This window comes from Strongylocentrotus purpuratus, unplaced genomic scaffold (assembly GCF_000002235.5).
Source record: "Strongylocentrotus purpuratus isolate Spur 01 unplaced genomic scaffold, Spur_5.0 spur5_scaffold_17, whole genome shotgun sequence".
NCBI classification, from domain to species: Eukaryota; Metazoa; Echinodermata; class Echinoidea; order Camarodonta; family Strongylocentrotidae; genus Strongylocentrotus; species Strongylocentrotus purpuratus.
Window position 1 is genome coordinate 8,256,395 of NW_022145602.1, and position 116,633 is coordinate 8,373,027.

The following is a 116,633-nucleotide window of genomic DNA, read 5'->3' on the forward strand; positions in this document are numbered from 1 at the left end:
GTGTACATTCTCAGATTTAATTGAATAATAATTTGTGATTGTTTGTTTTGCGTGACTGCTAAAGCATGTGTGTGCTACTATGCTAATCAACTAGAGGACCTACGTCCTTAAGTCATAACTGATTGTAATGAAGATCAATGCCTCATAAAAGGGCACTAATATAGCACATCGACACGGTTTTGATCCTGGGGGGCTCACAGTAACGAGGCCATTACTTAGCCAATAAAAGACGACTGTACGCAGCGGGGGGTAGGGTACGTCGCCACCCCCACAAATACCCCCCAAAAATGAAATGAATTATAAATTATTCATTGCATTTTGCCCCGACCCCCAACATAAAAAAATCCTCTATGTTGCATGCTTTGAACCATAATGCATGGCCCTACAGAGGGATTTTTCCTGTTGAGGACCGAGGAAAAACGCAATGAATTATTGATAATTTATTGCCTTTTCTTTGTTGTATTGTATTCGTGGGGGTGACGACGTACTCTAGCCTAAAAATAATTATTCCACCTTTATGACCAACAGTGTATATGATTGAATTTTGCTTAGGTATTTGAGCTTTTCTAGGATTTTAGATTGACCAAGTGATGTCAATATGAAATTTTGCTTGATTGTAATGTATATGTTGTGTAGTTTTACATGAATGTTTGGTATTGTTTAATAAAGGAACCCTGTGTGTGTGTGTGGGGGGGGGGGGGGAGGGGATGCTTGTCTCAAAAGTTGCCATGGAGGATCAACATTTGATCCTATGATCCGGGCTATACTTCATGAAACATATAGGGTTAGGGTTGCACTTTATTTTGAGTTAAGGTAATTATGTTTAGGGTTACGGTTAGGTACACGTAATATGATATATTCAATGTGTATAAAAACATTGCTATGTTGTGATACGCCCACGCATAGGCCGATGCATACCCGCCGCCTCCGAAGATACACTTAATAAATGTATGATCAGCATATTTCTGTAATACATTGAATTTGCTGTTTCATTATTAGTGTTAAACATTATAAGTTTATCTTTACAGTAATATGTAAGGTCTGAGGTTGAAGTTAGAATTTTGGTTAGTGTAGGAAACCGACGCCTAGCAAGTGTCCCAGTAGCAAGTGTGGTATAACCGTCTTGAAGATAGTTCTAGACAATCGAGCAGCATGTAATTCAGCTGTGTGATCTAGATGGTTGTACACTGCCATTGTGTGGCTCTCGAAGGTGTTCTGATGGGTGTGATGTCAATCATAGGTTATCCTCCTTGTATGAGAGCGCCTGGGGTGGTATGTTGAACTCATCGTCTCCCAAGTCCCAACGACACTTCCTGAATTGATGTTGAGGAAAGAATATAAAATATAGGTTTAAGGGATAGGATCTGGGCCCTGTAACATATATGAAGTGACGGATGATCCAATCAATTGTAAAAATCTGTTAATCTTCAGTTTTGCCACAATTCATTGTATCTTAGTAAGCATTGATCTATATGTATCTGTAACATAAAATTAATGGTAAGTTGCTATTTATTATAATGTTAAGATTTATTAAAGGAGATACAGGTACAATTAAGGTTTGGGAGATAATATTAATCTGAACTTTCAATGTTACATGGCTCAGGTGCTGGCAGAGGGGCTGGGGTGGTATTCTGAAATTTATGTTATCTCTTATGCTAGTAAAAGAATGTTTCCTGTTATAAGATAACTAAGATTCTACACACAGCTGGCTATGGACATGTACATTTAAGAGATAAATCTGCACCAGTACCTACATTAAGTGTCTTTTCGATGCACTCTGAAGTCATGATAATGAACACACTTTTCTCTATTTAAACATAAAAGACAACAAACAGTATAGTTTTCAGAATATGGCCCCAGAATACTAATTATATATTTGGGTTATTGTGGACAATAAGTCAATATACATATATTGTTAACAGGATTTTGCAACAACTAGCTGCATCATAATAACTTTGGGTGGCCTTGTATTTCGCAGAGACTTGATAGAAATGAAAAGAGGAGGAAATGTGCCTAATATGCATTTGATACGGTCGACCATCATATTCTTCTAACTGGGCTGAAAGAAAGATTTGGTATCACAGGCATTGCTGCTGACTGGTTAGCGTCATATCTTTCAAATCGGCAACAGCGAGTGTTGGTTGATCAAGCAACATCTGATCCAATTAGTCTTCGATGGGGCGTCCCCCAAGGATCAGTAATTGGCCCGTTGCTATTTGTATGCTATACAACTCCAGTTCAACAGATAATTCATGCACATGGCCTGTCCTGCATGATGTATGCAGATGACACACAGCTGTACATCTCTATGAACTCCGATGACAGAAATCGAGCAATCAGAAAGCTTGATGTGTGTCTTAAGGAGGTTCGAACGTGGATGGGAGGTAACCATCTCTTCTTAAATGACAACAAGACGGAAGTATTACATGTATCATCTCACATGAAGAGCAACCAGGAACTGCCACCTTTCTGCTTTGGAGAAATCAAGCCCGCTGAAGCTGTCCGGGACCTAGGGGTAGTCATCGACAAACATCTATCTCTTCGTCGCCACATAAATTTGGTGTGTCGCAGAGCTTCGTTCGCCTTAAGAAGAATTGGTGGTATTCGCCATCCCCTTAACCAGAAGACAACAGAAATACTGATCCATGCGTTTGTCACATCACTGCTGGACAACTGTAACAGTCTTCTCTTCGGCGTTCCGGACAAAGACATTCCCAAACTCCAACGAATTCAGAACTCTGCCGCCCGTCTTGTATCTATGTCAAGTAAATACAATCACATCACTCCCATCTTAAAGGAGCTCCATTGGTTACCTATTCCCGCACGCATCCACTACAAAGTTATCCTGCTCACATTTAAAGCAATCCATGGCCTTGCTCCTACTTACCTATCCGAGTTGATAGCCCAATATCTACCAACCAGATCACTCAGATCTGCCTCGCAAAATCTGCTAGTAATAAATAGAAGCCGAACCAAAACCTTCGGTGACAGGTCATTTGAATGTGCTGCACCAACCCTTTGGAACTCTCTTCCTAGCACTCTACGTGCTCAATCAGACAAAGACATGTTCCAGAAAGAGCTCAAGACATATTTGTTTAACATTTCCTTTTAATTTTGTACTGGTTCCAAAGGGTTGGTGCAGCACGTACCATCTTTGTGACTGACTGAATGCTGATGTTTATTTATCTATTCATATTTATATTGTTGTATAATTATAATCATTTTCAAATATTATATGTAGCACCTTTAATAGAAGCTATTTTCGATTTTTCTAATGTATAACGTATGCCTACTTGTAAGTTTTGATTATAATTATATGTAATTATTTCTATATATGTCTTTATTTCTATTGTCTTCTACATTTGTAAAGCGCATTGGTATTACCTTCGGTAATTAAATGCGCTATATAAGAGCTAACTATTATTATTATTATTATTAATAGAAAAAACAAGACATGAAAAGTTATATCTGTGCACGATAATATACAAATGATGTATGTACATCAATTTATTATAATTATGATCTATCTGCTCTTGAGTTGAGGCTGTATGCCTCTGTCGTAGACAACCATCAGGCTGGGTATGATAGGTGCATAAAAATTCTTTACAAGATTGGATAGACCCTGTAATGAACAAAGGAAAACATATTTCATTTGTTTTATAGAAGAAAAAGCCTTTCAAGATGGTTTTTAGTAATTGATAAACCCCAACTTTAATAGTCTTAATTTAGAGCGCACACAGAGATAGGCGCACTTACCTCTACAAGCTAGTGCTACACATGTTTTAATCTACATGTACACACAGTATATAAAGCACATATTGTGCACTTACAGATCATTAAATAGTACTGGAATAGTCTCAGTAAGTGAAACACACGTCACCGCATTTGACCAATAATTTGATTAGAATCTAGGAGTGAGTTATATAATAAAATGAATTTATAATTCTGTATGTTAAGTTCACTTACAAATCAGTGAGCGACTGCAGGAATGAATCAAAATCCATTTCAGGCTTTCCATTTAACCTGAAATTTCCTTCTCTGACTCGAGGAAAAGAACCCTGAAAACAATATAGATATAAGAGCAAGATTGATGATAGTGATTCGTTTAATGTCATTTTCCTCCATTCCAGTCTGGCTGACATACTGTACATACCAGGTCAGTCAGTCAGTACTCTCTCTCTCTCTGGTATATAGACTTAGTGTCCCTGTGTCCCCCACCAAACACACACACACACACACATACAAAACAGCTTTATTGAACTGGTCAATATTCAATAAAAAATGTAACGCTGGTACCCCTCAGCCTCCTCCTTCCTTCCCCCACTAGACACACACATTAAAACTGGTCAACATTGAAACAAATCTTTATAGTGACACCCCCTCCCCCCTCCCCATCGCATAAAAACATGCATGTATAACAAAAATAAGGGGACTGACTTTTAAAATACTATTACAGCTATAGTGCATTTAATAACTGCATATTCATAGCCCATGTCACGCACCTATCCAAAACATCTGGAAAAAAACAAAAAACAGAATGCTGAGCAAAATAGGGTTTAAGAATTTGGTTAGTGCAGCATAGTAAGCAAAGAAAACGTGATGACAGAGCATGCGTCGAACAATGGGAGGACTGACTTTTCCAATTATAGCCATGGTGCATTTAGTTATTGCATATTCGTCAGAGTAAACCCTGGCCATGCACCTACACAAAACATCAAGAACAAAATCAAAAACAGAATGCTGAGTAAAACACAATGGCCCGAATTCACAAAGCAAGGTTTGAGCTCAAACCTCCTTTTGTTTCGCCAAATCTCCTTTTGTTATTTACAAACCAGGTTTGAAAATAACAAGAGGAGGTTTGGCGAAACAAAAGGAGGTTTGAGCTCAAACCTTGGTCTGAGCTCAAACCTTGCTTTGTGAATTCGGGCCAATGGGTCTTGATAATATAACTATAAGCCAGTATATGAAGGTTAAGTTTCATTTTGTGATATATTACATTAAAAGTAACAACAGTGAAATTAAAATATCAGTTCTTCACAAAATGTTGGGAAAAAACACTGTATTTCAATTGATCTATTATACCTGAATGGATGATGCCTTTGCTTTCAATGGAGAGCAGAAACCCATAAAAGATGTTATACAATCAACTGTCAGGATAGTCAGGTTTGGCATGGAACACAATGATTCTGCTAGGTTCTGGATGAGGTTGGTGTGGGAAACGAGACTGCATCAAGAGAGATAGCTTGGACCTGTACATACAGTGAATCATAAAAGTAAGTGTAATAATTACAAAAAATGATAGGTTTAATAACAATAACATACCATTCTTGATAAGCACATGTCACATTATGATATACATGTAACATCTCTCTGTGCTTTCAAAGGACATTGAATATTATTACCCTGGCTTTAGCTCCAGCAACGGTAGTGATAAAATTCAAGGAATATATCCTACCAGGTACCCACTTCCTACACCTAGGTCGAGTGTGGCAAATAATGTCATGCCAAACAACAATAGTGCTACGTACGGAAAGTATTCGAGTCCCATACCTCATGGTTCACTGTCCAGAGACCTATAGTTATCCACTGGACCACAAACACCCCTATATGAGCCATGGTTGATGCCCATTATCTTGATTTTAATAAATAGAGCTGTATTTGTGTTTGAAGAATTAAATAAACAAAGAAGAAGCTATAGCTTTGTCCATTATTTAGACACATTTTTCACCTTGTCTATAAAATGCTATAGAATACATTCATGACTAAAAGTATGCATTACACAAAATGTATATGTAGCGTGTGTACATGTAGGTGTGCTCAAAATAAGTACACTGTGATCTAGATCTCCATCCTTGTTTAGTGAGTACTGAATCTGAACAGTATACTTTGATACTGCCTGCACACCCATGACATCATTCCAACCTTATGAATCGCTCTAAACTTAAAAATATACAAATTATCAACAGACTATTTCTTTCTACTAGTCTATAGAGTAATTCAGTATTCATACTAAATTGTATTACTGCATATTTAAAAGTAGAAACACAACACTCCCCTTCCCTCCATTTTTTAAACTTAAACATATCTAGATAGTCTCCATCAACAAAAAAATTATCTTTTCTCAGGCAAACCTTTACAAGTTTTTATTTGTTGCAAAACATCATATTCTCAACTGGAGCTATATGAATTGTGTATCGAACACTGCACATGACGGACCCTCTTTATATTAATTTTCCTTTTCTGCTAAGACTATTGAATTTTTGTAAACAATATGGACTGTTGCTAAAATCATCACTCCTTAAACTCATCTCCACTGCTATATGAATTCATCATGGCAAGGATATAGAGTACAAACACACATACATACCCAGGCGCGCCGGAAGCAGTTTGGGATTGGGGGGGGGCAAACATTCCAGGTTTCTCACTTTCCAGGGGCAGTACGTAATGAGAAAAACAATTCGGAAGGGGGGGCAGACGAAAAATCTGCATCACCACCAGTCTTACACGTTACATGCAGGTCCCGCGGAACGTTTTTCAAAGTGGAGTATTATCGATCAGGTAGAGCGTAAATTGGCGTGGGGTCCAGGGCATGAGCCTCGGCAGGGGGTCAAGAGGCTGAGCCCCCGGAAGTTTAGGGGTTATAGGTATTTAATAACGGTCAGATGAGCATCCAGGGGCCCGCTATAACAAAAAAAACGGACACGCTTTCCCATTCTCGCACAATATGTCCCAATATGCGCGTATCGCTATTATAGAGACCTCCATTTAAAATACTGTATAGGTGGCATGCGCAATGTTTATGAAGTTTAATTCCTGTGAACTTTCCTTTTTCTTTGAATGAAATCGTATATGTGATTTAATTCAGGTATTTATTATTGTTACGTTCTTTTGGATTAAAAATACAAACCATGTTTACTCCTTTACTGTTTTTTTTTTTTTTTTTTTTTTTTTTTTTTTTGGGGGGGGGGGGGGCAAAAATGCGTATTGCCCCCCCACTTTTTTGACTGGGGGGGGGGGCAACTGCCCCCTGCCCCCCCCCCCCCCCCCCACACACACACTTCCGGCGCCTATGTACATACCTGTAAGGTCAACGCCTTTGCATTCAGTGTAGAATAGAACGTATCCTGGAAATCCTTTCCAAGTAGTGTCAGTTCTGTCAGGTTTGGCATGGAACACAAAGCATCTGCTAGGTGATGTGAAGCGGCTGATGTCGGACACCATAAAGATTCAAGCTTGAGAGTTTGGACCTACATGTATACAAACAGTGATTCATACAAGTACATTACCAGAGTACATGTTATTATTGAATAACTGCAGATATAACTTCAGCTAAGGTTTAGTGATAGGTATAATTTTTGGTGCAGGATTTAAGTTAAGAATTTGGTTAGTGCAGGAAAGTAACCACAGAACATTTGTTGACGGAGCATGTATCTAACAAGAGGACTGACAACTAAAGCCATAGTGCATTTAATCTCTACATACTACATAGTTATTAATTCAAGGAATATAATCCTACCAGGTACCCACTTACTACACCTAGGTCAAGTGTGGCAAATGTAGATTAATGTCTTCCAAACAACATTAGTGCTACGTATGGAAGGGATTCGAACCCCATACCTCATGGCTCAATGTCCGTAGAGTTATCTACTGGACCACAAACACCTCTACATGAACCATGGTTTGATGGCTTGATGCCCATTATTTTAGAATGTACTTTATTCATATGATTGATTTTAATAAATAGAGCTGTATTTATGTTCGAGAATTAAATAAACAAAGAAGGAACTATAGCTTTGTCCATTATTAAAACCCATTTTTTATATTGCCTAAATGCTATATACCGTGAATTGTACAAGAATGTGTATGAAGAGTGGGTTCATGTAGTTGTGCTCAAAATATGTACACTGTGATCTAGATCTCTATCCTTGTTTTAAAGTGAGTATTGCAACTGAAGTATACTTTGTTACTGATTTCAGACCCATGATGACATCATTCCAACCATATGAATCGCTAAGAACTTAAAAATATACATATTAGAATCAATTTTTTTTTATCTACTAGTCTTTAGAGTACTTCAGTGATCTGTTTATACTGAAATTGTATTACTGCATATTAGTAGCAACACAGCACTCTCTCTCCCCTCAAAATGCTTACTCAAACACAACCAGTGTTCCAGTTATTCTCCTTCAAAGACCAAACTATTTGTCATGAGGCAAACTTTTAAAGTTGAAGTTTTATTTTTAACTCGAGCTATATGAATACTGTTTCATACAATGCATGCACATGATAGACCCTCTTTATTATTCTTTCCTTTTTCGGCTAAGACTGTCATATTTGTCATACAATACACAACATTACACACATTGAAATTATTGTAACTGTTGCTGAAATATCATCACTCCTTAAACTCATCTCCACTGCTACAAGCATGTACATAACTTCATCATAGCAAGGATATAGAGTACAAACACACATACATACCTGTAAGGTTGACGCCTTTGCATTCAGTGTAGAATAGAACGTATCCTGGAAATCCTTTACACGTAGTGTCAATTCTGTTAGGTATGGCATGGAACACAAAGCATCTGCTAGGTGATGTGAAGCGGCTGATGTCGGGCACCATAAAGATTTAAGCTTGAGAGTTGGGACCTACATGTATACAAACAGTGATTCATACAATTACATTACCAGAGTACATTTTTTTTTTAATGACTGCAAATATATGTTGGTGCTCAGGTATACATGTATGTTTATGGCTACGCTTATGGCCCGGTCCCACTGGCCGATGGACACAACTCGTATGCATAAAGGACACAGCGGACGAGCAAAATTTCGCGGGTGGCTCCATCCGTTTTCATCCGCTCCAGAAATGGACAAAATTTGCGAAAACAGAACTGAAAATAACGGACGTAGGTAGTATGTAGCGGGGATGTTAAACGGATGTTCATCGGAAGCCTAGCGGATGAAAGCGGATGGAAGTGGATGACAGCTTTGAATACTTTATATACGAGATGCATACGCTTACATCCTTTCTATTTCCGTGCTACTAACGATGTATAGACGTTCCGTGTACCTTTCCTCCCTCTTTCCGTTTTCAGCTGCAGCGGATGTGAGTTGCGAGGATGCCCAGAGGATGCAGAGAGGGTACAGCGGGCGTTTAACGGATGATAACGGACATAGAACGTTTGTTGCTCGTATTTGTCGCGGATTTACATCGTACACGGCGGAAGTTCATCCGTTCTAAAAGTTTTGTGCAGCTCAAAACTTTTTGCGCGGATGAAATCACAGTGGACGGATGCTCGATGGATAGAGCGTATGAAACACGTATGCAATGAGTACAAAACGGAAGCATAGCATTTTCCAACGGATGGCAAGATTTTGTTACGCTTTACATCCTCTTTGCATCCGTAAGTGCAGTGGGACCGGGCCTTTAGGTAACGAATGCTCTGGGCTCGAATAGGTTTGAGCTAAGGTTTAGTGATAGGTATACTTTTTAGTGCAGGGTTTAAGTTAAGCATTTGGTTAGTGCAGGATAGCAACCACAGAAAAATTGTTGACGGAGCATGTATCTTACAGGAAGAGGACTGGCAATTAAAGCCATAGTGCATTGAATATCTACATACTACATAGTGATGAATTCAAGGAATATATCCTACCAGGTACTCACTACACCTAGGTAGAGTGTGGCAAATGTAGATTAATGTCTTCCAAAGAACATTAGTGCTATGTATGGAACCCCATACCTCATGACTCACTGTCCGTAGATTAATCCACTGGACCCCTCATACTCCTTATTTCCTCTTTATATTAATTTGCCAACTACAGACACCATAACTTCCTGACCCAACCTGACTTTTTTTTCAACTGTAATCGCGGTGATTTCTCACTATTTTCAAGCGATTGATGTTCTGCGTCTTGACAAAGCATCACCCCCCCCCCTCCCCGAATGGCTAGACTACGACATTACAATATATGTATTTTCGCTCACCTTGGACTTGTTTCCTTCTTTAGCAAGAACTGCATAGAACTCACTGTGCAAGGCTGCTTGTTCTAGTGAAACATCCTTTAGAGAGGGCACAGAGCATATTATCTCCGCCAAATCATGTGATACAATTGGTCCAAATTTGTTACCATTAACCCAGAGACGGATCTTAAATCAAAAGCAAAATCAAAAACAAAACAAATAACAAATTATAATTTGAGAAAATCAGAGTCCATTGCTAAAGTTTAAGATCACCTCAAATTTGTTGGTGCTTCTGTCACTCGGCCTACGTTAAGATTGTCGCTTGAATGATTACATAATGTGTATTTTTTTTACAGTAGTCTATAACATCATAAAAGTGCTATGAAGCCTATGATCCCAATTCATTTTTGCAAAGGAAGGTCTGGAATAACATTTTGTCTATAATGCAGCATGGTAAGGAAAGGCCGTTTTCAAAGGGCCCCAAATTATTCCCTCCATCTAAAGGGTTACTCTGAACTATGAGCATCAAATTATTAAGAGGACTGGTTGCAGCAAAAACTGCGGATGGGAATGCCCTACAAGAAGATGGCTTATTTTCTGACCAGAAAAGGGTTGGTAGTCCATTAAAACTTATTCAAATAGTACTGTTGATATTTTTCATATGCCTATAAAAGTGATGGGTATATGGGTATATAAAATGACACTGCACAAGTATGATCACAATGTGAACTGGAGAAGAGGGCGATATATATCATATCACCAACCCTGCCTCCCACCTAAATTTGTTTCGTTTAAATAGTCAGTCAATAATCATCATTAGTATTTATCCGCTTTAACATATCACTAGTGTCAAATATTGTACAAAAGACATCTCCTTAAAAACATATTATATACAAATTTTGTATTCAAAATGTTTCCTTCTCTTCTCTTTCTTTCTCTCCGAAATGTTATTTTGTATATGAATTATTTTATACTTTTTCAATTTGATTTTTTATAGTACTATTTATGACCCTGCCACTTTTATTTACACAAAATAATTTGTCATTGATTTTATTCAAAGTGGAAATAAAATGAAATGATTTGATTATATCACAGATTATCAGGTATAAGGTATAAATGGATGTTAGAGAGTGGAAATAGGCATAATTATCAAGACCCATTCTTAAATAGTGCATGTCTATTATATGCCTGATGGATTGCAATTAAAGGGGAAGTCTACAATAAAAGCAGACAAATTAGAGAAAGTGATTATTAAACATTTAAGCATTGTCCGATTTGAGATAGGAAAGTTATGAATTTTTTATCATTTTAATCATTTTTTGCTCAAACTGTCACTGACCCGTTTTTTTTACTCATTTCTGCTTCTATTCAAACCAACTAAATATCAGGGTGAACATCCCCTTCAAATAATAATTATTAATGGATGTAAGATATCAAACTTACCAAATCTGTATTTAGTCCAGTGAATACAAACACGTATCCTGCTATGGTGTGTGCTGCCATTTGTGGGCCTATTATTATAGATGTCTCTCCACCCCTCACCAAGGCTGCGATGTCTAGGTCCTGACTCTCAAAGGATACATCAACTAAGAAATCCATCTCCATTTGGTCTGGGGTGTTACCCTGTACCATGCATTTCATGACATGGTTTGCAATGGTTTTGTCCCGTGATACAGTGAAGTAAAGGAGATGTCTAAACTCTTCCTTCCTAGGCAGCACTATACTTGCTCAATCAGCCTGTTGAATTGATTGTGATCTAATTCATACAGGGAAGCAAGATGGACCCCAGCCATGTACTCCTGGAATAGTTTGTGTGGAAAGAAGATAGTAGACTGCAGGAACGGAATGCTCTTATCATTTATATATGACAATTTTTTCTCCTGAGACAACACCCCTACTCTGCAAGCTGTTTCAATGGAGTCTGAGCACTGTTCAAAATCACCTTCTTTGAAAAATAAGGGTGCGGCTTTGTAGCCCAAGGAAAGCCATTTTGGCAACTGGTTCCATGAGCTTCTCAATTTGAGAGCGATAGGCTTGGAAAGATGGGCTGTCTAAATCTGTGATCTTTTTCTGAGTGTAATGCACCTTCAAGAACTCAAACATTTCATGAAATATTTGAGAAAAAGTTTGTAATGTCTTAAACTTTTCTTGTTTTTCGTCACCAAGTTCTCTCCACATAAAACAGAGCATAGCTATGTAGATAGGATATGGGGCCATATACGCAGATATGATGTCATTGTCTTTGCTTAATTGGATAAGCTGATCTGCTGTGGCCCCATCATCTTGAAAGTACTTGTGAATGTAAACCTCCACATTCTCCTTGCTAAATCCTTCCACATGCATGAAAGTGTACTGTTTGCTCAGACTATCATCCCATCTAATCTCCATGACCTTCCATGGGCGGCTTGTCAGCAACAGCGGGCAAGTGGCAAGTTCATCTGAACGAATAACGTCTTTAAGTGCAATTTCACCTTTCTTTGAAGAACTTCCACTTGCCTCTGCACTGTTGACTCTTGGCTGCGAAGTGGCACTTGTTGGGCTTGATGACTTGGGCTGGTGACATTCTGACTTTGAACCAGCTTTTGTTTGCTGTACTATCTTGCCATCAAACTCATCTAATCCATCAAACGCCATGAATACATCTTTTGGATTTGAACGAATGTAGTCAGTGATCTGGCAGGCTGCTGCTGGGTTGTCCTTGGAGAGATACGACTTGGCAATCTCACCGATCGTGTATTGCTTGGCTTCACGAAAAGGAACAACAAGTACCCACACAAACTTTGGGAGAACAGGACTGTCATTTATCCAGTCCCAGGCAATCTTAGCACAGAATGTTGTCTTTCCAGCCCCAGCCTCTCCTTGAACCATGATCCGCTTGGGGAACTCTCCATTGACTTTTATATTAAAGAGATCCTTGTACTCAAGTGGTCGTTTGCGTTGTCGATCGTCCTTTTCCAAGACAAGGTTTGTGTACATGTCGTCCCATTGCACAGTGGAAGTTGGGATGAGAGGATCAGCTCTTATCTTACAGAGAGTTGTCCGGTACTTGAATTTGAAATCATCTGCACATTTCTTGATCAGGTCAGGAGAAAGTGGTTGAGTCTGTGATCCTGGCATTGCAATAGGGGTACCAATCAATTTAATAACAAAAGTGTGACAATTTTTTCCTAAATATCAACAATATTTATTTGAGGATATTTGTAACATACACATGAATATAAGAACAAATTTCTGATGTTTGTTTGTTTGTTTGTCAACTATACATTTTCATTTTTTTAGTCCTGCTGTTTCAGGGTGTTCTCTAGACTAAGATTCAATGAGAACAGATGATAATTTATTGTCTTTGCAATTTACTTTTTACACATCATACATGTATACTATTGTTGATGCGTGACACATGTCTATATTTGTTTTCTTTTCTAACTTAAAAATATTTCAATAGAATTTGTCTTTTTGTATGAACCTATACATGTCTATTTATGTATCTATTCAAACATGTAATTATCATTAATTTCCATGGCTAACAGTATAGACCATAATGATGATCCTTATAAACCTCATGAATTACAGCTCAAAGAACAATTCCATGCGAAAGAACTGAGAGAATTGTTTTGTACTCGAAAGTCAGAAATTCTCCGTCTTAGGGCAGACATAAGCTAGGTCACAAAAGATAAAACGACTGTAATGGTACAATTTTCATAAACTTGGTGTCAAAAGATGATCATGAAATGCCAAGAAATTTGAATGACAATCCTTGTACATGCCCTCAACAGCCCACAAGACCGACAATATATGTCAAGCGAACCATCTGAACAGTTGTCAGAAGGCCCATGAAACCAATGACCCATGGTCTGACAGCCCACAATACTGACATGTTAGTATCATGGGTGTTCTGACAGCTATTTTGAAGGTTCACCAGACCGGCAGTATCAGTTTCATTGCTGTTTGTCTACTGGGATGTCCTGCTATAAGTAACAATATTTGTACTAAATGAGAAAGTGTCGTATGGCCATAAAGGGACTTCTTGCGGGCAGCCGACCTGACTTCCTTCTTATTCTTACCTGTCCGCTGTGGGACTAGACTGCCAGCGAGTAGTTTGCCAGAGAGGGACTCTAAGTCACTACGTTCTAATTCCTCTGCAAGAAGAGCCCTGATGTCTGTGCCTGGAGGCTGTTTGTCTCTCCATCTCGTGAACACTGTCATGAATGCATCACTGGTATTATGGCTATCTTTCTCGATTTGACCTAGCTCTGCGATGGAGATGTCCAGGTTAATGCCAACCTCTCTGTACTAGCTAGGTTCAATTTGCTTGGACAGCTTTAAGAATTCCTTCTCACTGACAATCCTGTATTATAAAATTACCAATCATCTCATAAATATCTCTTAAGTACATGTATCTCTTAATGTGTTGTAGCCCCTACTGTACACTCATTTAAGCACCTATCTTCATACTTTGTAATTTTAGTTCAGTTCTTGATGTCGAGCCATTGGCTTTGGGCAATACGGACTGTACATCTAACTACATGGAAGAATAAACTACTTCAGGCTGACTCTATCTGAAAGTCATACTATACTACTCCGTTTTCGCCTCCTATAATACCTTTTAAATTCAGACCTACTTTATTGTGTTACTCAGTACGGGAGCCTATTCACATACAAGCTATGCTTTTTATTTTGGCTCCCCACATTTTACATTGTTCTACCCAGCCAGTTAAATATACATATTTTAAAATTTTGTACTTATTTTCCGTACTTTACTCTAATTTGTGTATTTTATTTGTGTGAAATCTATTCTTATAATAATATACGCCTGTATAAAAAAGAAAAGAATATAAACTGTTTTTCTATGTAAAATGTGGAATAAATAAAAACCTCAAACTTCAGGATACCCCACCTATCAAAGGTACTGAAGTAAACCAAGAGTAAATGTAAACTTTAAAAAATATGATATATGTCATGCCTAGTCTCAATAACAAGTACTTGTATTTTTGTTCAAGCTATGAAATGTAGGGTTTAGTACAAAACGAATCATGTCGCATCTTCGCAAAAGCGTGAGTATTTGTGAAGTATTGGTGAATTATTGGCCTGTAAAAAAACAAAAAGTATCAACCCTAAACTTAATAGATTGGAGAGCTTATATCTACAAAAGTACTCAAAACATGATAACGTGATTACTTGAGTGATCGTTAAAAGCCCCTACTGGTTATTACTGCCGCAATAAAGAACAGGAAATAAGCTTCAAATATATATATATATATATACTGACCTGTCTGGTCCAGGGTTGGTTTCAACATCACCAGATCTCATCAGGAGAATCATGAGAAGATAGAGATGACAGAATCCACCCATGGTGCAAGATGTCCTTCTCATTCGACACAAACTCAGTCTGCTGGAAAGATACATGAATGGTAACTCCAGTAAGACATCCTGTAATAGAATAAAAGGAGATTCTGCCGTTTACTACTGTATGCGAATTACTCATATTATTAGTGACATGCATGTAAAATGTACACAAAATGGTTCTCTTTTTACATCCCCCCAACACTTATTACTTTTTACTCCCTCATCCAAATATTTGCCTCTTGACTTAACTTGCGAGTTAATACTGAACTTCATTCAAAGATAAAGGGTCTGAAATGTATTTTGAAGATCTAGCTTATATCCGGGAAGGGGGGCAGGGGCATTGCTAGACCTTTTTCAGTGGGGGAGGGTGTAGAGGCCACATGTTACCGACAAACACATAAATGCCAATGTACCAATGTCCAGGCGCGGATCCAGGTTTTCTTAGGGGGGGGGGGCCAAATTTGAAATTATGCGAGTCAAATACTGGTACGTAATGGTGACCAGCATCGGCGTAATGAGCAAAAACGTTTTTTTTTTTTTTTTGGGGGGGGGGGGCAGAAAAAACAATCCGCATCACCCCATTCTTACATGCAGGCCCGGCTGAACGCAAAGTGGTCGGGGAAGGCTAAAGTATTTATGATCAGGTAGAGCGTAGTGTAAATTGGCGTGGGGTCTAGGTGCAAAGGCCCGGTGGGGGAGGGGTCAAGGGGCGGAGCCCCCGGAAGCTTAGGGGGTATGGGCATTTAATTACGATCAGATGAGCATATTTTGATTCCTTATTAGTGACACTTGCAGGTCCCTAATTAGCGTGGGGTCCAGGGGACGGAGCCCCCAGAAGCTGAGGGTTTAAGGCATTAAATTACCGTCACACGAGCATCCAGGGGCACACCCTAATGCCTTTGGTTAGGTCCAAGGGGCATAGCCCCAGAAGCTCAGGGGTTCTAGGGATTAAATTACCGTCACACAAGCATCCATGGGCCCGCCTTTGGGCCCTAGGTGGATTATCTAGGGGGCAAAGCCCTCGGAAGGTCAGGGGATTTCGGCATTTAATCACGGTCAGGTGAGCATTTTGATACCTCATTATTTGTGACATTGGCAGGACATTTATTGGCGTGGGGTCCAGGGGGCGTAGCCCTAGAAGCTCAGGAAGTTCTAGGCATTAAATTACCGTCACACGAGCATCCAGGGACCCGCTTTAGGGCCTTTGGCGGAATCCATGGGGCTGAACCCTCGGAAGCTCAGGGGTTTTCGTCATTCAATCACGGTCAGATGAGCTTATTTTGATACCTCATTATTTTTGTGACATTTTGTGAAACTTCGTTTCGTTAAAATTAGCCCAAAATAAGCGTGACACAGTCAGAGGTCCATTTTTAGACGAGCGCAAGGCAAGGTACGCTTATTTTGCGCTAAGTTTTAAAACATGGGTTATGTAAACGAATATTCGAGCAATGGGTTCAATCTAAACCTCCTTTGTGAATTGGGGCCATAATGATCACAACTTGTGAGGACACTTTTTTTTGGTAACGAAATTTTTAAATTTGACATTTTGCTCCGTTGGGGGGGGGGAGTAAGGTCACCTTTTTAGGTCAGCCATTGGCATATTTTTTTATTTTTTTAAAATAATAATAATTATTATTATTAGTTTTTTTTTTTTTTTTTTTTTTTTTTTTTTTTTTGGGGGGGGGGGGGTGTCCGGGGGTGCACGTCCCTGTTTTTCAGTACATTTTGGGTGAATTTAGGGCTGATTTTAACATATTTCTTTTGGCCAGGGGGGGGGGGGGCACGTGCCCCCTGTGCCCCCCCCCCCCCCCCCTGGATCCGCCACTGACTTTCAGTTGAGGAACTATTTACACTCTAAAAAATGAAGTGCTAAATCTCGGATGCTGGGTACAAATTTGCACCACACGTCCCAAATGTAACCCTTGGCGTGCATGAAGCATTTGGGAAGCGATGACGAGCAAAAAAATGAGTGCTGGAACACGTGCTATTCGAGAAATTGCACCCGAAGTGTGACCCTGCCTGTTTTAGCACTTGCAGGAACACCGATAGTGCTGGCGCTCCATGCGCAGGCGTACCAGCGTTCCAGATGCTAAGGCTTTGCTTCACACAAAAGAAATTCTAAGTAATTTAAAATTCAAATGAGATAAGTCGCCACTCGGCTATAAAAGAGCGGGGATCTGAGAGAGTATTCATCTTTTTGGAGAATACACTCAATTTGTACATAGTACACAATCTCCTTTCACCTGACATTCTCCGAAAAGATGAATACCTTCTCAGATCCCTGCTCTTTTATAGCCGAGTGGCGACCTATCTCATTTGAATTTTGAATTACTTAGAATTTCTTTTATGTGAAGCAAAGCCTTAATTTCATACATAAACATCGTTTCTTAAGGTTTACAATATCGAGCTCACTTGACATGAGTAAAAACTTTTGACGAAGATTTACCAAAAGAAGTTTTACGAAACAGGGTCAAAGAAAATAACGACATCATCATCAATCAAACGAGAGTAAAGTGACATTCAACAATGATCACTAGTCCGAGGCAAAGCATTGCTTCTTACAATAAGATAAAACAAAAACCAAATAGCAACAACAAAAACGAATAGAAAACCGACATCGAAGCCGTGGCCCACTCAGACATTCGACATATTTCGCGGCTACAAATCCGCATTCAACGGAACGTCACCAGTCAAAGCGCTGTTATGGTCCGCACCACTTCCAATTCAGTAATATCCTTTAAAATTCCAAGTGGTTTGAGGCTCTTTTTTATTGGACCAATATTGTTTATCGGTGAATAATAATGTGTTACAAAGTTATATTTGATATGCTTTTTATTAACAATACGATATAACAAGACTGTACTTACCTTCACAATGTAGGTCGAAATGGTTTAAAAAGAAAAGACAGAAAGTCGTATAGTACAAAACATAACTTGATGATGTGGTTAATGTTTTATCTAAAACAAACAAGCATATTATCAAATATCTTGCACGCAGAACAAATAAAGTCGACATGCAGTTATGTTTCTGTATGTAAGGTTATTAAAGTTAATATGGTTGATGAATAACTATGATATGATATTCATACGCAAACAGGTGATTGAAATAGATATCATCTGAATATAATGGACTTTTCTCTGTATCTATATAGATCATTGGTATCAGTAATTAATATATTTGAAGATGATATCATCATCCAAATCATTTTTAGAAACAAATACACCGTTTAATTTTAAGATTGTGAATATGATAAAAGGTACAAGAGTCCTCGGCAATCATTTAAAGGACTATCATGGAGCTCGTTTAAAGGTCGCTACGTGCCCCCTCCCCCCCCCCCCCTCCCCCCCCCCCCCCCCCCCCCCCTCTTCGGTAAAGAGAGAAAATAAGAAGCATGTGCTAATAACCTTGATGTGTTCTTTACTGTCTTAGTATTTAGTACCCAAAACGGAGCACCAAGAACCTGATGACTTGTGCCCCCTCCCTGAAACTATTAGTATAGTCTCTATTAGACTATACAAATCATCTTGGTGGATAGAAAATCCTGAAAACACGCATCGGTTATTTTAACTTTTGCATAGCTTGTGAGATTTGTACATTGTGAAAAATAAAACACATCTTCCCGTCGTTGTAGCATTACACACATTATTTACCGCCCTCTAAACATAATTAACATAATAATCGCAAGGTAAAAACATGTAATTCAAAGCTGCACAAACAATTCGGTATGCCCCGCAATAATTAGGCGCCCCCCTCCTCTCCCGAATATGGTTAAAGAATAACTATGATATGATATTCATACGCAAACAGGTGATTAAAACAAATATCATCTGAATATAATGAACTTTTTTCTGTATCTATATAGATTATTAGTATCAGTAATTAATATATTTGAAGATGACCTCATCATCCAAATCATTTTTAGAAACAAATACACCGTTTAATTTTAAGATTGTGAATATGATAACAGGTACAAGAGTCCTTGGCAATCATTTAAAGGGCTGTCATGGAGCTCGTTTAAAGGTCGCTACGTGTCCCCTCCCCCTTCGGTAAAGATAGAAAATAAGAAGCATGGGCTTATGACCTCGATTTGTTCTTGCTTGTCTTAGTATTTAGTACCCAAAACGGAGCACCAAACACTTGGTGACTACTGTCTTGTGCCATCCGCCCCCTGAAATTGTTATTATAGTCTCTAAAACTCCACAAATCATTTTGGTGGATATATACAAAATCATGAAAACACACATTGGTTAAAGGTACTTTTAAAAAGCTTGTGAGATTTGTAAATAGTGGAAAACAAAACACGTTTATTTATTCGATATAATTTTTCCGTCGTAGTAGCATTACACAAATTATTTATCGCCTATAAACAGAATTAACTTCATTATTGTTAGTATGGAACTATCGTAAGGTAAAAACATGTAATTCAAAGCTGCAAAAAACAATACGGTATATCCCCCGCAATAATTAGGCGCCCCCCCCCCCCCCCCTCCTCTCCCGAAAAATATGTATAAGTGCTATAATAAATTCCTAGCTACTGCATTGTAATCCCTTTTGGCGGGAGAGGTGACCTAATTTGATTTTTGGATACAAAAATTGCCAGCGTCATAGGTTTTAGTGAAATAAACGTCGTTATAGAAATTTCCTGAGAAAACAAACGGATACATGTTGATCACCCAATCGACAATGATCAATAAAGGGTAACTAAATCAATAGTCAAAATTTGTCTTTAGAAAAAGGCTAAATCCGTATCGCGATGTTTTTTTTGTAATATACAGTGCGTCCCAGAAAAAAACGAAACCTAGAACTATCGATGTTTTATCATAACTTAATCACAATTATAATTATTAAATGACACATATTTAGAAAGCTTAGATCCTCCTCTTTCATTTAATGCAACTCATATGATACATATCTCACGCATGAGAAAGTCATTTGGCGGGCGGTATCTGAATTTCAAGGAGTAAATCACATATCTAGAAAGTTAAATTTCTGCCCTTTCACATGACACCTTAATCAGGAAAAATGAGCCAGGAATAACAAGGTTATGTGTGTTTAAAGTAATGCTCAAATTTCCATAATTTGATCAAACGGGTTCGTTTTTACTGGCTGCCTGCCGTTGCAACGAACAGAGTTGACAAAAGACTTAACTCCGTTTCGTTGACGATCAGCCATGCACAAAGAAGACGAAGGCTTTGTTTTTTCTGGGACGCACTGTATATTGTGTATAATCATAAATCAATACAATTGTGAGGGCAAAGGTCATTAAAGTTTGGCCGCCAAAAAGAGGACTGATAAACAATGAAAAAATACAATTAAAAATAATGGGTTGTCTTAGTTATAAAGGGCTCGCTTGCCAATTTTCAATGGTACTTCCATTGGTATACCATTCAAATTTTTTTGTGAGGGTATGCTGACCGTGTATTCGGGTGTGGGGTAAATCCGGTTAAAATAGGGCATTTTCCGCCGAGGATGATAACCTTTCAATTTTGCTGACATTTCTCCACCCTCTCAGGAACACCATGGCCCCTCTTGTTGTTCTCATCTCCGGCTGTTCGACCGGTATCGGTCTGGCCCTAGCTGCAAGGCTGGCCCAGGACCCAGACAAGAAGTACCTGGTCTATGCCACCATGAGGAACCTGGCTAAGAAGGAAGGCCTCGAGAAGGCGACGGGCGATGCCCTCGACAAGACGCTATTCGTTCGCCAGCTCGACGTCACCGTCGATGATCAGGTCAAGAGCATCTTCGAGTTCATCATGGGGAAACACGGGCGTGTCGACGTCCTGGGTGAGTGTAGCCTAGTCTGCAGGAACAGACTCTTATTTGACTTTCGACCACAGTTCATAAAGCCTTGAGCAGCGCCTAAGTCTGTGAGGCTCTGGCTGTGTCTGAAGCTGCTGAAGTACATAGCCCATGCAGATGCCGTCTCATAGTCTCACATTGCAGACATAGTTACATACAGTGAATGACAAGGGTTTGTGCATGTAAGTTAACTAAGTGTAGACAAATATATTGCATTTTCAGTGTCAGCACCTCAACAAACTTGAATGCATCGAGTAACTTCGGCTTACTTTCTCTTCAGGCTCTGGATATGGCGGGAAAACCGTTTAGCAAACCCAGATTATTATTTTTCTGGTATTATGTCCATATTGGATCTTTTGAATTTACGTGGGCTTACAACGTATTGAAACGAAACATTCGAAAACCGTTCGAAAACTGTTTCTTTCTTTCCTTCTTCCTTCCTTTCTTTCATTCATTATTTCTCCTTTTCTTCCATTCTGTCTGTTTTCCTTCTTTATTTTCATCAATTTTCTTTCATTCTTTCTTATTCTTTTATTTATTTCTCCCTTTTTCTTTCATTCGTTTTTCTTGTCACAGTAAATAACGCTGGTTTTGGTTTCTTCGGGCCGCTGGAGGCGATGAGTATGGAGAAAGCTAAGAGTATGTTTGACACCAACTATTTTGGCACGGTGCGGTTGATACAAGCAGCGCTGCCAATCATGAAGAAACAGAAATCTGGTCGCATCGTGAATATCAGTAGTATTCTTGGACATCTTGGTGAGTGCGAGTAGTTTATAATTTTAGCTTCATCTCGTCCTCTTTAGATAAAGACTACTGCTAACCCATGAGAACGACAGTCCAGGAGACTGATAATGTCGTTCGCGCGGGATTTATAGAGGTGTTTCATCAACTAAAATCGATTTCGATTTCTCATAAGTATTTATACCATGGAATAATCATATTTATATTATATCATATTTTGTGTTATATTACTGTTTGTTTACTTTTTTTAAATTTTTGTCCTTCTCTCTTTCTGTACCTCTAGGAAAAAGCAGACCCATTATGTTAAAATGTTCTTATTAGAGCTATCCAGTCATATTGATTTTTAAAACTGATAATCAATTTTAGAATTTGATGAAACACCTCCGATCCCTTTTTTGGAGGGCTTTACTAGACACTCGTAGCGATGCCACACGGTGTATTAGTTTTGTGATCGCATAACTCGTACAATCAACAAAGGGTTCGAGTTGGGTTTAATGGGTGCCGAATATCAAAGGTCGATTTGGTGCTCAAGAAAGGGCCTTGTTTCATAAAACTTGATATCAATAACAAGTTACAAGCTACTGTTATAAGCTACTGAAACCATGGCATCTGATTGGCTGAGAGCAAATTTATCATAGAAATTAAGCATTTGTTATAGATAAAAAGTTTTATGAAACGGGCCCCTGAAAGATATGTAAAAGGTGGTGTGTCCCTTCTGAAGTCTAAATATATAAACAAGAGATAACACTAACTAAAAACTTCCCTGATTAAAATAGAACTGGTAATTGCTTTTATGTGGAATTATATCTACCGTTAAGAATTTTCGCAACACGTTTCGAAAATTATGCGTAGAAATATTTTCAGACCCTTGCACCGTACACGTGGGCGTACGTTCTGTGCTGCGCAAAGATTTAATCAGCTTTATGTTGGCCATTACAAGAAGTGGGTTATTGATGTGGACAAACGCCCATGTACCCTTTACAGCTCATTTTATGTATGATATTACCAAAGAAAAAAAGTCAGCCAGTCACTCAATAGTGTTTGACAGTGAATTCTAGAAAGTAAACGGGTTTCCTTGCATAATTTGAATACTAGGACACTGCTAACAACGTTTAGATTTCACAGATAGGACAAAAGTGATATATTCATAATTCCTGCAAAGTTTTACAGAATTTGATGTCGGCTGCAGAAGGGCTACACTACCTGTAATGCATATCTTACTCTTCATACACCTGAATTACAATTAATTTATTCATTCATTTATTTATTAAGTTATTTACTTATTCGTATATTTGTTTATTTATTCATTCATTAATTCATTCATTATGTAAGAGTTATTAGTCTGTAATGTTATCATCCTTGCCAGTATTCTTAAAACACAAATGCAGACTCTATCAATTATCAACATTTTCCAATTTCAAGAGCCTTATGCGTCAGCCATTAAAGATGGGGTATTTTACCGACATCGCTACCACTCTGTACAGTATTTTCATTGGTGGTGCGTGCATTGTGGGACATGGCGGTCGACACGTCGGGACATTTTGAGCATCAGATGGCAGTATGCCTATACGTAATTCTGGAGAATTGTCAGTAAATTACCTTCCCTTCAATGTGGGGGAACATCTATCTATCTATCTATCAGGCTATAGTTCATCCAGACGGTGGACAAAGCCCTCCTCATAACATTTCCAGTCTTTTCTGTCTCTAGTTATCCTAGTCCAAGCGACCGTTTCCATGTATGATGTTAGGTCATCTCTCCATCTTCTCTTCTGCCTTCCTCTTCTTCTCTTTCCCATCCTTGGTTGCCATTCTGTTAAACGATTTGTCCATCTATTGTCCTGAAGTCTTGCTACATGCCCAACCCATCTCCACTTTGATTCTCTGACTTTCTCCATGATGTCTTTAACCGTTTTCTGGCGTATGACTTTGTGATTGATTTTGTCTCGCAGAGATAAATGCGACATCTTTCTCTCCATAGCTCTTTGAATAATCACAAGCTTCTGTTCTAGATCCCTTGTCAATGACCATGTTTCTGATCCATATGCCATAGTTGTTAGAATGCATTGGTTGAACATTCTTCTTCTTAGTGACATGGGTATGTTTTTATCGGTCAACATGTCTTTGTATCTTCCAAAGTTCATCCATCATGTAAAGGTGTGCATGAGAAGGGGCTATTACGTAATCCGAACATGACTTTTAAAGGCGATCAAAATGGAATTGGAATCGCTCTTGAGTTGATTTCTCGAAATTCTTTGCCATCGTGCTACAAAATAATCTCTTTCTCTCTCTCTCTCTCTCTCTCTCCCTCTCTCTCTCTCTCTCTTTCTCTCTCTCTCTCTCTCTATCTCTATCTCTCTCTCTCTCTCTCTTTCTGAAGCTATGCCTTACATGGATGTGTACAATGCAACGAAGTTTGCGATGGAGGGTCTTACTGAGTCGTTACTGCCACAGCTTAAACACTTTGGAATAAGGTACGTGATACCCCCATCGAACTTATTAACCCGTCGACTACTGAATTGTCTAGGTCCCATAGGCTTAACACAGGGACCACCAGGTTCCCATAGGCTTAACGCAGGGACCACCAGGTTCCCATAGGCTTAACACAGGGACCACCAGGTTCCCATAGGCTTAACACAGGGACCACCAGGTTCCCATAGGCTTATTACACAGGGACCACCAGGTTCCCATAGGCTTATTACACAGGGACCACCAGGTTCCCATAGGCTTAACACAGGGACCACCAGGTTCCCATAGGCTTAACACAGGGACCACCAGGTTCCGGTAAGCAAAGGGTTAAAGATGAAGCCTAGTTCAGAGGAGACGAGGTAAACCGAATTTGTTTTATTTTTTATGATGACTTGAGTGTAAATGTTTGTTCGACCTGGGCCCCGTCCTACAAAGAGTTGATATTAATCGTAACTTATTTGCGATTGATATCAATCGTAACTCTGTACATAAGAGATAGGAGAGTGCAAACTTGTGATTGATTGGAGGACTTACGATTGATATGGATCAATCGTAACTCTTTGTAAGACGGGGCCCAGATATGACACGGCAAACTACAGCGGTTTTTGTTTATGATGAGTACTGGTTTTGTAAAGTATAATACGCATCACATTTCTATAACACAGCTGAGTGAATACATGCAACAACCAAAAATACATTTTTTGCACAGTTGCCATTTGTTTACACGTTTTAAAAGATATGTGTATACAAAAACCTTTACACGATCAAATTTGAAAACAAGTCGAATAAATAATACCAACTGCTTGCACTTTCTGATTGAATTGGATATGCTATAACATTGTCAACTATACATGAACACTTTGAGATATTTAAATATATTTTGTTAAAGAAACATTACAAATACCCCAAAACACAAAACAACAAAAATAAACACACATAAAGAAAGATGAAGTACGTTCTTGACGAGAGGTTCTGGGTTCAATCCTCGTTCGGTGCTAATATCCTTGGATAAGGTGTTTAGCCTATATGTGTCCCTCTCTGCACAGTTGTAAATACTATACAAATAAAACACAGCAGTGAGGGCACTAGTAAGAATGAACCATGTACACAAGATACCTTTGGAACAGTCGAACACACTGGACTGTTTTGAAGGTACCGAGTGCGTGTAATTTTACTAGTGCCCGAACAAAATGATGTGTATTGTTTGTTATATAAGATATTATATATTATCAAAATATTCAATCATAATAAGATTTGACCATAATGACCGGTCATTATCAAAATTACGTGTTAAACCCCCATCACACCAAACTAGTTCTCACTACGTTCTCGAAAATGTTGCCAAACGGGCTCAAACTATGTGCGAACGGAGTTGAACGTAATAGCAACTGTTTACGATCTGTTTAAGGACTTCATGGACGGGCTTTGATTGGACTAATGTCTCTAATACGATCCTATGTAGATCGTTCATTTACAGTCCACAATTAGTCCAACTCGTGTGTACCCGTCCACAGTCAGTTCATATCAAGTTCAGATCGGGTAAATTTGACATTTCCAAGCAGTCCAAACCATTTTTACTAGTTCGCAACTAGTTTATATAAACCCAACATCCCCATTCAGAGACATTCAACTCGTTCTCAGTGCGTTCGAACGCGCTCTACTGTGCAATCCCGTACTGGTTATAAAAACCCTGCGCGTTGTTTCTAATTTATGCTCAACCACATCACGTTGTAACACGTTTCTAGTAGGATTGAAGTACGGCAATTCCGTTCATACTACGGTAATTCTGTTCGTAGTACGTCCATCTTGGTTTAAGTACGTTGTCACTTCGTCTAATTGCAGGACGGGGAACATTTTGAACAGGCTCAAAGTTCTAGAGCACTTCCCGTACAAGCCAGTCCGAGCTCGTCCATGAAGTTCTTATAAAAAGATCGTAAATAGTTGCTAATGCGTTCACTCCGTTCGCACACAGTTTGAGCCCGTTTGTCAACATTTTCCAGAACGTAGTGAGAACTAGTTTGGTGTAATGGGGGCTTGACTTGAATTTCTTGATTTGCAAAGCTAGAAGCGTTGAACGGGAATGAGGAATGGCGAGAACGCGCTGGGTTTTTATAGCTCCCGAGCCAGGACGGGATTGCACACGCTCTAGGAGCGCGTTCGAATGCACTAAGAACGAGATGAGGACGAGTTAAAGTGTCTCTAAACGGGGTGATCGGGTTAAAAACTAGTTAGAACAAGTGACAAACTAGTAAGAATGGGTTTGGACGTATTGGGAACGAGGTAGAACTAGTTAATAATGGGTCTAAACTGACTACGGACTGGCTTGGACTGCCTGTAAATGGCAAATTTACCCGATCTGAACTTGATGTGAGCTGACTGTGGACGGGGTACAGACGAGATGGACGTATTGATGACTGTTTATGAACGAACTAGGATCGTATTATAGACATTTTGTTAACACTTTCTGCCCCGACCACAACCCGTTTTACGATTTTCTAGGACGGTTCCAGAACGTAGTAGGAACTAGTTTGGTGTGATGGGGGCTTTAGGCAAAACAAATGCCTGGTCACGTGTACGCACTCAACCAATCATTTGATTAGAATCCACGTCAGCATCTTATAATACGTGGTAATGATAGGGTAATGAGAAAGAGCAGTAATTATACTGATGTGGCTACCTTGGGTAAAAGCGACACGATTATATTCAATCATTATAAGATTTGACCATAGTGTATATGCCTAACCGTGCTAAAAAACAAACGTTAAAAGGAGCGCAGATCGGGGCTCCGGATCCGGGACATAACGGTTTTTCACATCCTTACTCTATCTTCTGATCGAGACAACCGACAGAGACAACGCTAGACAAGAGTTTTCAGACATTTTTTGTTTTGTTTTTGAAAGCTCTCCAATTTTCCAACAATTCCGCCCCTCCTCCCCCAAACACATTCTTTTTTGCCAAGAAACTTTGAAGGAAGGAGCAAACTGTGATGATGATTATTGTCTTAGTTCCACAAGGAAGTTTCCCCACAATTAAAACTGCTATTATCAAGAAAACTCCCGTTACTTTTATTTTCTAACTAACCATTTAATGCACCTGGGTCGAGAGAGGCAAAAACACATTTGCGAGGATACAATACAGATTCAAGCGCCAAGACGGAAACCGGGGCCTCTAGAACATGTGTACTGAAAGTCAAGAGTCTTCACTAATAATTATACCACAGTGTATCCTGGAGAAGGGGGGGGGGCGGTGTTACTACACCCCGCGACCCTTCGCGCGACGCCCTTTTCTGCCCTTTTCTTAATGTCATTGCATTATATCTTTTTTCTTCTTCATTTATATACTTTTGATTTTATAGCATCAGTACAGTCCAGCCAGGACCAGTGGCGACCAAATTTGCTGAAACTATGTCCACAAACTCCAAGGCAGAAGATGACAACATAATCGTTTCTGAAGACACAGTGAAGGTGAGATATCGCTTCCGTCATATCCATAATAATCATATTTCATTTCTTTAAAACAAGTAGTGGAACACGTGGTTTGCGGTTCGGGTCCCGTCGCGGCACCAATACCCTTTGACAAGATATTAATCTATATTTGCCACACTTGAATAGGGTGTAGTTTATAGTGCATTAGTACCTTGGACTAGCTCTTGGTTGGAGGAATTTATTTCTTGAATGCCTTAGAGCAGCTGTGCTAAGCCTATGGTAATAAAAGGCGCCTTAAGCATGTTATAGTATGGATCGATGGATATACCTGTACGCAATAAAATAATGTAGTTATTCTTCTTCTTCTTCTTCTTCTTCTTCTTCTTCTTCTTCTGCTTCTTTTTCTTCTTCTTCTTTTCTTCTTCTTCCTCCTTTTTTTCTTCTTTTTTTCTTTTACTTCTTATCTTTATTATACAAGTTAATATTACAATTGCTATTACTATTACTATTATTCATATTATATTATCATTATTATTATTACTATTACTATTAATATCACTACTACTACTACTACTACTACTACTACTACTACTACTACAATACTACTACTACTACTACTATACTTCTACTACTACTAGTACTACTACTACTACTACTTTTATACTACTACTACTACTAAAATACTACTACTACTACTACTTTTATACTACTACTACTACTAAAATACTACTACTACTACTATACTTCTACTACTACTACTACTACTACTACTAATGCTATATTACTTCTATTACTGCTACTACCAATTTCATAGTACTACTACTACTACTACTACTACTACTACTAAAATATTACTACTACTACTACTATACTTCTACTACTACTAGTACTACTACTACTACTACTACTACTACTACTTTTATACTACTACTACTACTAAAATACTACTACTACTACTATACTTCTACTACTACTACTACTACTGCTATTAATACTATATTACTTCTATTACAGCTACTACCAATTTCATAGTACTACTACTACTACTATTACGTATATACTACTACTATACTTCTACTACTACTAGTACTACTACTAGTACTACTAATACTACTAGTACTACTACTAGTACTACTACTACTTCTATACTACTACTACTACTACTACTACTACTAAAATACTACTACTACTACTACTATACTTCTACTACTACTACTACTATATTACTTCTATTACTGCTACTACTAATTTCATAGTACTACTACTACTACTACTACTATTATTATATTACTTCTATTACTGCTACTACTAATTTCATATTACTATTACTACTACTACTACTATTACTTATATACTACTACTACGACTACTACTATACTTCTACTACTACTACTACTACTACTACTACTACTATACTACTACTACTACTACTACTACTACTAAAATACTACTACTACTACTACTATACTTCTACTACTACTAGTACTACTACTACTACTACTTTTATACTACTACTACTACTAAAATACTACTACTACTACTACTTTTATACTACTACTACTACTACTAAAATACTACTACTACTACTATACTTCTACTACTACTACTACTACTACTAATGCTATATTACTTCTATTACTGCTACTACCAATTTCATAGTACTACTACTACTACTACTACTACTACTAAAATATTACTACTACTACTACTATACTTCTACTACTACTAGTACTACTACTACTACTACTACTACTACTACTTTTATACTACTACTACTACTAAAATACTACTACTACTACTATACTTCTACTACTACTACTACTACTGCTATTAATACTATATTACTTCTATTACAGCTACTACCAATTTCATAGTACTACTACTACTACTATTACGTATATACTACTACTATACTTCTACTACTACTAGTACTACTACTAGTACTACTAATACTACTAGTACTACTACTAGTACTACTACTACTTCTATACTACTACTACTACTACTACTAAAATACTACTACTACTACTACTATACTTCTACTACTACTACTACTATATTACTTCTATTACTGCTACTACTAATTTCATAGTACTACTACTACTACTACTACTATTATTATATTACTTCTATTACTGCTACTACTAATTTCATATTACTATTACTACTTCTACTACTATTACTTATATACTACTACTACGACTACTACTATACTTCTACTACTACTACTACTACTACTACTACTACTACTATACTACTACTACTACTACTACTACTAAACCACTACTACTACTATACTACGACAACAACTGCTACTACTACTACTACTACTACAACAATTACTAATAATACTACTATAATACTACTACTTCTACTACTATAGTATTACCATTGTCCCATGCAGGACATGACGGCGTTCGAAGTCCTACTCAGCAAGCCTGACCAGTTCACCGCCCAGGAGACTGGACCCGTCATCGACGTCATCGTGGAGTGCGTACAAGCGGAGAAACCGAAACTGCGGTACCCGACAAGCGAAAACGTGCGGAGCTGGGTCGCCAAGAGATACCGCGAAGAAGGGGTGACTGGCTTAGAAAGTTTGTTTGAATGAATTAGCGTAAAAGGATGATGGTGATTATGACATACGTTGTGGCAGCTCTAGGAACGAGGGGCTGGGGTGAAGGGGGGGGGGGGGGAAGTAAATATATAAGCTCGGTAAAACTCGGTAAAACCCGATAAAAAAAACCCGGTAAAACCCGGTAAAACTCGGTGAAGCATATCTTACTTCATGATCAGCTCCGAGATGATGATAGTGAAAGTTCAAGATGTATAAAGTGGCATCATATAGGTACGAGGGGATGGGATATCTCATTAATTAACCCACAGTGACATAACTTATACCACACAATACGCACAAATAGAAAATGACATGGAATTGCCCCAAACGCCTATATAAATTAAGGTCGAACAAAAATCGAAAGGGGTTGAAATAGAGACATTGACATCTAGCGCAGATCGGGTCGGGTTATTATGCTTATTTTTAATTTGTTGGTTCTTTTTAAATATTGATCTAGAATAATGAAACGTGTGAAACTAAATTAAACAACGTCTATCGAAATTGATGACGCAGAATTGTCACTTTTGGTACTTTTTCTACCTTTTTTATTTTGATACCGAACCTTAGACTCAAGTTGGAGTTTAATTCGAGAATATTTGAAGATTCTTGAGGTTGTTTTAGATCATCTGATAATAAAATAATCGGCGTTATTTTAAGATCGACTTAAAGGCTTGTTGAAACACCCGCCTAGCTGAAGTATGAATTTGGCGTTACAAATGTAATTATCTAATAATATTGATGATTATAAAACTTGTTAAATGTTGTTAAAGTATGAATAAAATATTCCTGTAATATTTGATGTAATTTTTGTGTGTGTTTGTTTGTCGTTTTCGATAATACTTCAATATTTGACTACAGAAATTGATATGATAGTGTTGATCGTTTTTACTATTATGGTTATTGTTTGGAAATACTTCCCTGATGGGGCAAATAATATTGAAAAGTTGAAAGGGAGAGTTCAAAATAGGTATGAGCCTGATAATTTATTTTTGTGTTCTTATTGAAAGAAGTGAACTTTAAATCCATGAATGTGAATTGCGAAATAAACTAAATTTGAAAGTTGAAATTTGATGAGGGTCGCCCCACCCCCGCCCTTTCTGGTCGATGGTATAAATAGTATTCAAATATTCCTCTGCTTCCTCATCACACTTCTTCTTCTTCTTGGGTTTCTTCCTCTGGGTCCCGTCTTATAACAGTTGCTTTTAATCGCAACTTATTTGGCATTGATATCAATCGCAATTGTGTACATATATAAGAGCTAAAGACTGCAAACTTGCGATTGTGTGGAGGATCTGCGATTGTATCAATCGCAGCTCTTTCTAAGACGGGGGCCCAGTTGTCAGTAGTATTACCGCGAAAAGTAAAAGTCTTGCATGAGTTGTACACTCTAAAAATAGAGTGCACAATTTTGCTGTGCAAAATCGCTGTTTAAAAAAGTTGGGTAAAGTATTACCCAACCTTGTGCCAAACACCAAGTCCCTTCGAAATGTCATTACACTTGCCATAGTGTCATATCAACATTCGACTGTGCGCATTTCTGGGGTAAGAAAGTAACGATGCAGATTAATATTTGAACCACGCATTGGGTAAACACAAGTTTTGACACCTAAACGTTGGTATTATGACACAACTGATGTTAAAAACTATGATTGAAGCGCTAGCGTGGTCGGTCGTTCCGAATCAGCTATTCGTCGAATTAATCGTGTTCAAGATCGACAGAAGATGGACGACTTTGTTCGAAATAGACTACGATCATGCATTTGTGTCTTCCCGCAGCATTTATTTGCATGAATGCGTGTAACTCTTCTCAATATGGACATGAAATTTCTCATAATTCTGGACAATACATTATTCGTATGGAGAATGTCATCCGTGATGCAGTCACCTACTGCGAGCACGCCAAGCGAAAGACTGTCTAGCCAAGAGAGAGAGAGAGGGAGGTCTGCTACTTATACAGTACACTACATATAACACGTACCTTTCCAGCCAACTCCTCGGAAAAATTTTCCTTTTTACCCAAGTCTGTGTAAAAATAAAAAATCATACAATAAGGTTGGGTTAAAATGTTAAATTAAAAAAAAAAAATTACACAAGAACAAAGTAAACGAGTACCCAGGATGAGTTGGGTAAGAATTACCCAATGTTGTGTCAAAAAGGGAACATGGTTGTCGTTGGGTAACATTTTACCTTTTACATTGGGTCAAATATATTGCACATCAGTTGGGTAAAACATTAAACATTTGCTGGGTAAATTTTTACCCAACCACCCCTGTGTCAAATTTTACCCAACAAACATGCATGTTCCCTTTTTACCCTCGTTAAGTGTAAAATTTTACCCAATATAGGGTATCTTTTTTTTTAGAGTGTAAAGAGAAAGATCTGGACCCTGTTCATAGAACTTGATATCAATAACAAGTTACAAGCTACTGTTATAAGCTACTGAAATCAAGGCATCTGATTGGCCGAGACCAAATTTACCTTAGAAATTAAGCATTTTTTATAGATAAAAATGTTTATGAAACGGGCCCCTGAACTTATATCAAGCAGAGCAGAGCGGGGCGCGAGTAGTGTGAAGATTATCTGCTTATAAATATAGGAATTATGAGAGATGCAGTGAAGAAGGTTGACGCCCTGGCCTTAAATATAAAATAGACGGCAAGAAAGTGTGTGATATCAATTAATCTTCTTCTTCTTCTCAGTTCATCATCTTCCCCTTCTTTGTTTTCTTCTTCCTCCTCCTCCTCCTGTTCTTGTTCTATTTCTCATGTTTCTTTCCTTGTTTGGCTATCCATCTTAACATCCCCACCTCTCATATGCTCTAAATCTTTCTTTTGAACTTGTCCCCTGTCTATTTAGCTATCCACCTCGACATCTCTACAACCCCTCCCCCCTCATATACTCCAAGGTTTCGATTTCCTTTCTCTCCTTCCTCCCTCTTACTGGAACATATTGGCTATCCATCTCTACATGCCCACCTCCCACATGCTCTAAATCTTTCTTTTGAACATGTCCCCTTTTTAATTAGCTATCCACCTCCACGTACGTCTCTACAACCCCCCCCCCCCCCCCTCATATGCTCCAAGATTTCGATATCCTGTTGAATATTAATTTAAATTATTTGTATGCGCCTTGAGCATCTCTAGAGATGGATATGTTGCGCTTTATGAATATTGTTATTGTTATTATTATTATCCTTTCTCTCCTTCCTCCCTCTTATTGTGGGTTGCTCCTTCGTTGGATTCATTTAATCCTCACTAAGAACATTCCATTTTAACTCTCTCCGTTAGTCCGTAGCTTTTAATGTCATAAGTATTATTCACGGTACATGTAATGTAATTGCCTTAATTTGAATCTGTAATGTTTTGGCCTAAAGTTAATTTTATTCTATTGTATTTTAATGTATTGACTGGATGTATCTGTGCTTATGCATTTTGAAAAAAATGTAGGTAGATTAGTATATATTAATTATAGTTTGTAAATATGATATTTAATGGACGATTATCTGAGAATCGCCAATTTTTGTAAATCGCTTGGAAACATGTTGTATTAAGCGCTCTAAAATACAATGCACTATTATTATTACATATTGGCTATTCATTTCTATATCCCCACCTCTCATATGCTCTATATTTCTCCCTTCTATTCTCTTGCTCACTGTATCTGTTACCCCCCCCCCCCCATCCTCATCTCTGTCCCTCCCTTCCTTTCCTCGCTTAGTCTCTCTCCTCCCTCAACTAGTCCCCCATCTGTATGCACCCTCTTACTCCCTCCCTCGCCTCCTTCCCCATCTCTCTGGATTCAAACCTTACAAACAAATCATAAATTCAGACTCGGAATAAGAAATACAATAAATCCTTTAATCTTTGACACATACCCAGTACACATAAACATGATAAGCACAAACATGATTGCTCTGAACAGATCCTCTTGCTCACGCGTGTCCTACCTTATTGGAATAACCTTCCTGAAGAAATCAAAAAGTGTATTACAGGTTATGATCCCTTTAAAAATCATGTAAAACGCTTCTGTTTAATTCTTAATTATTTCTACATGCGCCTTGAGCACTCCACAGAGTGGATTTGGTGCTATATAAGTTACATTTCTTATTATAATAATAATTATTTCAGATGTAATACAATTTCCATTTCAGTTAGTTTGGCATTCTTTGCATACAAGGCTGTAAACTTACAAACTATAACTATAAGATCATCTGATTTGGACTATAGTGATATCATTTTCTTCTTGAATTGGAAACATTCTTTTATTGCTACATTTATATCATAACAATCGTGTACCTTCAAAAGAAATATTGATTTATACACTGATATAAGTATGTCTTACAGTAATCACATACTGGTATGCCAGTTTGTATTGAAAAATTGTGATTTTGAAATTTTCACTATGTCACAGATTCCAGGATTTCAATGTATATATCCCTGCTATACAAGTAGCTCTTGGCATAAAGGCTGATATCAAATCACATGACCACTTGTTTCATACATGCAGGCCTTCAATATAAGGCACTCAAAACTTGGTACACATCTACTCAGAGGCCTGATAGTTACAATGGAAGAAGAAAAAACAACAACACTATTAAGCACTGGAATAATCCATTAATTGTAGATATAATGTACATACATGTTCAGTTGGGCCTGATATACATTATCACAATTTCACTCATTCCTGCCAACTTTTCACTTCAGGAAGATAGACAAATATGGTCTCTGTTTATAGTATATACAAAGCATAAGGCATACAAAACCTGATACACATCTAATGATAGTTCAAATAGAAGAATACAACGAAAAAACAAAACATTATCAAGTACTGGAAAAATCCCTGAATTCTAGATGTACATACATGTCCAGTTGGGGTCGATATACATTATCACAACTTCACTCATTCCTGCCAACTTTTCATTTCAGGAAGATAGACACATAATGGTCTCTGTTTATAGTATATACAAAGCATAAGGCACACATAACTTGGTACGCATCTACTGATAGTTAAAATGGAAGAAGACGAAGAAAAAACAGAAACATTATCAAGTACTAGAATAATCCGTTACTGTAGATGTACATACATGTACAGTTGGGCCTAATATACATTATCACAACTTCACTCATTCCTGTCAACTTTTCATTTCAGGAGGAAAGAAAAATATGGTCTCTGGTTATAGTATATACAAAGCATAAGGCACACAAAACTTGGTACAAATCTACTAATAGTTAAAATAGAAGAAGACGAAGAAAAGGCAAAACATTATCAAGTACTGGAATAATCCCTGAATTCTACATGTACGTACATGTACAGTTGGGCCTGATATACATCATCCCAACTTCAGGCTCATTCCTGCCAACTTTTCACTTCAAGAAGATAGACAAACATGGTCTCTATTTATAGTATTTACAAAGCATAAGGCAAACAAAACTTGGTACACATATGCTGATAATTATAATAGGCGAAGAAAAACAAAACATTATTAAGTACTGGAATAATCCCTGATCTCTAGATGTACGTACATGTACAGTTGGGCCTGAAAGATATACAAATATAGTCTCTGTTTAATATATATAGTATATACATCAATAATCCTTCTGAGAAGAGTGACTCCTGATGGGAATGAGTGCAGTTGAGAAAATCTGGATGAAACAAGTTTCTTCCAGGTGCATGTAAACTTTCAGGGGCCAACTGTATATCCTCAACTTGAGTGAACCTGAACAGAATGCATACACTTAAGTACAACATTGTACAGTACATACTTAATCAAATTACAATCACAATACAAAACAACCTCATAGTCAATATTACATTCAAAGGCCTCTTCCAGAAAAAGTTGAAATTAAAATTACATTTCAGACCATTTTTGAGTTGTGTTTAATATTGCAACTTTTCAAAGCAAGAGGGTTCTCGTAATGGAATCCCACTTCCAGACAAACTGGCTCAAAGTAACTCTGGGTCCCATTTCATAAAACTTGCTATCAATAACAAGTGTCATATTTTTATGACAAATTTGTTTTCAGCTAATCAAATGCAACCATTTCACTAGCTTATAATAGTTATTGCAACTGAATATTGATAACAAGTTTCATGAAACGGGGCCCAAATTCTTGCAACTTACTATAATTAGTGCACACAAAAATATAAGACTTCAGTAGGTCATCCTTCACATCATTTTTTTCTGAATTACTAGCGATCGGGCGTTACACCTTGGAATATGAATTAACACAACTGGTTAACCAGATACTTGTCACAGTGATAGGATTTTTTTTTCTTCGGCCAAGTAGAAACAAAAACTTTTTACCGTTGTTTGAAAATATTATGTCAGCTATAAAATTGTATTATGAAATGGAAAAGTGTATTGCTAGAACAACCCTAACAGATAAATGAATACATTTGAATAGAACATGGTATATGATTGATTTTTGCTCAGGTATAAGCTTTTCTTGGATTTTAGTTTGACAAAGTGATGTCAATATGAAATTTTGCTTGATTGTAATGTATATGTTGTGTATTTTTACATGAATGTTTGCTATTGTTTAATAAAGGAACCCTGTGGATGGGGAAAAAAATGCTTGTCAGAAAAGTTGCTATGGAGTATCAACATTTGATCCTATGATCCGGGATATACTTCATGAAACATATAGCGTTAGGGTTGCACTTTATTTGAGTTCAGGTAATAATGGTTTAGGTAACGGTAAGGTACACGTAATATGATATATTTAATGTGTATAAAACGTTGCTATGTTGTGATACGCCGATGTATACCCGCCTCCGAAGATACACTTAATAAATGTATGATCAGCATATTTCTGAAATACAGTGAATTTGCTGTTTTATTATTAGTGTTAAATATTATAAGTTTATCTTTACAGTAATATGTAAGGTCTGAGGTTGAAGTTAGAATTTTGGTTAGTGTAGGAAACCGACGCCGAGCAATTGTCGCAGTAGCAGGGGTTGTACAACCGTCTTGAAGATAGTTCCACACATCAAGCATCACATAATCCAGCTGTGCGATCTGGATGGTTGCAAACTGCCATTGTGTGGCTTTCAAAGGTATTCTGATGGCTGTGATGTCCATCATAGGTCATCCTTCAGGCTCGTCTGAGAAGTCACATGGACCCTACTTGTATAACCTGAAATGATGTTGAGGAAAGAATATAAAATATAGGTTTGGGGGATAGAATCTGTAACAAATGAAGTGACTAACAATCCAATCAGTTGTAAAAGTCTGTCATATTTTCAGTTTTGCCACAATTCATTGTATCTTATTAAGCATTGATCTACATGTATCTGTAACATATAATTAATGGTAAGTTGCTATTTATTATAATGTTAAGATATATCACAGGAGATACAGGTACAATCAAGGTTTGGGAGATAATATTAATCTTAACTTTCAATGTTACATGGCTCAGGTGCCGGGGGGAGGGGTTGGGGTGGTATTCGGAAATTGACCTTTAAACTAGTCTTTTACCATATTAAAGGTACTATGTCCCTTTTGCAGCCAACCTCAAATTATGTAGAACTTTGCAGGAATTATGAATATGTCATGTATGTTCTATCTGTGAAATTTAAACGTTAGCAGTGTCCTCATATTCAAATTATGCAAGGAAACCCGTTTACTTGCTAAACTTCACTGTCAGACACTATTGAGTGACTGACTGGCCTTTTTCTTCTTTGGTAATAACATACATGAGCATTTGTCTACATCAATAACCCACTTCTTGTGATGGCCAAGATTAAACTGATTGAATCTTTGCGCAGCATAAAACATATGACCATTCGGTACAATTGTCTGAAAATCAAGACTATTACTTTTGGGCTCTATAGCCCTAAAGTCGATTTGACAACTAATAGTCATTATTTTCCCACTTGAAGACATTTTCAAGCCCTACCTTTTTTAGGGAAGTTCTAAATTAGTATTATCTTTCAAATGCAGTTGGAATTTAACTTTTTCATTTTTTTTGGCCTGCAAATGGGACATAGTACCTTTAAAGTGTTGTATAGACTTTGTTTGTTCAAATGCTTGACATCCCAATGATTTTTTTTATTTTTTTTAAACGGGGAAAAATCCGCCCGCCCGCCCCTACTCCAGAAAAGCAATCGAGGACAACCAAATGATTTTTTTGGGGGCCTTAATAGGCTTAATTTAGAGCACACACAGAGATATGCACACTTACCTCTACAAGCTAGTGCTACACATGTATTAATCTACACACAGTATATAAAACACATTAAACTCTACATGCACTGCCGCATATTGTGTTCTTAAAGATCGTTAAAGTACTGGAAAGTATTGCATGCTTCATGGAAAAACGTGTGATAGTCTCAGTAAGTAAATCACATGTGACCGCATTTGACCAATCATTTGATCAGGATCTAGGGGTGAGTTGTATAATAAAATGAATTTGTAATGCAGTATGTTTAGTTCACTTACAATCGATAGTCAATGAGCAACTGCAGGAATGAATCAAAATTCACTTGAGGCTTTCCATTGAAGCTGAAATTTCCTTCTCTGGCTTGAGGAAAAGAACCCTGAAAAGAATATAGATAAATGAGCATTTCATGTCATTTTCCTCCATTCTAGTCTGGCTGACATACTGTTCGATATATATCAAACATTTACATACCAGGTCAGTACTCTCTCTCTCTGGTATATAGACTGAGTGTCCTTGTGTCCCCCACCGAAAACACACATTTAAAACTGGTAAACTTTTAAATAAAACTTTATGCCGACACCCCCCCCCCCCCCAGACACACAAGCACGTATAACAAAACAAGCAAACTGACTTTTAAAATTACAGCCATAGTGAATTTAATAACTGCATATTCATAAGAGTAACCCATGTCATGCACCGATCCAAAACATATATTAAAAATGTTTAAAAAAAAGAATGCTGAGTACAATGGGGTTAAAGTTGAGAATTTGGTATAATAATGCACGATAGTAAGCAAAGACAAAGTGCTGAGAGAGCATGTGTCGAACATTAGGAGGACTGACTTTGACAATTACAGCCATAGTGCATTTCATTATTGCATATTCATGAGAGTAACCATACACCTATCCAAAACATTTAAAACAAAAACAAAACAGAATGCTGAGTAAAACACAACGAATCTTGATAAAAGAAGCCAGTATATGAAGGTTAAGTTTCATTTGGTGATATATTACATTAAAAGTAACAACAGTGAAATTAAAATATCAGTTCTTCACAAAATGTTGGGCAAAGACACTATATTTCAATTGATCTATTATACCTGAGTGGATGAAGCCTTTGCTTTCAATGTAGAGCAGAAATTACTAAAATAAAGCTTATTCCCAATCGTCAGGTCAGTCAGGTTTGGCATGGAACACAATGACTCTGCTAGGTTCTGGGATGAGGTGGGTGTGGGAAACATGAGTAGATCAAGAGAGACAGCTTGGACCTGCACATACAGTGAATCATAAAAGTAAATTTAATAATAACAAATTTGATAGGTTTATAACAACAACATACCATTCTTGATGAGCACATCTCACATTATGATATACATGTAACATCTCTGAATATTATTAACCTGACTTTAGCTCCGGCAACGGTAGTGATGAATTCAAGGAATATATCCTACCAGGTACCCACTTACTACACCTAGGTTGAACGTGGCAACTATAGACTAATGTCATGCCAAGCAACAATAGTGCTATGTATGGCAGGCAATCGAACCCCATACCTCATGGTTCGCTTTCCAGAGACCTATAGTTATCAACTGAACCACAAACACCTCTACATGAAATATGGTTGATGGCTTGATGCCCAGTATTTTAGAGTGTACATTATTAATATGATTGATTTTGACAAATAGCGCTGTATTTATGTTTTAGAATTAAATAAACAAAGAAGGAACTATAGCTTTGTCTATTATTTAAACACATTTTTGATATTGCCTAAATGCTATATAATACCTTCATGACTAGAAGTGTGCATTGTACAAGAATGAATATGTAGAGTATGTGTAGTTGTGCTCAAAATACGTACACTGTGATCTAGATCTCTATCCTTGTTTTAAAGTGATTATTGAACCTGAAATATACTTTGATACTGATTTCAGACCCATGATGACATCATTCAAACCTTATGAATCGCTGTGAACGTAAAAAAATACAAATTAGAATAAAAAATATTTGTATCTTCTGTCTTTGGAGTACTTCAGTGACGTGTTTATACTGAAATTGTATTACTACATAAGTAGCAACACAACATTCCCTTTCCCCTCAAAATGCTTACTCAAACACATCCAGTATTCCAGTTATTCTCCTTCATAGACCAAACTATTTTTCATGAGGCAAACTTTTTAAAGTGAAGTTTCTTGCAGAACATCATATTTTTTAACTCAAGCTTCATGAATTCTGTATCATACACTGCATGCACATAATAGACCCTCTTCATAATACTTTCCTTTTTCTGCTAAGACTATCATATTTTTCATACAATACAAAACATTACACACATTGGATTTTGTGTAACTGTTACTAAAATATCATCACTCCTTAAACTCATCTCCACTGCTACATGAATTCATCATGGCAAGGATATAGATTACAAACTTACATACATACCTGTAAGGTTGACGCCTTTGCATTCAGTGTAGAATAGAACTCCTCCTGGAAACCCTTGCTACCCAAACTCAGTTCAGTCAGGTTTGGCATGGAACACAAAGCATCTGCTAGATGATGTGAAGAGGCTGATGTCGGACACTTTAAATCTTCAAGGTCGAGAGTTTGGACCTACATGTATACAAACAGTCATTCATACAAGTACATTACCAGAGTACATGTTTTTATGGAATTTATGCAAACATAACTTGGTGCTCAGGTATACATGTATGTGTATGGCTATGCTTAGGTGACATGCTCTGGGCTTTAGTTAGTCAACTACATGTATATAGGATTAAGATAACAGCTGCAAATAGGTTTGAGCTAAGGTTTAGTGATAGGTATACTTTTTGGTGCAGGGTTTAAGTTAAGAATTTGATTTGTGCAGGATAGCAACAACAGACAAAATTGTTGATGAAGCATGTATCTAACAAAAGGAGGACTGACAATTAAAGCCATAGTGCAAATCTCTACATACTACATAGTGATGAATTCAAAAAATATATCCTACCAGGTTGCACTTACTACACCTAGGTCGAGTGTGGCAAATGTAGATTTATGTCTTCCAAAGAACATTAGTGCTATGTATGGAAGGGATTTGACCCCATACCTCAATGTTCACTGTCCGTAGACTTATTCACTGGACCACAAACACATCTACATGTACATGATCCATGGTTGATGCCCATTAATTTAGAATGTACATTATTTATATGATTGAGTTAATAAATAGAGCTGTATTTAGGTTTGAGAATTAAATAAACAAAGAAGGAACTATAGCTTTGTCCATTATTTAAACACATTTTTGATATTGCCTAAATGCTATATATAATACCTTCATGACTAAAAGTATGCATTGTACAAGAATGTATATGTAGAGTGGGTACATGTAGTTGTGCTCAAAATAAGTACACTGTGATCTAGATCTCTATCCTTGTTTTAAAGGGAAAGTCCACCCCCAAAATAAGTTTGTTTCGATAGAGGCAGAATAATAAGAAAATCAGGTGAGTGAAAGTTTGAGCAAATTCTGAATGAAAATAAGAAAGTTATGAGTTATTGAAGTTGTGATCAATCAAATACAAATTGGCAACTCTGTGACTTATTATACGAGCTCTCCTTCATTTGCTTTGTGCATAATATTCCATAAAATCATGTTTTCTTCGTTATTGATGACGGAATATATATTTGTTCCTTGCAGGGGGAGTATAGAAACATATTTGCAATTATTATATTTAGGGTGCATGTATGGTTGAAATTTTTCTTGAGGGAAAATGAAAATTTAAGATTTTTTTAGTACTGAGCAAATGGAAGTTGAGCTCGCATGATACGTCATAGAGTTGCCAATTTGTGTTTGATTGATCACAACTTCAAAAATCCTAACTTCCTTATTTTTAATCGGAATTTGCTCAAACTTTCACTGACTTGTTTCTCTCATTTTTCTACTCCTATTAAAACTAACTTAATTTCAGGGTGGACTTTCCCTTTAAGTGAGTATTGAAACTCAAGTATACTTTGATACTGATTTCAGACCCATGATGACATCATTCCAACATTATGAATCGCTATGAATGTAAAAATATACAAATTAGAAACAGAAATATTTTTATCTACTAGTCTTTAGAGTACTTCAGTGATCTGTTTATACTGAAATTTTATTACTGCATTATAGTAGCAACACACCACTCTCTTTCCCCTCAAAATGCTTACTCAAACACATCCAGTGTTCCAGTTATTCTCCTTCAAAGACCAAACTAATTTTCATGAGGCAAACTTTTTAAAGTTTTATTTTATTTTTAACTCAAGCTATATGAATACTGTATCATACAGTGCATGCACATGATAGACCCTCTTTATAATACTTTCATTTTTCTGCTAAGACTGTCATATTTTTTTATACAATACACAACATTACACACCTTGAAATTATTGTAACTGTTGCTAAAATATCATCACTCCTTAAACTCATGTCCACTGCTACATAAATTCATCATGGTAGGATATAGAGTACAAACGCATACCTGTATTAAGATTGACGTCTTTGCATTCATTGTAGAATAGAACTCCTCCTGGAAACCCGCTCCATGTAGTGTCAGTTCAGTCAGGTTTGGCATGGAACACAAAGCATCTGCTACATGTAGATTAATGTCTTCCAAAGAACATTAGTGCTATGTATGGAAGGGATTTGAACCCCATACCTCATGGCTCACTGTCCAGAGACCTATAGTTATTCACTGAACATGAATTCATCATGGCAAGGATATAGAGTACAAACACAGATACATACCTGTAAAGTCAATGCCTTTGCATTCAGGTAAGAAAAGAACTCCGCCTGGAAAAGATGTCCACCTAGTGTCAGGCCAGTCAGGTTTGGCATGGAACACAAAGCATCTACGAGGTGATGTGAGGAGGCTGATGTCGCATCCCGTGAACCTTTAAGCTCGAGAGTTCGGACCTACATGTATACAAACAGTGATTCATTACATGCAGTACATTACCAGAGTACATGTTTTTATTGAATGACTGCAAAGATAACTTGGTGCTCAGGTATACATGTTTATGTATGGCTATGCATGAAGGCCGCAAATTGGTTTGAGCTAAGGTTTAGTAGTAGGCATACTTTTTGGTGCAGGGTTTAAGTTCAGAATTTGGTTAGTGCAGGTAGTCACACAGAAAAATTGTGAATGGAGCATGTATCTATTAAACAAAAGGAGGACTGACCATTAAAGCCAACGTGCATTCAGTTTATACTGTACACTTGATAACCCTTGAGTACAAATTTCATGGAATTTAAACAAACACTTTTGAAATTATGCTAAAATTTCAAAATCTTGATGTTGATGCCACAACAAAATCTAAGTTTGCAGAACTGAAATGACATTTGACCTAGATTTTGTCACCTAAAGACTACTCACATGGTTGGTGATACTTGATAACCCTTATGTTCAAGTTTCATGGAATAGGAATGTATAGTTTCAAAATTATGATAAAAATTCAAAATCTTAACCTTTCGTTAAGTTTTGATGATGATGCCACAACATAGTCTATTAAAGTTTGGTGACCTGAAATGACCTTTGACCTTTACTTTGTGACCTGAAATTCTACTTGAATGATTGGGAATATTTGATAATCCTTTAGGCCAAATTTCATTGAATAAGAACTTATTGTTTCAAAATTATATTACAAATTCAAAATCTTAACCAAGGTTAAGTTTTAATGTTGACGTCCCTGCCGCTGTCACTGGAATCGCGGTGCCTACCCCTCGCTTTTGCTATGCAGGCAAGACCAAAAAAGTGAATGATTTGATTATATCACGGATTATCAGTTATATTAGATCATGGATGATAGAGGGTGGAATTAGGCATATCAAGACCCATTCTTAAAAAATGCATGTCTACAGATGCCTGATGGATTTGCAATTAAAGGGGAAGTCCACCCTGATATAAAGTTGGTTTTAAATAAAATCAGAAAAAAGGGAGAAACTAAATACTGTAAGTTTGAGCAATATCCAATTTTAAATGGGAAAGTTATGAATTTTAAATCATTTAAATCATTTTTCAAAATTTTCATTTAATCAAACTATCAATGACCTGTTTAATCTTCTGCTCCTTTTCAGGGTGGACGGCCCCTTTAAATGATAATACTTATTAATGTATGTAAGATATCAAACTTACCATATCTGCACATACAAGTCTGGTGTGTATGTATGGAGCATGTATCTATTAAACAAAAGGAGGACTGACCATTAAAGCCAACGTGCATTCAGTTTATACTGTACACTTGATAACCCTTGAGTACAAATTTCATGGAATTTAAACAAACACTTTTGAAATTATGCTAAAATTTCAAAATCTTGATGTTGATGCCACAACAAAATCTAAGTTTGCAGAACTGAAATGACATTTGACCTAGATTTTGTCACCTAAAGACTACTCACATGGTTGGTGATACTTGATAACCCTTATGTTCAAGTTTCATGGAATAGGAATGTATAGTTTCAAAATTATGATAAAAATTCAAAATCTTAACCTTTCGTTAAGTTTTGATGATGATGCCACAACATAGTCTATTAAAGTTTGGTGACCTGAAATGACCTTTGACCTTTACTTTGTGACCTGAAATTCTACTTGAATGATTGGGAATACTTGATAATCCTTTAGGCCAAATTTCATTGAATAAGAACTTATTGTTTCAAAATTATATTACAAATTCACAATCTTAACCAAGGTTAAGTTTTAATGTTGACGTCCCTGCCGCTGTCACTGGAATCGCAGTGCCTACCCCTCGCTTTTGCTATGCAGGCAAGACCAAAAAAGTGAATGATTTGATTATATCACGGATTATCAGTTATATTAGATCATGGATGATAGAGGGTGGAATTAGGCATATCAAGACCCATTCTTAAAAAATGCATGTCTACAGATGCCTGATGGATTTGCAATTAAAGGGGAAGTCCACCCTGATATAAAGTTGGTTTTAAATAAAATCAGAAAAAAGGGAGAAACTAAATACTGTAAGTTTGAGCAATATCCAATTTTAAATGGGAAAGTTATGAATTTTAAATCATTTAAATCATTTTTCAAAATTTTCATTTAATCAAACTATCAATGACCTGTTTAATCTTCTGCTCCTTTTCAGGGTGGACGGCCCCTTTAAATGATAATACTTATTAATGTATGTAAGATATCAAACTTACCATATCTGCACATACAAGTCTGGTGTATACATACATGTAACCTGCTATGGTGTGTGCTGTCATAGAAAGGTTTAATGTTAGAGATGACTTTCCACCCCTCAACAAGGCTGCGGTATCTCGGTCCTGACTCTCGAAGAATACATCAACTAAGAAATCCATCTCCGTTCGGTCTGGGGTGTTACCCTGTACCATGCATTTCATGATATGGTTTGCAATGATTTTGTCCCGTGATACAGTGAAGTAAAGGAGATGTCTAAACTCTTCTTTCCTAGGCAGCACTACTTGCTCAATCAGCCTGTTGAATTCACTGTGATCTAGTTCATACAGGGAAGCAAGATGGACCCCAGCCATGTACTCCTGAAAGAGTTTGTGTGGAAAGAAGATAGTAGACTGCACGAACGGACTGCTCTTATCATTTATTGATGACAATTTTTTCTCCTGAGACAACACCCCTACTCTGCAAGCTGTTTCAATAGAGTCTGAGCACTGTTCGAAATCACCTTCTTTGAAAATAAGGGTGTTTTCTTGTAGCCCAAGGAAGGCAACTTTGGCAACTGGTTTCATGAGCTTCTCGATTCCAGAGCGATAGGCTTGGAAAGATGGGCTGTTTAAATCTGTGATATTTTTCTGAGCATAATGCACCTTCAAGAACTCAAACATTTCATCAAATATTTGAGAAAAAGTTTGTAATGACTTAAACTTTTCTTGTTTTTCGTCACCAAGTTCTCTCCACATAAAACAGAGCATAGCTATGTAGATAGGATACGGGGCCATATTCTCAGATATGATGTTATTGTCTTTGGTTAATTGGATAAGCTGATCTGCTGTGACCCCATCATCTTGAAAGTACTTGTGAATGTAAACCTCCAAATTCTTCTTGCTAAATCCTTTCACATGCATGAAAGTGTACTGTTTGCTCAGACAATCATCCCATCTAATCTCCATGACCTTCCATGGGCGACTTGTCACCAACACCGGGCAAGAGGCAAGTTCATCTGAACAAAGAATGTCTCTGAGTGCAATTTCACCTCTCTTTGAAGAACTTCCACTTGCCTCTGCACTGTTGACTCTTGGCTGCAAAGTGGCACTTGTTGGGCTTGATGACTTTGGCTGCATTAACTTCTGCCGCACATTCTTGTTCATCTTTGATTTGGATCTTGCCTTGGTTTGATCAGCAGACTTTGGCTGGTGACATTCTGACTTAGAACCAGCGTTCTTTTGCTTCACAACCTTGCCATCAAACTCATCTAATCCATCAAATGCCATGAATACATCTTTTGGATTTGAACGGATGTACTCAGTGATCTGGCAGGCTGTTGCTGGGTTATCCTTGGAGAGATACGACTTGGCAATCTCACCGATCGTGAATTGCTTGGCTTCACGAAAAGGGACTACAAGCACCCACACAAACTTTGGGACAACTGGACTGTCATTTATCCAGTCCCAGGCAATCTTAGCACAGAATGTTGTCTTTCCAGTCCCAGCCTCTCCTTGAACCATGATCCGCTTGGGGAACTCGCCATTGACTTCTAGATCAAAGAGATCCGTGTACTCAAGTGGTCGCGTGCGATGTCGATACTCTTTTTCCAGGACGAGGTTTGTGTACATGTCGTTCAATTGTACAATGGAAGTTGGGATGAGAGGATCAGCTCTGATCTTACAGAGAGTTGTCCGGTACTTAAATTTGAAATCATCTGCACATCTCTTGATCAGGTCAGGAGAAAGTGGTTGGGTGTGTGATCCCAGGCTGTGCGATCCTGGCATTGTAATAGGTGCACCTATAAATTAATAACATAAGAGTGGCATTTTTTCCTGAATATCAATTTTTTATTTGAGGATATTTATAACATACACATGAATACAAGAACAAATTTTCTGAAGTATTTATTCTTTGTCAACTTTAAATTTTCATTTTTCTAGTCCTGCTGTTTCAGGGCGTTCTCTGGACCAAGATTTAATGAGAACTGATGATAATTTATTGTATTTGCAATTTCCTTTTTACACATCATACATGTATACTACAGAGTGAGATAAAAAAAAGTTTACACCTAGAAAATTGCTAATTATTAAAAAAATCATCTATGGAAGTAAATAATTATACATCTTATGAAAGAGTGTTTTATCCCAAATCATTTGGTATCATTTTTGTGTGGTATATGTGTTCACGCTTGAATGAACAGGAGGCATTGTTTGCGAGAGTGCAAAAAGCGATTTGCGCCAAAGTTGCTTGTGTGATGTTTGAATAAAAACAATTAGGATTTGGTTATTAATTCGGTCTTTGCAGATCCAAATAACATCCCTACCAAAATGAATCATGCAACACATATCAAATATCAAATATCAATGAACATTTGAGCGCGAGTGTGTGTGACTTTTGCTTCTGCAAAAGCATATGCAATGCATTTCATTTGATACATTCAATTCATTCTCTCACTGCGCTAATCCCATATATGCTGTTTGGCGCAAAGCGATTTTTGCACTCTCACAAACAATGCAACATGTTCATCCAAGCATGAACACAAACAACACAAAAATGATACCAAATGATTTGGGATTAAACACTCTTTCATAAGATGTATAATAATTTACTGTTCATAGATGATTTTTAAAATAATTAGCAATTTTCTAGGTGTAAACTTTTTTTTTACTCACACGGTATAGCATTTAGGCAATATGAAAAAATGTGTTTAAATAATGGACAAAGCTATCGTTCCTTCTTTGTTTATTTAATTCTCAAACATAAATGTAGCTCTATATTAAAATCAATCATATAAATAATGTACATTCTAAATTAATGGGCATCAACCATGGATCATGTAGAGGAGTTTGTGGTCCAGTGGATAACTCTACGGACAATGAGCCATGAGGTATGGGGTTCAAATCCCTTCCATACAAAGCACTAATGTTCTTTGGAAGACATTAATCTACATTTGCCACACTCGACCTAGTTGTAGTAAGTGCAACTATTATGTTCTTATAAAAGACCAGTTGGAGAGCTTTGATTGAACTAATAAGTTGTATAGCTTTATTGAGGCTCTATGGCTGCGTTCATGCTTAAATTTTGAAGGCAGAATGAGCGATCTGAAACGCTCATCGTAAACGCTCATCGTGATCGCAGTTCCACGATGTAGTGTTCATGCTTACTTCTCTGGCTCCCCCAGGCAATTCTCAGTGTGTGGCCTTAATTGGTCTTCCAGCTGGATTCGCAAACCTTCACTGTGCATGCTACGTAGACCCACTAGAGGTCAGTGCGTTGACCCCATTTAAACGCGTTTACAAATTGTAAACGCATCTTTTTGTGAGTTTACGATCGGCGATCGTGATCGCCGTTTTTCGGTGATTCTACAAAAGTGAGCTAAGACGCAACCGTGTTTTAAACTAAACGCGTAACAGATGCCTGATTCTGGCCATCAAAATCAAGCATGAACGCGCCCTATGTCAGTCAGACATCTTTGTAGGCATCTCCTGTACAAGTACTCATTGTTTCATAACATGACCTGGCATGAGTCATGGGTTGCAGGTCATTCTATATTTAGTTATACATGCTAGTCTGTATTTGCAGACTCTGTTAAACTACATGTAGCTATATATACACCTCCCTTCTTTAAAACAGGTTTACATATACATATATAAAACTTCTTAAACTGTACAGAGTGACAGGGTGGACTATTTGTACACTCTCGACTGTACTAGGGCATTATTCTGTCCCTTAAAGCTGGAGTACTGTCGCTTTCAAATATATAACTTATTACGCGACAGTCCATATCTTTCAAGGTTGCGATTCGCGAAACTGGAATTCTCCGTTGAGGTTGAGTGATATCTGTTGATTTTTGTAATCAAAGTGACTATTTAAATCCGGTTATATTTTTAAACTATAACATGCAAATATATATATCATGCTCATGCAATCCTGCAGTTATGTTTTAAAGTCCAAGTTGAACTCTGTAACTATAAACTATTTACAAAACGCGAAAGTCTTTCTCTGTAGTTCGCTTTCATTTATTTACAAGTTCAAGCGATCTGGCGGTTTAATCACTCGTCCGCTTCTGGTTCTGGTTGATGACGTAGTTGAGCTTTCTTCAGATGCTGGTTGCTCTGTAGCTTCTGCAGTGTCATCTAGCTCGAAGTCATCCTGTGTTGTTGACGTGGGACTGGCCTGAGGTGACGTCTGTTCCTGCGACGTATCTCTCCTGTTTCTGTCTCGATCTGGTATGATCTGTTTCGATCTTGGACAGACCTGACAATACCACGTTTCGACCAGGTGTTGGTTTTCATGTCTTGGAGTATGACATGATCTCCAGGCTTTAGCTTTGACAAGTCTCGAGCATGTTTGTTGAATCGCTCTTTTTGCTTCACCTTATGCTCCTCCTTTCTTCCCCTCACTGATCGAGTATTGATCTGTTGGTTGTCGAGTAGACTGTCAAGCATGGGGAGATTCGATCGAAGTCGACGATTGTAGGAGAGTTCTGCCGGAGCTTTCCGCATGCTAGTGGATATCCTGTCCACTGTGCTGTGACTTCAATATGAGTTTCTTTACAATCTTCACAGCATTCTCTGCGAGGCCATTGGATTGCAGATATTATGGGCTCGATGTAGTATGGTGAAAATCCCATTCTTTTGCAAAGCTCTGGAACTCTTGGCTTGCAAATTGAGGACCATTATCCGACATCGGCTCACATGGCGTTCCATGGCGAGCAAATACTGCTTTCATGTGGTTGATCACGGCCTTGCTACTAGTAGAAGTCATAGTACATACTTCAATGAACTGTGAATAGTAGTCGACGATGACCATGTACTCTCTATTGTTCAGCGTGAACAAATCAACAGCAACTTTTTCCCACGGGCGGTTCGGCACGTCATGAGGATGTAGACTTTCAGCTTGCTGTTTTGGTCTGTTCATTAGGCATGAAGTACAACTTTGGACCATTTCAGTGATGTCTATGTTGATTCTGGGCCAATAGATGACTTCTCTAGCACGTTTCTTACACTTCTCGGTGCCTAAGTGTCCTTCATGGATTTTGTTTAGCATGAACCTTCTCATAGTAGTGGGAACCACTATTTTGCTGCCTTTGAAGATGATGCCATCTGCTTCAGAGAGTTCACTCCTGATGTTCCAGTATTCCCTGACTCTAACTGGACATTACTGCTTCGTTTCCGGCCAACCATCTCTGATGATGCCTAGCAGCTCTTGCAGTTGATCATCTTTCTTTGTCTCTTCGACAATCTGATTTCGTTTGTTCGATGTAACTGGCATGCTCTTGACAATAGCATCTACGTAGACTCTGATATCTTCCTCACTTTCAGCATTCAACTCAGCCTTTGGATCTACTGCTCTGGACAATGTATCAGCAGTATACATGTACTTTCCAGGCGTGTACAAGACCTTGAGATCATATCTCTGTACCCTGATGAGTAACCTTTGAATGCGTAGGGGACAGTCACCCAGTGACTTTACAAACAGTGGAACAAGTGGCTTGTGATCAGTCTCCACTTCTACTTGTTGTCCATAGATGTATTGATGGAATCTTTCACATGCGTATGTGATTGCCAGCAATTCTTTCTCGATCTGTGCATATCTAGTCTCTGCATCAGTCATTGATCTAGATGCATATGCGATCGGAACCCAATCTTGATCATATTGCTGTAGTAGCACTGCACCAATACCATCCTTTGATGCGTCTGCTGACAGCTTGGTTGGTTTCTTGCATGCAGTCATAGAAATGTAGGACTGGCTCTTGTATCAGAGCTTTTTTCAGGTGATTCCATGCATCCTCTTGTGCATGATCCCATGTCCATACAATCTTTTTGTCTAGTAGATGTCTCAGCGCTGCTGACTTAGTCGACAGATCTGGATTGAACTTCCCTTGGTAAATGATCATACCCAAGAACCGTTGGACATCTTTCCGACATTTCGGTCTCTCAATGTTCAAGATAGCAGACACTTTCTTTGGATCAGGTTGAACTCCTTGATCACTGATCAAGTCACCAATGAATGTGAGCTTCTTGACATTGAACTCGCATTTGTCTTTGTTCAACTTGAGATTCATTTTTCTCACAATGCTGAGAACCTCTCTCAATTACCTGTCATCATGCTCCTGTTGGGTAGTTCCCCATACAATCACATCATCCATCATTGTGTTAACTCCCGGAATGTGTGCAAACAGTTGGTGCACTATCTTGTGATAGACTTCCGGAGCACTACAAATACCAAAAGGTAGTCTCAAGAACTTGTACCTTCCGTATGGCGTGATAAACATACAAAGCTTGGAGCTTTCGTCATCTAGTTGGATCTGCCAAAAACCACTAGATGCATCTAACTTGCTGAAGTATTTGGCTCCTGCAAAATGTGCAGTTATTTCAGCTCTTGATGGCAATTGATAGTGTTCTCTTTTGATTGCTCAGTTCAGGTCTCTTGGATCTAGACAGACCCTGAGCTGACCATTCTTTTTCATCACCACCACGAGAGAAGAAACCCAATCAGTTGGCTCATCAACTCGTGTGATTACGTCCATTCGTTCCATCTTATCTAACTCGTCTTTGAGTTTATCTTTAAGTGGAAATGGAACTTTGCGACATGCATGCTGAACAGGATGTGCATCCTCTCTCAATTTGATGTGGTGTTTACCAGGAAGACAACCTAGACCTACAAACACATCTTGATAGTCTTGAACTACACTTTTACCCGTTCCGTGTTCAGTTTGTTTCTCAACATGATACACCCGTTTCACCAAATACAAGTCTTCACTTGTCCGTAATCCTAACAAAGGCTGACGATTTCCAGGAATGGCTAGACACGGCACATTGCGTTTGATCCCTTTGTACTCAACTTGTACACAACAACGACCTTTGACCGGGATATCTGTCTCATAATATCCTGTCAACATCACTTTGGCTTTTTGTAGCTTTGGTTTTGGTTTCAATTTGTGAAATACTGTCTCAGGAAGAAGATTCGCCTGAGCACCAGTATCAACCTTGAAGTCAACCGGCTGGTTATTGACTAGTAGATTAACTATCCATTCATCCTTGGATTCTTTTGATTCAACAGAGCAAATCATGAAACCTTCTGAATCTACCTCCAAGTGCTGCAGTTCATTGACCTTGGCTACTGGGGTTTTACAACATTTAGCAAAATGATTTTGTTTACTGCACTTTTTGCATGTTTGACCTTGTGCGGGACATTTGTCTTTGCTATGTCGGTTTCCGCACCTGCTACATGCATCACTTTTAGTACGACCTTGAGGTTCTGACCGTTTTGACTTTGAACCAGGAAATTTCTTCTTAGACTTGCTGAAAGAATCTACCGGAATTGAGGCGTTTTCCCCTGCGGAACTCAACGCTTGTGCCTGCGTTCGAGTTTGTTCAGCCGCACGACATACTTGCAACGTTTTAACCAAAGTAAGATCATCTTGCCTCAACAAACGTTCTATTAGACCATCGTCTAAAATACCACAGATAATTCTGTCCTGGATAAGACTCTCTTTCAACATGGAAAACTCACATGACTGAGCACGACTCCGCAATTCTGTTGCGTACTGATCAACACTCTCATGCACTAACTGAGATCTTGTGAAAAATCTATGTCTCTCATACGTTAGATTACGTTTCGGCATGCAATATTCCTCATATTTGTTCAACACTTTCTCAAGCTTCATGTTCTCACCCTCAGCAAATACAAATGTATTATACAATTCCAAGGCAGCATCGCCAATCACGTGTAGAAGCATTGATGTTTGTAACTTTTCATCTTTTTCAGACATTCCTGAGGCAACATTGTATAGAGTGAATTTCTGTTTAAATCTTCTCCAGTTCTCGGAAATATTTCCCTTTAAGTCGAGTGGAGGAGGTTGACTGAGATTTGCCATTTTGTTTCTTTTTGTTTCTTAGCCTAGTGTAGTCACTCACATGAACAGCATAACAATTAGCTTTTTCTTTTTGTATCTTTGCAACAATTACTTTAAGCTCAACTATTAACTTTCACTGAGTTATTCTGTATGTTCATGTACCATATATGTCACGCTTACTGCCCGTTATACTGGAACTGGCCCGGCACAGAACTATGCACTCCAATCCATACAACGACAGTGCTAACTATTATGGACATAACTAAATTCACTGGACATACACTTAGACTCTAATCATCTCTCACATCACAAAGAATTGGATTGAACTGGCCTGATTTCAATGATTCCTCCATGTATATACTATACTGGGTTGCTCAGCACAAACACTGGCTGCTAAGTTCTGACACCATATTATGTTCTTATAAAAGACCAGTTGGAGAGCTTTGATTGAACTAATAAGTTGTATAGCTTTATTGAGGCTCTATGTCAGTCAGACATCTTTGTAGGCATCTCCTGTACAAGTACTCATTGTTTCATAACATGACCTGGCATGAGTCATGGGTTGCAGGTCATTCTATAATACATGCTAGTCTGTATTTGCAGACTCTGTTAAACTACATGTAGCTATCACTACAGCAACCTGATAGGATATATTTTTTGAATTCATCACTATGTAGTATGTAGAGATTTTTAAAATAATAAGCAATTTTCTAGGTGTAAACTTTTTTTTGACTCACACGGTATTGTTGATGCATGGCACATGTCTATGTTTGTTTTCTAACTTAAAAGTATACCCATAGAATTTGTCTTTTTGTATGAACGTATACATGTCTATTTATGTATCTATACATAACATGTAAATATCATTAATTTCCATCGCTTACAGTATAGACCATAATGATGAACTTTATAAACCTAATGAATTGCAGCTCAAAGAACAATTCCACGCGATATAGAAAGAACTGAGAGAAATGTAGTTTTCTTTTGTTTTGTACTCGAAAATCTGAAAATCTCCATTTTAGGGCGGACATAAGGTAGGTCACAAAAGATAAAACGACTCTGTAATGGTACAATTTTCATAAACTTGGTGTCAAAAGACGAGCATGAAATTTGAATGACATTCTTTGTACAGCTTCAGGGAATAATTTTCCTGGTATCGCATCGCAATTTGCTATGCATTTTTGCATGACTGCTATACAAAAAATCTTTTGTGTAGCAGTTTTCTTCCATAGAAATGTACAGAATTTCATTTGAAATATTTATCCATCGGCTGAAATTGCTAATCAAAAAATTTGAGGAAAATTATTCCCTGAGCTTCATGTAATACTAATTTCATCATCTCCCTTTAATACACAGCACAAAGTGAGTGGGTCTGCAACCATGTATTATTGACCACAGCCCATGCGACCAACGGCCCACAAGACCGACAATAAAGTCTAGCGAACCATCTAAAAAGTTGTCAGAAGGCCCATGAGACCAATGACCCAAGGACTGACATGTCATGGGTGTTCTGACAGCTATTTTTAGGGTTCGCCAGACCGGCAGTATCAGTCTCATGGGCTGTTCGTCTACTGGGATATCCTGCTATAAGTAACACTATTTGTACCAAATGAGAAAGTGTCAAATCAGTGTTTGTTGGCTGCCTGCAAGAGCAATATATTATCAATGGCAGTAAAGGCTTTCTTGCGGGCAGCCGACATGATTTCCTTCTTATTCTCACCTGTCCGTTTTGGGACTAGACTGCCAGCGAGTAGTTTGCCAGAGAGGGACCCTAAGTCACTGCTTTCTAATTCCTCTGCAAGAAGAGCCCTGATGTCTGTGCCTGGAGGCTGTTTGTCTCTCCAGCTCATGAACACTGTCATTAATGCATCACTGGTATTTTGGCTACGTTCCTTGATTTGACCAAGCTCTGCGGTGGAGATGTCCAGGTTAATGCCCACCTCTTTGTAGTAGCTAGGTTCAATTTGCTTGGACAGCTTTAAGAATTCCTTCTCACTGACAATCCTGTATTTTTAAAAAAATTGTCAAGCATCTCATAAATATCTGATAAGTATCTCTTATTGTGTTGTAGCCCCTACTGTACACTCATTTAAGCACCATCTTCATACTTTGTAAGTTTAGTTCAGTTCTTGATGTCGAGCCTTTGGCTTTGGGCAAAACAGACAGTACATCTTACTACATGGAAAAATAAACTACTCCAGCCCGGCTACAAATATGTACACTAGCTAGCTCCTACAGTTGAGCACTGTCAGTACCTGCAGGCTCATGCGCATATACCTACCTGATTTTATTAAGCTACATGTACTGATTTTTTTATATGTATACTTCTGAATTTGTTATTTTGTTTCATAGATTTTTGGGGTGGAGCTTAGCAAGTTTGAAAAACAAATGTTTCAGGACTGCACACCAACAGGAATACAGTTGTATTTCGATGTCATGGGCCCTTTAAAGGTATATTGAGGCATATACCAGAGATGCCAACTTTTGGAAAACAGAAATAGGGAGGATTTGAACCGACACCAAATAATGTGCGCATAGCGCACATCTCGAGCGCGTAGCGCCCGACCCATGCGGCCTAGGTCCAGGGCCCGCCTTAGGGCCCTGGAAGCTCTGGGGTTCTAGATGCTCTCTGGTGCAATCTGAGCCTTATTTTGGAGCATTTTACATGTGTATTTAATTTAGTTAAATAATTCCCACTTTTTTTAAAAATAACATACAAATTGTACAAAATGCATGATGAATTCCTTTCAGACTTCCAAATACACGGGTACTTGGTACTGTATTCGGTCTTATACTTCTGAGACCATTTCTTGATCTTCTTTTGCTGAAATTTCCGCCATTTGGATTCTGTGTCAATATCCACGCATTGGATACAGCGATCCATATGCTGAAACAATCTTTCGCTACTCTTAATTTGTCTTTTAACATAGTGGAATTACTACATGCTAAAGTTAGCAGACGATATTTCTCATTCAATTCACAGATATTTATACTGATTCACAGATATTTATACTGCGGCAGACCTGCCGCAGACTCTTCATCATACTGAAAGAGTATGCGGCAAGTCTGCGGCAGACCTGCTGCAGACTCTTCATCATACTGAAAGAGTATGCGGCAAGTCTGCGGCAAAACTAATTTGCATGTGAAAAAGATGACTGTCTGCGGCAGGTCTGCCGCAGGAGTATGCGGCAGGCTCATGCGCATATACCTACCTGATTTTATTAAGCTACATGTACTGATTTTTTTATATGTATACTTCTGAATTTGTTATTTTGTTTCATAGATTTTTGGGGTGGAGCTTAGCAAGTTTGAAAAACAAATGTTTCAGGACTGCACACCAACAGGAATACAGTTGTATTTCGATGTCATGGGCCCTTTAAAGGTATATTGAGGCATATACCAGAGATGCCAACTTTTGGAAAACAGAAATAGGGAGGATTTGAACCGACACCAAATAATGTGCGCATAGCGCACATCTCGAGCGCGTAGCGCCCGACCCATGCGGCCTAGGTCCAGGGCCCGCCTTAGGGCCCTGGAAGCTCTGGGGTTCTAGATGCTCTCTGGTGCAATCTGAGCCTTATTTTGGAGCATTTTACATGTGTATTTAATTTAGTTAAATAATTCCCACTTTTTTTAAAAATAACATACAAATTGTACAAAATGCATGATGAATTCCTTTCAGACTTCCAAATACACGGGTACTTGGTACTGTATTCGGTCTTATACTTCTGAGACCATTTCTTGATCTTCTTTTGCTGAAATTTCCGCCATTTGGATTCTGTGTCAATATCCACGCATTGGATACAGCGATCCATATGCTGAAACAATCTTTCGCTACTCTTAATTTGTCTTTTAACATAGTGGAATTACTACATGCTAAAGTTAGCAGACGATATTTCTCATTCAATTCACAGATATTTATACTGATAAGCGCCAAAAAAAAAAATCATAATTAAAAAAAAAAAAAAAAAAAAAAAAAAAAAAATGATTTTTTTTTTTTTTTTTTTTTTTTTTTTTTTTTTAAAATAAATCGGGAGGATAAGGATGGAAATCGTAAGGTCGGGAGTTGGGGTGAATTATCGGGAGCCTCCCGATGAAATCGGGAGGGTTGGCATCTCTGATATACACATAAGGCAAAATACCTCATTAAGCAGCCAGTTCACTGAAATATGGAAGAAGTTATGATGAAGGCGCTGTTTACTACTGCTGCCACTTTCAGGATGCTCTCCTGATTTTGTGTTACTATATGTGTTTCCTGACTACTATTGCCTTCAATTTTTATATCAACATTCATTTTGGGACCTTGTCATCCTACTGGACAGTGTTTGAGTGGTTTTTCATGAATGATTAAAGCGAGATTTTAGGATATGTTTTCGACTGATTTTGCTGCACATTCACTTGTACTGCTAGCAGTGTTAAGCTACAGTACAGAGCACCTATTATGCGGAGGTTCAAAGGACTGCATTTTGAATAGCAATATTGACAAAGACTTTGACCATTTTAGAGTCTTATGTCTGAATAGACACTGGACCGTGCATCAAAGCCCTTCAACAATGGAGACAAAGCCCATTCATGGTCTCCGGTATTCAAGGTCCAGCCTGATTGCATTGAGACATTCAAGATGTGCTAAGGTCACACCATCAGCAGATGTACTATCCCTACTGAAGGAAAATGGCATTCTGAGGTATCGAGGTTGCCGAGCTGGTAACAGAGCAAGAAGGAAACAACTAGTGAGGTCAACGGGAATTGACTCTTCCAATGTTGTTATTGATGCAAATGTCGGAAATGAAACATTACCCATAGGAAAGTGAAAAGTATGCCGCAGACCTGCCGCAGACCTGCCGCAGACCTGCCGCAGATCTGCCGCAGACCTGCCGCAGACTTTTAGTCTGCGGCAAAGAGTATGCCGAAGTATGCGGCAGAAAGAAATTTTGCTGCAGACTTGCCGCATACCAGTATGCCACAGGAACAGTCTGCGGCAGATCTGCGGCAGGATGAAATTTTGCTGCAGACTTGCCGCATACTAGTATGCCACAGGAACAGTCTGCGGCAGATCTGCGGCAGGATGAAATTTTGCTGCAGACTTGCCGCATACTAGTATGCCACAGGAACATTCTGCGGCAGATCTGCGGCAGGATGAAATTTTGCTGCAGACTTGCCGCATACTAGTATGCCACAGGAACAGTCTGCGGCAGGATGAAACTTTGCTCCAGACTTGCCGCATACTAGTATGCCACAGGAACAGTCTGCGGCAGATCTGCGGCAGGATGAAACTTTGCTCCAGACTTGCCGCATACTAGTATGCCACAGGAACAGTCTGCGGCAGATCTGCGGCAGGATGAAACTTTGCTCCAGACTTGCCGCATACTAGTATGCCACAGGAACAGTCTGCGGCAGATCTGCGGCAGGGCGAAACTTTGCTCCAGACTTGCCGCATACCAGTACGCCACAGGAACAGTCTGCGGCAGGTCTGCCACAGGAAATCCCATTAAAGTCTAATAGGGCCAATTGAAACCAATCATCTCATGCATATTCATTATTACTTTACACGTGTGACAGAAAAATACATTTATCATTTGTTAAGCAAATTAAGACAATGCACATCATTTTTGTGATTTCTATTTTCCTTTTGCCATTATTAACCAATAGATTATTTTGTCTGATCATGTTACAATTCCATTCACGTTTAAGCAATAGATATATTGATTACTAACCAAGAAACTATGATTACTAACCAAGAAACAATATACATATTTAGTATATATATGTGTACGAGCCTGTGTCACTTTAAATGTTACTCTTGAATACACTTCAAATGATCAATGTGATGAAGTTAATACAATTGAGAATAGAATATACCTAATTGGTAATATCGATATATATTGGTATTACCTAATTGGTAATATCGATATTGCCAATATTGATTATGAAGTATCAATCAGTTTATCACTGGTTCTTCTACATGCATACTTTATTGCCACGTACTGGATATGAAAGAGTATGCGGCAGGTCTGCAGCAGGTCTCTTCATCATACTGAAAGAGTATGAGGCAAGTCTGCAGCAAGTCTGCGGCAGACCTGCCGCAGACAGTCATCTTTTTCACATGCAAATTAGTGACCTGCCGCAGACCCCCCGCAGACTCTTCATCATACTGAAAGAGTATGCGGCAAGTCTGCGGCAGACCTGCCGCAGACTCTTCATCATACTGAAAGAGTATGCGGCAAGTCTGCGGCAGACCTGCCGCAGACTCTTCATCATACTGAAAGAGTATGCGGCAGGTCTGCAGCAAGTCTGCGGCAGACCTGCCGCAGACTCTTCATCATACTGAAAGAGTATGCGGCAAGTCTGCAGCAAGTCTGCGGCAGACCTGCCGCAGACTCTTCATCATACTGAAAGAGTATGCGGCAAGTCTGCAGCAAGTCTGCGGCAGACCTGCCGCAGACTCTTCATCATACTGAAAGAGTATGCGGCAAGTCTGCAGACTCTTCATCATACTGAAAGAGTATGCGGCAGGTCTGCAGCAAGTCTGCGGCAGACCTGCCGCAGACTCTTCATCATACTGAAAGAGTATGCGGCAAGTCTGCGGCAGACCTGCTGCAGACTCTTCATCATACTGAAAGAGTATGCGGCAAGTCTGCGGCAAAACTAATTTGCATGTGAAAAAGATGACTGTCTGCGGCAGGTCTGCCGCAGGAGTATGCGGCAGGCTCATTTCTTTCCTATGGGTACAGCATGTATGTCACTGGAATGCTTGCTCACTGAGACATAAATCTCTTCTTCTTCAAGACTATGTCATCACCAACGAAGTTGATGTAATGTTTGTCACAGAGACATGGCTGACTGAAAATGATGACGCTGTAATTGCTGAGGTAACACCACCTGGTTATACTTTCACCAATGTTCCACGCACTGGCGCTCGTGGCGGAGGTGTTGGTGCTCTGGTCAGGTCTGATCTGAAACTACATCAAGTGACTATTGATCCTCATTTTACAACATTTGAGCACTGCATTATTACAGACAAAGCTCGTTCGGTGAACTATGTTGCTGTGTACCGTCCCCCACCATCCAGCACGAATGGTCTGAAAACATCTACCGTATTTGCCGGCGTAAAGGCCGCACCCCCGCATAGGCTGCACCCCGATTTTGACATTAAAAAAAAATAAATAAAAAAAATAAAAAAAAAAAATAAATAAAAAAATAAAAAAATAAAAAAATAAAAAATAAAAAAAAAAAAAAAAAAAAAAAAAAAAATCGTTTTTTTTTTTGTTTTGTTGTTGTTTTGCTGCCGAAAACACACGCGTGGAATGACCTTCATTTAACATCGAGGTGCAGTTAAAGGTGCTGATTTGTGCTTGTAAACTTGTCACAAATAATAGTAACAATGTCGTTTTTAGAAGAATGTGTAAGATCATTAATGTGAATTAAAAACAATAAAGTACCTATGGTACCAGTGGTGTACCTTGTGGTACACCATTTGTTATAGAGAAAAATTTGAGGAACTATTATTATAAACTACATATTGAGATCTATTAGAAAGTTTACTTTCAAACCAAGATGACAGTCAAATTTTAGTGTTGTTGTAGTTTCCGAGTGGTGAGTCAACACACTGATTACTGAGCTCGGAGACATTGCCAGGCATAGCGCCATAAATCGAAACTAAAAAAAAAAAAAAAAAAAAAAAAAAAAAAAAAAAAAAAAAATTTTTACTCTTTCGCCGCATAGGCCGCACCCCGACTTTTTGATATTTTCTCTTCCAAAAATACTGCGGCCTATACGTCGACAAATACGGTACGTTCCTCGAAGAATTTGACAGCTTCATCGATGACATGAATCAGACTCCTGGGAAGCTACTGCTTTTAGGTGATTTGAATGTCCATTATGACTGTCCCGAGAGACCTGATGTCGCACGCGTTGTAGATACGCTGAAATCCGCAGGACTCAAGCAGTACATATCAAAGCCAACTCATCGACACGGCCATACATTGGATGTAGTGATTGCGAGGGAAGATGAGAATCTTCTCTGTTCCATACGTACAGATCCGAGCCTCATGTCCGACCATGTAGCCGTGAGCTGCATGATCCGTGGTGAAAGACCATCTACAGATGAACGGCCACAGGAATATCGCAAATTCAGCAACATTGATCACACGTTGTTTGCCGATGATCTTGCCAGTTTCCTTGACAATCAACCCTTGGCGGAGGATGTAAACAGTTGCGTGCTCAATCTTGACAGAGACATGGAGCGTGTCCTGGATATCCATGCGCCTGTATGAAGTTGATGCTGCAAGACGTGAACGCAGAAGACAGGAGCGGAAATGGCGTAAATCCCTTAAAGTCAATCCCGATAGCGATCGATCGGCCTACTGTGAAGCTAAAGCTGCTGCAGCTGAAGCTCTGTCAAGGGCTAAACGGTTCTACTACAATGACCTGTTTTCCCTAAGTACTCCAAAGGACATGTATAGAGAACTGAAGCATCTTCTGAATAAGAGTAAACGATTTCTCCCAGATGCTGATTCATCAGTTGAGCTTGCCTCTACATTCTGCACATTCTTCAGTGAGAAGATCAGAGACTTGCGGAGATGTATAGATGACTTAAACGTTGACGAATTGGACAATCCAAATGGTATGATGGCAATCTCAGCCCCTTCATTCGTGGAGTTCCAGTTGGTCACATCAGAGGAGGTTCAGAGGCTGATCAAACGCTCACCCAACAAGACATGTCCTTTGGATCCTCTTCCAACGTGGCTCCTGAAGCGTCACCTTCCTGTTTTGCTGCCATCATCTCTAGGTGTAGCATCTGTGACACCAGTCTTGAAGAAGCCAGGACTTGACAAAGAAAGAATGAAAAACTACAGGCCCATTTCGAACATAAGGTTTGTAGCCAAGCTTATGGAAAGAGTCGTCTCATCACAGTTAGCCAACTACTTGGAAGACAACAGCCTTGGTGATCCTAAACAGTCTGCATATAGGAAAAATCACAGTACTGAGACTGCATTGGTGAGTCTTCAGAATGATATCCTATGTGCTCTGGATGATCGGAAATGCGTCATTCTACTGTCGCTAGATATGTCATCTGCATTTGACACTCTTGACCACACGATCTTGCTGACAAGGCTTCGGGATGAATATGGTGTCTCTGGCACAGCACTGCACTGGTTTAGATCATACCTGAGCAACCGACTATCACATGTGCGAATCAGAGGAGTGAAATCACTAGACACCAGGTTGGAGTTCGGTGTCCCGCAAGGATCGGTGATGGGCCCGCTGCTCTTTACGCTCTACTCGAAACCTGTATCTGATATCCTTTACAGTCATGGCATAGGCTATCATGTATACGCCGACGATATACAGGTGTATATACAATGCGACCCTTCTAGCCAGGACTCTGTTGATCATGCTGCATGCAGACTACGGGATGCAATGAGAGATGTCTACAGGTGGATGACATCCAACAAATTGAAACTTAATCAAGACAAAACTGAGTTAGTAGTCTTTGCTTCGAAAGTCCACCAACGATTGCTCCAGAACTTCACTCTAACTCTTCATGATGGGACTGTGATTAAACCGTCAAAGAAGCTGCGTATTCTTGGTGTCGTCTTTGACAACCTCATGCTGCCAGATGTTCACGTCTCAAATGTAGTCAGGACTGTCAAATATCATATCCAGAACTTATGCAGGATTAGAAAATATCTTGACGAAAGTACCACTCATGCTGCAGTCCGTGCCTTAGTTTTATCTCGTCTTGATTACTGTAACAGTTTGTTGAGTGGCACAACAGCAAAGAACATTCACCGTCTTCAGCTTCTCCAGAACCAGTCTGCACGCCTCATCTTCAAACAACCAAAGAGCACACACACCACGCCCTTGTTGAACTCTCTGCATTGGCTTCCTATTCAACAGCGAGTGCTCTTCAAGACCTCCACCCTTGTCTTTAAGTCGTTACACTATCTCTCTCCCTCATATCTTACTGATCTCGTTCATGTTAGGCACTCCAGTTACAACCTAAGATCCAACACTCGTACAGTTTTAGATACCAGGTGTCGAACCAATGCTGGTAAGCGGGCATTCATAGCCACTGCTCCAAAATCATGGAACAATCTCCCCAATTTTGTACAAACTGCTGATTCTCTAATGACTTTCAAAAAACACCTCAAAACACACTTGTTTAACTAATGCCCGCTTACCAGCACTTGTTCTTGCTCTTCTATTACCTGTCTTACCCTTTATTTTGTTCATTCCTATATTGTTACATACATACATGTTGTTAAGCATCTTTCTATTTTGTTAATTGTTCATTGTATATGTTAATTAAGCGCTGTGTATCTACTTGTAGAAAAGGCGCTATACAAATGTTCATTATTATTATTATAAGAAAAATTAGCATGCATGTACATATGTATGTGGTGTTACGCATTAATAATAAGAAAATTATTTTACTAAACATACTGCTGGCTTGTAACGATCACTCACGTAATGACGTTATCACGTTTTGAGAATTTTTGTAGAATACGCTATCTGATCTACAAAGTGTTGGGTTACGTGACCCAACAATTCGTTGAAATATCTTTCCAAAACAATAACAGTGATGGTCCTCCTTGAGGCAGATATCTAAAAAATGCAAGTAAATTGTCACTGAGAAGAGACTAACACAAAAGAATCATGCGTGCCACGATTTAGGGCGTGTTCATGAAGGCCGACTCCAACTGAAAGTCAGTGGGCGGATCGCCCACCGCGCCGGCCATCAAAGGTACTGAAGATAACCAAGAGTACATCTGTACATGTAAACTAAGAAAGGAGTACATTTATGAAATATATGTCATGCCTAGTCTCAATAACAGTCACTTGTATTTTGTTCAAGTGATAAAATGTAGGGTTAAGTACAAAAAGAGTCATGTTGCATATATTTGCAAAAGCACGAGTATATTTGTGAATTATTGGCCTGTAAAAAAAAAATAAGTGTCAACCCTACACTTCATAGATTGGAGAGCTTGTATCTACAAAAGTACTCAAAACATGATAACGTGATTACATGAGTGATCGTTACAAGCCCCTACTGGTTATTACGGTTGCAATAAAGAACAGGAAATAAGCTTCAAATACATAAATAGACTGACCTGTCTGGTCCAGGGTTGGTTTCAACATCACCAGATCTCATCAGGAGAATCATGAGCAGAAAGAGATGGCAGAATCTACCCATGGTTCAAGATGTCCTTCTCATTCGACAGAAACTCAGTCCACGTCTGGAAAGGTACATGAATGGTAACCCCAGCAAGACATCCTGTAATTGAATAAAAAAGAAAAAAGGAGATTCTGCTATTTACTATGCGAATTACTCATATAAGTGACATGCATACGTGTATGTACAGTGTAAATATAATCATGGTTCACTCCCCCCCCCCCCCCCCTCATCCAAATATTTGCCTCTTGACTTGACTCTTAATTGCAATTTAATCTTGATCTTTATTCAAAGATAAACAGGGCTGAAATGTATTTTAAAGATCTAGCTTATATCCGGGAAGGGGAAGGGGTCTCCCCATCTGTGCAAGTGTGCATGCTACAATTTAAGCTAATTAATCGAATATCATATTGGGATTATTCTGATTGTGAATAGGGTGTTAAACAAAGAAATAGACTATTATGGGAATTAACACAGAGAGCACATGTGGTGATATCAGATGCTGTGAATGGCAAAAATTAACATATTTCAATAATGACAACAAACATTGTATGTACTCAGGCGCATATGCAGGATTTTTTCGAAGGTTTTTTTTTATTTTGAAAATCGCACAAAAATTTCACAATGACGCAGCCAGCCGCTGAATACCGGTAAGCAGGTGGGGGGGGGGGTGGGGTGGGGGTGGGGAAGAGCATATTATATAAAAAAAAAATTGTTCCAAAATTTTTGAAAATTGACTGATCGATTTTTGGCTCCGTCGGGGGGGGGGGGGGGGGGGGGGGGGGGGGTACCTTTTATGGATCACCCATTAGCACAATTTTTTTTTATTACATAAACAAAATGAGGGGGAGGGGGGTTCGACCAACAAATCTGATTTAAGAGAATGAAGGGTCAACAAAAAAGAGCAAATAGCCTTGTCAAAACACTTCAGCACAGCGAGTCAATGCTAATTGACCTCGAGCACTGCACTACGTGTAGCCTATCCAATATGCGTCGGGCTTTACAAGTAATCTAATCGCGTTTATATGGAGAGTAACATTGGCGCGGTCAGCCTGAGTGCCTATCATCACTGGTGCATGCGAAAAGTTTTATTTTCTTTTATGTACCATGTTGCAAAGCTTTTTCATGAATATTTATGTAGCATGGACCAAAATAGGCCAATGAACGATGCGAAACGCGGAGATGATATTTGATTGGTTGAATCAAAGTGATCGATCACCAAATAAGGCTAGACTTATGAATCATGCATGAGAATACGCTCGTCACACATACGATACACATATATGAATAATGATGAGTTGACCAGTGATGATAGGCGCTCGGGCTTACGCCCGCGCCGATGTCAGTCTCCCAAACGCGATTAAGTACACTTGCAGCCCGACGCCTATCGGATAGACTTCACTACGTGCTAATAGGCAGCACTTGCACACATGAATAGTCAATACACAAATAACACACAAATGCACACAATCATGCCGTTGGGGCTGTAATCAAGTTTGATAGTAGACTAAAGATTTTAATTTTGTAATTATTCTTTTTAACATCAGTGAGTTATTAGATTTTATACAACACCTACGTGGATCCTTTAGCTCATGCTGCATTGATAATTATAAACCTTTAGGTCAGTCAGGAACCCCATGACTTTTACAAGCCGATCGCCTGTCTGATTATCAAGATATTTATGATTGAAAATCAAAATTAGATTTTGCATTTGTCAAACGGTTTTCATAACACTATAGTCTATTGGGGGAAAACGAGTACTGGTATGGTCAAACCGATCACTCAAAGGTTTTTACTTTTTTGAGGCACTTCTTGATCATTTTAAAGCACAATTAAAAATTTTAGAGCTTCAATATAACACCATATCACAGATACTGATAATGCGTAGGGCCGTGCATCTCAGATTACGGTAGATAACTTCACACAGGCGCGCGCCCACAACCCACCATTGGTACATACTTGTATTGTGCAGCGGTTTGCCGTGAAACCTGTGAAAAAGTGTATACTATTATCAATATTTATCCAAAACTACTCCAAAAATAACAAGAAAATTGACACAAAACAGGTAATAAACATAACAACTTTTAACTCATGATCTTTATTTGAACATTTAATGAATATTTACTTCATTTTGGGTATGTTTTAGTCGGTATCTCCACGCAGGAGTTAGGCTACAGGTCAAATTTTTGATAGGTTTCTGAAAATGCGCCCATTGGTTTAAGGTTTAAAAATTGAAACTCAATATAAGTTATAACAGAAAAGATACAGTAATTTTAATTTTATAATTCCATGGGAGTGATTTTTAATTTTGCAGCAACCTGAAGGAGGCGATTATGTAGCTCACGGAGGCGAATCGCCCACCGCCCCAAGCGCGTAGCCAGGATTTCATTTTAGGGGGGGGGCAGTAGTGAGCACACAAAGCGTGTGAATCCCTAGGGGGATGGGTGCAGGGAGGGGGGAGTTTCCCCCCTCCCTTGCGAAGCGCGAAAGCTTTGACGTCTTATTGAATTATTAGAGAAAGACCATTCGTTGGACCGTTCTCGACTCTTAATCCTTATCTAAATTCAGTTTCTTTTGACGTTTCATTAAAGAAGATGATTCGTTGTACCGTCCTCGACTCTTAATCCTTGTTCGAAACAAGTTCCCCTTCCTCCACGTGTAGCGCGGAAGCTCTGACGTTTTATTAGATTATTAAAGAAAAAAGACAATTCATTGTACCATTCTTAACCCTTGTCTGAATTCAGTTTCCCCCACTCCCGTGCAAAACGCGGAAGCTTTGATGTTTCATAAATTATTAGAGAAAGAAGACGATTCGTTGTACGGTTCTCGACTCTTAATCCTTTTTCTTCCTACGTCCTCTTCCTTTCCTTTTTTTTTGGCGGGCGTTTGGAGGGGGCGCCTGCCCCCCCCCCCCCCCCCCCCCCCCCCGGCTACGCGCCTGCACCGCCCCCATGTATTTTGAGCATTGTTGGCTTCCCTATCAATAGTCAGAAATGCAGTGCAGCTATGCGTGTGTAAAAGGTCAGTTTTTAACAAGATATTAAAGCCTATATATTCCTGATATAAACGCCTAGGCCTATAATCTTAAACAACAACAACAACACAACAACACAACAACAACACAACAACAACATCCCATACTTACAAGATGGTAATTTTCTATGGCTATATCGAGGTTTTGGAAGCCACTCGTTCGTCCCCATGCACTGCACAATGTGTGTGGAGTCTAATGGGTGGTACTGGTGGGAAGAAGGAAGCAAATACATGTGACGCAGTGAAACTACGATGAGCACACAAAGCGTGTGAATCCCTAGGGGGATGGGTGCAGGGAGGGGGGAGTTTCCCCCCTCCCTTGCGAAGCGCGAAAGCTTTGACGTCTTATTGAATTATTAGAGAAAGACCATTCGTTGGACCGTTCTCGACTCTTAATCCTTATCTAAATTCAGTTTCTTTTGACGTTTCATTAAAGAAGATGATTCGTTGTACCGTCCTCGACTCTTAATCCTTGTTCGAAACAAGTTCCCCTTCCTCCACGTGTAGCGCGGAAGCTCTGACGTTTTATTAGATTATTAAAGAAAAAAGACAATTCATTGTACCATTCTTAACCCTTGTCTGAATTCAGTTTCCCCCACTCCCGTGCAAAACGCGGAAGCTTTGATGTTTCATAAATTATTAGAGAAAGAAGACGATTCGTTGTACGGTTCTCGACTCTTAATCCTTTTTCTTCCTACGTCCTCTTCCTTTCCTTTTTTTTGGCGGGCGTTTGGAGGGGGCGCCTGCCCCCCCCCCCCCCCCCCGGCTACGCGCCTGCACCGCCCCCATGTATTTTGAGCATTGTTGGCTTCCCTATCAATAGTCAGAAATGCAGTGCAGCTATGCGTGTGTAAAAGGTCAGTTTTTAACAAGATATTAAAGCCTATATATTCCTGATATAAACGCCTAGGCCTATAATCTTAAACAACAACAACAACACAACAACACAACAACAACACAACAACAACATCCCATACTTACAAGATGGTAATTTTCTATGGCTATATCGAGGTTTTGGAAGCCACTCGTTCGTCCCCATGCACTGCACAATGTGTGTGGAGTCTAATGGGTGGTACTGGTGGGAAGAAGGAAGCAAATACATGTGACGCAGTGAAACTACGATGAGCTGTGCGGATCGGATCGGTGCGAATGATGGTTTCCTATTTCATAAATAAAGTTGTTTGTATCTACAGCTTGGGCAGATGATGGAAATCAAGATTCTACGTCAATAGTGACTGAGAAATCAGCTGAAAATACGACGCAATGACTGCGACATTGGAATTGAAATGTACACCCGTGTAGTAACAGTATAAGGCAGTAAACTAAATGCCACGCCCTAAATCATGCGGGCGCGGCGGGCGCGCGTTGGATTACCTCACGGGGAATCCCCTAAAATTTCATGGCATGGGAATATGCGGTTGGGTAAATGAGTTGAATAGCTGAGTGGAAAACGGTCGGCATGCTGTGTGGTCATTGGTCACAATCTTAATGATCATTTTCTTCAAATCTGACTGACAGGTTTTATGTGCAATTTTCCTAGTTATAATTCTTCATTATGTTGTAAATTGGAATTGTAGATGTTGTAATTAAATTAAATAGTTGTATACGTCGTGGTACAAGTGGGTGTCCCCGATCCCCTCCTTCTCCGATCAATGACAGGTTGTTTCCCTCCGTTGGGGGGGGGGGGGGGGGATCTCTGTTAGTTATTTGGAGTACCTCCTATAGGGATTAGGTCTACTTTCCCAAATGAAGAAAAGCATGGCTACTGTCACTTCAAAGTAAACACATTCCCTTCCCGACGGAGATTGAATAATACAAAAGTGAATTAATGCTAAGATAACATTCCCACACCTTTATCTGTTGCTATCCGTCAGTAAAATAAATACCACTCGGATCCAAGAGAGCTGAACGGAACGCAAATATTTGTTTAATTGGTGCATTAATCAAGTTTCAGAATACCCGCAATCAACATTATTAATTGAGAATTTATAGAATAGTTACCACAAACGTATTTTAACAAAAAGTCAAGAGTAAAAAAAACAACCCATCGCATTCCAATTACTTTCGGAAAATCAATCTAAGGCACAATATGCGTGCCCTATTGAAATGTCATTAGCCTACTAGCATTGTCACCATCACCATTATCATGATCATTACCATCATTATCTTCACCATCATTATCATTATATCATCATCATCATTACATCAAAATCTCTCTCATAATATAGGCTTACTCTCTCTTTCCAAATATCATAATCCTTTTGCTCCACCCTCATTTCATAGCCCCCCACCCCCCTGCCCCCTTTCCCCACCATCTCGCTTGCTTGCTTGCTGTGTCTGTATAAATCACATACAAACTGCGAAGAAAAACTCGTTATACTTGACTTATCACATTGCATAGTGTCTCCAAGCACAACTGTGTAGACATGACATTACAGGACGGGAGAATGTATCACAAAAACTGTACGAGAGTAAAAGGTGTAAGGAGATAATTTGTTATTTATAACTCATATAGCTAATTCGATGTCAAAGTATTATTGATCAGGTTAATGTCTTTTGGCTCGGCAGCGCAAAATATTCTTACACAAGTTATTCTTATACCATGTGTGATTGGCATTCTAGCGACTAGCGGAACAAATAGAGTTGTAAGCGTTACAAATATCGGATATTTATGTCTCAAAATTGTTAATTGGCTAATTCAGTTCGAGCAATACAATCATGTAGGTAGAAAAAGAATCAGAAAAGCACATTCTTTACCTTTTCATAAAAATCAGGACAAGAAATTCCTTTGTAATTTAGTCAACTGTCGACAAACCTCTTTTGGGAATTCGGGCATGTGGGTCTAAGTCTCAAGATACTAAATGTATATTTAACAAGAGTGCAAAGACTTACTGAAAAAGAAGGGAAAAGGGCTATTTCAATAGCTTTGGGAGTTATCTCTTGAAATGTGTGAACATGGCAATGGTTTATTATGCAATCCGAACATGATTTCTGTAGGCAAAACAATAAACTTTTGAACTGCCCATAAGTTTGTCGTTGTGATTGTGTTATTTGTACCACATAACGTCGACTTTGACAAAAAGGAAGTTCTTCCACTCTAGCGGTTAAACTTTGCACGCGTTTCTCACAAATAAAAACATAATTTCACAATACAGAAAAGAATGGAAGAAAAAACAAAAACATCACGAAGCTCAATCAACCGCATGATTTGCGTCACATTACATTTGCGCGTCATAATTAATTTCGCGCATGCTTTTTCACGCGCGCGCATTGTAAAGATGCTGCGCTGTTTGTAGATTTTGGGTTAGTTTTTCAAAAAAATCCTTTTCGTTCAGTCAAATTAGCATTGCCTTGGTCTAGTTCAGTGTAATATCGGTTTTCTGCAATTGGTCACTAAAAATAGACCAAAGTTTTATCTAAATCCGAAGTCCAATCAAAACATTTCTTCAATATAGTTTTTGGTTTGCCCTTCAATATTTTGTCGTATAACCATGACGGATGAAAGTATAACGGTTGACTCATCTTTCGACCGAGATGGGAGTGTTTTCCAGGAAAAGATCTCGAACAAAAATGAGGAGAATATTCCGATCTACATCGAGGACCGGCAGTACGACGTCGCAGAGTTATCTGCGGCCGGGGATCAAGCTAACGTCGAGACAGTGATTGATGACGGTCTTGACAAGTTAGGCGAGATCAATCCTAAAAATGCTACTGTTGAGCTCGAAATCGGAGTCCCGATCATGAGTCAGCAGGAGACTTCGTTGGGCAATTCAGAGGGAGAAGAAATTCTCCTCGAAGGTGAGAAAATATTATTAAAAAAAAACAGAATGAGCTTTTTATGAGAGGTGAGTCAAAGTTATGACCAGACAAACATTTTGAAGTTCTTAATGAATTGATTCTAAACAATGTTCCTAGTGAGATGCAAAACGTGACTTTTATCGGAGTTGAGGATGAAAAAAAAAAGCAGAAAACTTTATCCCGGTATAGACTAAGTAAATAAGTTGAAAAGAGAATGGATGAGGGGGTGCAGACATTGCCCGAAAATAAGATGAGAGGGAAAGGATAACGGAAAGAGATGAGGAGAAGAAGAAGAAGAAGAAGATACTTATTATGATGAAGATAATAATGTGATTATGAAGAGAGGAATTAGAAGAAGACAACATTGAAAATATTACTTGAAAGTCAACTGTCCGGATTATCGACTTTATAATATATCTGGACAGACAGTGCGTGTAATAAGGAACAGGAGTCTATCAGAAGAAGAAGAAGAAGAAGAAGAGGAAGAGAAAGAAGAAGAAGATGAAGAAGATGAGTTTGATGATGATTGTGAAGAGAAGAAGTAGAAAATGAAGATGTTGCTGTCATTATGTTAAAAAGAATAATGATAATGATGATGATGCTAATGACGAAGGAAAAGTGTTGTTGTTGGACACGAACATAACGAAATGAAATTCTACGCTCGTGTTATGATCAAATCACCAGACCATTCTCCCATGGACGAATCTGAATCGACCGAGGACGAATTCGACGATGATGGGGGCATTGATGTCGGTTACATGAATCATCGTCCTTGCGATGACCCATCATCTCTGATGGTCATTGGACAGTGTCTACGCCTTCACACTCCTCCCCGTGATGGACAAATCGAGAAAGAAGAAGGATATCAACGACCGCCGCCCGAAGGAGACGAAGGTATTTTTTTTTTTTTTTTAATAATTGAATAAAGAATCGAAGATTTCTCAAAAAAATGAATTAACACATCAAGAATAAAGCTTAATGTCTCCTCGTACGTAAAAAAACATATTTTATACTTTGATCCCCCACCCTCGACAAAGAAAAAAATGAAAAAGTGACGAAGATTATGACTTAAATATCCTGTACAGTGAACATGATCCCCAACTTTGTTTTTCCTTTTCCATTTGCAAGTGTACGTTGATAATTATGTTGTATACTTGATGAGTTTTCAATAATTCAATCATAATTCTACTGTGAAAGTTCATGCTGCGTAATAATTATGTGCCTAACAAAATTGATAAAAATAACCTGCATTTAGGCGAATAGTCTTGCTACATCATTTTTCCCCCAGGTATATCAATAACATCCTTGATCTCAAAATTCTTTTAACTTTATGGTTCAGAAAACACTGAGAATATCGACACCACCCCGCCTTCAGCAGAAGATAGCCAGCTCGACTCGGAGATCTTCGAACCCACTCCGTCAACGCCCCCGGAAACCACACGAGCGGGGTCGTCTCGACGTCCGACGCTCAGTCCCGTGATCGAAGAAGACGTCCGAGACTACATGCAAACGTGGTCTTACGAGGGAGAGGAGGACCAGGAACAGGAAGCCGATGGCGATGTCGATTGTGGGGCTGGAGACGCAACGGCAAACCTGGTTGAGTCTGTAATCAAAAGCGGCTCCGATGACGATTACGCCGACGAGATTTCGAGGGCTCTCTCGTCGGTGGCTGTCGATGCCGCACTCGCTGAGATTGATTATGGTAAACATAGCAATGTCATAGATTACGGTTAATTTTTCATCAAGATTCAAATAAACCCAATTATGATTTTAAAAAACCCAAAGGTCTGAAAAGTGAAAAAAATATCTAAATAAGTGATTTCAAATGTTAAAGTAACTACGATCTGTTTTGAAAGTGAGTGGTTAAGGTTATAATTATGTTGGGGGATCAGGAAAAAAAAATGGGTTGGAGTGAAAACAGAAGCGCTTCAAAAAAATAATGGAGGGGGGGGGGGGGATAGGGCTTTGGGGAATTCACTTTTTACATGTGTCTCGATTTTTTTTTCTTTTCTTTTTTTTTTTTGGGGGGGGGGTAAGGCTTGAGCTCCCCATAAATATAGATCGGCCCACTTGTGAAGAAAAGAGTTAACCGTGGAGAAATCCATCATAGCATTCGTCGAACGCAGATAGTAATGTATGCGAAATCTCTTTGGTTCTATCTACTGTAAAAAAAATACTTGAGATCTTTTCTTTTTTTAGCTTTGAAATGACAAATTTCGGTCATTTTTATTTTTTGTCTTTAGAAGAAGAACAGGTGCAGCCATCGAAGAACGTGCAGTTGGGATACGAAGAACTGGATGACAGCTATGATGGTACGTCATTTAATAAATTATATTCCCTCTCCCCCTTTCATTCATCAACAAAACTAGAACAAACAAACAAACAACAACGACAGTAAAGATGATGATTGAAAAGATAGGGCCCATTAGAGAATTGTTTTAGATGACATCGTTTTTTTATACATATATATCTAGTCTTTGGACTTATGAATATTAGAAAGTGATTTTAATTCTTTTGTTCGATTTTCAGATAAATCTGATAGTATTTATCATTGATTTATTAAACGATATTTAATGCAACATCGAAAAGCAATCAATAATCAGTTATTCTATATAAAAAGGTTAATGTATCATTTCTATTTATTAAAGATCTTGTGCTATTCCCTTCTTTCTCTTTATCTAATCTTCCCTCTGTCTTTCATTTTCTGTTCCTCTCTCTCCTGTCACTTATGAACTTCCTAATTTTTATTTTTATTTCTCGTTTCTTTCTAGATTGCTGACATATTTTTTTGTGTTATCCCTTATCATATTTGAGACTATTTCATCTCCATCCAGGCTATGATTTCCTTTACTTCTCTTTTAGGTTTGTTTTACTTCACTTTATTTACTTTTGAAATATCTCTCACGCACGCATTTCTGTTAAATTTTCCCGTTTCCAGATATCGTCATCATCCTTCCTGAGGCTCAAGAATTGAACTACTACAATGTTCCCGTCGGGGCTAGCCTTGAAGCTAGTCTCCAGGACGCTGCAAATGCGAGGACTCAATTGGATGCACAGGCTGATTTCTTAGAGAATAGCCTCAACTGCCTGGAGATCACTCTAGATCGGATGTCTCTGAATGAGGCTGTGATGCCGGATGGAAGCGTGGTGAGTAACATGATGTCATATCATCATCATCATCATTATCATCATCATTATCATCATCATCAACATCATCATCAACATCATCATCATCATCATCACCATCATCAACATCATCATCATCACCACCATCATTGTCATCATCATCATCATCATCATTGTCATCAACACCATCATCATCATCACCATCACCATCATCATCATTATCATTGTCATCATCACCATCATCATCATTGTCATCATCACCATCATCATCATCATTGTCATCAACATCATTATCATCATCATCATCATCATCATTGTCATCATCACCATCTTCATCATTGTCATCAACATCATCATCATCATCATCATTGTCATCATCATCATCATTATCATCATCATCATCATCATTTTCATTGTCATCATCACCATCATCATCATTGTCATCAACATCATCATCATCATCACCATCATCATCATTACGTCGCTGTGACGGTAGTGAAAAAAAATTGCATTCACTTTGCGTTACGATTTTCCTCACTACCGTCACTTCGTGAAAACAAGGACGATTATCATCATTGACATCATCACCATCATCATCATCATCATTATCATTATCATCATCATTATCATTGTCATCATCACCACTTCCTTAGTCATCATCATCATCATTATCATCATCATTATCATTATCAACACCACTTCCTCAGTCATCATCATCATCATCACTGGCACCACCACAACCACCAACATCATCATAATCATTAACGATGATAACATTCCAAATTGAAGTTCGCGTGGTATAATTTTCTACAATCTCTTATGCTAATAGTGATAATCTTTTAAACTTTAAATGTGCTTAATAAACAAGTACGCATGCGTCTACTTCCTTGGCAACGCTCAGATAAATGATGATGTCTATCTTCTTGAAAATTTGATTTCATTCTTCTCATTCTCGCCTGTCATGCACATCGACAAAAACAAGAATGAGGACCTTTTGGGAAGAAGCAACTCACTTTTCAAAAAACCCAACCCCATCCCGCAGAACTCGTAAGATAATTGTTGTAGCAACGCTTATGATTATGTGTCATGCTACTCGATAATCGCTTTTCTTTGTCATTAAAAAAAATCCTTAATTTTCTCAATAGGTATTTCTTGGGGATCAACTTCGCCAGGCCAAAACTGGTCACCTCTTACGGGCTTGGGAAAAGGCCAATGAACACCAAGACGAGGGTCTTTCTTGTGGTAATTAAGTCTTTTTTCTCTTTCTTTTCTAAATTAGGTACAAGTGTCTCAAATGTACTTTTGTACCACGGCTTTAAAATTAAGACCTTTGAGAATGAAACTATAGCTTTCTCCAAGAAAATCATCCAGCAGGAAAACAAGTTGATGTTCTCCGATAATTGTCCGAAAAGGAATGTATTCGAAACTGAATAGGCTCACTGAAAATAAATCGAACTGGGAGGGATTAACTTTGATCTAACACACGATTTAGTCAAATATATTCCACCCTGCCGGAAAAATAATTAATATGACGATGGTAGGATGTGTATAATCATTGAATTTGAGAGTATCCATTCATGTTCCATAATTTATTTGTAGGAACATTTTTCATAGAACGGTAATTGTACATGATATCATAAACAACCAAACTGGAGAGGAATATTGTTGACTTTTTAAAATGCGAAAACTGGGGTTATCGTCTTTTGATAATGTCATTTGCTTCATCCCAATCATGATTCAGATGAACTTGAGGTGCCACTGGCCCAGATACAGAGAGGGCTTTACCAGGATCAAATCAAGAGTTTTAACTCTGCGAATGGAGAAATGAGAAAAGCCGTGACCCGGGCAACACTGCAGGTATATAAACAGTTCGATCTTTCCTTCCATAGACATCCTGGGAGTGTTTCACAAAGACTAAGATCGACTTTAAGTTTGACTTAACTATGGCAGGCCATTCATGCCACTGGTTGCTCTCACCATCATGATCTTTAGATAATATTTTTGCATTCAATAATGAATTATCAAAAGATGTAAATTCTGTAGATTTGTGACCTTGATTAATTTTATACATGCCTTGAGAGATCAGTAAATGGTGAGAACAAACAAAAGTCAAACTTAAAGTCGGTCTTGGTCTTTGTGAAACACTCCCCAGGTCATGTGGGCGAATTGAATGACACAGATGCCATGTGTCAATTGAATTTTAATTTATTTTATTCCGAAATAATAAAGCACCTCAAGCGACTATTGAATGTTAAGGTATTATTATTACAGAGTATATTCTTAAACTACTGACTGCCGAAAGTATGCTTATAAGAACATTTATGACAGTAAGGATTAAATGTCATGTTGAACTTTCCACTTGTAGCACTATTTAGTTAAAATCATTCCCCTTTAATAATGTTTTTTTTTAAAGGTATTCATAAATGTTCACTCTGCTAGGAACATTATTGGGAGAAAAGTTGCCGAGGGGCGCTACCCCTGTGCTCTTACGGCCTAAGAATATTACTTACCGGTAGGTAGATTTGCATAAAGTAATTTGCATTTAACAACAATGTTCTCAACATTTTTTCAGGAGCAAGCACAACGCACCCAGGCTTACCAAGTTCAGCAGACATACAATGGTCTTGAGCAGAACATCGCTAACCTCTCCCACGAGCTCGTCGGGCTTCAAAACCGCCAACATCATCTACAGAACGCATTGATCGAAGAGAGGACTGCGAAAGAGGCTGCGCATCGCGAAAAATGAAAGGATCTATCGACGGAGTGAGTATGCCAAAGTTGGTTTGGTTTCAATTTGAATTAGGCATGTTATGCCACAGGCGCGGATCCGGCAGGATTTCTTAGGGGTGGGGGCCCAATTTTGAAATCAATTTGAAATTTAGTGTGCTGAAATATGAAAATCATGCCGGCCAATATTTCGGTCAGTTGGGGGGGGGGGGGGGGGGGGGGGGGGGTCAGTGAGCACTAATTTTTTTTGTGGGGGCCCTCGAAAATTTGAAAAATTGCACCCCCCCCCCCCCTTGAATGCCACGGGGGCATCTCCAAAAAAGGGTAAAATTAACGTTTAAAAAATGTAAAAAAATCACATTTTTTTCCCCAGGGGGGGGGGGGGGGGGGTTAAATCCGCCACTGTTATGCCATACTCAAAGTTCAACAAATAAAAGAGAAATTAACTGTATACAGCATAATTTTTTCTCCACGCGCAAACATTCGCACTTGATAATTTCCTGTAAACTGGATACTCCTTTGAGTAAAAATTATGCCCTTCTTCAAAATGTTGTACAATGCTTTTAATCAAGCGCCAGGGGACAGAGATGTGCAATATTTTTGTCTTCTTTTTCGACGGCGCTTGCCTAGAACTGAAATCAATACAAACCAATCACAACAAACAAACAAAGAACACAAAAAAGACCGCATTAACGACTACAACAAATAACTGATGTTAAGAATGAATATTTTTGCCTAACAGGTAGTAGTGACATCATCCAACCAAACAACGACATCATGGGGGAAAACCACGTTCGACGACCACGGCAGCCCGAATGGATATCGGACCAGTCTGCCTCGACCTCGTCCAGCGAAGATATCCCAACATCAGGACCCTTACCACACGATGGAGGACAGCGCTGGTGGCCGCAAAGAGGCGGCGGACAACAAGAGTATGACTTCATCCAACCACCTCCATGGCGCAGAGGCTACAGACCGACCGGTGGAAGACGCTTCGGGTTTGGCCAACGCCCGGCTGGAGGAGTAACCATGGTAATTGGAGATCGAGCGAGACGCGTGACGGACCACGCCCATGGGAGCGACGAAGACCCCCACCCGCTAATCGTCCGTTTGTCAACCGACCACGCTCACCTCCCCGGTGCCGTTCACACAGCCGTTTAAGAAGGAGACGGAGGTTATCCTGACAGCAGTACTTCCATGAGATGGGGCGCGTTGAGAATCTCCTGCGGGAACGTGGCTTCGCGAAGGGTCCCGCAGCTGCCGCTCCTGTCACCCCTTACCGACCACGCCCTATGCGGTACCAGCGCTACCCCAGTAACCGCAGGGAGGATGGGACCAAAGGATGGGTTCCAGATCGGTGCCTTCGATGAGAGGAGTTGGTCTGCCATACCGTGAACGGTCTCAGCGGAACACGGATTGGTTCGACACAAGTCGATCGGAAACCAACAACCAGATAAGCCAAATACACTCTGAAAAGGCGATATCAGCAACCGTAGGTGTTCAAGCCGCTGCATCTGCTTAGGTCAGCCAACTACATGAACTATAGTGAAAGGCCACAGCGGAACATCACAGTGAGTATGTGACACCTGGGTCCTGTTTCACAAAACTTGTCATCAGTGACAAATTACAGTTTTTGTTATAAGCTAGTGAAATCCTTGCATCTGATTGGTTACCAGTAGATTTGTCACTGACTTTTTGTCAGTTGTCATTGAAAAAAGGCATTACAAATGCAAATAATGTATTTCAGAACGGAGATATAAATCAGGAAAACTAGACAGAGGGTGAGAAAAGTGGGTGTTCAATTAATTATATCACCGTTTAAGAAGCATAAAACATTCTTCTTCTTTTTCCTGCAAATGTGACAAATTGATTACCTGAAAAACTGAACAATGTGTTGAGTCAAATACATCTATTTATCTATCTGTCTATCTTTGTTTCTTTCATCTATCTCTCTATCTATTTATTTACCTATTCATCGAATTTTCTATCTATCTAATTTTCTATATATCATCTATACATAACCTATTATTTATCTATCTATATCATCTATCTTTCTATTCATCTATGTTCTATTTATCTATGTTTCTATTCATCTATGTTTCTATTATTATGATCAATCTATCTGTCTTTATATATCTCTATCATAATTCTATTTATTTATGTTACCTTCTTCTACTTTGGTCTTAATCCGAATGAAACCCTTACTGTGTCAACCAGCTGCATAACGTTTCAAGAGTAATATCTTTGACTTTAAAAAGTTTTATTTAATGATTGCTTTCGATGAATAAATCTTAGCAGTAAAGATCCGTGACATTGTATTGTTTATTTAAACATATTTGTGGCTTACACCCAGTAAATAAGATCGATTGAAAAACAAGTCAGAAAAAATCTTGGAACCAGCCGGACTTGAACCTGCATCTACTGCTTGCCGGGCAGCGACTCTACCACCAGGCCATCACTGGTCCATGGCACAGTCACGATGAACTAGAACAAATACCCAAGCTCTCCTGATTCATTCTGACTCATTAATATTCATTAGTCCGCCATATAGGACAATAACTTATATAAATGTAATGCTACCTGGGATAAATTTCAATTATTAAACATACTGGGTGTAAGCCACAAATATGTTTAAATAATTGAAATTCTCCCAGGAAGCATTACATTTATATAAATTGTATTGTTTTGTTTCAGGGTAAAAACATGTACTTTGATAGTCCAATCATCTTGTTCGAAACGTAGTTGTTTTGGCGGATTTTTTCCGCCAGTATATTCAACAGGGCCCCGTTTCACAAAGTTTAGATTTTAATCTGATTGCATGTGCATGAACCCCGGTAAAAATGTTTGTAGTATAATTATCATAGTTTATGTTATTATAATTTGTAAATAATGAGTTTATCCGTACTACAATGTATAGTTTTGTCCTGTCAAAATGGTTATCTGCACCAATGCCAAACTTTTAATGAATTCTTCACTCTCATATGTTATTATGTATGCCTATGGCATGATACCAGGGGCGGATCAATGGAGGCACATGGGACACCCCCCCCCCCCCCCCCCCACCAAAAAGTGGAAAAAGACGAAGGAATGGAAGGAAATTACTTTGCTTGTCCTTACATTATCGGACGTCTATCCCCCCCCCCCCCCCCTCCATCCCGTCTGAAAATTCTGGACCCGCCGCTGTTGCTTCAAGAAAAACTTTCTGATTTTGAAAACTTTCAATATTGTTTAATGTCAATATGTATTTTGTTTGTCTGTTTGTTTGTACCCTTCAGTTTGTACATAGTTTATATGATTAAATTAAACAGATTTGAAGATGATTTGGTAGTTATGTGATTGCTTATTTTTATAATACCGATTATTTTGTTGGATTTCGTTTTTTCCCAGTTACAATGTATAAGATGAAATCATATTAAATAGAGAAGACAGTGTTCGATGAGCTATATCATTAATACACGAGTGTTTCTTTCAGCTTGTGGAGCGTTCTACGTCATGGTAAGAGATAAAGATAAAGAGAGAGGAGGTGGAGAGAGGGAGAGAGGGAGAGAGAGAGAGAGAGGAGGGGAGGGAGAGTCATGGATGGAGGGAATGTGTGTGAGAGAGAGGCAGGCAGACAGAGAAAGAGAGAGAGAGAGAGAGAGAGAGAGAGAGGCAGACAGACAGAGCGAGAGAGAGGAATATTGAAAGAGAAACCGAGAGAGAGAGAGAGAGAGAGAGAGAGAAGGAGAGTCGGTCAGTATGCTTTCATGTATTACAATGATATCCAGTCAATAAATAGACAGATATAATTATGGATGATTAATCAATAAAATGAATAAATAAATGAATGAATATAAATGAATAAATAATTAAAGTGAAAAATACCCCTGGGTTATTTAGCGGCACCATTGCAGAACATTCTGTTTCATTAGGAACAAATAGAATATTCATTAGTGGACGGGGTTTGACGGTTTTTCGTTTAAATACTCTCTTGTTACTGTTTTGTTTCATGTTGTTTTGCTAAAGTTTTTGTTGTTTGTATGGTTTTTTTTTCCGTTCTCGTATTTCTGGGCTGAAACTGCATATGGGAGGGCGCAGGAGTTGATGGACAGCTAAGTGAGTTTTCAGAATACCGATTTGGAGGTATTTTAGTGTTCATGCGGGGAGAGAGAGGTGCCCATATTTTTCACAAAAAAATGTGACCCCCCCCCCCCCAAAAAAAAGGCTAAGCTTGTAAAGATTACCTACATTCAAATAATGTGTAGTACGTGCGCGCGTACTAGGCTATAGCTGCATACGTTATGCGCTATGCGAGTACAACAGTAGTTTACTATGGAAGGCCATCGCCGCCATATATCGCAAGCGAGCTTGCGTTACTGGTTAGTAGCTTACGGTAGTTAGTTGTAGTGCTTGCGTTACTGAGTAGTAGCTTGCGGTAGTTAGTTGTACGTGCTTACGTTAATGGGGCGTTACTTGCGGTAATTGGTAGACCAATTACAGAGCAGGATTTTGCTTACGTAAACAAAACGGGATAGACAGTACCGCATGTTGAACTCTGGCGAATCAGAGCACTTGTTATAGCGGGCCGCCGAGTAGCCTTTTCGGCCGTGTCGCGAATTTTGTTATGCAAAGGTACACGATCGGGGCGAGTATGTGTTAGTGTTACAGTATAGTTCGTACTATTTAGTCCTTATAAGACTGGTCTGTATCTTTTAATCATACTTTATAACTCTCAAATGGGAAAATTCTGGCATTTTACTCTCTGAAAAGTTTACAATTTGAACACCAAAAAAGGGAAACAGATGTGGCGCGGGACGGAGCTAGAATAATTGTATGGGGCTTCTTAGCCCGACCTGGCCTGTCAATTCATTACATATATTTTTTAATACGTCTTGTCGCAAGCAAGGAGGGGGTGGGGGAGGGACTCAGGCTGTTTTGCAATTTAGGGCGTGGACTGAAAGGGAACTAAAAAGAATTGATGGGGAGTAGGTCTATTTTTAATATTTTTGTTTTATTTAGGCCGCAGATCTCTGCAGATGAGCCCACGGAATGCACACGAACCAAGCGTAAGCCAGGCGCGGATCCAGGGGAAAGGTGGGGCCCAGGGAGCCTTCCCCCCCCCCAAAAAAAAATATATTAAAACAATTTTTTTTTTTTAATTTAAAAAAAAGGAGAGAGGGGGAGAAGGAAAAGTAGGGAAAGGGAAAGAAGAGAGAAAGGGAAAGAAAGAAGAGGAAGAAAAAAAAGGGGGAAAGAAGGAGATCGGGGGGGCCGAAAGGACCTTGCCCATGCTGTTGCCTCCCCCTCCCCCTCCCGCAGCAAAAACAGAGAGCAGGAAGGAAAGAGAGAGAAAAAAAAAGGAAAATAGGAGATAAGGGAAGGAAAACAGAGGAAGAAGAAGAATAAAAAAAGAAGTGGGATATCGCCGACCAGTCGTGGATCGGGGGGGGGGGGGGGGCAAAATGCCCTTGCCTCCCGCCTCCCCCCCCCCCCCCCACCTCAGCAAAACAAAGAAAGAAAGAGAGAGAGAGAGAGAAAGAATGGATAGGAATGGAAGGGGAAGGATGCAAGGCGCTACGTCATGGGCTAAAAACGGTGCTCGACGCGATGTAGCTAGCTTACGCAATAATCGCAGTAAACTATGGAAGGCCAACCCCGCCATAAACTTAACTAGTAACGTAACCAATAAGGAAACACTAACGTACACTTAGTATCCAATGATTGTACAGAGTAGGGCTTGCGTTACTAAACAGTTACGTTAGTCAAATGATGAAAAGCTTACGTATACTCATTCTAGGGATTATTTTACCTACGTAAGCTCTTTAGTTTTCATTAACGCAACTGTCTAAGTAATTCAGTAACGTAAGTAAAACACACTACCGTTAGTTTAATGTTGACCAATCATACCCATCGTTGCATGCCATAGAAACACACACCGATCTTTTTTTTCTATAGCTAGAGCTAGAGCTAGCTAAAGATCGGTGTAGAGATATCTACATATGATCCTTGAGACAATGTGGTAATTTCATGGTTCTTTGTTTATTAACACTCAACTGAACTCCCATCAATTCCATACACCGGAATGTACAAAGTAGCAATAATAGTAGTAGTTTAGTAGGTAAAACAAAGTTTTCCTTCCTTGAATCCGTGCCCACATCATATCATATCTGTAGTTTCCATGTGACAAGCCTAGCTACGTTTGTACAACAATTCCAGTCAACTACGGTATCCTCAAAACAAAAACTAAATTTGGCTTCTTATATCTTGATCCTTACATTCCTCCCCCCAGTTGCAGCTAGAGGATGCAACGATTAACATCTATTTAACCAAAACTTAATTGTCCACCACTGATGTAAATTAACAAAATACCAACTGTTATCTACATGTATTATCAAATGTTTACAACCATTTTCTACATATTGTCTCATAACCTAGGTAAAATTAAATTCAAACACTTTCTATTTATATAATACCTAACTGTTTCCAAAACAAATCATAATCACAATGAGATGTAACACTTATCTCTCTATACTCTGCCAATTTTTACTATCTAAATGCACAGAATACACTAAATTCTGCAAAATCGAGCTTTATCCCTGGATTACTATAAACATTCCTGTATCAACTCAACAAAAGCATCCAATACAAAATAATCATGAATCAATGATAACTTTAAATCAAAATATTTTCAATGTTTACTCATAGCTGTCAAACTTTTGTCAAACTTTTGTCAAAATGTAATACCTATGGTAATTAAATTATCAAAAACACCATTTTTGTTATAATTGCCTTTCAAAATATAACTCTGGAAATAAACCAGTAATATGAAATCCAAACACAAGAATTGTTCTTCTAAAACAAGAATAATTAGTGGCTATATTTACTACCTTTAACATTTTTCCTTTTGTTTTTACTTGAACATAAAACAATTTCTGAACACCTTCAATTGAACTGAACTGATGTACATGTACATCAACATAAAAGGAACATCGAAATAACGTAGATGCACATGTACTTTCAAACAATAGAAAAAAGGAAATATTTAGCATTGTGCATAATACCATCTTCATACATGTAATACTTACACTTCTGCTTGAACATTAACCTTGTTCTTTCTATTTGCATATATCAATCTGTCCGAAGTTTACCTGCATGACTGAAGTCACATTGTGGATTGACTACTAAGCACATGCAAATATCCTTGCCATTTGCACATAAAACTAAATAACATTCCTTACTACACTTAAACATGTTAATCCTCAATTTAAATATAACACAATCTGAACTTCCTTATAATGCTCTACACTGCAGAGTGCAGACACATATATTTAAATCTTTTCATTCATGTTAATGTTCTGAACATCTAATAAAATGAAATTTCTAACTTTCTATGTCAACAAATACACTGTTTTCAAAACACTTTCTCCCTTTAACCCTATTTGAGTTCTCTCTTTCTGGTATGTTTTATATTAACAAAATGTATCTGATTTTAACTCTGAGGCTAATTCAATCATTACCTTGAACAAATTTTTAACAAAATATTCTCTTTTAATTATTTGTGTACATGTATGTTCAATCATCCTCAATTTAAACATCCCAATTGTGACAACACAAAGAAATATTGAAACTCAACAAACTTACATGCACATGTATGAGTATAAAACATCAAATTTCAAAACAAACATTTCAGTCATGAATAGCATTTCACAGAGTTCAACTTAAACAGTTTGAAAGTTCACTAGTTCGTTCCAGTTCATGTTCATATCCTTTATCGTTCTTGCAAAGACTAAACAATATTCGGTGCTGACTTATCATAATTAAATGTCTTAAATTGACATCCTTTCATGGAAGCGTCCTCTCTTGAAATCGCGTAAAACTTTGCTCTCTTGCAATTCGCGTGTTGACAAAATCATCCTGTGTAAATTCGCGACTTGACATGTGTTGATCCAATGCAAATTCGCGATTAAAGATGTGTTGATCCAATGCAAATTCGCGATTAAAGATGTGTTGATCCAATGCAAATTCGCGATTAAACATGTTTTGATCCTGTATTGGCTCATTATCACAAATGATTACCACTTATTAGCCAAAGGGCTATTAATATTTTACTTCTCACTTTAACACAAACACAAAATTTCACTGGCGCTCTGAATTCCACTTGTTCGCTTGATCCAAACACAAATTGCTTCATTTGCTTGATATCCTCCTCCAATAATGATTCAAAGCACATCCATTTAAAGGCACTTTCACATATTATACATGTAGATCCTTTCATAAATTTGAGACAAACTCCATTCAAATTTCCTGCTCCAGTAGAATACACAACTTGGTTACTGGTCTTACTAGCGATGTTGTTGCAGTTTTCACTTTCGCTCTGCGGACGAACCCCTTGTTGTCTGGCATAACCTCTTGCACTCGGGCCATGGACCAGGAACATCTGTGCGCTGTTTCGTCTATGACGAGTACAATGTCCCCCACCTGAAGGTTACGACTTGGCTGCAGCCACTTTTGTCGGCGTTGTAGAGAAGGCAGGTACTCTCGCACCCACCTCTTCCAGAATAGGTCTGCTAAGTACTGCATCTGTTTCCACCGCTTCTTTGCGTAGATGTCCTTGTCGTCGAAGATCCCTGGAGGTAGCGTCGTTGAACCCTTCATAGTCAGCAAGCTGTTTGGTGAGATTACATCCAGATCATTTGGGTTGTCTGAACATCGGGTAAGAGGCCTACTATTTATGACGGCCTCCACTTCACACATGAATGTATGGAGCTGCTCCTCGTTCTGGTAGGACTTTAGATACTGCTCTCTCATGACTGCACACAGTATCTTTCTGACTGTTCTAATTTGGCGTTCCCATACTCCCCCCTGATGGGAAGCAGCAGGAGGATTGAAATGCCATTTCATGCCATGGTTTGCATGAAAGTTGATCAGCTGGTCTTGATTCAGCTCCTTTAATGCCTGCTTCAGTTCCCTTTCAGCTCCTACTAAATTTGTACCATTATCCGAGAACATCTCTTTCATAGGTCCTCGGCGGCTGATGAAGCGACGAATAGCCTCAATACAGGAGCTTGTGTCTAGACTCGATGCAACTTCAATGTGCACCCCTCTGCAGGACAGGCATGTGAAGATTACGCCATATCTTTTCCTTATGCTTCTTCCACACTTTATTTCAAAAGGACCAAAATAGTCCATGCCAACTCTGGTGAACGCCGGCTCGTCACTCTGAACTCGACTTCTTGGAAGTTCTGCCATTTTCTGATGACCAGCCTTTCCTTGGTTCTTTCTGCAAATGATGCATTTCCTTGCTATGTTTCGTGCTAAAACTCCAGCTCCTACCACCCAGAATTTCTGTCGTAATTCAGCTACCATGTGATTTTGTCCCTGATGACCAACTCTCCTATGGATGTATTGCATTAAAAGAGTGGTTACATGATGCTTCTTTGGTAGGATGTATTGATGTTTAGCACTGCTTGGAATCTGGGCATTCTGCAACCTTCCACCTACTTGAAGTAACCCATTGCTCAATTCTGGATCAAGGTTACTAAGGGTAGAGCGTTTTGGTACTCCTTTCTCTTCTCCGTGACCAGCCAGTCGTTTCATTTCCTCTGGGAATGATTCAAGTTGCAATTGTTTAACAATTGCGACTTCGGCATCTTCAATGTCCTTATTTGACAGGCTGAACATTTCACTGGAATTGCCATCTATTCCTTTCCTCTTTCCTTGTAGCATTTTCTTGAACTTCAATATCCAGGCAACTCCTCGTTTCAGCTTATCCCAATCAGAATAATGCGACAGGAGTGCACTTATTGGATCCTCCTTGTTTATCATTGTGGCATGAATGTGAGTCTCATCCAAATCTCCTGACATAGTATCATCAGCTTTCTCCATTCTTGCTGGAGCTTTCACACCCTCAGATGGCCATATTTCTTCAGACCGCTTTAGGAATTCTGGGCCTTCAAACCATTCCTTCTTCTTGGTTAGTTCACTGGCATCCAATCCCCTGGATGCATGATCTGCCGGGTTTAACTTGGTAGGAATGTACTTCCACTGATTTGTCTCTGATCCATCTCGGATGATACTCAGTCTGTTTGTCACAAATACTGGATATCTGGCAGTTTCGTTGGCAATGTATTTCAGAACTGTTTGACTGTCCGTCCAAAATACTGTCTCATCCAACTCCATATTCATTTCCCTCTTGATCATACTGTCTTGCTTTACTGCGAGTGTTGCAGCAGTTAACTCCATCTTCACAATAGTGTGAGGCTTCAGTGGGGCAACCCTGGCTTTAGCTGTCAAAAATGCCACATGAACCTCTTCATTCTCATCTGTCTGTCTCAAGTAGGTCACAACACCATAGCCATCCATGCTAGCATCGGCAAAGTGGTGCAGCTGTCTGTTTGTTACTATACCAAAGTTCTTTGGTTTTAGACATCTTTCAGTCTTCACCTGGTCAAGATTTTGTAGCTCATTCATCCAATGTTCCCATTCCATTTTCTGCTTTTCAGGGATTGACTGGTCCCAGTCCAATTTAGCTTGGCACAATTCTTGCAGAATTATCTTAGCCTTCAGAACGAATGGTGCTGCTAGCCCGAAGGGATCATAGACTGAGCTCATTACTGATAGGATGTTTCGACGAGTAGCCTTTCTTGACATTTCTTTCAATTTGAAGCCTAACTGGTCATTTTCTGGATCCCATCTCACACCAAGAGCTCGTTCAGTTGGAAGAACTTCCCTTTGTAAGTCCAAATCCTTCAATTCAACGGCATGTTCCTCCTTTGGAATGGAATCCAAGACCTCTCGTCTGTTGCTTGACCATTTGGTTAACTTGAAGCCTCCCTTGGACAACACTTGTCTTAATGATTCAGCTAGATCAATGCCTTCTTGGGGTGTTGACACTGACTTCAGAAAATCATCAACGTAAAAGTCTTTCTGTATGGCATCTAGGACTTCTTCCTTTGCACAACCTTCATTGTCCTTTGCTGTTCTTTTCAGGGCATAATTCGAACAACTGGGAGAAGATGTAGCCCCAAAAAGATGGACTAGCATTCTGTAGGCTACTGGCTCTTTGGTGATATCCCCCTCAGGCCACCACAAGTAACGCAGCATGTCGCATTGGTCTGGTGTAACTTTCACCTGATAGAACATAGACTGTATATCTGCCATTATAGCCACTTTCTCTTTCCTCCATCTGAGGAGAACACCAAGCAATCTGTTGGTTAGATCTGGTCCTTGTAGGAGTTCCTGATTAAGAGACTTTCCTTTGTAGCTGATAGGACAATTGAAGACTACTCTAATCTTTCCTGGCTTTTGGGGATGATACACCCCATGGTGAGGGATATACCATACCTTCCCATCATGTCTGTCCAAGTCTGCTTCTGGAACCTTCTCTGCATAGCCTTGCTTTTCCAGATCATTCATGAATGTGGTGTACTGTTCATGGATTTCCTTGTTCTTTGATAACTTCTGTCCTTGTCTTTCCAGAAATCTTTCAGCTTGGTCCTTGTTGTTAGGCATAGCCACATCTCTCTGCTTTAAGGGCAGATCCATCTGATAATGATTGTCTTTCTTAGTGATAGATTTCTCCATTATGTCCAAGAAATTCTTGTCGTCAACTGACAGGCCCTCTCTGTGATCACTTAGTCTCTCTGTAAATTCCATATTGCAGAAGTCTTTGAATTTCCGTTCTAATTCCTCTTGTCTAGGAATGATGGAAACTTCTTCCTGTTTACAAAAACAGACTTTGTGAATATCTGCTTGCTCTTGAGCTTGTATACCATACACGAGCCAACCTAGCCTTGAGCGGATAGCATATGGTTCTTCGATGTCACCAGCTTTAATTTCTAGAGGCATCGATGCTGACGGAACGTTGGCTCCAATCATGAGAGTTACCCTTGGAATAGAGTTGCTGTTACTTATTTCTGGCAATTCTATGTCCTTCAGATGTTTCCATCGTTTCAGATCATTTTGAGTTGGAGCATCTGAAACTGTCACTGGTATACCATCTTTGACATAGATGGGCGGAAGATTGATGAATTCCTTCTCCTTTACTCCTGCGATCTGCAGCTCATCTACAGTGACTTCTGTATCTATCACTTCTTCAAGATTCAATGTCTTGACTATTAGCTTGGTTTTCCTAGTTCTTGCATGCAGCCTTTGGGTAAGTTCTGTGTCACAGAAGACTGTTCCGCATCCATTATCTATGAATGCATAAGTTGATATGCATCTGTCATTTCCTTTGTGCTTCACGATGACTGGAACTATCGTCATGCATGTCGATGTCTGGGGTTTTCCTCCAACACTTTTCTTCACATTGGTAGACCCTGAAGAGATCTTTCCAGCTTCACTTTGCACATCGGTAGATGTTGAAGCATCATTGGTGGTTTTCCTTGTATTTCCTTCTCCGTCTTTCATCCACCTGGGATCATGCATTAGAGTGTTGTGCATCCTGTCGCAGACATCACACTTGATCTTACTCTTGCATTCCTTTTTCAGATGTTTTGGTTTCAGGCATCGGAAGCAGAGGCCTTTCCTTTTACATTGCTCTGATCTTTCTTCAACTGTCAAGGCTTCAAATTTTCGGCACTCGTCAATAACATGCCTTGAGTTGGTGCCACAGAAAGTACAACTTGGATCCCTCTTGTCCTTCTGCTCCCTATCCTGTTGTGTAGCTGTACCAAATGCCTTTGTGCTTCTTGATTTTTGTAGTTTTTCTTTCTCATCTTTATTGTAGGAAGCATTTTTCTCAGTCCTCTGATATCCCAATCCCTGTACCATGGGATCGTTAATGTTTCTTTCAGTCTGTATGACGAACTGTGCAAGGTCGTCCAGGGTGGGATTCCTATTGGCAATATCACGAGTCAGGCCTACTCGTGAGATCCACTTCTGTTGGAGATACAAGGGTAGTTTGCTTGCCAGAACTCTCAGAAAACTTGCACTATCCATGCCTCCTAAGTCCCCTGCTGCTCTAACATGTGAGCAATTATTGAGGTATATTGCGAATTTTCGCAATCCTTGCCTATCTCCTGATCGTATCTGCTCCCAGGCAATTGCCCATTCCTTGTATGCATTTATTATGTTACTCTGCTTTCCATAGTCTCTGTGTAGCATGGACTTGGCAGTCTCATATGCCCTCTTACTTGGTTGTATGTGGGGGCATTCTCGAATAAGCTCATGCGCTTCTCCTCGTGTGTATTTTAGTAGAAGCTCTAGTCTTCTGAAAGGTTCATCAGTTCTCTTTTCAACCACATATTCAAAATTCCTTATAAAGGTAAGGTAATCAAGTGGATCCCCATTGAACGGCTCGAGATCTGGCGATGGTAGACTGTTTTCTGCAGTGAATCTAATCATCTCCCTAAGCATCTGTTTGGTGGCTCCTTCTTCATTGCTCACAGGTTCCTTGCGAAAGGCTTGTTCTTGTTCTTGTCTACGACCACCGACAAAATCACCTCTAACTCGTTCTTGTCCACGATCACGGAAAGAGTCACCTCTAACTTGATCTCGTTCTTGTCCACGATCACCGACAAAATCATCTCTAACTCGTTCTCGTTCTTGTCCACGATCACGGAAAGAGTCACCTCTAACTTGATCTCGTTCTTGTCCATGATCACCGACAAAATCGCCTCTAACTCGTTCTCGTTCTTGTCCACGATCACGGAAAGAGTCACCTCTAACTTGATCTCGTTCTTGTCCATGATCACCGACAAAATCACCTCTAACTCGTTCTCGTTCTTGTCCACGATCACGGAAAGAATCACCTTCCACTTTCCATTTCTGTAGCTCTTCCTCTGAGTCTTGTTGTAGAAGCTTCAATTCTGCTTGCAAGAGAATAGCAGTCTTTTGTCTTTCAATCTCCGCTTCTTCATCCTTCAAAAGCTGACTCTTTCTCAAATTCTCAGCCTTTTCTTTTGCAATTCGTATTTCTTGTCCGGCTTGTTCCATTTCATGTTGTTTTTGAAGTGTTCTCAGTTTCTTCTCAAGTTCACTCGTTTGATGTAAGGCTATCAACTTTGCTTTAAGTTGTCTTTCCTTCTTTCTCTCTCTTTCTCTCCTCTTTGCAGTACTGGCAGAAGAGGCCGATGATCCACATAATGACAATGTGGATTCTGAGTCATCTTGATCTTCTTTCCCATTCTCTAGATCTCTTTCTCTAGTAAAGCTCCTTGTTGCACCACTCTCCTTATCATCAACATGATCAATATCATTGCCACTGGCATTGCTCAGTTCCTTATCTTTCACGACATGATCGATATCATTGCCATTGGCATTGCTCAGTTCCTTATCTTTCCCACCTGGGGATTTGGGAGTAGTATTCCCATCCAGCATAATTGCAATTTACTTGATAAACATTCCTTTCAAATCAGCAGTAACGTGTAGAGCTATAGAGTCTAGCCGATTTCACTTCAAAGTTTCATTTCATTCAGCCGATTTCACTTCTGAGTTTCATTTCATTGAATTACTCACTGTGTCACGTCACGTCAGACTTTAGTACTTGTGCGGTGTTCGCGAGTATCACGCCCGGGGGCTTTGCCGTGTCGAATTCCTTCATCCATGCAGTATCCGTTGAAGAATCGACTTTGTTTTACTAATGTAGAGATATCTACATATGATCCTTGAGACAATGTGGTAATTTCATGGTTCTTTGTTTATTAACACTCAACTGAACTCCCATCAATTCCATACACCGGAATGTACAAAGTAGCAATAATAGTAGTAGTTTAGTAGGTAAAACAAAGTTTTCCTTCCTTGAATCCGTGCCCACATCATATCATATCTGTAGTTTCCATGTGACAAGCCTAGCTACGTTTGTACAACAATTCCAGTCAACCTACGGTATCCTCAAAACAAAAACTAAATTTGGCTTCTTATATCTTGATCCTTACATTCGGTGATACCATGGTGATTCAGTCGTGATCGTAGACATAGGCTTAAGAACCGGGGAGGGGGGCTTGCGGGGGCACAGCCCCCCAATGACAAATCTTGGGGGGGGGGGCTCAGATATCATTGAACCCCGCCCAATATTTTTGGCGGGGCTTATAGATATCATTGAGCCCCCAATTTTGTGGTGGGCTTAGATATCATTGAGTCCTTAGGGGCGCAGATACCATTGAGCCCCCACTATTTTAAGTGGGGCTCACATATCATTGAGCCGCACCCAATACTTATTGCGGGGCTCGGATATCATTAACCCCCACCTCCCCTATCATTATATTCTAGGCATGAAACTCATGTATACCTATAATCTACAGACTTACCATTCAAATATAAACATTTTATAAATATTTATTTGGGGAGGGGGGGGGGGGGGGGGGCTCAGACATCGGATCTCGCATAACATTGACCCCCCCCCCCAAAAAAAAAATATATGTATCTCGGATATAATTGAGACCCCCAAATATTTTCTTGGCGGGACTCTGATATCATTGAGCACCCCCTCCCCTTATTTTGGTAAGGCTAAGATATCTTTGAGCCCCCCCCCCCCCCCATATTTTGGAGGGACTCAGATATCATCAGCCCCCCCCCCCCCCCCAATTATTGTTGGTGGGGCTCGGATAATATCACGGAGCCCCCGATATTTTTGTGGGGCTCGGATAACATCACGGAGCCCCCTGATATTTTTTGAGGGGCTCGGATATCATCGAGCCCCCCCCCCCCCCCCCCCCCCCACCCCCCTCCCAATATTTTGTTCGGGCTCGGATAGGCTATCATTGATCCCGCCCTCCCCAAATATATTTGCACACTTATGTTCTGGGCTAGAAGCTTTATGCGTTTCTATAATCTTCAGATCGACTTAGTATTCAAATTATTATTAAAACTGACAGTTTATAAATATTGGGAGATTGATTGAGGGGGGCTTATAGCCTTGCATTGCATTGGAGTAAGATCATCACAGGCACATCTTCATCTCCCCGGACGCGCGTTTCCGTTTTACACCCTGCCCTAGGCTTTTCTCCAATAAAATTTTACAAACCGACTGGTATTCGGAGTCTAGTCGTCCACATCTTGCCTCGGCGCTCTGCACACCACCAGAACTCTGAAAACGTCACGTAGCGCTAGCTAACTCTCTATACTAGTTGATCTTCCTAGTCGTATCATTTATTTTTATCCATTAATACGCAATACTCTAAGAGCGTGAGGATGCGTGATCAGCTCGCAAAATTTAGCCCAGCGATAACAAAACAATAATATATCGGGAAAACCGTCTTGAACAAGAAGACCCTCGCATCCCCAATTGAAATTGTACATAAGCTTTGGCTTCGCTATTCTTGACGTCGATATAAACAAACTTAGACTTCGGATACAGCATGTTTCGTGTAATTTCTTGCCGAAAAGCCTAGGGCAGGGTGTAAAACGGAAACGCGCTCCCCGGACTTCATCAAGTGCGCTATGCGAGTACAACAGTAGTTTACTGCGATTATTGCGTAAGCTAGCTACATCGCGTCGAGCACCGTTTTTAGCCCATGACGTAGCGCCTTGCAACACGTACACGACTAGACTTGTACGCAGCACTAGCTATTTGGCCTTAGGGAGTGAGTGAGTGAGGTAGCTAGGTTGTAAAAAGTCAAAATCATGGCGAAAAGTATTGCGATCATCGACTTTGATTGCTTTCGTTTGGATGTTGAAGCTACAGATGAGAAGAAATTCGAGAAACTAGTCGATGAAGTCCATGATGCTTTGACGAAAGTGGGGTTTATGTACCTCGTAAACCATGGAATTCCACTCGATAAGGTAATTATTTTTTTTGCCCGTGGTCGAGGTCGTGACACGAAAATGCGGAGCATTCTACGGGAGAGAAGCCGCATGGACAATTGTGTGACTGTGGTATGTCGAGAAGCCTGCTCGTGATATGATGCCTCTGTGCACATGGTGCATGAGTGACTTGTGAAGTTGTGAGTCGTGTCTACGAACCCAAATTTGAAAAGATTGTTAAATCTAGTTCGGTCGAAATATGAACAAGTTGTAGACCTATTCTGTATTCCTGAAACAATACTTAACATGTTATTCTTGGTAGGGTCTATTAATGATTTACATGAACGAGGAGTGAATTTGCGTAAAATATCAAAATATGATGACTGAGCATAATGAAATTGAAAGTCATGATGTCGATGAACAAATTTAACTTACCAAATTTAACTTGGAAAGAAAAATTAACATTAAATTATCGTCTCAAACTATTGTCTGCTGTGTCAAGATTGTAATGCACTTTTGAAAGCATTTTTTGTTATGTTATCGACTTATCATGATGTAGATCCTAGGCGAGACCAAAATCTCTGTCTCTTTCCTTCGTTAGCCTCTAATTTGGTTGTGCATAGATCTAGCCTTAGTACTATAGTAGGGTCGGCTCTTCTCTGTATTAGCATCAGCATCAGTATACGGAAGTGTGAGACGCGCCTGTTCAATTGTTTTGGCCATTTATGGCCGAAAGTCTTTGCCAAAAATACTCCATCTACTGGATGCATATATATCCGATGCATTTCATTTTGAAATCGGTTCCGCTTACCAACTTGACTGAATAAATCTGTTTAATACCCCCCCCCCCCCAAAAAAAAAAAAAAAAAAAAAATAATAATAATAATAAATAAATAAAAAATTACCTACTTGTAAATAAACTATAGGTGCTCATATAGAAAACACAGCATGAGGAATGGACATTTCTGCATTGGAAGTGTGTCGCACATGGTTTTCATTTTTGTTTTCATGAATTTCCTTTTTTTTGCTTGAAATTCCTTTTTTTTTTGCCATCATGGTTCCTTTTTTGGGTCGCACAAGGTAATATTGGTATTCTCTGTAAATTGAAATATTATGTCCCTTCAAATATCTTGTTTATGTTTTATAATTCATTGATACTGCCTTATATTTCATATTGTAACATTATATGGGCAAATTCGAAAAGCAACGTTGACGCCATTTTACTGTTACAAAAGAAAGCCATGCGTATATGTACTGATTCTTCCCATCGCGACCACACCAATCCCTTGTTTTCAAAACTAAAAACTCTAAAAGCTGATGATATAAATTTTCTACAAATAGCACTTTTCATGTTTCGCTTACAAAATGGTCTACTACCTTCATATTTTCCCCATTGTTTAATTTAAATAAAACCATCCACTCTTACCCCACAAGACAAACTGAAAAATTCCATTTGAGAAATCCAAAAACCGCATTGACTCTCAAATCCATTAGACACGCCGGCCCTGACATCTGGAACTCTCTGCCCATTGAAATAAGAAACCTTAGGACACTGTATTCTTTTAAGAAGGCAGTTAAAACTATGTTATTGCCTAAGTATTGATCATGTCGTGTGTAATTCTACTGTATTCATGTTCGTGTGTACATTGACTGTATATTCAACAATGATGTGTAATCGTCCATGACCTAGCATCGTTTTTCCATTCATGAATGAACCTGCATTCAATCGGTAGATGTATGAGATTTATTGTATTATTACCAACGCTCCTCCTCCTCCTCCTTCTCTCCCCTTTCCTTTTCTTTTCTGCAAGTCACTCTTTTCTATTTTTATTTTGTATTGTTGTATCTACATGTAAGTTGAGGGCTGCCGGCACGTCAAGCTACTTTGCTTATTTCTGTAGCCCTCCTGCATCTAATGTATGTTAATTATGCATTCAATGTATATATGTTTAAATTCAATATATTTGTTTATTATCTGTATCTGTATAAATTTAGAATAGAAGACAGAGTTTTTGCTAGAGTAAATCACTCTTTAACAACCATAACAACTAACCTTAGAATTAAGTGCAAATTTAGGTAGCAAGTAGAACTTGTAGGCTACAGTGAGTTAACGCGCTCCCATCGGCCATTCGCCTCCATCGATTTTAACAAATCAAATAGAAAATCAACAAACGCAAACATTTCAATACAACTTGCCAGTTGACGGAAACAACAATTTCAAACTTAAGTAAAACTTAAATAAAATGCTTAACTTTTTAAGGATGCTGAAAAAAATTGTACAAAATAAAAGGTTTGACTGGAATAACATGATTTTGGTATCAGATCAAACGTTGGGTAATTAGTTAATTAGGCAATGAGACCTGGGCCCTGTCTTATAAAGAGTTGCGATTGATCCAAAATCTAAATCAATCAGAAGTTTGTAATCTCCTATCCCTCATGTAATGTACATGAGGTGTTGTGGGCGAGTGGATGCGTCGCCGGACTGTCGATCACAAGGTCTGCGGTTCGATTCCCGCCGCACTAATGTCCTTTGGCAAGACATTGATCTACATTTGCCACACTCCACCCAGGTGAAGTAAATGGGTACCTGGTAGGAATTTATTCTCGAAATGCTAGAGCGCCGTATGGCAGCCGTGCTAAAGCCAGGGTAATAATCGGGAGCGCCAGGAGGGTCAAATCTGACTGACATGAGCGCTATACAAGAACCCACTATTATTATTATTATTATTATTATGTATTTACGATTGATGTCAACTTTTTATAAGACAGGGGCCCTAGAAGCTTCAACAACAATCAAAGATCCCACAACCACAAAATATGATTTAAAGTCTACCGGTAAAACTAAATACAGGCACATGTATTACATGTACATGGCAAAAATCTAACAATTGAATGAAACGTGCCGTTCAAACTAAAGAAAAAAAAGCATGAAATACATGTATTCGAAATTGAACGACGAGTACCCCAGAAAGTAAATAAAACTAACAAATGCAACAAATACAATGTACTGTATGTAATTTTAAAATGTTTTTCAGGTTTCATTAGTATGTATGTGTACCACTGCTCTTGTTGACTTGGTAATTCCAAGATCCTGTATCCTTCTCAATGACACATTATCAGTATTTACCTTTCTTTACTCTCCTTTACACTTTTTATTTTTTTTAAAGTAGTGATCTACCAGTACAGTATACTCTCCATGCAATGCACTATGTCTTGATTATTTTTGCCTCCAATCCAATTACAGTGTAACTATTGGCAACCTTGACTTTGCCCAGGGTTCTGAAAATATTTTTAGTGGTAGAAAGTCTCACACAATAACAATACTGGTAGGTGTTCACATTGCTTCTGACTGAGATTTTATGGCATTCTATGAAATCTGAGGTGACAAAAAAATAAAAACCAAGGTGTGAAATTTATGCTGTTTGGAAACGAGGTAGATATTTTTTACAGGTCATCGTAAACAGTGAATGCATATATACATGTATGGCCATGGGGTTCGATTTTATTGAATAGACTTTTGTAAATACTGTTTTATTGTGAGAACTGAAACAAGTTATGAGGCATTAAAAAGAGTGGGCCCTTTTCACGATTTGGTGTCTCATTTTGTCAACAAAATTAGTTTTCTCTGAAATAATAAAAGTTATAATTTTTTCTTTTTCAATTACCTGTAATCTCTTTAAAATTTGGCTTTTGAAAAGCTTGAATTCGCCCAGGGATCTGCAAATATTTTGTACAGATAGCAATTCACACACAATGCATGAGAAGCTTTCGTGAACAAATAATATTGAATTTTATACCAGTAGGCCTACTGACTACTGAATGACATTTCTTGGCATTCTATGAAATCCAAGTTGACAATCAATTGACCAAGGTTGTTATACTGTCAGGAAATAGATTTTTGTTACAGGTCGTTGCAAACAGTGAATTGATAGTATGGCCATGGGGTTTGATTTTAATGAGTAGACTTTTTAACTATATAGCTTTATTGTGAGAACTGAAAAGAGTTACAGAGGCACAAAAAAGGGAGAGCAACACTAACCCAACTTTTTTGTAGGTCAGGGCTTTTGGTGGCTTTGAACTGCGAGCAAACCAACCAGGGACCCATTTCACAAAGCCTTTTTTCAATGACAAATGACAAAAGTCGGTGACAAATCTGCTGATAACCAATCAGAAGCAAGGATTTCAGTAGCTTATATTAACAAGAACTGTCATTTGTCACTGATGACAAGTTTTGTGAAAGACCCCCAGGTCTTCTCATAGACACAACAGGAAAAAAAAAGAAAAAAATATATAACTAGCCACTAGAATCTGAGTGTGGTTTTTTTTAAACTCTGCCAAAATTCTACTTTTTTTTTGCAGTGTGTAAATGCTCACTCTCAAAACACCAGAGAATTATTTCTGAATTTTGCCTTTTGGTCATGTGACTCTTCCCGCATCTCTGCTTACGCATGCAATTTGCAGAGCAGCAATAAGCGGGGCTTGTACACAGCTCACCAAACTTTTCAAATCGTGCAAAGGTTGGTAACGACCCTTTTTCATGAGAATTACAAAATTACAAATAATGCCTAAATACAACAGAGTTTGTTAAATACAGTTGTATTTGTGCAGAAATAACATTTTCACGGTATGAAGGAATCGCTCAGGGAAAAAAATACTTTAAAAATTTGGGGGGCTACTTTTCAAGCTTGCATGAAAATAACACTCTTTAATTTGTTTTGCATTGAACTCAATGCAAATTTTGGGGGCTCTTATATGATTTTCGGGGGCTCTTTTGGGCATTTTGGGGGCTAATTCTTTCACTGGCATTGCTCTAGACTGTCTTTTGATTTTACATGTATGACTGACAAGTCTAAATGTTTTTCACCCAAATTATTGTGAAAGATTTTCCTCTGGTAGGGAGTATTATCAAAATAGCTGCTCCCAAACCAAGCTGAATGTTAGGTGCATCCGCTTATTTTCTTTTTTTCCCTACGTGCAAGAATAGCTGAACACAGTGATGCAAGCTCCCAAGGCTTTTATTAAAAGGATTGTTTTTATGTTAAATCTGAGATACACGGCCCTACGTGTTATCAGTGTCTATGATATTGAATCCCTAAAAAAAAGCACTTCAAAATGATTAAGAAGTGCCTCAAAAAAGTAAAAAGAGACTACATGTATATCACCTTTAAAGTCAAATTTTATGTATTTTTTTACATGACAATACATTATCTTGAATCTTGAGAAAGAAAACAATTTCTGCAACTTGTTTTTTATGTCTTCTGGTCACAATTCCTTATTTTCCATGGAAATAAAAATGTACTTTCATTACCTATTGTGAAAACCAGTTTTACCCTTTAATGACTATTCTAACAAACTACTGGTACAAAAGCAATGCCCTGGAAGGTTGAGTGTTGGCAGGCGTTTAATCCTTAACATGATTGAGCACTGTAATTGTAGATTTGTGACACATTTTGTAGCATCTAAGAAGCTTTTACTATGATACTTTTAAAGGAATCTGGTTACTTTGTCTCAGATTTTAAAACAAAATCCAGGATTTTGCTTGTGCTGCAATGATAATTATAAACCTTTAGGTCATTCAGAAATCCCATGACTATTATCGAGATATTTATGATTGGAAATCAAAACCAAATTTTGCATTTTCCTAAAGGTTTTCATAACACTACAGTCTATTTGGGAAAACAAGTACTGTAAAACCAGTCACTCTAAGACTTTTACTTGTTTGAGGCACTTCTTGACCATTTTGAAGCGCAATTTTGCTAAGGCTTCAATATTACACAATATCACAGACACTGATAACATGTACAATTGTAGGGCCATGCATCTCAGGTTTAACAATGTTAAACGATGCCTTAAATATTCTCCTTTTCTTCCTCTATTGCTCCTCAGATTCGTGACACATTCGCAGCGTCGAAGAAGTTTTTCGAGCAGTCGGAGGACACAAAGATGAACTACATCGGGCAAAGCGACGACAAATTCTCTATTCATGGTTTTGAAGAGACAGAGAAAGAACAGTACGTATCATATAGAGATTCTTTTTGGTACCGTCAAATTGTCCATGACATTTTGTTGCCAAGCGCTTTTGCATCATAATACCAAATTATTAGACAACAAATTCTCTATTCATGGTTATGAAGAGACGGAGAAAGAACAGTACGTATCATATAGTGATTCTTTTTGGTACCGTCAAATTGTCCATGACATTTTGTTCTCAAGGCCTTTTGCCTAGACATACGGTACATTTGAAGTGATATTCATGCTTTATACATTTTGTATACATGGGCTGTACAGTATATTTAGAGTGTAAATTCTCTCAAAATCACAAAGTCAATACTTAAATTTGTTGGTGTATACCACTCTGAGTTATGTACGTTTCGCTCAGAAGATTTTTGAATCTATCACACACTTATTTTGGGAATGTCCCATAACGTAGATTCTTTGATGATTTTGAAGAATATACCCTCTAAAATGAGATGTAATACTTTAATTTTTAATCTACATTTGCTACAATCCCCCCAGGTGCAGTAAATACAGATGTACGTGGTAGGAAGAAATTTCTTGAATGCTTCAGTGCCTTTCATGGTAGCTGGGCTAAGGCCGGGGGATTAATATGATTGCAGGGGCCTCAGGGTGAACGGTATTATTACTGATGAGGCTACCCTGGGTAAACAAGTTGTGTTATTATATTAATGATTATTATCATGAAGAAAAAAAATGAAAGGTAGGGAAAAGAAGGGAGGATAAATGGTGATTCTGTCCCACACGACTGATGACATTTTTCCATATATTTCATCTATGAACTAATGGTAGTAATAACAGAAAACACTATTAAATGACCTTGATATCGAGAGATTCTTCAGGACACATTGCATAGAATCGCTCTCAAGAGGATATTTATTCTATAATATTTATTTCTCTAATATTTATTTCTCTAATATCTAATTATCATGATAAATTGATGAGATGATCTTAAATACTATAGTATGTATTCTACTAAATTGTGATTCAACCTGATGCTATGTTGAGGCTCTTTTTTTTTGGGGGGGGGGGGGTCGAAATCTGCTTAACGAAAGGAAGTCTGGGGTTAAAGTTTTTCTTTAATAATAAACATGATTTTTGACCAAGGTTCAAGGTTAAATGATTTGCTGGAATATGGACTGAGAAATACAGCCTTAAAAATGTGTTCATCATATTCTTTTGTTTCCTTCTTCAGGTGCTGTCCAGAGAGGGAGCGCGACCTCAAGCAATGTTTCAACTACACGGTCAAGGCGGCAACAGACGATGTATGTGCTACTCCCTATGTGAGGGGCTTACTTGCTTGCTGTCTTTTTCATCTAACAAACAATTCTGCTCACGCCTGTACCCCTTTTCCACACCTTAAAGATATACCCTATTACGCCCACTGCCCTCTACCACACAGCACCCAGGGGGGAGGGGCGAGGGGGGGGGGGGTGTTTCACAAAGACAAAGATCGACTTTAGGTAGGACTTAACTATGGCAGGCCATTCATGCCGCTAGTTGCCCTGACCATTGGTCTCTCAATTATGATCTTAGATAATATTTTTTCCTTCAATGATGAACTATCAAAAAATGTAAATTCTGTAGATTTGTGACCACGATTGGTAATGTACGTCCCTTGAGAAACCAATGCCAGTACAAATGATGAGAGAAAATAGTGGCATGAACGGCCTGCCATATTTAAGTCCAACTTAAAGTCGATCTTGGTCTTTGTGAAACACCCCCAGGCTTCCTTACCCATAACCACACACACCGAGTCCTTGAAGTATCTTCTGGGGTTGTACAACTTCTGCTATTAAACAGAAGAGTAGGAGGCGGTATGGTGCAATCAGTTCGTCGTCTGATCTCATGCGCGTGGGTTCAAGTCCCGCGGTGAGCAGACAAAAATGCAAAAGCAAATGTCCGTAGAGGTAGCAAATAGTGCCAAAACATTCTTGATCATGTTGATACAGGTACACCAAAGTAACATAAGACAATATCTTCAAAAAAATACTTTTCTTCTAAAAAAAACCCGGCTAGAAGTATTAATCGTCTTTGTCCAACTTTTTGATAGACCCCAACTCCACTCTGTCGATCTAACTCCTGCGTGTGCCCTTTTATCTCCTGTATGTGTTTATAATCCCCCCCCCCCCCCCCCCCCATCCCCTGCTAAACAGCATGCTGAGGTAATGTACAGTATATGCACATTTCTTTGCACCTTGTGCCTGTGATGTGAAAAGCACTTGTTCTACATCTTTTATGTAAAACTTTCTATTCTACTTTCTATTGTGATCCACAGTTTGGCTCCTCCCTGCCTCCCTTCCTCTATTAATAGAGACATTATTGAATATTAAAGGCCCACTGTACTACTTATAGCTACTTGCGCCCTCTACATAGCAAACAATACCTAATCAGTGCCTGTTGGTCCCCCATGAACCCCTTTTTCTTATGTAAATTAAGAGCTTATTTGATGAGATAACCACCTGTCAGTGACCTTGCATGGAGGTCTAATCCCCCTGGCCAAGCTAGTACAGACAGACTTAAAGCGCTATATAAAAGCGGAATATTATTATTATTATTACCTATCTGAACTTGTATCTATCAGGCAACCGTCCTGCCCCTCTCAAGACACACTGAGCCATCCATCCCCCATGATACTACCCACAGTTGGTGACAGAACATTCACAACTGCTGCCCTGAAACTGTGGATTAATCTACCAATATTTCTTAGCAAATAGCAATCTCTCGATACCTTCAAAATATATCTAAACACTTGCCTCTTCTGTTTAAATAACTTAATTGTGATGCACATTTGAACATGTATATGAAAAATGCACTACATGTATATAAATACATTATTATCATCATTTTTTATACTGACCACCACCCCCCCCCTGTTTTTCTTACTAATATAATCATGAAATCTGTGTTTTCTGTGTTGTAACAAAGTGCATGTTTGTTGTAGGGTAATCCCTTTTTGTTTTGATCTTGTATGTTTGTGCCTGGACTCTGTAGTAACATTGGCATCTTAAAATTAGTTCTTTTGCAAACTGCTAGTGTTTCATCTTCGTCGTGTAGATCAACATTGATTGAGCAAATGTACTTTGTTGATAGATGCATTCTATTTTCTTAATGCTTAAATCCTAGTCATTGTACATACACATGTAGTATTTATTATCATTTACAGCTCTGTTTCCTAATGAGATTGTTCTTCTTCAATACCGTAAAATACAATATTCAACATTTGTGGATTGTGCTTTCTGGATGTGTCTTTTTTCATGTCATCAATCTATATTATACTTGGTTTCCATGTGAAATAGGTCATAAGTTTTGCGCAGAGCAAAACTGTGTTCCCATCAAGAAATGCCCCTAGTCTTGCGGAGAGTCTTTGGGTGCGGGAAATGTAAGAAAATGACTTGTCCATAAGGGGCGATTGGTGGAAAATGCAGAGCATTACACAAGGCCTGTTGGTCATGAGATTGAAGGCTAATCCCGGTGATTGACAAAACTTGTTATTTGGTAAACATCTGAATGGTGTCGAATTGCCTAAGAGAGCCAACTCCTATGCATCTTTAATTTAATAGAGTAAAAAAGAACCAGGATCAAATATTCAAATCATTTGATATGCATTGTTTATTCACAATATTCATTACCCATCCCCCTATACATTTAGATGTAGATGTACCCAGAATATCATTGTTGTTAATGAAGTAGAGTATGTTATATACCCTCATACTTCAAACCAGTTCATATTCATTGTGGATTCTCAATATTCTCTCCCTCTTCCTCCTGTCCATGTAGATGTGGCCTGATAAAACCATACCAGAGTTCCGACAGTCGATGGAAGAGCTCTACCGATGGTGCACCAAACTGAACCATAAGATTCTAGACGTTATCGGACATGGTCTCAAATTACCGGTAAGTATTAAAGCTGCCCCACTGCACTTCTTTAGCTACTTGCGCCCTCTATATAGCAATCAATACTTAATTGGTGACGATTGGTCCCCTAAGGTCCCCTTTCTTTAACGTTAATTGAGAGCTGATTTGATGAGATAACCACCTGTCAGTGACCTTGCAGGGAGGTCTAATCCCTCCTGCCAAACTAGTGCAGACAGGCTTTAAGGCAGCATGGATGGTTTTGAAATTTGAATTGTGCACCAAGCGATAGCATAGGATTTTATGCAAATAATGCCTGCTGTGAGGGGGCACGGTTAAAATTATTGCCCAAGGTGATCTTGAAACTGTGCCGTGCTGCCGAAACAAATTTGAGGGGTATAGTGCAGTCTTGAGATCCCCTGTGACTACAGGTGAATAGTTTTAACTGTGATCTGAAAAAATAACAATCAATATTTGTTAGATATACTCTGTCCCCCTTGTCCATTGTCAAAAAGAGATAATTGAGCAAGATGCTTGCGAAGCGTATTTATTATTTTGTAGAGTTTTAAACAAATATGTTATGGAACTAAATTGGAACAGGACATCACCAGTCCTTCAAAAAAACCTCCATAAGGGTCTCGGAACAAACAACAAAGCACCATCTTGAAGTCATCATAATATTCCCCTCTTCTCCTCATCATCATACCCAACTCATCAAGTTCTTAATAGATATCCCAATGATATTTTGAAACTCACTCTATGTCTTCTCATTTCATTTTAAAATGTCTTTTAGCAGAACCCACACTACTTCAAGAACTTGCACAAAGGTCTTGGGACGCAGGCGAACTGCACCGTCTTGAGGTCGTTGTATTATCCCCTTCTATTCCTCAAATTTCTCAATAAACCAATAGGTTATTGATAGCACTAATGAAATGATATTTCTTGCTTGACATTTGTGTTGAAACTCAATCCCAATTCTCCCTCTTCTGTAAACCTCTTGTTTTAGGACCCTCACTACTTAAACAACTTGAACAAGGGCCTTGGGACGAAGGCGAACTGCACTATCCCCTTCTACTCCTCAAATTTCTCAATAAACCAATATGTTTTTGATAGCACTAATGAAATGATATTTCTTGCTTGACCTTTGTGTTGAAACTCAATCCCAATTCTCCCTCTTCTGTAAACCTCTCGTTTCAGGACCCTCACTACTTAAACAACTTGACAAGGGCCTTGGGACGAAGGCGAACTGCACTATCCCCTTCTACTCCTCTAATTTCTCAATAAACCAATAGGTTTTTGATAGCACTAATGAAATGATATTTCTTGCTTGACCTTTGTGTTGAAACTCAATCCCAATTCTCCCTCTTCTGTAAACCTCTTGTTTCAGGACCCGCACTACTTAAACAACTTGGACTTGCAAGGGCCTTGGGATGAAGGCGAACTGCACTATCCCCTTCTACTCCTCTAATTTCTCAATAAAACAATAGGTTCTTGATAGCACTAATGAAATGATATTTATTGCTTCATCTTTGTTTGAAACTCAGTCTCTTTTCTTTCCTTCTCTCCTGTAAATCTCACGGGGCAGGACCCACACTACTTAAAAAACTTGACGATGGTCTTGGGACGAAGGCGAACTGCACCATCTTGAGGTCGTTGTACTATCCCCTTCTACTCCTCAAATTTCTCAATAAACCAATAGGTTATTGATAGCACTAATCAAATGATATTTCTTGCTTGACCTTTGTGTTGAAACTCAATCCCAATTCTCACTCTTCTGTAAACCTCTTGTTTCAGAACCCACACTACTTCAAGAACTTACACAAGGGTCTTGGGACGAAGGCAAACTGCATCATCTTATGATAGTTACATCCCCTTCTACTTTTCATCATTCTCAACCGTTAGTTGAATATGCCTCCCCAGTGTGGTCATTATCTTTTACTGCCAATCAGTCGAACAAGATCGAACGAGTCCAAAAAAGATCTTGCCGTATCATTTTGGAATATAATTATGTTGATTACCTTCACGCCCTTCAAATTTTACAGATTCCATCCCTTGCAGATAGACGACAACAATTGTTCATAAATTTTGTTAAATCATTCTTGCAATCCAGACATTCTTCCATGCTCCCTCCACGTAGGGACTCCTTACCAAGTTTTTCGCCAGTTAAGAAACAGTGACCCCCTTTACCAACCAGCATGCAAAATTCTTTTATACCACAGGCAGTGAAGGTAATCAACATGATGAAACTTGTGTAAATCTATCAATTTCTAATTTCCTTTCTTGTGTTTTCCCCTCTCATTCTCAAATTCTTCTCTTTTCCTCCTCCTTCTTTTTCCATTCTTCTTTGGTAGATTACACATGTTTCTTTTTCCTTTATGTACATGTATTTCATAATTCCTGCAATAATGTCTACAATGTTTAGATACTTGTTCTGATTTTACAGAGTCTACAGATCTGATTGATATTTCCCTAACTTCCTTCCTATCCCCTTCCTTCTCTCTCTCTCTCTCTCTCTCTCTCTCTCTCTCTCTCTTTCTCCTTTTCTTTTCTTCCCTCTCTCCCTCTATCTTACTCTTTTCTTTCTCTTTGCTCTTTTGGGAATTACTTTATTGTATGTTACATGTAATTCAGATCAATTACAATGTCTATAATGTTTGGATACTTGGGCTGTTTTTACAGAGTGTACAGTTGGTATTGATATTTCCCTAACTTTCTTCCTGTCCCCTTCCTTCTCTCTCTCTCTCTCTCTCTCTCTCTCTCTCTCTCTTTCTCCTTTTCTTTTCTTCCCCCTCTCCCTCTATCTAACTCTTTTCTTTCTCTTTGCTCTCTTGGGAATTACTTTATTGTATGTTTCATGTATTTCAGATTAATTACAATGTCTATAATCAATGTTTGGATACTTGGGCTGTTTTTTTTTACCGAGTCTACAGTTGGTATTGATATTTCCCTGACTTTCCTCCTATCCCCTTCCTTCTCTCTCGCTCTCTTTCTCCCTTTCTTTTCTTCCCTCCCTCCCTCTATCTTACTCTTTTCTTTCTGTATACTCTCTTGGGAATTCCTTTATTGTATGTTACTTGTACTTTCTCAATACTTTAAATTAAAAAAATTATTCTTTAGCTGACATATTCCCCTCTTTTTACTATTTCCGTTTCAAAACAAACAAAACAAATTATAAACAGACATAATATAATACAGTCAAATATAATATAAACAAAGTAAATTCAGTATTATGTACTATTGATCTTTTTAAACCCAGTCTTATGCATTTTAATTTTCTTTTTATTGGACTCTCGGTCTGTACCTGATTTAGTTATTGTACAGCTCGAGAGCCCTTTTTTGATGTAATTGTAATGATGTATACTTATTCGTTTATATGTCCTTTTTGCAATATTTACTGATAATAGTTTAGTTATTTGATATTTTAACTTATGTAACCTATGTATTTATTCATTACTGCTATTTTATTATGTATATTTGATTTAAATTTTATTTTTGTACTCAAGAGAGTTGTCAGTCTTTAGACTGTTTGCTCTTGGTTTTTGATGTTTTGATATCAATAAAATCCTATTATATAACTCCTCGAATTTCTCAATAAACAATAATAACTCGATAAGTTTTTGATAACACTAATGAAATGAAATTTCTTGCTTGACCTTTGTGTTGAAACTCAATCCCAATTCTCCCTCTTCTGTAAACCTCTTGTTTCAGGACCCGCACTACTTAAACAACTTGGACTTGCAAGGGCCTTGGGACGAAGGCGAACTGCACTTTCCCCTTCTACTCCTCTAATTTCTCAATAAACCAATAGGTTTTTGATAGCACCAATGAAATGATATTTATTGCTTCGTCTTTGTTTGAAACTCAGTCTCATTTCTTTCCTTCTCTCCTGTAAATCTCACGTGGCAGGACCCACACTGCTTAAAAAACTTGACAATAGTCTTGGGACGAAGGCGAACTGCACCATCTCGAGGTCGTTGCATCCCACTGTACTCCACATCATTCTCAACTTCTCAATTTCTTAATAACACTAATAAAATGATCTTGCTTTGCCTTTATTTTGAAATCTACTCCCAATTCTCACTCTTCTGTAAACCTCTTGTTTCAGGACCCGCACTACTTCAAGAACTTGCACAAGGGTCTTGGAACAAAGGCGAACTGCACCATCTTGAGGTCATTGTACTATCCCCTTTTCTTCTCAGCTCCTCAAATTTCTCAATACACCAATAAGTTCTTATTTTTCTGATAAAATGAAAACTCTTGATTTGTCCTTGTTTTGAAACTCATTCCCAATTCTCCCTCTTCTGTAAACCTTTTATGGCAGGAACCACACTACTTCAAGAACTTGCACAAGGGTTTTGGGACGAAGGAGAACTGCACCATCTCGAGGTCGTTGCATCCCACTGTACTCCTCATCATTCTCAACTTCTCAAATTTCTTAATAACACTAATAAAATGATCTAGCTTTGCCTTTATTTTGAAATCTACTCCCAATTCTCACTCTTCTGTAAACCTCTTGTTTCAGGACCCGCACTACTTCAAGAACTTGCACAAGGGTCTTGGGACGAAGGAGAACTGCACCATCTTGAGGTCGTTGTACTATCCCCTTTTCTTCTCAGCTCCTCAAATTTCTCAATACACCAATAAGTTCTTATTTTTCTGATAAAATGAAAACTCTTGATTTGTCCTTGTTTTGAAACTCACTCCCTATTCTTTTCTTCTTCTTTAACCTCTTGTGGCAGGACCCACACTACTTCAAGAACTTGCACAAGGGTCTTGGGACGAAGGAGAACTGCACCATCTTGAGGTCGTTGTACTATCCTCCGCCGGTGTTTGAGAAGGTAAAGGACAACCAGATCCGATGCGGAGAGCATACGGACTACGGGGGCATCACGTTACTCTTCCAAGACAAACAGGGCGGCCTTGAGGTGAGTCTATAAACTTGTGATGTGAGATAAGAGTGGATCTAGCGAAAATGTCTGTGGTACTGTCAACACTCTGTTTTCGCCTATACACTCGCTCAGACGGACCCCGGTTGAATCTGTGTCACTTTTATCAGATGGTGCCGTTAAAGTATTGAGATCCATGGATTTTCTTTTCTTTACCAAAGATGTTGCTTCTGCTGCTTTCTACCCCCCCCCCCCCTACACCGGTTACTTTTTATGCCTCCGCCACCGGAGGTGGTGCCGGAGGCATCATGTTTTCGGGTTGTCCGTCCGTACGTCCGTACGTCCGTACGTCTGTACGTCCGTCCGTACGTCCGTACGTCCGTCCCGTTTGACCGTTATCACAATATCTCAAGAACCATTTAAGATTTAAACTTAAGACTCGGGAATAGAATTTATCACCATAGGAAGACGATCTGATTAGATTTTGGAGTACGTAGGTCAAAGGTCACAGGTCACAGAGGTCAACTTATGAAATTCCTTGTATTGAGTTTGTTAGCGCGATATCTCATGAACCATTTGAGATTTAAACTTCAAACTTAAGGATAGTATGTATCACCATAGGAAGACGATCTGATTAGATTTTGGAGCACGTATGTCAAAGGTCAAGGGTCACAGAGGTCAACTTATGAAATTCCATACATTGAGATTGTTATCATGATATCTCAAGAACCACTGGAGATTTAAACTTCAAACTTAGTGATAGTGTGTATCACTATAGGAAAACAATCTGATTACATTTTGGAGCACGTAGGTCAAAGGTCAAGGGTCATAGAGGTCAACTTATGAAATTCCATACATTGAGATTGTTATCATAATATCTCAAGAACCACTGGAGATTTAAACTTCAAACTTAATGATAGTGTGTATCACCATAGGAAGACAATCTGATTAGATTTTGGAGCACGTAGGTCAAAGGTCAAGGGTCACAGAGGTCAACTTATGAAATTCCATACAATGAGATCGTTATCGCGATATCTCAAGAACCACTGGAGAATTTTCACTTCAAACTTAATGATAGTATGTATCACCATATGGGCAATTCCACGGTAACGGAAGGACACTCAGACAAGATTTTTGAACTTCAGGTTCATACTAAAAGAACTGTTTTATTAGTATAAGATGTGAAACAGTAAAGATATAATACCCATATAAGTGCCTTTAATTCTCCCCCAAAAAATTGTCATTATAGTTAAGTACTTTAAGAATGTGCATATTAATTATCTCGGTAACGGAAGGACATAAAAATGGACATGGTTTTTCCAGTTAATTAGTGTTTATCCAAACTTTGTGAAGTTGATGAAGCTTTTCACTTGACTGAAACACATTTTGTTCCCCATAGTTTAATACATACTAATAAAACAGTTCTTTTAGTATGAACCTGAAGTTCAAAAATCTTGTCTGAGTGTCCTTCTGTTACCGTGGAATTGCCCATATCATAATATCTCAAGAACCACTGGAGATTTAAACTTCAAACTTGTTTAAATTGCTCTATGGCGGAGGCATCATTTTCGACTGCGCGCAGTCAAAATTCCATCTAGTTTAATATTGTAAGGAAAACATGCTTCAATATTATTCACTCCTATCAAATACAACTAAAAGTAGAGAATTTCTTTTTTCTGATACAAACTTTGTTTCTTTCATTTGATACTAAATTTGCCATAATAGCACTCATTTTGCTAGACTTATCAACAATTTAATGATTTTTGGACTAGTGAACAGATATCCCAGGATTTGCCAGTAGATATACATTGATTTACATTTGTCACTCTCCACTCAGGTGTTAAATGGGTACCCGGTAGGATGCGAAAGCTAATGTGGTTAGATTAGCAAGTGTGCGCTTGTAAAAATGACGCCTGGCTGGAATGCTCTCAAGGGGGTGGAAAATGTGCATACGTTGTGTTGTGGGTAAGCCTGAATCCGATGACCGGGGTAATAATAAAGCGCTTTGAGAGGGCCTTCTGTCCTGAAAAAAGATATAAGAACTAACTATTATAATTATTATACGGCCATTATATCCTTTTACTTTATTTCAGGTTCAAGACGTAGAGGGAGATTGGATACAGGCCAAGCCGGTGGAAGATGCAGTCATTGTCAATCTAGGTGATCTCATGCAAATGTGGACAGCAGACCAACTCATCGCTTCTGTGAGTAGAATTTTTTTTATTTAAAGCCCTGTTGCACTACTTATAGCTACTTGCGCCCTCTGTATAGCAAACAATGCCTAATCAGTGCCTGTTGGTCCCCCATTTAATTCTTTCTTCCTTATTTTAATTGACAGCTGATTTGATGAGATAACCACCTGTCAGTGACCTTGCAGGGAGGTCTAATCCCCCTGGTGAAACTAGTACAGATGGGTTTATGTTAAATTAAAGTAGACACACGAAGAATCAAAAGTGTTTTGAATTGATGCAAAACTCATATCATTGCGAAGGGGAAGCCTTACTGATCAAATACAACAACTCTCCTCTTCAAAATATGTTTTGGGCCCGCAGTAATCAACTCTCAAAAATGTTAGTTTCAAGATCCAGATTTTCTGCCTTCAGCGGTCCTTTGTAGAGCGTCAATATTTGTGACGTCACACACGGGACATGGCTGGCTAGCTGCAGACTAATACACGCGCGACTTCGGTAGGCGGCCGGTACTGAGCTGTTTGTCCAGTGTGTGACGTCACTATTCAGAGCTCGCTATGCTCGTGTGTTTGGCTTACACTCAGGGGCGTTCGGGGGTCTAAGAAGGGTCTTGAAAAATTGCATTTTACGCCTTTCCATGATATCTATATGATTTATCAGCAAATGATTCGTGTTTTTCAAGAGAAAATCTTTCCATCCGTATGTAATTTGTTTTAATTATCAGTTGTAGTGAATTTTTCTTTGTGTAGCTCCTTTAACGATAATAAGAAACTATTTTGGAAAAATGATTCCTCTTTCTCTGCTTTCAAACTAGTGCTTTAGACCCAATCTTCCTCTTATTTTCTGAAAATATTTATATACAATTATGTTAAATCCCAATCCACTGTATTCCTAATTTTTGGCTGCTGAAGGTTGGTAGGTACATATGTATATAATTACAGCAGTACCATCTTATATAGCTTAAAGAGAAGGTTGAGTTCTGGGAAGAGGTGACAAATAATTTGTCAGTGTTAATATTATTGTATTATGCAAGCATGGAAGAACATCAGATAAAAATGTTCCCTGAAAAGCATAGCTCTTTAAACGCCTTAAAGTGCGGCTTCGTAGAAAATCACAAACATGGCAATAGCGTATTAGTAGATACTGGTAAGCTAACAGATGGCCATCATGCAAGTTTTAGGTCAACTACATATCTGGTGATATATAAAAATACGAATAAAACAACCTCCGTAGCATCTGGGATATGCGAGAGATTTGCCGGGAAAATAACGATGTTTTAATGCCGTCACAATATGAACCAACCCTGCCCAAGCAGACGACATCCCATAAAGAATGAATATAATTGCAATGCCTTATTTCTCAAATGATAATGAGTTTAGTGTATTTAAATGTGATGGAATTTTACAACATTCAAAAAGGGATATGACCCCCATTCTGATAACTAAATTCTTTTGTTTGTAAATAAACAGGATAGGGGTTAATAAACTATCAAAGAAACCACACTTTCAAATTAAAAAACCTCTGTGATGGAATTTTACAACATTCAAAAAGGGATATGACCCCCATTCTGATAACTAAATTCTTTTGTTTGTAAATAAACAGGATAGGGGTTAATAAACAATCAAAGAAACCACACTTTCAAATTAAAAAACCTCTGGAATGATAGCATGGACGTTATTTGTTCCCTCTTGAAATGCCAAAAATGCCGCGGTGTATGCAGCTTAAAATACAATGCCGTCTTATTTTGTTTACAAGCGACGGATTCCTTTTTTTTTTATCCTTGCATTTTTATTCAAAATAATACCATGCACGGGGTTTAGAGTGAGGCAATAGATTAAACATTTCGCCTGAGGGTATTGAAGTAAGAGAAATAAATGAAGAAAAGATGACAAAACAAGCACTGAAATTGTGTGATATGTCATGGGACATCGTCTGCTTGTGCACATCATGTTCAACATGTGACGTCATTATCTCAGCAGCGACCGGGGAGCTTTTAAAGAGCTATGTCGGGGCTGTATCTAAGCGTTTTGTAAGTGTTAATAATCATTACTTCAAATGTTTTCAAGCATTGGCTTTTGATAACCTTGGCCAATCAAAGTGATTATGTGTTATATAGGTAACGGTAGAAAGAATTCCTTAAATGCTATGGGCACTTACATGTATGTCAGTCTCCCAGCAGAGCCGAGGTCATATTGGAGCACATTGATTGAGCCCCACCCCCACCCCACCCCCCCCCCCCCCCCCCCCCCCCCCCCCCCCCCCTCCCCCCCCCCCCCTCCCCCCCCCCCCTCCACTCCAGGCTGGGTCACTTTGGTGCTCTCTCAGTGAAGGGGTGTCGAATCTCCCTCACAATCTAGAGATTTCCACCCTTGCATGCATCCAGTTAGTACTTAGGATAATGAGAATGCCCCCCCCCCCAATTCAATTCTAAAAAAGCTTATTTTGCTATGGGCCTGTTGACAACCCTTTGTAGAAGTGTCGTGGATATGTCACTGGACTGTGGATCACAAGGTCCGCGGTTTCAAGTCCCGCCGTAAGATATTAATCTACATTTGCCACACTGGAGTGGACCCAGGTGAGGTAAATGGGTAGTTGGTATGATTATTCCTTAAAATGCACTGAGCGCTTATTGCGGCTGTCAGAGCTAAAGCTAGGGTAATAATTTCCAAAGCTCTTTGGAAGCGCATAGAGATGTTATAATATGATATGCGCTGTACAAGAACCAAATAATATTACTATACATCTTGAATATTGTTTCCTTATTTTCATTTTCTGTCTTGATCGTTACCAGGTTCATCGGGTCGTCATGCCCAAGACCTCTGAACCCAGGCAGTCCATCGTTTTCTTCGGTCATCCCGACGATGACGAGGTAATCGAGTGCGTGGACGGAAGCAACAAGTACCCACCAATTAACAGCCTAGAGTACCTTGAAAAGAGACTATATGACACGTACTAAGGGAGAATTATTTGTATATATCAGATCGTTTTAATCTGCAATATTTTATGGAAATGTTTTAAACTTACTTGAAGAGAAAGAATGATAATGAAAGTTATTAGATGAAATATGGCATTAGAAATCCTAAGTATTATAGGTATATATATACATGATTCAGAATTGTCCCACGTCCATTAAAGGGATCGTTTAACAATGTTAAATCTGAGCTGCACGGCCCTACGTGTTTATATCAGTGTCTGTGATATGGTGTAATATTGAAGCCCTAAAAAATTGCGCTTCAAAATGAGCAAGAAGTGCCTCAAAAAAGTAAAAAGCTTTGAGTGACCGATTTTACCATACTCGTTTCCCAAATAGACTGTAGTGTTATGAAAACCGTTTGGCAAATGCAAAATTTGATTTTGATTTTCAATCATAGATATCTTGATAATTAGACAGGCGATCGGCTTGTAAAAGTCAAGTCAAGGTTTATAATTATCATGCAGCATGAGCTAAATCAAGGATTTTTTTAAAGGATCTAAGACAAAGTTACTGCATCCCTTTAACCCTTACTGTACTGGGGGGGGGGGGGGCCTGGGAGGCCCCCCCCCCTCGACATTTTCGGAGATTGCGCCGCAACCGCTTGGAATTTTGAATTGTCATTTCATGACTTTTTCCCCTCAAGTCTTACGCACATTTTGATACCATTTTCGTCGAAATCGGATATACCTGTAAGGCGTTACATAACAATTAGTATGCGCATGTCATCAAAAAAAAAAAAAAAAAAATGAAAATCGCATCAAAATTTGCATAAATTATCATTATTAATTACATTAAAATAACTTTTTTGTGTTAGAAAAGAAGTTTCATATGAATAATGAGTTTCAACATTCAAAAAGTGGAGTTTGACACATTTTCGGTAAAATGCATAAAATTAGTGCATTTTGCATAATTAATTAGGTTAACAACAAAAATTTGCATATTCGGAAAAAACTAATTATACCATCTTGTTCCTTACGTAAATATCTACAAACATGCAAATTTTCGTGTTCATCGGTCAATCGACGGCCGAGATCATAGGGGGGGGCCTCCCAGGCCCCCCCCCCCCCCCCCCCCCAGTCAGTGGGTGCTCAAAATAGCCCAGTACAGTAAGGGTTAAGATAAAAAAATACTGAATATATCAAGATTTTGTTCATGTGCTTATTTATTATTTAGTTGTATTTTTTCAAATCTTCATTTGGTAAGAAATTGAACTCTAAACTTGCATATGTAACATGTGCGTCTTATGTGTTTTAAAAGTTGACTGTGGGAGTACATTGTTTGTTCCATTTGTCGACTGAAGCCTGAGAAGAGATAATATGATTTTATTTTTTCCCCTCTTGAATGCCTGAAATTTATTTGAATTCTATATGCAGATATCATGGATGTTTGTATATTTCTTTGTAACCATCTTCTGGGCTGTTGGTTTTCTATCAGTTGGAATTGCCTTTAAAATATATTTTATTTTTTGGTGATTTACATGTATATTTACATCTATATTTATGGATGGATTCGGCCCCCTTTGCATGTATAGGGTTATTTTACGTAAAGCTGCATCACAAATTCACAATTGGGGTTGAATTAAAGGAAGTAATTTGTATTTCATTCTTAAGCCTTGATTAAGCCTTGGTCACAAATGCCATTACGAACTGCTACGAACGCCGTACGAACGATTTTCAGACAATGAAAATTCGGGAAGACAATAGAAAAACAGAGATTCGTACAAAATTATCGTTCGTACGAACCTTTGTGACCATAGCATTAGATATGACGTAGTAAGTTGCATATTTTTCTACATGTATATTTTCTTTTTTATATAGTCGTACAATGTAGGTGTAATACAGTTCATATTTCCGTACCTTATAACACAGAGCTCAGTGTATATGGATAGGACCTTTGGTCCATGTTCAACTTCAAGTTCAAGTTCAAATAAGGTTTTATTCATTACTTGTCAACAAGTCCGAAGACTAAAAATGCAAGTTTACATCAATATAAAAAGCATTCGAAAACATAAAGATAACATAGCAAATGAGGACAAATATATAGCAATGAATACATTTTTAAATCAAAACATTAAAGTAGTAACAAGAAAACTAAACAACAGAAAAAGATTTTTTTGAAAAAATACAAGATATGAAATATTGCTAGCAAAAATGAATAAATGTTTACATATAAACCAATAAAATGTATACAGATACGTGAATTCAATTAACTGTCACATTGGAAAAATTGTAATAAAATGCAATACAAATTCCATTCAGAAGGTATACTGAGTATTAAAAAGTATTAAAAAGTATTACAATTGGAGTACAGTATAATGTATAAACATATTGCACATGAGAACAATGGAATTCCTTAGGTATTATTGGTTACAGTAAGAATAGCAGTAGTAACATTATCGAAAAAGCTTTGTTTTGAAATTGTATTTTTATAATTTTTTAGCTGGATGTAGTACTTTTTTATACAGACTAAAAAATCTACTGTAATGTGATCTTCTAAAGAAAACCATCATATTTAATCACCTAACCGTGTCAACACAGCGGTAAAATGTGTTGCCCTTTTTGATAATGTGTATAAGTGATGCTTAATAGCACAATGTATCATTGTATTTCTAAAAGATTTTGAAAGCACTGTAGTGTAGTGTTTTATAATGTTTTCTGAGCAATACTGAAA

At 38.7% G+C, this 116,633-nt stretch overlaps 5 protein-coding genes across 7 annotated transcripts; 3 read left to right on the top strand and 2 right to left on the bottom strand.

Annotated features, from left to right (window-relative positions):
• The first annotated feature begins 20,712 nt into the window (after positions 1-20,712).
• Positions 20,713-30,411, top strand: LOC100893807 (retinol dehydrogenase 8-like). Its single transcript, XM_030988618.1, has 5 exons — positions 20,713-21,091; positions 21,683-21,862; positions 24,225-24,318; positions 27,669-27,777; positions 30,143-30,411. The coding sequence occupies exons 1-5, from the start codon at positions 20,827-20,829 to the stop codon at positions 30,344-30,346; spliced, it is 852 nt and encodes a 283-aa protein (XP_030844478.1). The 5' UTR covers positions 20,713-20,826; the 3' UTR covers positions 30,347-30,411.
• A 15,137-nt stretch (positions 30,412-45,548) lies between these two features.
• On the bottom strand, positions 45,549-67,984 carry LOC100891302. The gene is made up of 4 exons (XM_030988619.1): positions 67,844-67,984; positions 64,637-64,800; positions 55,243-55,526; positions 45,549-47,459 (listed from the first exon to the last, which is right to left on the bottom strand). Exons 2-4 carry the CDS (start codon positions 64,717-64,719, stop codon positions 45,655-45,657), a joined length of 2,172 nt encoding a protein of 723 aa, XP_030844479.1. The 5' UTR covers positions 64,720-64,800; positions 67,844-67,984; the 3' UTR covers positions 45,549-45,654.
• A 3,238-nt stretch (positions 67,985-71,222) lies between these two features.
• LOC105439824 lies at positions 71,223-78,210 on the top strand. The gene is made up of 9 exons (XM_030988620.1): positions 71,223-71,529; positions 72,214-72,423; positions 72,869-73,231; positions 73,773-73,841; positions 74,468-74,676; positions 75,801-75,897; positions 76,397-76,512; positions 77,228-77,418; positions 78,125-78,210. The coding sequence occupies exons 1-8, from the start codon at positions 71,223-71,225 to the stop codon at positions 77,399-77,401; spliced, it is 1,545 nt and encodes a 514-aa protein (XP_030844480.1). The 3' UTR covers positions 77,402-77,418; positions 78,125-78,210.
• A 5,171-nt stretch (positions 78,211-83,381) lies between these two features.
• On the bottom strand, positions 83,382-92,237 carry LOC115925180. The gene is made up of 2 exons (XM_030988621.1): positions 91,023-92,237; positions 83,382-90,803 (listed from the first exon to the last, which is right to left on the bottom strand). Exons 1-2 carry the CDS (start codon positions 91,678-91,680, stop codon positions 85,657-85,659), a joined length of 5,805 nt encoding a protein of 1,934 aa, XP_030844481.1. The 5' UTR covers positions 91,681-92,237; the 3' UTR covers positions 83,382-85,656.
• A 1,618-nt stretch (positions 92,238-93,855) lies between these two features.
• On the top strand, positions 93,856-114,014 carry LOC105447003 (UPF0676 protein C1494.01-like). 3 transcript variants are annotated; one of them, XM_030988623.1, is made up of 8 exons: positions 93,856-94,083; positions 99,931-100,055; positions 101,255-101,342; positions 103,840-103,956; positions 108,437-108,501; positions 108,719-108,839; positions 110,894-111,004; positions 113,781-114,014. In XM_030988623.1, the coding sequence occupies exons 1-8, from the start codon at positions 93,925-93,927 to the stop codon at positions 113,943-113,945; spliced, it is 951 nt and encodes a 316-aa protein (XP_030844483.1). In that variant the 5' UTR covers positions 93,856-93,924; the 3' UTR covers positions 113,946-114,014. The 3 variants fall into 3 exon arrangements, with proteins under 3 accessions (XP_030844483.1, XP_030844482.1, XP_030844485.1); XM_030988622.1 differs by lacking the exon at positions 108,437-108,501 and having other exon boundaries at positions 93,857-94,083; positions 108,654-108,839; XM_030988625.1 differs by lacking the exon at positions 108,437-108,501 and having other exon boundaries at positions 93,858-94,083; positions 101,255-101,324; positions 108,654-108,839.
• The last annotated feature ends 2,619 nt before the right edge of the window (positions 114,015-116,633 follow it).

Coding starts and splice junctions, on each gene's coding strand:
- LOC100893807 (XM_030988618.1), top strand. CDS start 20,827: ATGGCCCCTCTTGTTGTTCTCATCTCCGGCTGTTCGACCGGTATCGGT. Junction 21,863..24,224: donor TAGTATTCTTGGACATCTTG/GTGAGTGCGAGT, acceptor CTCTTTCTGAAG/CTATGCCTTACATGGATGTG. Junction 27,778..30,142: donor TTTCTGAAGACACAGTGAAG/GTGAGATATCGC, acceptor TGTCCCATGCAG/GACATGACGGCGTTCGAAGT.
- LOC100891302 (XM_030988619.1), bottom strand. CDS start 64,719: ATGGGTAGATTCTGCCATCTCTTTCTGCTCATGATTCTCCTGATGAGA. Junction 55,527..64,636: donor ACCAACCCTGGACCAGACAG/GTCAGTCTATTT, acceptor TTAAAAATACAG/GATTGTCAGTGAGAAGGAAT. Junction 47,460..55,242: donor TCTAGTCCCAAAACGGACAG/GTGAGAATAAGA, acceptor ATTAATTTATAG/GTGCACCTATTACAATGCCA.
- LOC105447003 (XM_030988623.1), top strand. CDS start 93,925: ATGGCGAAAAGTATTGCGATCATCGACTTTGATTGCTTTCGTTTGGAT. Junction 100,056..101,254: donor GAAGAGACAGAGAAAGAACA/GTACGTATCATA, acceptor TTCCTTCTTCAG/GTGCTGTCCAGAGAGGGAGC. Junction 108,502..108,718: donor GAGAACTGCACCATCTTGAG/GTCGTTGTACTA, acceptor CACCATCTTGAG/GTCGTTGTACTATCCTCCGC.
- LOC105439824 (XM_030988620.1), top strand. CDS start 71,223: ATGACGGATGAAAGTATAACGGTTGACTCATCTTTCGACCGAGATGGG. Junction 71,530..72,213: donor AGAAGAAATTCTCCTCGAAG/GTGAGAAAATAT, acceptor TCAAATCACCAG/ACCATTCTCCCATGGACGAA. Junction 76,513..77,227: donor TGACCCGGGCAACACTGCAG/GTATATAAACAG, acceptor ACATTTTTTCAG/GAGCAAGCACAACGCACCCA.
- LOC115925180 (XM_030988621.1), bottom strand. CDS start 91,680: ATGCTGGATGGGAATACTACTCCCAAATCCCCAGGTGGGAAAGATAAG. Junction 90,804..91,022: donor AGAACGAGATCAAGTTAGAG/GTGACTCTTTCC, acceptor AACGAGTTAGAG/GTGATTTTGTCGGTGGTCGT.